This window comes from Daktulosphaira vitifoliae, unplaced genomic scaffold (assembly GCF_025091365.1).
Source record: "Daktulosphaira vitifoliae isolate Bord-2020 unplaced genomic scaffold, ASM2509136v1 Scaffold_5, whole genome shotgun sequence".
NCBI lineage: Eukaryota > Metazoa > Arthropoda > Insecta > Hemiptera > Phylloxeridae > Daktulosphaira > Daktulosphaira vitifoliae.
In genome coordinates this window covers 15,717,445-15,861,623 of record NW_026099576.1, presented here as the reverse complement: position 1 = coordinate 15,861,623, position 144,179 = coordinate 15,717,445, and the positions used below count along the sequence as shown (strand labels likewise).

At 30.6% G+C, this 144,179-nt stretch overlaps 6 protein-coding genes and 2 long non-coding RNA genes across 14 annotated transcripts in view; 5 read left to right on the top strand and 3 right to left on the bottom strand.

Moving 5' to 3' along the window:
- Positions 1-13,282, bottom strand: part of LOC126908074 (tRNA dimethylallyltransferase) — a 52,839-nt gene extending 39,557 nt beyond the window's left edge. The window contains exon 1 of one of the 2 annotated variants that reach the window (XM_050689919.1): positions 12,873-13,282. In XM_050689919.1, coding sequence (XP_050545876.1) covers positions 12,873-13,100 — 228 coding nt within the window. In that variant the 5' untranslated portion in view covers positions 13,101-13,282. Of the gene's footprint in view, positions 1-7,079; positions 7,373-12,872 lie in introns of those variants that run through there. The other variant, XM_050689920.1, reaches the window with a different exon arrangement.
- A 14,115-nt stretch (positions 13,283-27,397) lies between these two features.
- On the bottom strand, positions 27,398-44,172 carry LOC126908077 (uncharacterized). The gene is made up of 3 exons (XR_007704699.1): positions 43,613-44,172; positions 28,192-28,369; positions 27,398-28,131 (listed from the first exon to the last, which is right to left on the bottom strand). It is a non-coding gene; the product is annotated as an uncharacterized LOC126908077 (long non-coding RNA).
- On the top strand, positions 30,792-32,352 carry LOC126908076 (uncharacterized). Its single transcript, XR_007704698.1, has 2 exons — positions 30,792-31,099; positions 32,089-32,352. It is a non-coding gene; the product is annotated as an uncharacterized LOC126908076 (long non-coding RNA).
- Positions 44,173-54,384: 10,212 nt separating the features above from the next.
- LOC126908075 (uncharacterized) lies at positions 54,385-59,422 on the bottom strand. Its single transcript, XM_050689921.1, has 3 exons — positions 58,974-59,422; positions 57,801-58,646; positions 54,385-55,829 (listed from the first exon to the last, which is right to left on the bottom strand). Exons 2-3 carry the CDS (start codon positions 58,633-58,635, stop codon positions 54,805-54,807), a joined length of 1,860 nt encoding a protein of 619 aa, XP_050545878.1. The 5' UTR covers positions 58,636-58,646; positions 58,974-59,422; the 3' UTR covers positions 54,385-54,804.
- Positions 59,423-80,904: 21,482 nt separating this feature from the next.
- On the top strand, positions 80,905-114,703 carry LOC126907078 (THAP domain-containing protein 11-like). The gene is made up of 4 exons (XM_050688104.1): positions 80,905-81,032; positions 90,162-90,292; positions 112,561-112,905; positions 113,745-114,703. The coding sequence occupies exons 3-4, from the start codon at positions 112,668-112,670 to the stop codon at positions 114,347-114,349; spliced, it is 843 nt and encodes a 280-aa protein (XP_050544061.1). The 5' UTR covers positions 80,905-81,032; positions 90,162-90,292; positions 112,561-112,667; the 3' UTR covers positions 114,350-114,703.
- A 2,633-nt stretch (positions 114,704-117,336) lies between these two features.
- LOC126907079 (uncharacterized) lies at positions 117,337-119,051 on the top strand. Its single transcript, XM_050688105.1, has 2 exons — positions 117,337-117,466; positions 118,189-119,051. Exon 2 carries the CDS (start codon positions 118,266-118,268, stop codon positions 118,767-118,769), a length of 504 nt encoding a protein of 167 aa, XP_050544062.1. The 5' UTR covers positions 117,337-117,466; positions 118,189-118,265; the 3' UTR covers positions 118,770-119,051.
- Positions 119,052-120,749: 1,698 nt separating this feature from the next.
- On the top strand, positions 120,750-125,504 carry LOC126906933 (uncharacterized). Its single transcript, XM_050687881.1, has 3 exons — positions 120,750-121,178; positions 123,120-123,491; positions 124,509-125,504. Exons 1-3 carry the CDS (start codon positions 120,905-120,907, stop codon positions 125,357-125,359), a joined length of 1,497 nt encoding a protein of 498 aa, XP_050543838.1. The 5' UTR covers positions 120,750-120,904; the 3' UTR covers positions 125,360-125,504.
- A 327-nt stretch (positions 125,505-125,831) lies between these two features.
- LOC126906934 (52 kDa repressor of the inhibitor of the protein kinase-like) lies at positions 125,832-136,237 on the top strand. Of its 6 annotated transcripts, none has more exons than XM_050687885.1 (4): positions 125,840-126,167; positions 127,956-128,110; positions 128,219-128,623; positions 130,034-130,868. In XM_050687885.1, the coding sequence occupies exons 3-4, from the start codon at positions 128,227-128,229 to the stop codon at positions 130,648-130,650; spliced, it is 1,014 nt and encodes a 337-aa protein (XP_050543842.1). In that variant the 5' UTR covers positions 125,840-126,167; positions 127,956-128,110; positions 128,219-128,226; the 3' UTR covers positions 130,651-130,868. The 6 variants fall into 6 exon arrangements, with proteins under 6 accessions (XP_050543843.1, XP_050543842.1, XP_050543840.1 ...); XM_050687883.1 differs by having other exon boundaries at positions 125,842-126,167; positions 127,956-128,126; XM_050687884.1 differs by lacking the exon at positions 125,840-126,167 and adding an exon at positions 126,208-127,377 and having other exon boundaries at positions 127,956-128,126.
- The last annotated feature ends 7,942 nt before the right edge of the window (positions 136,238-144,179 follow it).

The window sequence follows — 144,179 nt, the reverse complement described above, 5'->3', positions numbered from 1 at the left end:
AACCGCAAATATATTCATATTTCATTGTATGTAAAATATAAGTTTTTTTTTAGTACTACATAATAAAGCATGATTCATATGTCGTTCATAAAATGTAAATGTGATTTGATATTTTGATTAAGTTAAGTATGGTATAAGTTACAACTCATTTCAAATATTTTAAAATAAAATTATAAATACATGCATAAGGTATGCTTTTAAAAAATTTTATTAAAAATCATTTTGAAATATTTGCATCTAAGACCTGTTGTGAAATATTTTTAACATCCAAAAATTGTAGAAAAATTATTGCATGCCATGTAACTGAAAATTATTTAGATTAAAATAAAATACACTCAATACATACCTTAAGATTATTTGATAGTTGTAAAAACGATTAAGCCACAATTTGTGTACTCGGTTAGTATATATAATTATGCAAATAAAAATGTAATGTTTAAAATACCAATAATCTATGTGTAGGACCGAAAAAAGTGAGAATTTTTTTAGTGTGGTTTCCATGTGTGTTTAGCACTTACAAATGAAATAACATCAATTTAGGGAACATTTTCCTAGTTTTCTAAACACGCAATTTTTCAATCAGTTAATCTTTAAACATACAAAACTGTTTTAAAACGATTCGTATAATCTTCTAGACTCTCGTTAGTCATACACAAAGATAGAAGAGACAATTATTATTATGAATTGACGTTTTTTGAAATGGAGTTGAATACACTTAACCGTCGCCTATCGCCTAATTCTTAAACGAGAGACAAATGAAAGGAACTCGTTCAATTTTGGAATGGAATGCGCAATGTCTTAACTGTAAATTTCTCAGTTTGCCTCAATGAACTTTCATGAACACTAATAAATTTATCTTATTCTAAAAAAAACAGTCATTGTTTATATTTTAGGCGAAAAGTTATGCAAAAATATTACCAACCTCTTGAGACCAAGTCAGAGATAAAGTATTGATTGCAATACGTTAAGTGCTATAAAAGAAAAACGTTTCATTTACATATATCAGGTCCGGGGGCCCCAAATACAGGTGATCATACTACAAACGTACGCAAGTAACCTTAGCGTACAAGGCTAATATCGGTCACTGACTGTATATACATATATACGCCGTTACGCGCGCACACACAATTTACTTATATTTTATTATAGCCACTTGTTTTTTTTTTTAACTATTATAAGACAATTAAAAGTTTTTAATTAAAAACTCTGAGCCACATTGTAACCCTTTGAGAAACTTCCGGTCGAAACAATATAATACATTTACAATTCATCAACTGATATTCGATTTATGCGAATCGTACGTCGCAGTTATAGGCCGCACAAAAAACGAACAAAGAATTATTACTATATAAACATCTATATTTGATCATAAATAATAATAATAACAAAACACGATGTTTAAAAATGGATCGGAGTTAATAAACAACAGGTTTTTGCGACATAGGACGCGGAAACCAGCCACCCCTTCATAATCGTACTGCAATATTATTTTTATATTTTACATGAAGATATTTTTGGAATGAATAATTCTAAAATTAATCATTTAAAATTAAAAAAATTTCAATTATTCAATACAATATTCAAAATAACCAATGATGGTTTGTAGTGGGCAGCTACGTCGTCAGTGTTTAACGCAAACAAGTAAATATTAGCCAACATGGATCTCAAAATAAATAAAACAATAAACAAAATATAGAGCTTAATATTTTGTTAATAACACAAAATACATTTTTCAATAAATCTAATAATATTTTATTGTTCTAGAAAACGAAATAATGTATATAAATGAATANAAACTTCCGGTCGAAACAATATAATACATTTACAATTCATCAACTGATATTCGATTTATGCGAATCGTACGTCGCAGTTATAGGCCGCACAAAAAACGAACAAAGAATTATTACTATATAAACATCTATATTTGATCATAAATAATAATAATAACAAAACACGATGTTTAAAAATGGATCGGAGTTAATAAACAACAGGTTTTTGCGACATAGGACGCGGAAACCAGCCACCCCTGTAATTTTACTTATAATAGGAAATTATTCATCCACACATAATTTTTTTTTAACTAAAATCGCATTGTACGTCGATTATATTTTTAATTATAACTTAAAATGACGATAAAAATAAAATACAAACATTTTCACCTACACATTACTAAAATTGTCATAATATTTGAATAATAACCGTACACCAAAAAAATCTAAATGTGTGCAAAAATTTACTATACGAACAAACTTTTGATTAGTTTTCATTGCACGTTTTTAAATTATAACAGCTCTAATAAAACTGATGATTATAATAAGACTATCTTACAAATATAAAATTTTGGCATTGTCATTTGAGAATAATGTCAGCGCTATAACACAATAGTACAATTTTTTTGATATTACTAAATATTTTTTTACTGCTAATTATCATCAATAAACATTTACACATACATAAATTGAAATATTTTAAAATCTAAATCGTTAAACTATTGCAAAATCAAATGATACTCAGTATCATAAATGCATAATTTTCTCTTAAACAGAGACTTATCTAAAAGTTTATCGCCCAGGTACTAATGTGTAGCGGCCCCCTACAACATTTTTTTTTATAACCTTTTTTTATTCCTTACATAAAAAAAAATTCAAACACTGATAATTATTTGGGAAGAAGGCGTTATAACCCTCATATCACTTTGGTTGAGCTACTGTTTACCAACTAACGAGTTTTCTGGTGAGCACCCTGTAGAATGACACATAGAGCTTGTCACAAAAAAGGGGTTTCACAAGGAGCAATTATTTCTTTGTATAGTATGCTTCGTTGTATGGTAACTAGTAAGAAAAAGGATCTACACACGGTTATAGACAATATAAAACTCAATTTTTCACAAATTTTATTTAGAATAGTGGTGGCCGATATTACAATCTCAGAACATTTATGAAAAAAAAAAAAAAAATGAACCAATTCATACTATTGTTCATTAATAGAAAATTATATCATTTTGGGGCGATCGCCCAACTGACTTTCACCAACAGCAAGAAATACGTCACATATCTTAAATACACTGTGATTTAATACCAACTATATATTACAAGAGATTATGTCTCGTTATAATTGACCAAAGAATTTTTATAAAAAATATATTTTACAAAATATATTACACGTTTATATATATCAATGAAATGACACCGATGGTATAGGTCAATTAATAAAAGATAACATGAAAAATTACATACATTATGTTATTTTTTTCTTCTTTAGACAATTTCATCAAAAATTACAGACGATATACACCAAATATAGGTACATCAATAATTGATGTAAGTAATAACTTTTACACCTGTTTAAAATATATCACTGAGTTAAAGGTAATCATTAAAACACGTACGACTTCAAGAAATGTGATGCGTTTATAAATCGAGTGTATGGAATTTAAAACATAAATTAATAATATAGACGTAATGTAGTAATATATTTAAAAAACAAACACATTAATAAAAATGTTTTATACAATACTCAATTTTCGAGCAATAGACTTAATACTTGTGAACATAGTGAGTCAATAAAATTTAATTAAATGCGACTTGCTCCGATGCACGAAAAACGGTTTTAGTAAAAATTGTTCAGAAAGTTAATTTTTGACACAGTTCTGACAACTATTCTGTACAATGATAACATCAAATGAATCTCGTATTTAATTTAAAAGTTGAAACAAACATATTACTAAAAAACAAGTTAAATAGAAATTAAATATCAATAATAGCAAAACTTGTTTATAATATTTAAAATAGAATTGATGCATCATACATATCAAAACGTAATTTAGCTAATTTTTAAAAAACACTACCTAATTATCATTGGTATACAGTTAAGTTAGCAAAACAAGCTAATTATTAAAAATGCAAACCTTTTATACAAAGTAATAAATATTTTTTCAGCGTTTATGTTTTAAATATCTAATTTAAAAAAATTAATTTCTAAAATTTAATACGTCATTTGTAATTAAATAAATATATATTGTAATGCATAGGTCAAGAATACGTTAACTATCATAAAAGGGCAAAATTCAATATCATTTGTGAACCAAAAAAAGTTATTTTCGTTTTATTTACTAACAGTTTATATAATAATTTTCTAAATGATCTACACAAACCTAAATGGATTATCAAACACTAATAAACTTTTTTTTTAATATTGCAACATTAATCAAATAAAATGAAAATAAATTATCAACTATTTCTTTTAATAATATTGCCATTTTTTATAATACAAAAAAAAAACTGAACCAATTAAATGTTACAATAAAATGTTAATAGTAATTAAATTCGAATATTGTTGCGTATGAATGGTTTTTATTAATTCATTTAATTTATTTCTGAATAAATTCTAAAAATCAATACAATAGAATGCATATTAATATGTAGAAATATTAAGAAATTACAATAGACTATACTATATCTCTCGTACATTTTATATTTATGTTATACTAAACGTTAATAAAAACTTTCAATTCTGTTTTTTTTTTCAGTTTTACTACGTTTTTATAACTTTTATATGGATAATCAGTAAACTATATGAACTAGATCACGTTTTTATGCATCATTTTTAAGAGCACCTTATAATATACGGTAGGTTAGGTTTAAATAAAAATAAAGTTAAACTCTTATTTAGAATTCGAATCAAAATTTGAAGCTGAAATATTCTATTTTTAAAAATTCGACTACATAATTTTCCCAATGCATTTCTCTCACAGAAAGTGTGTCGTTTTTCTTTTTTTTGCATATTTATAGGTTTTATAAAACCATAATTAATTTTTACTATCATTTCATAACTCTTAGGTATGGGCGAAAACTCACCATAAGACATTTAATGGAATATAGAAAATATGAAATAAAATCATTTTTAACGCCTTTATATACAAAATACATTGATTGTAAGAAAAACTACCCATTTTACTAATTTGACTAAGTGTTGTATAATATTAAAATAGTACGGATAAAATAATAAATGAATCAAATCAGACTTTTAAAACTCAAGTAAAATAGATAATATTTCATATACATTTATACATAAACTATTCAAAATGACAAGAAAATAGTGTACCTCAGGTTTTTTAATTGGGAAAAACAAGAAAAGAATAACCATGCTGTTCGGTAAATTTTAAAGATGTAACAAAAATAATTTGATCGAAAAAAAATAACTTTTCACATTGTAATCTTTATTTTTCAATCGATAAGAATACTATAAACATAATAATTTATTAACATCAGCAGTCGTACTTAAAAAACATATTGTTTAATACTTTCGATACAGTGTTCAATACTCTATTATTCTGTAAACTGCAACTTTAAACATAATCGGTAGGTTTTATGATTTTCTCGGAAATGTAATAAGCTATAAATTGACCGTCGCCAACAATAACACCTTGCATATACAAGTCAACTCACACATACACCTCATATTTCATTTTTTAGAATGCGGTTGTTGTATGCGCACAGTAAAAATACACCCGTGTTAGTAGTGCAGTACAGATACGTCATAGTAAATATGGTAAATAATTTAATTATACTAGTTATCGATGTAAAAAAGATCCTGTCAAAATTATCTCATGGTCAACAGTTCGACTCGAGAAAGAATTATTCGTGTAAGGCTGGCGTTTTTCGTAGCACGTGAATAATAACTTTTTTAGAACCAAGGGATTACCGTAATATAATAAAAAAAAAAATAGAGGGGAAATTTAGTGAGGGATAACATGGTGACGTCGTTGACAGCGATTTGACGGAATCGCATAAAATTTTGTAACGATATTTGAAATGGCGCCTTTAAAATATACACGTGCCTACAGAGCCGTCTGCAACTTTAAACCACCCGACGACCCACCCGAACACTTTTAGAATCGTGGGTTTTTCAAGGTTTTTTACTAAACACTTGCCGATTTATACAACAACCGTCCCGTTTCGATGTCGTCGTCGTCGGCGGCGGTTTCCTTTCCCCCTTTTTTGTTTTGTTTTTTTTTTTTATGGTCAGTCGTAAATACTAGTGGATCCGACCTTGGAATTTACGAGACACGCGCACGAATACGTACGTAAAGCATTTAACTGCACGCATTAAAAGGGCTCAACTAAAGGTTTGAAAAGGGTGCACAAGTCTACGTACGAGACGACAAAGGTTCTCGGTAAGGTCGATGACACAAAAGAGTATACTGCGAAGCATACAAAATTTCCGACAATTCATCATCGTGTAACCATGTAAATCTTAGAAGCCAACGCCAAGCGCTGATATGATATTTTCAGTATTTTAAAGGAGAAACTATTGTGCTAATGTCGTCAACATCGATAACACAGTTATCACTGGTGTACATCATGAAGAACATATGAGAATTTTTAACAATTAAAGTCAATCGTTAATCACTGAGACTTAGACAACTCAGATACGGACACTCGACGACGGCGATAATACGCGAAATCGTGAAAGAGGCACCATAAATTTTAGCGAAAACATTAAGTGGAGAATAGATTAAACTGATAGACGAAGTATTGGAAAATAATTCCAATTTGATTGTATCCCATCCAATTACTAAACTTTAAATAAGACTATAATCATTACATTTTAATGCTTTTTTACCCGTCGATTATACCTTATAATTTATATATTATCATCTTAGGACAAAATAACATAAAAAATATTTAAGACGTCTTGGAACCTATGATGTAATGAGATATAAATACCATATAGAAAAGAATATATTTTGGGACTTAACGGGTATAAACAGGTAGAATATTACTCCTTAGGGTTTTTACTATTTGGACATTATTTTTAATGTGTCTGAAACTGAACGACTACCTATAAACTAAAAGCTGATTTAGGAGCGTTTTTGGCAGGTTTAACTTTATAAGAGCCTCTTAAGTGTAATAAAATATTTTCATCGAACATAAATTGGCGATTAATAACAGTACTTAGTTGTAGTATAGGCTAAAAAAAAATATTTAATTATGTATAATTATTAAATTATCTTTTTTAATTATGTGAATGAAATGTGTATTTTAAATAATACATAATAATTAATAAGCTGACATTACTAGGGTATCGTAGTACTGCCAAATGAACCAACTTGGTAAGCTGATTATACTTGGGCCATTTAAATATTTTACAGATTTTGTCATTTAATTTTTGTCAACAAATGTTTTGTGATTCTTAACAAAATTAGTAAACATTTTACTAGTGCTTTAGATTAATACGGCTTGAATGATAACAGATATTTAACTACTCCCAAGTTTATTCGCCACCTCAAGTTTTGACGGTACCAATTGTTAGTATTGAAGTTGATCAATAGACCATCAACATGTTATACCACTTATTTTTGGAATAAATTAATTTTTATAATCAAAATTATTAGTTTAAAAGCATATTGGTTTAAAATATATTTTTTTAATACTTTTATAACGAATAAACTTAATTTGTGTTCACAAGTGATACAGTGTTCAAAACAATGGATTCATCATAAACCATTAATTATTATAAAAATGATTTTAAAACAAATTAATAAAAATATTTTAAATACATTTTAATAAAGGTTAAAATTAATTTTAACAGCATATTATTTGAAATTGAAAATATCTTAATGCTTAGTCATTATTTTATAAAAACTAAAATTATTATTAAATTAAGCTATCATTAAAACATAAATGAATTTTAGCAATAAAAAAAATTTACAAAAGAAGAAAACACTGATAATAAAAAGATGATAAACATTGTCTATATACTAAATTTCAAAAAACATAGCAACAATAATTATATGAAGTCAAGCTTTTAAGATAAGTAAATATAATATACTTTTCATTATTAGCTTTAATTTTCATTTTAAATTGATATTGAAATCTAAAATCAATTTTAAATATATAAAGTATTTTTACAAAAAAATTTTGTTATACAAAGACGATTTAAAAATATATTAATTAATTATCAAATGTATACATAATACATATATTATATGTGTGTAAAAGTAAATAAAACATATTTACGACTTAATAACAATCAAATAAAATTACACAGCAATAAAGAGAGGCACAGAGAAATTATACTACAATGTAACACTTAATTATTTCAGTAATTTATTGATATAATTTTTCCTTAATTCTTAATATAAGTGTATTTTAAGACGTTATCCATTTATAACATAGTTGTATCAGTATTAGCATCTCTTTCGCAGAATTAAGCAAAATGATAATGAAAACTCGTTGCCGTCAAAAATATTTAAAATATAACTTAATACTGACCTAGTTTACAAATTTTGTATGATCCTACAATTTAAATAATAAATAAAAAAAAAAGATAACATTTTTTTTTATTTTTACTATACAAGTGCGAATAAAATGTATTACTGGTTTAAACAATTCTCATTTTATCAATTTCCTTTTTATTAAATTCAGGATTATGTTATAACGCTTATTACAATACTACATAATAAAAATTATTAAAAATAAACAAACTCGTTTGTTATAATTGCAAGTACAAATACTGTTCTTCTGCAATCGTTATGACACAATATATTTTTGTAATTAAGATCTAGTGTATTCGATTATAGCTTTTTAACTCTTTGAGAAATGACATTGTATATTTCATTATTTTTATAAAATACTATTCAAAAAATAAATTTTAATTAGCATTTTACTATACACTTCAATGCAAAATACACATATTATAAATGTCTGTTTATATGTACGTTATATATAACGTTGTTTAATGACAAATGTTATAAAAAATTGACCAGAAAATAAGATCTAATAATCAGCATCCAATAGTTATGCATGCTTAGGACTTCTTTCAGAAAAATATTGTGCATTAAATATAAAAAGAACTTAGCCCACCCTACGACAACGGGCAAAAAACCGGTTTTCTATTATACAATATAGACTGCCAACTATAACAAACATACATCTATACGTAGTCAATAGAAACGCCGAAAAGCGGCAGGCGATATTTCTTAGGTATTTGAAGGTTTTTTTCTATACTGTACATACACGAATACTAAAGGCTATTATTTCCTCGACAAATAAATCACAAGGGATCATATGGAGCGTGGTAAATTTTTTGAGATAATACTGAATAAAACAGCAACGAGCCAATATTTTGGCGAAAGAAATAGCAGTGACTTGATCATTCAAAAATACTGAACAATCGAATCTTAAAACAATGTACTTAAAAAAATATTTATACTTGCGGACATAGGTACCGTCATCAAAATATTCATCATAATTTCTTATAACACATTCTACGTAAACATTATTTAATTAAGTTTTTCTCCAATTAGTATGAACGATTAGGGGTAAATAAATAAAATACATCATTAAGATTTGGGTACTTGATATTTTGATGTCATTCTGCTACCAGCCATCAAAATATTATTAATATATAATAAAATTATTTAGTAACACTTGACTAATTTTAAACTTATAATGATGATGTTGATACGTGAATATTTTAGCGATTTAACAATAAAGTATTAATAGATAACTATAAGAAACAAGCGATAATATAAAACATTAATTGAGATTTGTTAAGGTTTTGAATTGCTCTAATTTATTCATTTATGACGTCAGTACGACCAGATGAATGAAAAACGATTTTTGGGGGGTGATTGAGAGGTTTCGTTACAATATTAAATGTTCGGGCCTGTTGTTAATCCATAAATTGCATAATAAAATAAAACAGCGGTACAAAATACTTGTACCATTTGATTTACATACAAAATGCATGCAGGTAATATTTAAAAAAGCAATTAAAAAAATAAATATTGAAGAAATCATTACACAGTAACAATTTTTAATATATGAAATAATTTTAAAAACTATAGTATAAAAATTACTTTAAAAAGCATTCATCCAACAATAAGCTTCTCAGAGATCATCCAAAATATCAAAACATACATTTATGTGACTAGAAATGCATTGGCGAACACGTACAAAAAGTTTTACTATGAATTTGTAATACACCTCATTTATTGGCTTGCATTGGGTTAATTTTGATAAAACTAAATGAAAAATACTGCGTCATACAGTTATATGGCTTTGAAAGAAAGTCAATGACATAATTTAAAAGGCAACTAATGTAAAACGAGAAATTTGCCTATCATCAGAAGGCGTAAATAAATAAAACATAAATGCGAAGAGGCGCCATTCAAATTTGACTAACTCGGCCTACAACGGAAATGTAGAACTCAGTTTTCTTTTAAATTAAAAATAAAACTTTTAAATATAATAATATTAAATATGTTCAAAATATTGTTCTAATGAAATGTCGAGTCGTTTCGTTCTTACTCATTACAACTAAGAGGGCCGTCTGCCAGATTTTTTTATGGACTTGGGATTACTGTCGTATTTAAAACATCATACAAGTTTTACATAGTGCTCTAGCACACCTAATTATTAAGAATATATAATCTTACACAGTAATAAAGTTGCAGCCGCCAGCCGGCGATTTAACCATTAAACATATGATATGGCAGTACACTACTAGTCTGTGTGTATACTATTGTGTATGTACCACTCTGTCATGTGGTCACCACAATCATGAAAAACAAACATTGCACATATGGATATACTAGCTCGTATATGTTGACACACAAAACGCACACACAGACACAGACAACTCATTACTCACAAACATTTTTACTTAGTATTTACGTCATATAATTCACCTATCTGACATAAACAGAGTGAATCACTAGAAGTTATGTATATGTTTTTAATTTTCATAAAAAATTCTTTTAATGGTTATAGTAAAAATTATTTCCCGGATGGTGGTATATTCATAATTTTATTTTAAACAAAAAATAATCATATTATAAATTATTTCAATAAAGCATAGTTTTTATTATTAGTCTGTAATGAGAAAAATAATTTATTTTAAATTTTTTTTGCCATATTAAAAAAAATATACTACTTTTAAAGTAGTCTACTAATGCAGAAATTATTATAAAAAAACTTACAGTGGAATGATTATTTGATCAAGAGTTATTAAATTTGTCATAATATGACTAATATGACGTTTCTTATGGCAAATTGTCAAAACATCGGAACACCACCATATATGTATAATATTTATATAAATTGATATATTTGGTACTTGTAAAATCATAAAAAATAGTTTGAGTTTACTTTAGTGATATTTTCTCAAACAAAATACAACTGAACTAATTCAAAAACGTAGGTTACAGAAGTAATTAATGGACGGATAAAAGCTAATTAGATATAAAAATATGATGATAATCTGATTGATTTTAAAATGAAATGAGGTCTATAAACATTATATCGTACAGTTAAAAACTGAAGAAGCAACTTTGTACCTAAATTCTGCTGACTAAACATAATTTTATAATAATGAATATTACATTACAATGAACGTTAAGAATTAAATTTAAAATAATTGTTATTTCAGCTTTATATATTGTTATCAATTTTTGTTCTGATGATAATTTAGTATTTTTGCATCATTTAACCAATTAATTTTACGTGAATAACTCAGCATATATAATATCATCAAAACTTAATTTACACTAAGAAATAACACGATAAACTATGTTATTCAACTACTAAAAATTAATAACTAATAATTATTAAAAACGCAGTGTTTTATATACATAATGGAATGGTAAATACCTGTGAATTCCTAAAAATAAAACTGAACCCGGAAATTTTTTTTATACAATAAAAATAAAGTTTGTTGTTAAAGCATAAACCAAAAATAATATCAAATTTAAATTATAACTTGCGCTTTATTGATAAATATAACAGAAATATAAGTATTGATGTGAATAGATCGTAAAAATAAAAACTAAATTCAATTTGGATAAATAGGCCATAGCTTCTTTTCAATATTATACAGTTTAAAGTGACGAGGAAAATACAGGGAATCATCCCTTAACTCTCCCCATGTTTCATAAGCGTTCACCCTAACATTCCTCCAAAAATTATTTATTATATAACTACACAGAGAGTTAAAAGTAATGTGAAAATCACAACCCCCTACTTATTTGAATACTTAAAAAAGTTCCTAATAATAAACATTATATAGTATTAAATATTTGCATAATTTAAACCTTATAGTATACAAAATCTAAATAGTACAAAGACTATTTAATACTAACAAAAAATTATATTTTATTTTTAAATGTACATTTTTTTTAAATTGAAATAGTTTTAAATTGGCATAATCTTAAATAATTTTTAATTAATGTTAGATAATGTAATTTACTCTAGAAGAATTGTGTAAATGGAATTTGTTAAACGTAAAGCATAATTTATAACTTCATTTTTAAAATACAATTAATATAGAAAAATTAGCGTCAAAAGAAATAAATTACATTCTTCTTTACCTAGTCACAGATAGATGACTTTAGACAGATGTCTCAAACATAATATTCTTAAACACTAATACATAGATTAATTCATATTATATATTATATAATATTTAAAATAATACTGTAAATTTATCATATCATTAAATATTTTTTAATTTTGTTAAATTACAAAGTTCTTTTTTTTTAATTTTATCAATTAAAAGATAAATTTATTTGAAATTTATGGTCACTATTATAGGAGAAATTCAATTTTTGTATAAAATGTATAAAATTAATTCCAATAAAATATATAATATAAGATGTGTTAAATATCGATCGACATTTTCATAGGCGTCCAACAAAAAAGTTGAACAAACATTTTAAATGCGCCACAAAACTAATAAATGATAACAAACAGAAGTAGGTTATTCAAAACCATATAAAATGTTAAATTTACAGCAAAATAGGTTCTCTCAAACGTACGAGACATTTTTCATTAACTAGTACGAGAAAAGTAAATTCCAACTGCACTTACTTGTATAGAATCAGCTGACACCACTTCACCATCAAGCTCTTTGGCAAGTTTTACTCCTAATTTTGTTTTCCCAGTACCGGTACATCCAATCACGACGAACAACGTCTGATTTTTAAAAAACGTATCCATCTTTTGGTCGTAAATACCGAAATGGCGACAGTGTCCATTCACGGTTTTCACTACAACGTAATTGCGTTTCGAAAATTCGAAAAGTCTTTTCCAAAACATAACATAACCTCAAAAATATAGCTGTAAAAACAATAGTGTGCGAGTTTACGGTTATCATAACCTGACTGATACCACATCTACCAAAATACGACACGGTTGCTGGTACCACGATTCATGGCGGAGGGTTCAATCAATATTTGTTTCGTTGTGTTGGCAGCCTGCTTGGCCGCTGTACAATGGACTACGTTGTAATATATCGGTATCACTGATTCTGCAATACTATTGTACTCTCGTTGAATATCGTATACGTTCGGTAAATATCGTGTCCAACGATATTTTAAAATTCTACTCTTACTAGCAAACAGCAGAGGTGGTCTCCCACCGTTTTTCTGAAACTAAAATATGAGCCAGCTGTAATCAATTATGTTTTAGCAGTAGTAATATCACTCAAGGTTACACTAAGGGAGTGTATAATGAACACTGGAATTTAATATTATATTAATTAAATAAATTATATATATATATAAGTACAGTAATAAATACAGTGTCTATTTCTGACAATTAAAAAAAGAAAAATTATTTTTGTCTATATAATTTCCTGTGTCTGTTATTCTGATTGTAAGCAATATAATTAAATACACAAAATTTCACAAAAAATTATGATATAAACATTAAAATAAAAATCTATTATTCTCTTAATATTTCTTGATTGTATTACAAAAACTGAACAATAGAAGTTCTATACAAATTTAAAATTAATCTTAACTTAAAGTTTTTATCTTTTTTAATACCAAATCAACTAATTAATTAAGGACACAACAGACGGGGACGTGGCATAATTGTCACAATTATAGATGTAATTTGACAGCCAATAACATAATTATAAAGACGTTTCAATACGAATCTGTTAAATATTTTGTTGAAAAAAAGGGTTATTAAAGTCAAATAAATCATAGAAAATTATTGTGAGAACGTTGTTTTTTTTTTATAATCATTATGTAAAACTTTAATTTGATACAGATTTTGGTTTGTCAGACGTTCTGGAAAATTTTCCAAAATGGAGTATTAAATAATATTTTTGTAAAATTGCGAACTTTTTTACTTTGATGGCCAATGTATCATAGAAAAAGAATAGTTGGACAATTTTATTTCTTTAAATATTGTAGTAAATTTTGAAAGCTTCAATTTTATTTATGTAAAATTAATAGGTTAAAAGTTGTCTAAAATATTTTCAAATATTGAGTTGACACTATTTTTTTTCCATACAAAGATGGTTACTTTTAAACCCTTTCTTTAATTACATTTTTTATTAGATATGCACAAAAATACAAAAATAATGTTTATTACAACTAGTATATTCTATTAATATTTTATTGGGTTCAGTGGTCTAAAAAAAAATTTAGCAGTTTTAAAATTCAGTTATTTTAGAACACAATTTTTTGTCGAAGTTAAATTTTTAATTCGTCTACTGTAGGATTAAATAATTAATACTACATTGATTCTTATTTATCAATTATAGGTCATTCACTATGATATCAAAATTCAATTTTTCTAATATTTAATATTTCTTTTCTGTTCATCAAATTTTTTTTGTTATGTTTAGTCCTTTTGTAGTGATGCCTGAAAGAATCACTGATTTGATAAGTAATATTAGAAGAGAACCATTCATTATTTTCTTTCTTCGCATATTAATTGTATTTTAAATTTAGAACTAAAGCAATTTAACAAATATTTAACTTACTGTAGGTAAGTAACTATCTCTTTATTTTTTACTGAAGATGCTCATGTTTACAATAAATATCAATAATGATTGTAAAGAGGAAGGTCTAAATCTTTTTTCCCTTCCTTTCATTTACTTTAACTATAACCTATATACTATATACTACTAAATGATGTAATTAATTATTTATTACGTAATAATGTATATTATACAACAGCTATAATATGTAATTTTTTTTTTCATTCATAGTAATACATGGTCTCAAATCATAATGAAATTGCCTGTTTCCTTTTATTTGATACCTTTATCCTAATTAATATTTTTTACAAGCTTTAAATAAAATCAATAACCACTACTTAGTTGGTAAAAATATATATTTAAATTTATTATTAAAATAGAAATTATTATAAATTAAAAGAATAATTACTGCAACTTCAAAATTCAATTGTGAATCTTTGTAAAATATATTTATTTAATAATCAATTTTATCAATATTATGTGACCTATTGGCTGTTTTATCTTTAAAAAATGCATTTACTAAATTAGGTTTAAATGTAACAACTAATGGACTTAGATTAAAAAAAACTATTACAATGTAGGTCATTATATTTATTCAAATTAAAATATTGAATTTTAAGTATAGACAACATAATTCTCAAACCAAACTATAATGAAAATATATGTTGTTAATATTAACGCCATTTTACCCAAAATTAAGACTTATAATTAGTAGCATGCACAATACTTTCTATGAGGGGGACTAAAGATTTTATTTTTACTAACTATTGATGCTACTTTACGCCAAATCATATTTCATTATAGAAATATTTATAATAATTACAGTAGGTATTTATCAAATTCATCTGTTAGTAATAATTCATTTAACTTTAATAACAAGAGGTAAAACTTCAATAGAAATTTGTCAATTTGTTAAATTGCTTTGGTTTTATGAGAAAATTTTTTTGTCGAAATAGTTATACTTTTTTTAAAATTTATTCCCAATTATCTATATTTTCTAAAATAATCGTTAGATATACATATTTATCTTATACTTCAAATCAAGTGTAGGCGCGTAAACCGGATAAATTATATAATAATAAAATAAAGTTTGTCTAGACAATCAATTCATAATGCAAAATGATTAAATAAATAACCATTCATTTTTTAACATATTTTATTAGAGTTAAAACGATTTTTGTTACTTTACATACTTCAAAAAATATTTTCCTTTATCTAATGTAATATATTTATTTCCAATTGATACCATTATAGAAAAATTAACTCATTTCGTGCTTACAATATAATTTTGAGAGGGTAGTAAATAATTTACTTTTAATTTAAAACAAATGTAGATCATCTCTACGATAAAATATGGAGCATACCGCTAATATGAATGCGTTTTCAAAAATAATTAAATGTGGAACAATCAACATTTATATTTTTTTGCAAATTTTATGTATACACAACAAAAATTCAAGTTTTATGAGATGGCACGTGATTTTATGGGCAATTCAATGCTTTTGATAAATAATCATAATATTTTGATATTAAATGTAGGTGACTTATCGGCGATTACATAAAACAAATAATTTTATTAGTAAACGTTACACAAGTGCAGTGCATGCTTAGATGTGTAATTGAAGTGCATTTAAAGCGCTACAATATAATAGCTTATAAGCCTGTTAAGGTAATAGTATATATCAAAATTATTTAGTAGAATTAATACAAAAATTTAAACTATTTTGCCACATTACTTGTTTGATGCATTTCAATTGTCAAAAATATATTTTTTTGGCTAATTACAGATATAAATACATGTACCAAATAAAATTTAAAAAAAAAAAATGTTTATTTTTCGTCATATAACTTTAATATATTATACTTTTAATATAAATTCAAAATCTAAGAGTAAAATTTATGTATGTAAATTTATTTATTCTGTTTTGTTGTGTACATAAAATAGACAATGAATTAGATTTCATATTGGAAATTCATACTATTAGTTTAAAGTTTAGTATTGAAACTAAAACTTCGTCTAGTGATTCTTTACAATAAAAATATTTTTAACCAAACAAAAAAAAATTGTTGTGGTGTACTTATCCACTTTATCCCTACTAAATTACATCTCTTGTAAATTTCACTACCTGATAAAATTTAACATTTCATTGAGAATAAATAGTTATCATTTTCTTAATTTTTTTTAATGATAAAATCAAAAAAGACGTATTTCATATAAATATACAAAAAAATATGTTTTACTAAATAATAATAGAATCATTTTTTTTTATTATTATTTTCTTAAGTATAAATTTTTTTAGTTGAATTTGTAGTTTATAAAATTGGTAATTTTTAAAATCGTTAGGTATTTATCACTAAATGAAAAGCAGATTTTACAAAAGTCAGCTATATTTCTACGCTATAGTAAATTACTTTATATAACATTGGAGAAAACAACTTAACCTTAAAAAGTGTTTTTGTTTACAAGCTTTTATAAGTTTAAAATTGAATACTAAGTGATAAGAAAGTTTTATTACAGTTTCCAAGTTAATAATAATTAATGTTTCATTCTGCGGCGCCTGATTGAAATTAAGTCTGAAGTACTTTAATTAAAAATTTTTTTTTGTTTGCCATGTACATAAAGTACTTTTGTAAAATTATCTGTGAATCAAAAGTATCAAGGTACTAAAACGAATTACGACACAAAAAATAATACTAAATAGAATAATTCGATTTCATCATATCCTAATTATATTACATATTTTAGTCATCAATAAGGACTACAATATTAAGTTAAGAACAAACAATACTAAATAAAAGATAAGTAAAATACTTTAAATAGTTCAGAATTTTTTTTTTACATAAATCACTATATACAATTGTTACCAGAGTTATTATATGAGTTATTTAACAAATAGAAAATTAAGTGCAATTTTTAATGACTGTACTTTATTAATATAATTGTGTGATACAGAAAGTATGCTCTCCATTGAAGTATTAAAACTTAAGTAAATAATGATTATATATAACTAGTATCAGCGGCAAGTATTACGGGGCCTTTGAGCTAGAAGGAACGGAATATCAAGAGAGATAGATTCTCCTAGTAAATATGATTATAGTTAAAATACAATTTTTCTTATGTTATCTCTAAAACAAAACCCAAACTATGACATTGCTATATTCGGGGCCCGAGAAACGTGCTCCATTATCCAACTTTCTTTGGACAATAAAATTATGTCATTTTACAAGATAATACTGACAGCATTTTTTTATTAATTAACTGTTCGTGATTCAAATTTAACATTTATAGGTAGTGTAGGGAGCAATTTAAATAGCTCCTCTTAATAGTGTAAACTTAAATCTTTTAGTAGTCACTTGGTCAACTATTTATGAATTCCATAATCATGAAACTTTTTTTTATATAAAATTACATTTTGGCGATTAATTACTCACAATAAATTTGACATCCTATCAATATTCCTATCATTTCCTATCAAAATTTTTTAATAATGTGTGTATACTAAGAAAAAAACTGAACATAAAAATTTTTGATTATTATTTTGTCTTCCACTAAATTAATTTCTGATTTTGGTAGGTAAAAATGAAATAAAAAATGTATATTGAAGTCTTTATAAAATACATATTGAGTGTTCAGTAGGTAAGGAACGGGTTTCTATTGTTCCATTGTTTGTAACAAACTGACCTGTTTCTTTACTTACTGAACACTTTGTATAATATAGTATATAAATATATTAGAGGGTTTTTAAGACTCATATTCAAATTGTATATTTATATACCAATACTTGATTAATATTAAACATTTATGACGAATCCTATAGTATAATTTACACGAAAAAGTAAAATGAGTTGTAAATCAAGATATCGTTGTACTATCTAAAAAGATTTTTTATTAAGTATATCTTTGGTTTTAATTCTTATTTACCTGATTTCCCGAAGTGTCATATCAGAATCATTCTAGGCATTATTATAAATTATGTAAAATATTTTAGTTTTTATTTATATATTATAAAATACTATACAAATTATTAACAATATATAGATGAGATATCCAGTAACGTGATTGTTAATACAATTTTTAGTCGATGAAAACTATAGTGGCGGCAGTGATTGTTCTCCAAACATAAGCATTGGACGCATTAGTTCTTAGAAAAAGTAGCGCAAAATGTGAACGAAAAAAAAACAGAATAGTAAAGAACCAATTCTCATTCGGAATTGGTCATAAAAAATACAAATAAATAACGATAAAAATTAAATATTAATAGTTAAATGAGATTTCAAAAATCAATTTCCAAACTAATCGAATTATGTCATTTTTATGAACATGTGGTAAACAACTATAAACAATAAAAAAAATAATGAAAACTTTCGTCATGCTTGTTTTCTGCCTTGTCTTATAAATGCCATTCACATTTTTACTGTCTTTTCACATGTACTGAGATGATTGGATTCATTAAATATACAATCATATGTATGAGACCTATGAGATTCCTTCAATATGTTCAATCGTTTTCCGGTTCTTTTTAAACATTGTTCTATACGATACTCTTAGTCACCCTGAGAATTCTGGACAATACTACTAAATATGGTAGTAATGTTTTATGCACAGATCAAAAGTTGAAACACTATTGAAGCGGCTAGAAGAGCCGGTACTGGTTTTTTATTGCGCCACGACAAATATTCGTTAATAACTTTTCCAACGAAAATACATAAATGATTTATATGGTCAATATTCATTAAACACGTGTAATTAAATGTTCTCATATTAATGACAACAATTAATATCACCCATAAATAAAGTTTCTTTTATGAAAGTAATCGTGTTAAATGTCAATATTAAATAAGAAATTCAGTAACTTAAAAAGTTGCAAGTTTCTTACATCCAATCTTCAACAAATAAAAAAGAACTTGCGCCGATATTAAACGAACATCTAGTGTTAGCGATCTTAATTACCGATTGCAAACAATCGTACTTTATTCGACTAAATGATCATGAATATTTAAAATGACGTCATTGGTGATTGTACCCTCATACTAACGGATCAGACCACTTATACTACTGTAAGTATGCATACAGATTTGCAAACCAGTGAACAAATAATCATAATGTGCCGGACGTTATGAGAGTGGAGTTGTAGGAGTTGAGTATTTAAGTTTAGAACTATAAATATTTATTGTTAGTTACACTAAAATAAAATTAAAAAGAAAAGTCATGATCACCGTGAAAATTAATTATTATAAATGTTTATTTAAAAATCCAGATGTATGTGCAATTCATAGCGCTCCGGTGCTAGTAACGAATTTTGAAAAACTAAATAATAACTAGTAGTTAGCGGTAAAAATTATTAAGGGTAAATATTAATCCTGTGTTTATTCATAAAGGTAAAAACTGGAAGATTAGAAAATTAAATATAGATTAACTTTTTTTCAAGTAATAACTTTTTAAAAATAATTTTGTGTGATGGGGCTTCATTAGCATAATACAAAAGCAATGTTAACGTACTTACATGGACTCGATTTAAATTTTTCATCCCAATAAAATACATAATCAAACGAAAAGGAAATTCAATATAATGTAAAATAGAAACAACACGTCCTTTGTCGAGATTTTGTCCTTGTTGCGGTCAATGAAATAACGTAAGACACTTCATAGATATTGCGATGACCGTCCTACAAGGATTTTTGAATCTCGCCCAAAACGCCGTCGATTCTGATTTCGACACGCCTGGAATTTTTCATTCTTTTTATAGATCTGCTATCCTCTATATTTATACTTGGGCGCTTTTCTTCGCCAGATCGAAATGTGGTTTCGAGGACATTCGTTTCGATTACTGCCATGAAAAACCGAGACGACGCGACAGCGTGTCAACGACATTTTAAAATAATTTTTGTTACAAGTTCATTGAAAATATATTTAAAACTAATACTTCACAATTTTGGCTTGAAACATTTTTTATGTTACTAAAAATGTATATTTCAAGTATGATACGTTAATTTCTCAAAATATTACACCTACTTTTAAACATATTCCAAGTATGTTTCTTACTCTTTAAAAATTAATTTTAAGTATGTTTGATACCAAAACATAAAATAATTTTTATTATATGTTCATCACAACAAAAATAAATTTACTTATTTATTATTTATTAAAAACTATGACATATATATATACTTAGTCATTTACTATGTTGTAAACTTTAATTAATTTAATTAATTAATCTCTAATTATGCTTCTGTTGCCAAAATCTTATTCTTCTTTTTAATAATTTATTAGAACTATTTAAAAATAAATACTTCCTATCCATTTTTTTTTTTTGATATTGTATTTGTTAAGAAATTTTATCAAGATTTTAATTAAAGGACATATGAAACATATTTGTATACTTAAAAAATTAATTATTCACTAGAATATAAGTAAATAGTATATAGTTACATTTATAATTACAAAGTACTCATTTGACTAGGTAAAAAAAAAACCGATTATATAGTAAATCATGATTTTTATTATTATTAATTAAAGTATTTTACTTAATTTCAACTTATTTATATTTTTAAATTTTCAAAAATCTTTATCTCAGTTTTTAAAATGTACACAAGTGTTTTTTAATATTAACCAATCAGAAGATAGTTCAGAACTCAATTTGTCAACAACAAACTAGGTTTGCAATTGATTTTTGAGTTCTAGTAATCCCTCTGACACTAGTCTAAACTCATTTACTTGTAGTCTATAGAAATAATTAAAATCAAATCAAAACTGTAAAGTAAATAAATAAGCAATTATTTCTAATGAAAAAATGTTTACTATTTTACGTCGAATAATATGTTTTTCTGTATTAAGACTAATTATAAAATTTAATTTAATAACCTAATATAGGTAATATTATTATACCTACGTGTATAATAATGAATTTATTAAAAAATAATTGTCTAGTCAATATTTTCCTTTTGGTATCATTACCGACTGACAAGAAATCGATTTCATCACCTTTTAGCGCCTCCGCACAATTACATGTTTGCAGACACTTTGTTTGATAAACGCTCACTATCTTAATTCTCATAAGCGACTAATTTACAATTCCAAGAACGGATTTTGCTTGTCACTTCAATTTCACTTACGCTGTTCCCACAAATTATATTTCACACGGCCGATTACGAATATATATATTTTTTTCATAAACTACCAACATATGTGCAATTCTAACACCTATCATATGATAATACACATTTATACGTTGGCATAAAAAATGTGTACTCATTACTCTGTATTCTGCAATTCAACATGTACAGACTTTTCAAATATAAAATGCACATTGCACAGGTTGAATAGAATTTTTTTGTAAAATTTGTCGATTACGATGTACCAGAAAAACGATTGTCAAATTCTCCAATATTTTTATGCCGTTAAACGCCATAATGATTGTTGTCAACGAGGCTGCAGTACATCGTAATGTCAATAATGTCTTATTTAACGAATACATTCTATTCTTTCAATAGTATTACTCATTATGTATTGAGATGTCTTTGCGCATATTGTTAACTCATAACGGATGTTGTATATAAATCATTCGATCGCCGTGTTGAATCATTCTTAGATCCAAAAATGGGTTCAATCGATTTCTAGATAACGTCGTATGTGCTCAAAACAATAGACGCATTCAAATTACCCCCAGTGTTTTATTTCAATCATATTTTCCATTATTAAAAATACTGGAGTTGTTTGAGTAGTTTTTTTGTAGTTCTAAATGTAAACGGCTCGCTTGCCTTGGAAAAAACAATAATGATCGTAGAAAAATAATTAAACGCCAAACATGAAATATAAAAAGTTATCGCTGACAGCCGTTGACCGCGCATAAATCGTATAAAATCATAATATATATGATGTTTAATTAGGTATGCAAGTAGGAAGTACATAAGATAACTGAACACAACATTTACAAGTAATATTGTTTTAAGTTCAATTCATTATCAGGTCGGATGGACCAATGTAATAGTTTCACTTTTAATTGTACATGTTTAATTAAGAGTGTATAACTCGATTGAAAACATCGTTTTAACTAATTGAAATCGAAAAGTCATATATAAAAATAATTATGGTAAGTTGTATGTCCTTGGGAAGATAAGACTCGCAGAAAACATCGTTGGATTTTTAATCTTCAGTTTTTTTTTTAGATAGCAGATAAAATTTGTCTATACGCTCACACGTGCATTTTTTTTTTTATGCACATCAAAGCACCTTTGAACATGTTGTGGCGACTTGACTCCCATTCGTCGTCTTGAAGCTTATAGGGTTTAAAGTACACTCGAAATTAATGACGAAAAAGTCCCCATCGTTTTATCTCTCGAAATGATGATGTGTGTGTACGTTCAAATCGATGGATCATTAATTTTAGTGTACACTATCGATAGTCCTTCACGTACGTTTTCACTAAGTACGTTTATTCATTCATATTATTAGTTTTCAGTACTCGTAGATGTGCTGCGAAAGGCAGTAGATCGAACATGGTAAAAATTATGATACAAGCAATGTGTATCTACCTAAACTGCCAGCGGTGTAAAGACAACCGGTACACACATCTTTACTCAAATTTCTTTTTTCAGGTAGTCGGCCGTTTTTTAGCTCGCCCCCTTGCCCTTCTTTTTCTATTATACTCGTCACACAAAGAGGGTTGCCGGATACCCTCCCCGCCAATGTCCTACAAGCACCCCAGTTCAGATTCGCATCTCAACGCTACCTAACCGAGGATTATGATCGAAAATATATCGGTTTTTTTTTGTTCAATGGAAACATACATTGTCAAGGGTATGCCTACGAAATTCATCATATTCTTGTAGACCTGTCGGTTTCAACGCGGTAGATCTACAGGATTATTTTGTACTTTTTCGCGACATCCAAACGATAAGGATGTTTTGATATCTAATGTTAAATATTATCCGGCAAACCATAATTGGATTACCCTTTTGTCGACAGTTGTACATTAAATTCTAGAGGAATGACTGTAAATGAACCGAATCGTATGTGTGCACACACACACACACGCGACATTATTTAAACTCTTATGAGCATTCGCAGTATTACAATAAATTATTCTATAATAACATTGTACACGGATGCAACGATTATTTATTTATGTACATTATTTAAAAATAAATATTGACTATAATATTTTATATTATTATGACTGTTATTTGCACAGTGTTAATTTAAGCAGTAAAAAGTTTACATAAATATTTTTGGAATTGCTACAGATTCTGCTTTGTTTTTTGTGTGTGAAAACTTTTTACCCCATACCCCCGATATCTTATGTCCGAGTCCCCGATGACGACTTTGACCGGAAATTTCACACGGACCGTGTTCCCATCATCGCCGCGATGCTATGAAAACAAAAACGAGCCCCTAAGTAACCTGTAGGTGAAAAACTAAAAGAATACGACTACGTCCAACCCCAATATAAGTGAAAATACCCACGACAATATCCTGTACGTGCGCTTCGTTATGCCGATTGATTTACAGTTTATGGTTCTCATACACTTTTGTTCGCATTAACAGTGGCAGCGACACACGTTCAACGATTTAACCAAAATATATCATAAACAAAGTATAGAATAAGTAGACCGATTTTATTGCGAACATTTATTGGATTTGAATCAACTCTACCGTAAACAGACCCCTCTCAATCAGTTTACCTTCACTTTTTTATTGTATATTTTATGCGCTGCTAAATATTTGTTAACAAACGAACAGTTTGGCACTTGTGCTGCACCGCTTGTGTACAAGAAAAATAATACTAATAAGCTTCATTACTTTATTATATTTATACGTAAAAACTTTTTTCTGCCTTATGAACAAATAAACAACAGAATCTCTACAGTGCAGAAGACTACATCCTCCATTAAATCCGAATTATCTCTATTCGTATGCCAAAATTAAGACAGACATATGCACATAATATACATGTTAAGTCTAAGTTCATTAACCGCTGTATAAATCTAAACTGGTTTAATGTTTTCGAACAATCCAGGTATAATAATAATTAGCGAAAATCATTAATTATAACATACTTGCAAATTCAATTGCTACAGCTAATAAATACTTATACTAATTGCAATTATTCACGATCTCAATAGAACTCTACACGATTCACGGAACTTATAATTTATAAAGACAAATATTTGCAATTTTTCGTTATAGATCATAAGTATATAAACATATATTTTAGTTGTAAAATACGAGTCTTATATTCTATATATATAAATAATAACAGGTTTAAAGGCTATTAGTTTTTACAATTATTTTTACGGTCATATCTTAACTTGCAAAATATCTTATACTTACAATAACTGTCAGTATAGATTATGAATTTTATGAGTTCACTTAATAGCATAATATAATTAATAATATCATTCATTAAGTATATTAACTGAGTATTATGTTTGGAAATTTTTATTGTTAGTTATTTACAAAAAATAATAATTCATAAAAATTTTGTTCTTCGTAGTTTTACATTAATGAATACGTATGATTTTATTGTATGTATTAATCAAATTATAATATTTAATGAAGTAAAGTACTGATTTTATAATATTTAAACTTTTTAGAATGATTGTTGGTGCTTAATAAAAATCAACATCAAAAAATTGTTTTGATTTATTTATTAAATTAACTAAAAAACAGGCTATTTGAAAAAAAAATGTGTGGATTAAAAAAACGTTTTATACAAGTATACATTTTATTTTATTTTTAAACAAAATATTATTAGTTACATTTTTTTTTTTGACGTACACCTTGTCATACGTTAAATTAAAAACCATCCCCAAGTATTTCGGTTACATGCATAGCAGCATTAACACTTGTAATGGTCCCAGGACAGTTCCTTGAGATGAACTCCATCTCAAGAAAATATAGCTTTCATAAAAACGTAATGAATAAAAGGAAAATAATGTCATTTTTATTTTAAATTTACCTTGGTAGGTTGAGTTTGAATGAGCCCCGGGGCGCTCGTTTTTCACCTAGTCCCCTTTAAAATTAGCCCTGATTACATATTTTTTTATAGGAGCAACATTCATGTTCAGGATTTTTTAATACCATAACAAAAACTATCCTGTTTCTCATACTTGTTGAGCCTATATATAGCGAAACACATAAACTTTATTGACACTAATGATATTTAAAAATATGATTTGCCACTTAAATGACTTAACCTAACCTAACATGACTTGCATTTTGTTTTTCAAATTCTGAAAGTATAAAAATTAGCTCTAAAAGTGCATATAGATGCTGTATAAGATGCAATTATCGGTAATGTAATTCAACATATATAGTCTTGTATAATTATAAATGGTTTAACGAATATGACTGACGTGTACAACAAACATCTCAGTACTCTCATACTTTTTATGTATTGTTATTAATCATCATATTAATAAATAATGTAAAATTGATCGATACTTACTTGTCAAATACTAAAAAATAATAATTTTTATTGACGATTCAAATGCAATAGACTCTCAATAGTTATTTAATTCATTATGAATAATTGTGGGATTCATAAATACAATAATATCAGCAACAATACATCATTGTGCAAAGGTTTAAAGTATAAAACACATATCCGCGGTGCATTTAAAAAAAAAACGTTACGTTCCATTTAATAGGTATGCAACAGTTATTATTCATACGTAATTTGAATGCAAGTTCAACGTACTTTCGTGAGGAAACTATGTGTTATTCATTTTCAGGCTCAATATTGTACGAGTGTAATTATACAGGAACTATAAAATATCTGCTGAATAAAACATTTAAACGGGTGCAGAATGGGTTATAATTATTATGTACTAAATAGCAAATACTTAAATACACTTTCGTAATCACGAGCAATTAAAAACGTGGATCAAAGCTTCAGCAATAATTATAACTATCTAATTAATTGAGAAATGTATGCAACGTGCATTTACACACACAAGTCGTCTTTAAATAATCGTAATCTACAATTGCAATGAGTACACTAAACATAAAAGTTGAACAGGTTACAATTTGTTATTATTCAGCAAATAAGTTATTTCTAAATGAATACAACCAGAAGGAAGTAATTAAATAATAAAAATAAAATACTTTTACGCTTATAAAAGTTTTATTCACACATTTTATAAATCTTTAATCTCTGTTGAGTTTATATTTTTTAATTATTTAAAATATTATTAATACTCGAGTTTACTTTGTTTTTCTACAAAAATTGCGGTTGTAAATATTTTTAACGTGTCTTTATACTACTGCACTCTCTGAAAATATCTACACATTTTTAAATATACATTTAAAAGTTAAAATTTTCTTATTTTATTACCGTTTTTTTTTTTTAATAATAATCAAATTTTAATAAAGCCATATATTTTTATAATTTCATTTAATTACGAGCATTTATGATAACAATAATGTTTATGGTTCATTTATAAACACATTACGGTTAAAAGTAATTTCAAGAAGATTACATTTAAAAAACTTATATTAATGACAAATATTTAATGATTAATTAATTGATTTCAAGCAAACCTCGCATCGCATAATAAATTATCATAGATAGTTCATAACAATTGTACAGTAATAAACTAATAGACACTAAACCTCGATTAATAATACTACTAATAACAGAATGAAATAATGTCGAAGAGATTGTGTTGAGAGTAACACAATATATATAATATAAAATAATCTATAATAAAATGCCGAGGAAATATTATACGGATAATAATATTCACACGAGTAATGAAGAAGAGTTCAGACAGCACTAAAGACATAATGAGTTTAATAAGGTAGTAGGTAAAATCGAAATAAGAGTTATCCGTGTTAACTAATGTAATCAACCTCAAAATAAATAATTCGGTCCTCTCAGCTTGTTGGTTTTATTTTTAATGGTTTTATAGACGATATATTACTATCATAATGAGTCTGCTAGACCCGAGTTCTTATAACAATTCGCGATTAATTAATTAATTTTATTATTCTAGCGGCATCCCATGCTATTACGAGGCTCGTACGATCGTAATAATTATTTCTAGTTTTTTATGAATAAATTTACATTTTATATAATGTCTACGGTCGACTGTGTATTCAATAGCGTAGAAAGTACTGTTGACTAACGAGTGCATTATCACTGGAATTCTCGGCGATGGCGCCTTGCCGAAGATTATTATTATCTTTGTAGCGAGTCACAGCTTCCATAACGATTAACAGTAACGTCTTTGCCGTTTTTAGCTTTGAACACCATGAAAAGCTTCCGCTATTCTTTCAACTATAAACTAGATGAATTGTAATAAAACAATCATCTGGAAGTACTGCACACTAGTCATTTGCTTATTCTAAATCTATTTTAACTTATAATAAAAAATAATTCAATATTTTTAATAACAACCGAGAATACCTACAATGTACTGTATAATTTGCTCTGTTAATTGTTCCCCTCCAATAATACGTAATGATCCAAGAGACACGTCTTGGTAATATATTCCATATAATCAAGTTGTCCGTTAAAAATTGTAAAAAATAATGTTGGTAAGTTCCATGTTATACAATTTTTCACACTTCTAAGTGGATTACCAAAACCTGCAAGATAAACGTACCAAAATTATGCGAGCATGAATAAAATTAAACGTGTGTTGACATTTTAGATACCAGTTTTGGTGTCAAGCTACTTACAATAATCAAATTCATTTTCGAAGTTTACAATTGAGTTAGTATTGGTTGTTAAAAAAATATTTCAAAAACGATTGATATACATTTATAGTTTTATCAAATATATATATATTTGTTATTGCATTAATGAATGCGAAAAAAATTTTTTGTTGTGTAAGTCGAATAATTAAAGTTAAATTACATCATTATAAAATAAATTTATTAGATTAATAAAAAATACCCTGTACTTATAAACTCTCTGAGAAATGTCCTAAATTATTTTAACGTGCCTATTCAGTCTTAGAATATTAAATAATGAACAAAAGTGTAACTATATAAATTATGTTAATTCATTAATTAAAAAAAAAATAATTATATTTTTTATAGCTCCTTAGTATGACCTTCAATTTTCAGGCGTAATCCTTTCTCAAAACATTTTTGAGCTATTACTTTGATTACTATTTGATATTAATTATTGAAATTATATTTTTACATTTAACGAGAACATATAGTTATCTCATATTAAAATTAATATAATACACAAAAAATAAACATTTTATTAATACAGGGCAACCAATAATGAAATGTTTAGGGCTAATTCCAAATTAAGCTCTTTATATTTTTTACAATATGTTAATTAAATAATTAAATCATTTTAAAAAATTAAAAGATAATTTTTGATTTTTTAAAATTTTTTACTATTACTTGATGATGTTAATAAAAATGTGTGCAAAAATAATTCTTATCAGTAAAATTTAACTGATTTTATATAGAGTTTTAAATTTGAGAAAAAATATACGTTAAACTCAAAAATTCGGAAAAATTACAAATTTAATTTTAAGTCTTTTTTTTAGTAAGCTTGAAACTATAAATTTAACAGCCTTATGTATTTTTGTCGCTTAATACAATGGAGCAATTAGATGCCGTATGACAATGATTTCATGATTTAGTCGAGTTTTTGTTTTCAAAACTGAGTGATCAATTAAAATTTGCAAAATATTTTTACTTTTTATTTACAATTAGATGAATAAATAAGTAATTTAGTGTCACCAGCCAAATCTAATTGAGTCATTATGTTAGGGTCAAAAAATATAAAATTATTTTTTTAATTGATTTTTTTAAGCTCACAAAAAAAAACTGTACTAAAAAAAGACTTATACATTTAAAATTGTAATATTTTTGAGAATTTTTGAGCTTTACGTATATTTTTCTCATAATTAATCCAAAATTGGTACAGTGAATAGTTTAGTTTTTTCCCTAAAAAATGTCTATCAAACTCAAATTTAAAGGCCTATAAAACAGTTAAACATAACTGATAAGTCATAAATTTTACACAATTTTTTTTTAACATTATCAAAATAATACTAGGAAAGATTTTTTTTTTATGGCTACTAAACATATTATTATTACTCAAACAGAAATTAACAACTGGCACAGTACCGCAGCAGTATTGGATCAATAATGGCATATGACTGGGATAATAACGTTTTACGTACTGGAGGTTTTTTTTTAATCAGTAAGATGCCAGTACTCTGCTAAAATAGCAACCAAGTACTGTCGTCCAATACTGTACTTAGACAAGATGCCAGCTAGTATTACGCTAAAACAGGCTAGCCAATGGTCAGTTACCAGTACTGGTACAATGCTTCGCCCATTATTAATACTGGTATTTAAGAAAATTTCTGATCTATATTTCAAAGTTTTTTATTTTTTATGAAGATTTAGTTATACCTTAATTAATATCGAGTAATATATATATATATATATGAAAGAAAACATTTGAAACCAGAAATCATGGTAAAAATACCATACTGAACTTCATCTACATAATTATTGTGCCCAGCAAAATGGTTGATGTCCTATGTAATTGTATAACCAATGAAGTCTAAAAGGTAATTAACAGATGAATAATTTTTGAGTTTACACATTATTATGTTCATTACACATTTAACTTTAAAAACTATACTTAAACTCAATAGCCTTCTAACATTTGTATTATATTATCATAAGAATACAAAAATGAGCTTAATAAAATATGATAGTACATTTTCGATGATTGAGATAAAAATATGTTAAAGACTTGTTAAAAATGTCGAATAATATAATCTCCCGACAATTGACAAACAAAGTGCTTGCACACCATACATGCAAATTAGTTCAAAGTATAAACTTCTACATGAAAAGCTTTTTTGGCTTGCGTAGGAGATGTAATAACTAAATATTTTATTCAGAGACGACAGGTTTAAATTTAAAAATGCTTTTGAACTATTTAAAGTTTTCTGTTTCGTTATTTTTCTCGGCATCTGCACCTTGTTGGCAGATATTTGATTTTTAAAAAAGTGTAAGTAATTAGCATTAATGTGCGAAGTACAATGATAAAAATAACATGTCGGTATTGCATGACACCGGAAAACGATAAAGCCAACGCAGCTGGTTTAATATTTTCAGCGTTCCATTTTCAAATGTGAAACATATTAACGTAAGACATATAAACATCTAAGAAAATGCAAATTACAGCGATTTTGATGCAAAATTATTTTAGCAGCATTACAAATATTACACAGGACAACAGCCATTTTGCTATTTACAATATACAGGTGAAGAATTACATATGGAATTTTAGGACTAATTTCGAATTGGGCTCTTCAAATTTACATATTAGTAATTAAACTTTAATTACGCATTATATCATTATTAAAATCGAAAGAGAATTTTTATTTTTTTTAATTCTCCTAGAATAACTCGATGATGTTAATAACAAACTTGTACAAATATTAAGGCTTATCATTGAAGTTTAATTGATTTTATAAATCTTAAATAAATGGACACTTTTCAGAAAAAAAAAATTGAATTTTTTGCTGTACTTGTTTTTTGATTAAATCATAATTATAAAATACGAATATCTAGATAATTTTATGAGTTTAAAAATATAAATTTTTACAGGAAAAAATTCCTAAAAAATTCAATGTTATAATAATGAAATTGCAAATTATTAAGTCTTTTTTTTAGTACATTTTTTTTGATCTTGAAAAAATTAATTTAACAGCTTTAAAATTCAATTATATTTTTTACACAATTATTGACTCTCGTTTTTTTTTTTTGCCAATTTATTAGAGTTTCTCTGATCAAATTATTATCTTCAACATTGAACTTGTTGTCCAATGCTGAAGATTAATTCACGTTAATTGTCACTATCGGAGTTACTATTAACAGAATTTCTGATGAACATATCAGATTTGTTGACACAAATTTTACTAGAATTATATAGAAATAGTTGAAGAAATAAGCTAGAACTAGTTATTTTCTAGTAATTCTCCTAGTAATGTAGAAACAAAAATATTACACTCTATACTAAAAAGTAATAAATGTTAGATAATTTTCGCGGTTGTGTCGTCACGTTCACTCCCCTCTTTTGACTCCTGTTTATAAACTAGATTCAGAATATTCGCAGCAGTCTAATGCCACCCTCGTTTATAATTACTCGCATATGCATTCAGACTTCTTTTCAGCTGTCATATACACCCTCATCCAAACAATAGTTTTTCTATTGATACGTTATAGAAACGTTTAATGAAAATTATATTATAGCTTTATCATAAATATGTATTATATTATAAATGAATCAATTTTATTGTGTTGAATTTTTTTAGATCATAACAATACAACTTCCATCGATAAACGCATCGTATTATTTAGATTTTTTAGGTAAAATAACCAACTAGTACCATATTTTTTGAAGAAAAAAAAGATAAAATTTGTTAATATACAAGTTATATATTTTAGAATAAGAACATTCATATACACCAAGAAATTATAATATGAAATTTAATAATGTATTACTTATTTTTGTATAATTTATTAATGATCATCATGGTGTCATAATGAACAATTAAAATAGTTCAATTATTATTTTACTTAATAGTGTTTTATAATTAAACAATAATGTTCTTTAAATGTACTAATATAAGAATATATTTTGTATTTTTATGTAATCAAACATAAAATTTTATCTAGTAAACACTTATTAATTTCAATTCGAGGAAATTAATTTTTACATAAAATTATTCTGCATAATTTAAGCTTTACATGAAAGTTTAAAAATAAATTTCCATTTATTATCTGTTGATTTCACAATATTGAATATTTAACTGTGTATCAAGTTTCTCGATCATGATTGATTATTGTATTTATAATTTATTATTACTATATAAAATTAATTAATTAACTGAAAAATATAACAAAACATAATGTATATATTTATTGACAAAAAAAACTTAGTAAATTAAAAATTGACAGTATAAAAAGTAAAGCAAAACTTAACTACGAACAAAAATGATTCGTAACATTAAATTGAAATTTTTTTTTTAACTATATTCGATTTAAATAAACATGAAATCAAGTTTAAAATATTATAACTTGGTTTCTATAATCAAATTGCAAAAAAACCATCATTTTTCCTATTTTTATTTATGTGAAGGCGGTATCGTTATAACTAAATAACTATGACGACTTTATAATTTTTAGATGATCAACTTGTTTTTTATTAAAAAATAATCGTTCTTAGTTAAAAATGTATAGAGATCATACAATAAAGTATTTCGAAAAGGAAAAATGTATAATGTTGTATTACATATTTTATGTGCAGTTTATCTTAAAAACAACACTTTTTGCGGTAGTTTTCTGGAAGGAAAATTCAAGATACTTAAGTAGTTATAACATCGATTTTGAAGTGTTTTTATTATAAACTTGACTTAAATAACACATTTCAAATGTATTATATAAAAATATTAATTTATGTACTACTAATTCGATGAAAAAATATCGATTACAAAATATTTAAATGCGAATAAACTTGTGTACGTATTTACAGAATATTTATGGAGAAGTTTCTTTAGGTGGTAGATGGGAACTGTGAAAATATCAGTTTTTGGAGACGTTAGCTGGAAGAAAACAAATGAACCTCAAGACTGTAATTAAATTTAAATTTCACAAACTGGTTTTTAGTTTAACCGTAGTAATACGATTCGTACAACTGTTCAACACCTCTAATCTACCCAAAGCGATCTTGAGGCAAAATAACCTCGGAGGCTGCAAAATTCGATTCTTCGGTTTTACTATGAATTTTTTTGATATTATATCGTTGCCTTTTGAGCTATGCGTTTATAAGGGTTATATGTCATATCAGAATCCACCTATGTCTCCTTGATGATTACATTCACCGGTATATCTTGATCAGTTTTGAGTATTATATGAGGATCGCACTCTATATGTTCACTTAAGACCCGAGTTTGGCGAGGAACATCAACACCATAAACCTTTTTAAAAACACGTTTTGATTGTTCAATCGCAGAATTATAATTATGTTGGGTCATCTCGAAGTATCTTTTATGACTAACAAGAGGTATTTTTGGAAAAAATTCACATTACCGGAAAACATTAAATAATGTTTTGTTCTGTATCTATAAAATTTTAACTACAAAATAATTTGATGGAACACAAACGATTATTCAGTTTGAAATATTAAGAAATAGTCCTGATACATATTTTATTTTATTTTGCTCAAATTATTTCAATATAATTTTTAATCTACTAAGCATTTTGCCTTTTAGACATAGTTTGATGATAATTGATCACCTTTGAATTGCTAGGAACTGTGTAAATGAAGTGTATTAAGAAAATAACACAAAACTTCAAAAGGTTTTCAAACAATTAGAAATATTTATCTTAAATTTATTCACATAGCGCGAATTTTACAGCTAAAAAAGTTAGGAAACTAACTAGAATTGTTTAGTTTACGAAATGTTTGTTTATTTTCCTGAAAATTTTTAAAAAACATATTACTAGGTAACATAATTAGCTTAGAAATATAATTCATAAAAAATATCAATTTTACTAGAAAACATTCCTAATTTTAACGTTATTAAAAAGCCCATTAATGTCAAACAAATTATGTCATGTAATTAATTCAACTAAAAATCATAGTTTATCAACATAAATTTAAAGTTTAAAATTTAAATAATATTTTTCATTGCTTTATGATACCATCCACTAGGGATACCTAATAGTATTTATTGAATACTATTTTATTAAGTAAAAATATGGGCAAAATAATAGATATATACAAAGAATTTTGCAGAATTTTTATAACAATTTTTACATAATTTAAATAATTTCAGAAAATTGTAAACGACTCAAAATATTAACTTTTCTGGTTATCATCTATTTTAAGGATTTCAAATATTCAATTATATACCATTGTGATATGACTAGCATAAAAAATTTAAAATAAAATACCAAAAAATTTACATTTATTACATATACAATTTAATTTACATAATTCCTTATTTAATTAGGTTCATCGTAATGACTTTACATTATTAATTACACATTATAAGCTATTTTACACTTAAAATAATGACACAAATAAATTAACTTTTAAAAATATATATAACTATATTGTTTTATTTTGTTTAAACTATGCTGTGTAATCACAAAATAAAAACTTTTACCTTTTTTAAGTGATTACAAAGTGTAGATAATAGTGGGGTAAATTGACACTTTATATTTAATTAAAATTTAAAAAAAAAGGCTAATTCGAAACATAATTTTAATAGTTAAAAGAAAAAAGACTATGTTTTATAGTGAAATTCAAATGTTTAATATATTTTTATGCGTTATATGTTATAATATAACATATATTATGTTTATTTTGAATAAAATAATAACATAATAATTATAAAAATAATCCCCCGTGGAAAAATCATACATAATACGACGCCCATCGTCATTCTTATAAATATAGAAAGTTTTTTCTTTCACTATGAAAGTTTATTTTTTGAACGGGAATTCTTAAATAACTGATTTAATTTAAATTGCAAGGGAAGTTTAAATTGATTTTTATTAAATTTAAAAACTATCATTGTGGATCGAATTTTGAAAAATAATTAGTGTCCTAGGAATTGACTCTTTAATTTTTAATATATTTCGTACATAAGTAATAATAAAAACACATATCTTAACATAAAACATTTTCGACATAATAGGTTTGTTACGCTTATTGATAAACACAAAAATGTCATGAAATATTTAGATAACAATCATTTAATTTCAAATCAACATTTGAGAGCTTTCACCGAAAGTCAAGGGAAAAACATCTATTGATGTTATATATTGGAACTATCATTGATTGAACAGTTCTCAGTGGTACAAAAGACTATTCCACAATAATGGACACTAATACTTTACATTTGGTCACTCCATTACATTAATTGGAATTTTATTTTAGAGTACCCACATATTATGTTTATAATTTTTAAGTTAACATTTAGTACAGAGTGAATTTTTTAACGCTAACCTCTCGATTTCTCTTATAATAATAAATACGCTAAGAAAATTTATTTTCTTGGCAGCGCTGAACTGTTAAAGCTAATGAAGAAGAATAAGAAAATTTTTATTTTTGTTTCTCAGTTTCATGTATATATTAATTTATGAGTAAATATATTAATTAATTTTTGTATTAATTCCTTATATCATAGAAAGGTGTCAACATAATTTTTAAACATACGTATTTAACTAGCTTATGAAATAAAAACTTATCTAATTAAAAAAATGACTAGTTGGTAACAACTTTTGGACCAGTGCCTTAAAATTTAATAACATTTTTATACCTAGGTGGAAAAGCAATGCAGACGAGAAATTCGTGGGTATGAAAATATTCTTTTATTATCTTAGTTGTTTAAACAATTAAGTGGACACCCTTATAAAAGTATTATAAGGACGAATGAAAAAAATAATTAATAATTTATAAATCAATAAATAAATGAAATCAAAAAATAATTTTCTTAAAATAATTTTTATTTTAAAATAAATCGAGTGATTACCGTTACAAAAGTCGTACTGTACATACGTAAGTAATACAAAGTGTATAATTAAGGAAACTTTCATATGTGTACGCTGGACGTTTCATTATCTTAATTATTGGCATTTTGACTTTATTCCCCTCTACATTATGTTGTATCGAAAAAATGTTCTTAATCTTACCGTGTGGAGGATTGATTATGTGTTTTTTTTGTATTTTGTGTATTCAAGTGTGTTTATATTACTTTATATTGCCACTGGTAAGCGAACCAACGATATAATTATTCTCTAAGCTCCAAAAGACAGTCTACGATCACGTTCTAGCAGGTTGTTTTGATATAGAAGAGAATCGGAATATTTTGGAAATTTATTTTAAAAAAAAAATTATCCCTCGGTATAGATATGAAAATACATTAAAGAAAAACCGAGTACTTTAGCGCCCTGAATGACTTAATATTCACGTTGTTTGATATTGTAGATTAAGATTAATTACTTTAATTTAAAAAAATGTACACTTTTACTGTTTTAGTATTTTTTCACCTTTTATTGGACAACACTATCCAATAAAAATATTAATCATTCTACTAAAATAAAACTAGTAGAATAGTATGCATTACAACTCGGTAGGAAATTTCAATAATTATAATAACATTATAATTATTTATTACCATTAATGCATTTATTGTTGGTTACAATTAACCGAAATGACGAACACACAACTAACAGTCTTTATTATTTACATTCAGCCAGTGTGAGGCAGTGACATAACTCTGCTCAGTATAATATACACTATTTATGCCCGTCTATTACTATTGATTAACGTGTCAAATCCTTTGGCATTCTATTATGTAAAGTCATTGTAATTTTTAGCGCCTTGAAAATGTTTAAATACGGAAAAATTTTGAATTGATCATTCAAAAAATGTTAGTGGACAAAATCGTGTACACAATCAGTATTTGACGTACCAAGTGAGAAGGTCTAAAGCGAGACATGTTTTACAATGAAACATTACGCAACTATTCAAAATCATAAACCAATCAAAACAATCAGTATTAAAAAAATTGTATACACAAAATAAACATTATTTTCAACAATTCGAGTGTAAAGAAGAAAAAATTTTATTCTAATATTTTTTTTTTTCCCTAAAGGTTGTATACACATTTTTTTTATTTAATTTATATATTTGCGTTTTTATTAAAGACAGGAATAATTTTTGTAGAAAAGTTCATTTTTTAAAGATAAATGTATAACGTAATATGTACGATAATGTATGTAATTTAATGGCACTATACAAAAAAAAAATATTAAGTATTTTATAAAAGTTAAAAAAAATAGTTATCTAAGCTCTAAATACACTGACACTGTTTTGCGTCTTAAATTTTACTTTTGATTTTATTTATTTACATAAATAAAACACGATGCACAATACTGCGTATCTAATTAAATTTTTGTTATGATATGTTGCACTTGTGCAAAAATTGTTGTTCAGGGCACACTTTGTTGTTTTTATTAGAATCAAATATCAATAGTAATGCGTCATAGAATTAATCACTAAAATTATTCCAAAGTATAATAATTATTATTAATTGTAAGGATACTCGATTGCCCTTTTTACAAGGTGCACACATATTTTGTAACCTAAATTATAAAATGTACAGTAATAAATATATAATTTATGTAGCAGTTGAAAAATATAAGTATTATAAATATCGACCAATATATATATATATATTGTACACAAAATTAATACATAATAATAATTAACTATTTATGGTAATGATTCAAGACTTAAGTGTCAAATCATTTCGTTTTTTATATAACAAATAAATTCTATACGTGTTACATTACAGTCACCGCGTGTACATAGTTATTAATATTAAAAAAATATTAGTAAAACAAACTGTATACATATTATGTTTTATAATATTATCTGTTATTATACGGTGCAAAGTCATATGCAAGTTTTTATATAAAAACCAATAACTTATGTTAACTTTGAAACTTAAATAAGTTTATATTCATATTGTTTAACAGATGAATCATCGATATCTGGTTTGGCGCCAAACAACATACTTAAACAAACTAACAAAGCTATTTGAAAGTCCCAATTGTGATTCAACTAAAAAAATAAATGAAAAAAACAATGTCTATTAATAAATGTCTAATAGATAAGTCGAATTTCGATTAAAAGTGTAGAACACGATAATGTTCAAGGGGAACTTTTATTAAGTTAAATAATTGCAGATGACACACATAAAAGACACATCGACATTATTAAAATATAATAACCGTACCGCATAAGTAATGTGATAAATACTACACATTATCTAAAAGTAAAATTTTTCAACACATAAGTAGATAAAAAGTCAAGAGAAAGCGACTTTTTAAGAAATTAATGCTAAAATATGTCTATGTTTTATTGTTATAATACATCATTAGTATGAATAATTTACTCGAAGAAAGTGTTTAAGTAACACACTGAAATTAATTTTTTTAATGAAAATAGCTTTTAAAATCCAGAGCTCAAAACACCTTATGTTAAATTAATATTTTCATTAGGTAAACACTTTTTGAATTTCTTTGACGCCTTCCTTTAACTTTTAAAGGTCTCGAGAGATTTAAAATGAGAGTTAAATCAAGTGATTTAACTCCATAAATATTACTCTTTCTTAATTATGACGAATTTTTCTTTTAAACACAAAAAACAAAGTAACTACCAGTGGCGTATTTTTAAAAATGCTTTAAAGTAGTTTTTGGAATGATCCAATGAAAAGGGTAGTAAACATTTTTTGTTTATCTCTTTTCTTTACATGAGTTTCTGAATTAGTAATTTTTGTATTTTTAGAAGTTTTAAGAGCAAAAAAAAAATTTCATAAAAATAATTTGAAACTATATTTTGCCCCTAGCAAAGTTTCTGCTTGTATTACTGGTACGGTAATTTGTACATTTTTTAGTTTATCTAAAGTTCCATCCCAAATTCGCCACTATTAACAACAGATAATTAGCTGACCAACACATTGGATAATTCATTAATTTTAACAGTAAAAGCAAACCGAAAATATTATTTTTCATCGTGTAATTGGAGTGTTTCCGTTGCGAGTAAAGAAACTAATTACACGATAATTTTTATTTTGTGCAATCACACAAATAACTTGGTGTCAATTGAAGTTCGCAATCATCATAAAAAAATTCAGTGTAACAGCTTATTGCGCAGAGTACCACCTATCGGAGTTGGTGCGCTAAAATTATTTCAAGTCGCGTAATATGTTTACTAGTTTCACGTCGTTATATACATTGTACATATTTTTTGCATCGTAACTTTTTCCTCGCGTATTTTTTCATGTCTTTGCGGGTTACACACTTCCCCCGCCTTTCCCTTTTACCTATCCCACTTTATTCTCAAGTGCATAATTGCATCGGGTTCAACAACACAAGCATCAGTCCGCAATAATAATATTATGAACCTTGAAAACGAAATTTAATTTTAGCACACCGCCACTCCTATTTGCAATGCACTCCGAGTGTAGTGTGTTATGTTGTCCAGCGCATTAACGTCATGCTACGTTGCAGTAAACAAAATATTTGCGACGGTGCACTTAAAAATCACAGCGATTAAAAATCGTCTGCCACCGGCCTGTAACGGAAACATTGTTTTTTTTAGTGCGATTACATTTGGACTACACGTCGTAGTTCGACTTATTATTTTACTGAACGACTCGATAAAAGTATGCACATCATGTGATTGATCTGCGTACATTTTTTTTTTTTATTCTACTCAGCGCCGTCATGGGCATATTTTTCGGACCACCCGTATTTTATGTAAAAAACTCGAGCGCATTCCTTACTAACAGTATTGCGTACGGTATTTTTAAATCCAGAGGATCAACGCAGATCCGAACGGATGACTAAAAACACTGGTATAGAAAATATGCATTTGTAATGATAAAAAACAAGATGAGCGAAAAACGAATTTTTATTTCAAGAAAAAATGTTTAAAATTAAAATAATATACGAGTTGTCGTCGAGTTAGTATATCGACTAACATTAATCGATTTACCAAGGGACCGCTTTGTCGCAGATATGAATATTCAATTAGCTGTGAGGCGATGATATCCGAATATGCATAAATATTAGCCGTGTTAGAATATTATTATTTCGGGAAATCAATTATACAAAAATGTGTTGAAAAATGACTGGCGTATTCCCCAAAATAAAAAGTAAAGTAACACGTATCGAAACGATTAACACTCGACGGCTCTCCCAGTGCATTAAACCGTACGAGTGTGGATTTTTAAACTATTTTTGCGGCTAAAGGGTAAAACATTTCCGGCACTAGACTAGCATTTGAGTTTAGCCGAATAGAAAAGGCCAAAGAAATACTCGGAACATACTGAAACAGTAAAAGTTCTCGGAAAGTCGAAAAAGTCGCAGAGATTTCACTGCAACTCGTTTAATGGAACATTGTTTAAAGTACATTTGAAAAAGGAGTGTTAATCGGACGCACTGGATTTTCAACGGCTTTAGAACTAATGTAGTGTGCCGCTGATATGTACACCTCTTACACGAATGTTCACAATCAACGCTGCGACCAACAGAAACGATTCAAGCCGACTTCAGATATGGTCATTGAATTACTGCCTCGACATTTTATTTTTGACAAATTCGCGTCTACTTAATATCAATTATTTATTCACCGAGTTGTGTACACAACTGTTTGTACGTACGCAGTAAAATCAATAGCCGACCGGATGTCATGAAATATTTTACCACGACGCGGTGCATTCTACGCGTGATTTTCAATTGTAAACCGCTGAAGTAGGACAAACTAACGAAAACGAAATCGAGAATAATGTAAACAAATCGACGGGCATTTTTACCAATAATAATATCGTTTCACACCTGTCAACGAAAACATTGCTGAAACGTTCGACAGTGTCGGAGACGACTAATACTCGAATAAAACGCCTTGCGCCGCACGCCCAGTGTTCCTTTAATGGTACATAATAACAGTTATGTGTCGTAAGTAAGTTTTTTACATTATTTACTCGGCGGTCAACACGCGCGGCCTACGGCATCCACTGGATTTTGAAATTATACGCTACCGTCTGGTTATTCTTGTGATGGTCGATCCCGTGACCTCGTGATCCAGTAGCGGCAGTTACGAACACAGTATCGAAACACCACATCAACAACAATAACGTATCGGTAGCGACAACAACAACAGCAAAAAACTACAAGTGCATTACACGACTCCGTTTTGTCGATACATAAATCATAATAATTACTAATTAGCGCGGGCACCTCTAATAGCCGACGCCGTTGGTTCGAGCATTTTTTTTTTTTTTTCATGCCATTGACCATCCGCTGTGAGTGCAACACGCGGTAAATAATTTTTAATGGCTCGTTTACTATGTGTTGTTGAACGAGTGCGCCAATTATATTAACACGAGCACACTCGAGATCGGGTCGAGACGACGTAAAAATCGCGTCGTTTTCTCTACACTTCATTCATACTAATAATTTTACACAAAAAAAAAATTGGCAGTCACGCGACCACTTGCTGCGGTAACAAATTGTCTGAACAGCAACACGCCGGCGGTGTACTCGGCGACCCCCGAAAAGATTTTTTTTATCTGTCTCATCGGCCAGCGTGTAAAACACAGTGGTCCGTAAACACTGTCGTCCGGAACAATAGGCAAATTTATATTTTTACGTTTTGATGCCAATCGTCTGGTCGCACCGTGTCCTTGGCGCTGATAACCGGCGAAATTGCCGCCATTCCACACAAGTGTTTACCAACGGAACACTTCAAAGTTTTTATTTAATTCGCCGCACATGTAGCGATGTTTGCGATGAGTAAACGTTAAATATAAAAAAAAAAAATTACAGCATTTTATTTTACGATAAATCCCAAGCTCGGAATAGTACACGAACTTGCTGCTTAGACAATAAGCCGAATTCGAGCAAAGTTGCAATAGCAATAGCAGATTTATTTATAAAAACATAGGCAAACACGACCTAAAAAAACTATTTGTGCGTTACGTGTACTTTTTTCACTCGATAGTAACGTTTGAATAACGTAACCCTTTTATACGTTTTAAATTTACACGAATTTTTTCAACGGAAAATCAATTGACTTTTCGATGGACACGAATTACTCTACACACTCGAAATGTCCAGGGAAAATATAAAAAAAACTACCACATTGAGACCTACACCGCCATCCTATTAGTCCGGTAAAATGTCGGCACATTTCTCGCACAAAACATCGTAAAAGTATATTCGTGTTGAACGACTTAATGAGGCGCCGGTTTCTCCAGCGAGTCGTATTAGGAAACAGGAGGATGTTAGTTTGTAGGCATCGTCCGCAAGCTGTTTTTTATGTCGCGCGTGTGCCCAAAAACGGATAAAATTGTTCGATTGCGATAACGCGGCCGTTTCGTTAGATTTTGTGTCGGGTCCGCGCAATAATTGCACACTTGTGTTTTACAATCGAAGCGACTGGCGTGTGCCACTTTTCGGGGTAATTCTCAGCTAAACGCTTGTTCGTGACACTTGACTTTACAGACTACTAGTGCGACTTGTTGCACGCTGTTTAACAACCCTTTTTTTTTCGCCATGCCCACAAGTGTAAATACTTCATGGCACGACCCGCTCGATTGGCAGAGCGATGGGACGTGGTTTCTAAAAAAAAACCTCGTCGGTGTCGCGCTGCGGACTGGTAAGGGCTGCAATACGAGTGCCACCAGTTTTGCCGTGTTATTTTTACGTTACGGTTAAATTACAAATAGAACTAGGTCAAATAAAAAGTCACAACGGTGAAAACCATCGACGCGTTTATTTCCTGCAATACACGACGTTCGTTTAAACAAACACGAGTCGAGGGTGAGCAAATGTTAAATGACATTAATCGGTTAACCCATAGGCGTTAAAAATAGACGCCGTTTTATTAAAGTTATTGACGTCAAACGGTATGCTTACTCTAGTGCTAAACTTAGTTATGAGCATAGATGAGTTGGGCATGCAAAAAAGTAAGTAAATCAACTCAATTTTAATATGCCTCACGTGATATGTATTCGATTTAAAATACCGTTCAGTTGAGCTTAAAATAAAATATTCATTAAAATAAAACTCTTTTCGTGCGTAATGACCTTAATTTGGAAAATAAATCAGACATTAATAAAAAAAAATTTAGAAGAAAAAATAACTATTTGCGAATATCGATTCAAAGCAATAAAAATCATAATCCATCGTTTTCCATTAGATTAATTGAAATTCAAGAACCCAAAATACGTAATCTATAAAAATTGCACTTACGAATTCTAGAAAAACATTAAAAACCTGTATGGATTTCATAATGAATTAATAACATCCTCGTGTGGTTCTATGGTCGGACGACAAAGTTCTGTTGCTGTCGTACGCGATTGGTAGACTAATACGAATAAAGTAAAGTGCATACGCGGGGAACCGTCTGACGATACCCGAGTCTAAATATCCGAGGACGTGTAAAAAGTTTAAAAAATGCACACCGACACACAATGGCATTGTGTGCGTTTGTTGAGTGCATGATTTTGGGACTTTAAAGAAACATTATTGACCGCCTAGTCTTGACGATTCGTTTCTGTGCGTTGAATTTGTCTGGGACGTGTCGCTCTAAATTGGCGTGAACGGACACTCGGACTGACGAAAAGGAAGGCCTTTTACAGGCACACACGTGGCCTACGCACGACACCTTGGCGCGCACCGGCGACACGTGTGCCAGCAAACAAGTTGAACGGCCGCCGTCTAAACCGCACCAAGTCGCCGTTTTGGCAGTGTCAACGAGACCACAGTCGCGTCGTTAAATGGACTGATTTCGCCGGGCAAGGCTCTAACGGTGTGGGACGAACAAGGAAAATTATTACATTTTTGATTTCCCAGTGGAGGCGGACAACTTAAATTAATAATTTTGTTCGCGCGGCCATGATTAATTTCCGAGACGGCTTTTTTAGATGCCCGTCGTATTAAGTGACGCGCGAAAAATTGGCCACACATAGACACCGTGAAGGTTCACATTAATCTTGTCTAAGTACATTAACTCCAATACATTTCCACTGAAAACGAATGGTATTTATTAGCATTTATAAATAGAGAGGACCGCCTCGAAGGGACGACATTTTATTTGTACGTTTTAAGCCTAACGGAGTGACGACTAATTTGTATATTTTTTCACGTGATAACAATAAATAGAGCGACACGCTCGTTGGGTTTTTTAACAGACGCGGCAGTATGAAAAAAATTGTTAACGTCACCAACGACCGGTGGTGCCGCCGTAAATAAGACAATTCAACGGTCGCCTTAAATCTAACGAACTTTCTTTGACTCTGCACGATTTCCTTATTGAATTTTCACTGAATCGCAAAGGTTTTTTGCGTTGAGCTAAAATTTATATACTTACGCCACTACGGACGAGAGGAGCGGTGGTCCGAATCATTACCACGTAGAACAGTACTTGGATGTATATTTTTTTATCAAATCCAATACTCGGCATGACCGTCGATAAATCATCGCATTACTCAAGACGGATGGGAATATAAAAAAACAAAAACAAAAAAAAAAAAAAAAAAAAGATAACCAGCAAACTGACTGTGTAACCTTCATGTGTCGACCTGGACGTGCCGTTATGTTCAATATGATTCATGGTGTGCATGTTGGTTCCAGATGGGCCTGCAGTTCTACCCTCTCCTCGAGCAGCAAAAGTATGAGACCTGATTTTTTTTCTCCATACCAAATGATCCGTGACAATTTAAAAACGTTAAGAGATACACAAAGAGACGCGGTAAGCAAGTGGAGAAACATATCGTCGAGTAGCACGTTTTTTTCGGGTTACACGAGTTGTAACCATCATAAAACGACACATTAGAAAACGTAATAAAGGTTACCATGATGATTCCAGTAGGGGACTGTATGGGGCCATAACGGAGCGGCGGTAAGACTTCAGTGACAACTCGGGCCGATTTAAATGTCGGTCATTGACATTGGCCGTTTCCATTGTGTACGAGCACAAAGGATGACATAAAAGTTCAACTGTGAAATAAACGGTCAAGTCTTACAATGTCTCTGTACCAGAACCTCGGGAAATTATTATGGGCAATTGGGTTTTTGAAAACACTGCAATCGAATCATCAAATTTGCAACGAAAACGTTGCACACTCTCGACGACCGTCGAATTAAATAGTTTTTGTTATTGACAATGTAATCATTGTAAGGCATGTAATCGCTTACTAATGCGTTTCAAAGTACTTTGTTATTTTCAAATCAATTAAAGTTGGATAGTAACGCGTTGAAATATTTATTCGGCCTTGACACTGAAGTGTAATATCAATACAGTCAGAGGTCAAAGAAAAATAACTTGTTTATCGTAACCTATACTACAGTGTACAATTGAATATTTTATCGGATGTGGTGGCGGTGGGGCGCCAAAGGAATGCTAATGGTTCCCCTTTGGTTTTCGTTCGATTTGCTAATTTAGTGCGCGACTTTAAGCTCAGAGACTTGAGCTTTTTAAAAAAAAATAATAATAATAAACGCGGTTTCCGTGATTGAATAAACATTTGAATACCAGTGCCGGTTTTCGAATTTTTCTTCGCGCTCACTTAGAGTAATAGACCAAAACGGCTGGGGCCATAGGATTTATTACTTATTGTCTCAAGTTCAAGTTCGAATCCCTTTTAGACGGCGAGTATAACCTTTGGAAAACTCGTAATTTAATTTAAATTGGTCGTCGCAACTTTTGTCAAACTTTACATAACACTATTCGATTTTATTACTACAAGCACTTTTTATTCACTCGATACATACTTTCAATGGCAATGTAAACAATGAAAACCTAAGAGGTTTAATCATCGTATATTCTCCGGATACTCCTCGTGAATACCTATGAAAATTACCGTAAGCGCATAAAATATATATATTTTTTCAAAACATTATCAAAATAAACCGATTTAAGACTGGTCCGTATTTATAATATCGATAATAAGAATTGAATAAATAAAACCGAGGAATTTGATGATTAATCATTTTTTTAACGTTTATCTGTATCAGAATAATTATATAAAAGTATTTTATCGACAAATAAGTATATTGATCTCTCTAATGACAATAAAAGTTATTAATTTTACGATCTATTGATTTGTGATTGTTACATCATCATATTGTCATCGTGGCGCGACTGTGTTTCGATGTCGTCAAGTTGGGCAAGAAATGTGAGTCAGAATTTATAATTTAGCACTACATTTTAATTGAGTTTTTCTATTTTACAGTGCATTTTTTTCATATTCACAAATGTTTCTCACGATTTAAACAACACCTAATGTATAGACATTTTAATTTTATACGCACAAAAATCCAGCCGACCATTTTTGCACGTACCCACCCAATTGAGAACAAACCAATTCCAAATAATAATTGAACGTTTGAGCTTTTATAAATTGAATGAATTGGAAAAACACCCGAACAAATATAATGAGACAACTTGAATATTCATCAACATCGGTCAGTCACGACTAACGGATTTACAGTTTTCATCACAATAGTTTTTTTGTTTTATATCTCTTTAAATGCCGAGTTACTATTACAAAAGTACCGGTAACTCAATCAACTAATAATAATACCGCAGTATTATTATTAAGTTTTTAATGAAACCTTCAAAGTGGGCATATTTATAGCGCCCCTGTTGCCTTTTCATCAAAATCAAATTAGCAATCTCGTTTATAATTAGAATTGCCCATTAAAAACTTTTACGCCACAGGTAGTTATTGTTGTCTTTGTAATTCGATAACTTTTTAACTGCCAGAACAATTTTAGGTTACATAAATACACGATTATTTTATTTTTAACGCCGCGTTCACATCGAACATACTTGACTGTGATTATTCAGTGTATTTATACTAAAAAGGGTACGCTGAAAGTTCACGAGCCGTTTGATTACTCATAATAAATTTACCAATTTACCGTTGAACATCAAAGCGTTGCGATAAATAATAACATTTCTAAAAATATCCATTCCAGTTCGACAAGTACCTCGATGTCTATTCACTCGGTTTTCAAACAACAGTCGGTCCGAGTTGGCGGTGCAAAGTGAGAACAACCTGGTGTAAAAAACAACCATTCTAATAGAGTTGAATCATATCCGACACGTGTGCGGGTGACTTGGGTAAAGTAGAAAACTCATTGAATTTTCGGCGCGCAGTCGCTCGTATAACCCCTCCCCTCCTCGGCCAAAGGGTGCGGCAGCTTTTTCCAGCCATTTCAAAAGGTTCTCGTGATGATCGCGACCTCCAGACAACAATTGATTAACGCGAAATAAAAAAAAAAAGACTAGTGACAGGTCCGTCTGCGAATGTTTAATAACCGCCGTTATGTTATTAAATTCAATTAATATAATTGTCATAATAATGAAAAGGTTACAATGTTGGCGTCGAAACGTCAAAAGAGAATAACAACGTTGAGAAAGGGCAAAAAAAAAATGGTATACGTTCGATAAATCTTTTATGTTTATATACACGGAAAATGTTCAATATTATTCAAATAAAAAATAAGTATTTCCAATTTTCCTTATGGAAGTCGATTATTTCAATGAATGACAACGTTTAAACTTGCAAATTTCTACGATACAAAATATATTTTAAGAATATGGCACTCTTAAAAAAACAAAAAATGCTTTCACATACATATACTGGAATCTTTTAATGCATACAATGTTAGGGAAAATGTTGATAAAGACGTTATATTTGATTTTTCGATAGTTAATGGTAAAATTTTGCGTGTAAATTAAAAATACCACACTGACGTATGAAAATCGTTGAATAATTTCTTACAGTAGCCATAATAAATAGAAAAGTTAAAAAACATGAATTTTTTTCTCGTTCCTAACGAGGTGTCTGCGTTCTTATGATGGTTTCTGCTTTTCCACGTCGTTTGACTGCTGCCCATGTGTCGATCCCAAAAAAAAAAAAAAAAAAAAAGGACAGAAAAAATAATAATATAACAACATTGCTTCATTTGGTACTGTTGGTACACTAATAAAATGACACCTTTAGGAGAGTAAAAAAGCTTACGTTTAACAAGTCATGACGTAAATCAAAGCGTCAGACAGTTTTGTCTTGTAATGTTTTGGCGGACAAATAAAGTATTCTAATAATCGAATGCTCTCAAAGGCGTACTGGTCAAAACAAAAGTGTACACGACAAACGAATTTCGCGGCGACAAATCAGCGCAGTTATACGAATAAAATACACGCAGTCGTTTTTTGCTAAAAACTCGACCGGCGTCGATCCGATCGAGATGTTTTTTTTTACCGTCAGCACACACCGACGAAGTACTAACACGGCAACGTGACGTACGTTGCCCGCCGTTAAAAATACAACCGTATGATATTTCCGTCCAATTATAAATTAGTTATTTTTTTTTACATTTTCCCATACGGTACTCATCGATGCAGCAACACGTCGACGATTTGTTATTGTCGCTGATGCGTTTGTTATGAATTATTTTACGATTAACGGATTTCCCGGTATCTAATGTAAATAATAATAACGTTTACAAAGTATGTGATAATTAGCGGCGTCGATAGTGCGCCACTCGACTGTATTATCGTTTACTCGCACACAATAATGATAATTATTATTTTTGCGACGCACTGCGCAACGGCCGCCGCGTTGGCCAACTCAAAGTAATGTGCGCGTTCCCCGCCGACGTACACGCGACAATTGTAACGGTTGTCGTTGACGGACACTAGTGGCCAAAGTGGCAAACTCGAGACGCGTTGGTCCCGAAGGGTGCGAGTCGGACAATTTTAAACTCGCCGTCGTCTACCGCGTGGCCGCCAGACGTCCGCCTCTTGTCGAGCTTTCCGTAAAACGTTCGTGGAAAAGACTCGGACGCTGAAAACCGTTTGGCCGCGTCAAAAGACAAAGCTGCGGACACGCTAAAAAACGGTTGTCGTCCGCTGGAGAAGGGCGTGTCATTTAATTAACGTGCCGGCCGAACGATGTTTATGCATGGAAGAAGTTAACAGCGCGGCTTAAAAAAACAATAATAACAAATCCGGTGGGCTCGCAGTGATTAGCTGTTGGTGTAGTGGTCGGGCAGTATAATTAGCAGTTACACTTTGGACCGGATCGCGTTGGCCTGTTAAGTAGCGGTGGTGGTACCAGCCGTTTCTCGTCCTACACTGCTGTATAATGTAATTATTGTCGTCGACCTATATTACATACAATGGCTATTACGATTAACTACCGCGGCCACGTGACACCGTCCGGATCGATCGTTTCCCATCTTATAATCCTACGCAACGGCTGTGATCTAACGAGGTATTCACTTTCCGCGGCAATGAAAAAAATCTATAATACTCTATTCGTAGCAGCAGTCGGTGAAAAAACAATGAGAAATTAACTGCAGGCCACTCACAAATGGGTAACGCCCTTACGCATGTCTCGTAATCCAAGACGGTTCGACCGCTCGTCTCCAGTACACTTGCCGGCATATTAAACGCGAGGAGAAAAACCTCCTGGCGACTCCTCTACAACCGAACTGACCCGTTCGTAGTGATCACACAATGTTTTTAGTCGAGTCGATTTTGTTTTTCACCAGAGTAAACAAACATCAAGTCCTGCGCACAACCGAAACATCTGTGAAATATTTTTATACCGTTGCCGCCGACGATAAATTATCGTTTCCCAATCTAAACACTATCTCGCACACCTTAACAACACATACCGTTTTTGTTTCGTTTTCTCCGGCTGAACAAATCGAGTATTTCCCGCGTTCCACAAGTTTACACGTTTCGGCCATAACCCATCGGACGATCAGAAGCCGACTAACGTGTCCGAGTATTTCATACACTTCCAATTGAGATTAGACGAAACGCGGGTTTCGGTGGAACGAACCGATAGATTATAACTTATCATCGGGTCGTTCGTTTTGAACGTTTGTTACGGACATGCAATGTTTCTCCTGCCGGGTCGCTTTGAATATTTTCAAAAAAAAACTGGTTCTAATCAAAGCATCGGGAGAGATATCATACTAGACTTTCGTTAAAATGACTTGTACCGCTGTTGTTTAAACAAACTCGCTCGTAACGTTCCTGAAGCAGTTACGAGTCTGTTTGAACAGAAAGAAAACGTTCAAGTACAAACGAAAAAATTACCATTTCGTGTGTATCTTTTTACCTTTAAAGTTCAACACACACAGCCGATACGAGTTTTGTTTAAATTATCGAACACGGGTTAGTTTTTCAACGTTACAGTTGTTTTTACTATGAAACACTTGTATTCGTGTCATAAATAGTGTTCACCTATCACACTATTCTGTCGGTACGCTTTTGTTGAATGAACACTTTAAATTTGAATCGGCCACGTAGAACTTTGAACACTTGGCATTCAGTTTTGGCCGAACCTACAACAAGTTCCGCCGATTATACCGATCAGGTGCGCTGGCCACCTGATCTTGGTTTAGTAGGTCCTAGTCGGCGGCAGCAACGGACAGACCGAATTATAAGGTTTCGCCGGAATACACACGACGGGCTCGTGAACGTGCCCCGTTAGTGACGGCAACACGAACCGCCGTTTCCTTTCTCTGGCCCCAGCGGCGGTAAGTCGTCGCGCGCCGGCAGAGACTTCACCAACAGTGTCGTATAATCAACTTTACGCATTTGGCGCTAACCCAGCACACGGCGGCGGCCTGATAGGAATTCCGTGCACCGCACGGACAATCGTCGGCCAACCTTGAACCTGGCCACAGCCGCCTCTCAAAATCCGGTCTAACTCCTACTTCTCCTAAACATCTGGCCGACACCGCGCCACAGTGTATACGACACACGCACACGTTTCCCCTACTTCGTCGAGTATTAACAATTATTTATTACACTGTTTAACGCGTTAGTCTATAAGTATATATACATTTTTTTTTTTTGATCTTCTTTACTAAAAAAAAAAAAAAAAAAGTTCAACACACGAGACGACATTAATGGCCGTACTAAAAAAAATTGGTTAAAACCAATTGACTAAGAGGAAAGAGTGTGTAAATAAAAAATGCCAATAATTTTTTTTGCGATACGCCATTTTTTTTCCAATCTAGCTTTAATTTTTCCAATATAACAAAACAAATTGCCAAAATATTTTCTCACGGTGTTTTTTATAATTTTTTTTTTCAGTTTTTGTTTATTTTTTTTATCTAATATAAGTATGAATAAAATACAAAACATAGACTCTAAAATATCAAATATCGTTTCTTTAAAATATTACATAAATAATTTAAAAAAAGGTAATAATTATATTATTATTATGATGCGCTAAATATATATTTTGAAGTTTTGTTAAACGACAAAGAGGTACATAATGGTTTCCTTATTCAACTTGTGTTTGTTATATAAATTAATAATAATAATAATAATAATAATAATAATAATAATAATAATCATAATAAAAAGAAAAATCGTAGCTCGTTACGAGTAAATAAAAAACAAAACTTAAAAATAACAGATAAAAGCAAGTCTAACAACTTCTAGGCTAATGCCACAGACTATACAAAAAAAAAAAAAAATTATATATAAATATGTATATGCATATAATAATGTAACTTAAGTTTCAAAATTATTATTATTAAATACAAATAGGTTAAACTTATGGCTTATGAGTTACTATGAAAAATGTACTTTAATTTTAAATTCAATTTTGAATAAATTGTACGCACTTGGTTAACAATCACGTTCAGCCTTAATTACAAAATGTTTCAAATAAAAAAAAAAAAAACATTATTATCAAGAGTCTCACTATAATTTAAAAAAAGTTACATTTTTTTCCCTACTACACAAAAATAAAAAATTAAATTAAAATTATACAATTAGAAGCACAAAATAGTTACATAATTATTCCGGCCAAACGAAACACAAGAGCTTTTTTTATACTGGAAAAATAGTAATATGTTTATGTTAATTTAATGGCACTGGTTGAGACTAGAGTATAAAAATAAAATCATCTATATGCTTTCCGTAGGTAGGTTTTTTTTTTTTTTTTTATTAATCGGCGTTAACGTGCTGTCAGAGAAGAAAACTTTCTCCTATTTGAGGCCTAATAACTACTAAAAACCAAGTCTTAACGAATCGATAAAAAAAAAACAGTACTTATCACAATTTTATCGTAGGAGAGGATTTATTTTCAAGAAAAAAGAAAAGAAAAATGCCTACCTTAATTTTTTCCTAAAATAATAATTAGCCTTATAGTAATGAACACTCCTGTTACTTCTTCTGGTATAATTGTTAAAGTATTCGCGGTCCGACGATTATTCCAAAAAATATTACCGGCTTTAGCTCTACTAGATAAATGGAAAATCTTTTTACCATCTCAGCGTGTATTAATTTATATGTACAACAATTGGGGGGCAAAAATATGATAATGTACATTTAATGTTATTTTTCTCCTCGTAGAATATTTAATTTTGAACATTACAAATAAATCGTTTTTTTAAACACGAGTGCGTTCAAATAAAGTGCCTTTTGGTGAACTAAAAAATAATAATATTAAAAAAATAATAAATAAGGAAAATGCGCAAACACAACTTGGAAATGCAACGAAATCAGGTAAAACGTAACAAAAAAAAAAAAATAAATAATAATAATAATAAAAATAATAATAAAAGAAACTAACAAATCGTATACACAAAAAAAGTTTTTTTTAATTTTTGGAAAATCGACCACACTAAGTTCTAAATAAAACCGTTTTAAAATTTTTCATTTTTTCAAGACCTCTTAAACTATTTTGTACTGTGCATAAAACGTGGGGAGGGTGGGGAGGGAAAGCGTTATAGTTAATAAAATGATTATGTTTTACAACTATTCAATAAAACGAGAGAACTCTTAGGGCGTACTTGTAAGTTTTAATTTATTTTCAAACGTCTAACTTTAGAGGTAACATTAAAATTATTATAAAACGAAAGAAAAGTTAAAATATAAATATATATATATATATATATATCGTTGCTTAAAAATAAAACTGTACATTAGGAACATATAATCATCGTTTGAAACATACGAATTTACTTTCTTATACAAATCAACGCTTAAAATATCAGTAAGCCTATTACAATCTAAAAATTTTACACGATCATTATACATAATAATAATAACAATATACAAGTGTGTGCATATAAATATATAAGGGGTATATATTATTAAAATCTATATATAAATATATATTTATATAAAACGACTGGCGCGTTAGCGTAGTTTGTACACGAAAAGGACGCGAGGGGAGACGGTAAATAAGAAAAGCTCTCCCTTGGAATTTCCAGCTCAACAAAAATCCGTGGAAATCGCTAAAAAAATAAAATCATTTCTTCTTTTGTCGAACACAAATGTAAAGAGTAATANAAAATGCGCAAACACAACTTGGAAATGCAACGAAATCAGGTAAAACGTAACAAAAAAAAAAAAATAAATAATAATAATAATAAAAATAATAATAAAAGAAACTAACAAATCGTATACACAAAAAAAGTTTTTTTTAATTTTTGGAAAATCGACCACACTAAGTTCTAAATAAAACCGTTTTAAAATTTTTCATTTTTTCAAGACCTCTTAAACTATTTTGTACTGTGCATAAAACGTGGGGAGGGTGGGGAGGGAAAGCGTTATAGTTAATAAAATGATTATGTTTTACAACTATTCAATAAAACGAGAGAACTCTTAGGGCGTACTTGTAAGTTTTAATTTATTTTCAAACGTCTAACTTTAGAGGTAACATTAAAATTATTATAAAACGAAAGAAAAGTTAAAATATAAATATATATATATATATATATCGTTGCTTAAAAATAAAACTGTACATTAGGAACATATAATCATCGTTTGAAACATACGAATTTACTTTCTTATACAAATCAACGCTTAAAATATCAGTAAGCCTATTACAATCTAAAAATTTTACACGATCATTATACATAATAATAATAACAATATACAAGTGTGTGCATATAAATATATAAGGGGTATATATTATTAAAATCTATATATAAATATATATTTATATAAAACGACTGGCGCGTTAGCGTAGTTTGTACACGAAAAGGACGCGAGGGGAGACGGTAAATAAGAAAAGCTCTCCCTTGGAATTTCCAGCTCAACAAAAATCCGTGGAAATCGCTAAAAAAATAAAATCATTTCTTCTTTTGTCGAACACAAATGTAAAGAGTAATAAAATAAAACTGACGACGTTCGTTTTTTTTAAAGATAGAAAAATAATTTATGTACTTTCTATAATAGAAAAAAAAAAAAAAAATAGGTACTTAAATTGTCAAAAGAAAATCGTTGAAAGTTAACTGGTTACACATGTAATATACATATGATAACACGATTATTTACGAATATATATATATATATATATATATATATTAAAATGTATATACTTATATATAAGTAATGTATAAAAATCAATAATGAGCAATAGTTCTTTACACGTGATTTTTTCGGTTTTTTACTGTTGGCTCTTACCGTACCGCCGGTGATACTGTTCTCTCCGCAGTTCGAACAGCCTCTCCCTGAGCATTCTTTGTTTTTGTTGCATCACGTGTTTCTCGGACAGTAGCCGCCTCTCGTCCAACATCATCAGGTCGCATTCGCGTTTGGCGCCTCGCAATATGCTCAGCTTAGACGGTATCTTGCGGTTGTCGTCCAGAAACGAAACCTGCATGCTGAGGTTCATGAACAACATGCTGGTCTCCACCCGCCTCGACTTTTCCAGGTCGTTGTGCAGTGCCCGCTTGACCGGGTCCATCAGCTTGGTCTTGTAGCTGTAACCGGCGCCGCCGCCGTTCACACTACTTCCTCCGCTGCTGCTGCTGTGGCCGCCGCCACCCTCGTACTTGACCTTCTTGCCGGCCGTCGACGACTGGTGGTGTTTGTTGCCGCCGCCGCCTTTCGTGCCGCCTTTCTTCTTCTTCTTTTTCTTTCTTCCGGCGTTGCTCGACGACGACGAGCTGCACGACGAACCGTTACCGTTGGACGGTTTCGCTTTTCCGCCGCTTCCTCCGGTGTTCCTCATTATCTTCTCCCAGTCCACGTCGTTTTCGTCGTCGTCGTCGAATTCGTCGTCGAAAATGTCTTCGGGTTCGTTTTTCATAAGGTTCTCGAACTCGGCGTCTATGTCGTAGTCCTCGTCCTCGTCGGTCAACGGTTCGTTTTTCATCAGGTCGTCTAGGCGTCCGGGAGACGACGCCGGAGTGTTGTCCTTCCAATTGGTGTCTTTCTTGTACCTGTCCAGTAATGACAAGCCACCGCAAACTTTTTTGGGCGGCGGTGGAGGCATGGGGTACGACGACGACGCCGCCGCCGCGGCAGCCGTCGTCTTGTGCTTCCTCTTCACCGTGTTCTTCCACTTGGTCACCGGGGGATCGCGCTTCTTGACGATGCCGCGCTTCATGATGTCCGCCATGGTGGCACCTTTCCTGGGCGTGTCTGGCGTGTCCCAACTGTCGTTGACAACGTCAATTTCTTCTTCCTCTGTAAAATAATAACAACAACGTAAATTAATATTCCCGACGACAAATTGTTGTGCCGAATTTGCACGCGGTAAAATCGCTCCCATTAAAATGGTGTCGTCGTTCAAGGGCGGGTCGACGAACCCGCGTGTACTATACGAACTTCCCTGTACACACCGCGGCGCGTTGTACGAAAATCGATAAGTTTTGATGACCGTGACGTCGTCAGGGTCGTTCGGTTCCCGCCAACATGTGCCGCCGTGCCATTGAGACGGCCGGCGTTTTTCGCGCGCAACGCACGGAAAATCTCCGCCAGAAAAACGCACGCACACTACGAGGGGCCCGTTTTGGGTTCAAGGACATGCCGCCGCCGCCGCCGCCGCCGTATAGGCTTTCGTATATCGATCGGTGACGCTTCCTCTCCTGAACCCCACCAACGAATCCGCTCGCACCTACTACTCAACATAGTACAACACCACACTACTTCCCCTCCTTCTCTGCCCGTCTCTTTTATCGCCATTAACAAACTCCACAGCCGCCAAGTGTGATATTTCGCCGTGTCAATGCGGTTTCGAATAGTGTGAAATTGTGAACAGGCTGCAAAATATTTTCAGTCTTATCTACACAGACAGGCGATTTTTAACTTCCGCACTGTGATAAGCCCCGAACGACTATGAGATAATATTTGCACGCCGCATACGTCCTTGAATATTACTTTTCACACAACAATAGTTTAAAAATTGTATAACAAAAAAAAAAAAATGCCAAATTAAATAATAATTGTTTTATTCTCTGGGAAATAAATTGGGTCAGTGAATAATTTCTTTACAAACCCACTGACCGTTCAACGGTAACTCGGGCCGAGGTCATCCAATTTACATATGATTAGTGGTTCCATTCATGAGAAGCTCGATCACTCAAATAATCACAAATTTTTATTTCGCATTGTTAAAATATTAAATATTTTCATTGTTAATGTTAAATTATGAAAAAATAAACAATATCATCCCAGTAAAATAAATATTGATAAATAAAACATGCAGCGAGTATAACATTAATTATAGAACGGCAGTAGTACGAAAAAAAAAGATTTTTAAATTGCATCTAACAGATTTATTTTACATTGTATTTATTTTTATCCATTAGCGATTTTGGTACACGAGCGATAAGTATTCTTATTGTTATTGGTCTGTGACGTAAACAAAAATGAGTTCGGAGAATTCACTCAAAATAAAAATAATATAATATTTATACACAAACAAAAGCCATGAGAAGACACTACGATAGAAGAGACGTTATAAAAACAGCCGCCAAAAATAGAACAATATTAATATGTTTCTTATTGGTTTTTTTTTTTAATTCCATAGACCACCCAGTGGCGACTTAAAAAACATCGCTATGGACACAACCAAACGGATATTTAGTTTTCCGACAAAACCAACACCTCAATGAAGACGTGTACGCGTTACATTTATCCGATACATCACAGAGGACTGAGAATTACTGATGAAACCTCACAAATTACGCTACCGGCGCGTAATTGGATTAACTGTTATAGCAATGAAAGTGAAAGGAGGGGAAATTATACTCTAGTCGGTGTACTCGAGAAATTCGTGGCGAGTACTGAAAGAGCGCGGCCGGTAACGGACGGTAAAAAAAAAAGTACGCCGGCCGTCTGCCGCTTTGGACCTTGAACAAGGCCAATGTTTCCCGCGTTTCTGATGCCCGCCGAGGTTCCTTCCCCGCGACCCATGCGCGCGCATCCACACTCGCGTGTACCGGCATGTTGCGCAACATTGTCCGGACACCGCTCACCGGCCGGCTTTTTACATGATATCATCAAAATAACTAATAGAGTAATATGATTAAAAAAAAATTCCGAGCAAAAATTTTAAAGCGCGATAGCGTTTAATGGGACTCGATACCAAAAATTGCAATGCAAGTCAATTACGTGTAAAAATAAAATTAAGTTTCGATTTAAAAAAACACTTACCGGACGATTGCGACCGAGACGGAGGTGGTGTCACTAAGCCCAACATGTCCAAGTTGTGGTGGTGATGGTGCTTGACGGGCGACGAGGCTGCCGACGACTGTGGCATCAGGGTAGCGCCGGTCTGGAGGTAACTGTGGTCTAGTTCGGTGATTTGCAAAATGTCTGCATCGGGTTCAGCTTTTAAAATGATGGGCTGCAAGTGGTTGTCGCTGCTCCACAAGTAATCGTCGTCCGGTTCAGATTTTATGGACGAAGCCGTAGCGGTGGACGACGGCGAGCCCCGGGACGACGCGGGAGTCAGCGGTGGTGCTACGTAGCCGGTGACTTCGCCGGGCGGCACCATCTGAAATGCCTTTTGCACTTTCTCGCGATTCTCGTCAGTGAGTGCGTAGCGGTCTGCGTAAAATATCCAATCGCAAATGTCCAGATAACTGTTGTCGGCCGTGTCAAACTCGCAGCCGTCGAACTGGCACCAACTGATGTCCATAGTGGTTTCGGCCGTACCGCTAGACGCGGTGCTACTGCCGGACGCGCTGCCGGCCGACTTGTTGTCGATCTGACGGGCCACGCAAGCCGTACAAGAGTCGCAACCGGCCGCGCCGATGTAACTGTTTTTCTTACACAAGTCCGCTGGTGGACGGCCGCAACAGCTCAGGCCGGAGCCCAGGAGGCCGTTGACGCTGTTGACAGCCGCGGCAACTTCGCGTTCCATGTCCAACAAGTCGCTTTTGCATACGTCGCTCATGGGCGACGCCGGCAACACGTAGTCCAAGGCGATGTCCATGGCCAAATTGGTCATTTGATTGAGAATAGACTCCGTGCTCGGGTTCACCATTTTGGCGGCACCTGCAACCAACCGACCGAAATTAGCGAGAGTCGACTAACTAGTAACGTCGTGCGAGCGGGAAAATCTACGTGGACATGTGTCGAAAAAACTCATGGCAAGAGGCCACCAATTCGACAGAGACGAGGAGGGGAAAAAAGGTTCGATAACCGGAGGCGCGCGCCAAAGCGTAGGGCGACCGTCATCGCGCCGGCGCGACTCTGACGCCGGCCGGCATACGCCCAACGCGCGCGCCACGTTTTCAAAAATTTAGAAAGCATGGACAAAACGTGACTAGTAAAGTGTGTGGACATTTTTTATTTAGAAAAAATTTTTACTGCTGTACTTACCCGGCAATTCCAGTTCGGTGCGCGTAATCCCAACGAATTTCGTCGAACACTCGATCGTAAACACTTTTTCACCGTACGATAAATCGCCGCGATCTGTAAGGCGGCGTTTTCGAACGGTCGGTTGAAAAACTCTACGACAGAAATATTTTTACCTGCCGAACGATAATCTACGTCGAGAACGAATAACACCAGAAAAAAAAAAAAAAAAAAAAAATTCAGTTTTTTTACGGAAACCGCAACGGAACAACGGATAAATAATAATATTATTGTTATTATTATTATTAAACTGTAAGTTCCGCGTGTTTGACTAAATATCGAGTACGTTCACTGCAGGCGCCGGTACGGTAAAGACTGTAATGCGTACGCGTACGGACGCTGACAAGAGACGTGCGTACCAGACGGTTTCCTTAAAAGGACTGACGCGGGGTGGACGAGGTGTTACTTCGGGAGAACAGCACGGCAGTACGGTCGCTCACACACGCACATTGGCGCGGCGCACGCACTTGTCTATACCCCCGACCGCCGCCACCGGTGAAAAAGCCGGCCGGCGTACTTCCATACTTCGTCCCGTCCGTCTGCAAATGGTGTACCTCGCCCGCCGTCCGTCCCCTCTACGCGCGCCGGTACAGTATACACGCCGACGGTCCACACGTATGCCGGTATGTAAGTGTGTGTAAGCCAGCAGTATTTCTCCCACCGCCGCCGCCGCCGCCGCCGCCGCCACCACCACCACTACCACCATCACCGTAGTACGCAGCCCGACTATCCGTCTGCCGCCGCCGCTACCTCACCGCCGACCGATCGTGTCGGAGGAGATTATTACTAACAGACAGCAGACGAGCGGCAGTAGCGCGACGGAATGGCGCGCGCGGGAAACACTCGCCACTAATATTAGGCGGGAACGACGAAAAGTCATCGCCGCTTTAATATTTTACCAATTACTACAAAATGAAAATACTGTGCGGTCGATGATAAAAAAAAAATACACGAGGCCAATCTCGCACAGATCAAATGGTCAATAGAATTATGTCAGTAGCAAACATAATTTTTTATTAAATAAGCAATATTGAGACCTGTTCATTGCTTTACTGTCGTATAAGATACTCAACTTACAACTGTGCGCTCATGACTGCGTTGTTGTAGTGCACTGCTTTTCGTTTGGCGTTCAGCAGTAAATGCTTTTTAGAAAACAACTCGTTTTAATTAATACTTCCTTAGCTAAGATTTATCAGAAACCCAAAACTAGACTACAATCTCGCACATTGCATCCGTCAACTTAACCACACCCGCAAATATCGGCCTATTTATTCATCGCTAATTTAATACATTCAAATTGTTCGAAAATTAAATGCATAAAACACTATCAAACATTTCATACTGATTAATTAATATTTCGGTAACTATCGAGAAACAAATTTAGATTAATAGGAATTGCAATAATACATTTATTTGACGACTTCTAATAAGTTCGTATGCGTCTAAAATGTCTAAGAAAAACCGTCAGTTTTATAAGCAACCCGTTGATTTTCAAAAAAAAAAACCATAATACAAACATGTAAATGGATTGCCGCACTTACTCCTACGCCGTATAAATGATATTGCTCGAAGCTAAAATTTGTCTAATGACGAATTATAATTGATTAAATATTGTAGTTGGCGAATTAATAATGGAAATGGTTTTAAATTGACTGGATATGAAAAACTGACGTTATACACTTGAATTGTGCGCCGCCGAGAATAGATTCGTCGAGTGTGTCGCGTGTGCACCGGCGATTTTATCGAAGTAATAATTGTGTTGTACAACCGGAAGTATCCGAAATAGACGTTTAAAAGCTTCGTTATCGCTGGCACACAAAAGCGGCCGACGGCAGTGCGGTCCGCAGGTGATCGCTTGGGAAATTTGTACTTTATTTACCTCCTATAGAGCAGTGTGCGTATTTTCACATCAACGGACTCCTACGGAAATAGCCGGCGGAAGGAGTGAAACAATTTTCGGTCGGAGTCTTATCGTTGATTGTTTTATGTAGCAGACACACATGCGCTGACAGGCCAACCGGCCCTCGAAAATAACATTTCACACCGTTATCTGCAACCTTCGATACTGACGTCCATCGTTATCTCGCAATTGCCAGAATTAGTAACAGTAATAACGCCGCCGCCGCCAATAGGAAATATCGGCCGACCAGCGGAATATAATAATATTGTAACGGCCGGCGACAGATCAAAATAACAATAATAATAATGTCGTACATCGCGGAAACGGCCATGAAAACGCTCCAAGGTCGTCTATGCCCAAACAACCGCCACGCAACCCCTTCGTCGGTCTCCCCGGGCAACCGTGTGATACCATTAACCGCGTTCGTTTGCGAAATTTCACCGACAACAACAATGTCGATTCCCGGCAAATTCCTTTGATTATTCATTTTCATTGGATAGTCATCAAACTATCGTACGGTCACAGATACACTTATCTATTTGTAAAAGTGCCCGTTGCCGCCGCCGTCAACTCAAACCGTAAATATTTATACCGCTCGCTAATTGTAACTGTCGGCCGGTCGCGAAAAGTGACCGATTCGTTTCCGGTTTATAGTTTATCATCTTTCATTGTGTTGTTTACGCGTCGCTAAAAAAATACGGTTTATCGTGAAGATAATTCCGCACGTGGGCCGTATTGATTTTCGTAAAAATTATTTACTTTTGGTTATTTTTTCTATCGACTAATTACAATCTATCTTTATCTGTATAACGGTCGCGTTGGTTTGTTGTTAAAAGTTATTATTTATTGCATCTTAGTAGTTTTTGCCGCATAATGGCGACGCTTATCTTTTGAATTTATAGGTTATTTATAAATAAATAAAAATTCAAAAAAACCAGCACCGTATTTGTTTTGCTATATAAACAACTAACGCAGCGTACCTAAAAAACTTATGTGTCTACCTACGAAAATAATATTTTTTCAACACTCGTAATAACCGCTCGTTACGACGCTAAAAGTTTGCTCGGGTCGGATTGATTATCGTCAAAAACCATTTTTCATGTCTGACTAGACTTAATATAAACGTCACACCGCCGGCATTTTTTACCATTTAACAAAACGGTTCGGGGTAAATTTGATTTCGTTGAAACGGTCAACACCCAAGTCCTTTACCTTGAACACGGTAAATAATATGCGCAGTCATAAAAAAAAAATTGTATAAAAATTTCTTATACAAACAATAAATGAACGGTTAGATCATCTTTGGGTAAAAAAAAAAAAAAAAAAATTGGGCGGAAGTTTACACAATAAATGTGTGTGTACATGACGTCATAAAAAAAAAAATGAAAGATGTTGATAATACCGTGTAATATGTATATTACCAGTGTACCAAAATAAACCGTAATTTGATTGTGATAAATTTCGGTGTAATAAAAAAAACTAAACTCTGCTGCCAGGCAATATTTTTAGAAATGGACCCGTAAATTACACGTTGGGAGATGCGCCGCCGTCGCGTTACCTGATAACGTCTGGCCGCCCGATTCACACGTCGGGTTTGCGAAAAGGGACGAGTATTATTGTCTGGTCGGAATGGAAATGGTCGTTTACGAGGAATTGGGGTCCGAGAGCACTTGAACGGGACGGCCAACACCGGCACAGTGGCCCCGCGCTATCGTCCCATCGATCATCGTCCATTATCTGACCGGAGTGCTGACGGTGCCGACAAATCTCTTGCCGTTACCCTCGAGCCTCTTCAAGTTCTCGTTATCAGAATTGGTTTTTTCGCTCATAAATCCTACGGACGCGGTTTTATTCTGCGAACGGATGTGCACAGACCTTTGCACACGTCAACTGCATTTCCTATCCAGTGAAATGCCTTAAAAAACAAAATGTCATTATCGCGATGGTCACGGTCTGTACGCCTTCCTCGCCGGCCGAGGTTGCACGACGTGTAGATAACTGTGGTAGTGCGAGTGTGTGAGGCAACGCTGAAAAGTTAAAAAAAACTCGGCGGCGCGTTGGATGGTAACAAAAAAATACTTAAATTACTTATCGTGAATTAACAGTGCACCCGCTCAATTACACGAATATCGTTTTTAACACCTTAAAAGTACCCTCATGAACATTTCGTGTATGTCACTTGACTGACTGGTGTCACTGAGACTATTGTTTTTTTTTAACCAGTCATCGTCACCGCTTAGTAATTATGAAATTCCAAATTAATTTTAATCGAGAACCGTTCTTATTAATTGGATTCACGGGGTCGAAAATAAATAATAGTTGATTATTATTTGGAAATAACGCGGGACGGACGCCGACGTAAGCGGCGTCCGGTATGACACTAAAAAATGCACTTCCCAATTAAATTTTCATTATAAAAAATTCGGCTGATATTCGTCGGAGTCGCCATAAATTTTGCTTTTCGATTACTAAGTCGTGGTCGAGTAATTGAAATCGGATTCGGCGGTCGTCAGCCCAGTTCCTAGAAAAGTTCGCGTTCCCACAACAACATCGGACACTGCAGTTGTGGTGTATGTGCATTTACGAGGTACAAGTAACCTTGACATTACACGCACACACCGTGATTTCGTCACGGTGTTTTGCAACGAGTTTATTTATATTTGTTGTAATTAATGCCGCTGCGTGTGCGCGTATAGGATAACTGCCCAAGTGCAAAAATCGTTCGGCTAAAAAAAAACCGACTGTGGGCCGCTGAACGAGAGCGGTCGGTATCGGAAGACCGGAACGTTAAAAAAAATTCGTAATTTGAACAACCAGTGAAAAGCTGGAGTAGACATGAGATTCGGAAAAGTGATTTTTTTTGTATGAGCCATTTGCACTCGGGGCACCCACATGGGTTGAGGAAAACGACCGGACGCGATGGACTGGTATGATTCACCGGAATATAAATTTGCTTTCAAGGTCGGCTGATAAATAGACAATATTAATCTTGAGCCATTTAAAGCCACTGCCGAACAGTACTCGGTACAGAATTAGTGTTGACACAGTTTGAGTATATTTCGGCACACACGAATTTTACTGTGGTGTTCGTTTTTTAACGATATCAACACTGTGTTACGCTCCGCACAGGAAACGACGTCCGGAAAGACGGGTCGTTACCGTTTATCCTGCTTATGTGTGTTCATACACAGTGTTTCCATCCGTTTCCAATTGGATCTTGACATTTGCGCCAAAGATCGTTACTTAAATACAGCCAATTCGGTGCTCATTTTATTTGAATTAAATTGTTTACAATGGCATTCTACCGGGCCGTTTATATTTATAACTCGAATTATTACCGTTCCTTTGGACTGCTCGGTGATTGAGTAATTAAATTATGGGCCCCGCCATCGCGAATTATTAGTGTAATATAATTTATTGGTCGGGATAAATGAGAGATTTAGTTTTACCGTTCGACGGATGGTGGTGTTTGATTTTCTGCCAGGAGGAGGCCATTGCGTTGAGTAAATTCGCTATAATTTGTAGTGCGACAAATTAACACAAACGGCATAATAGGCGAAATCATATTACAGTTAACCGACTGAGAGACGAGGTCCTTTCCGTCCATAGTATTATTGTACTTGGTGTTCGTTCTACACGTGTCGTGAACCTTTTTTCACCGATATGCGGTCCGGATTGGGTGGTCCCTCATAGTAACGTTCCATTTATCACAAAAAAATTCATATTATAACGGTCAGAGAAGGTTACTCGCGATATAACCTTCTTTTATCCGCCGAGCGATGATAACCGTCACTGTATGATTTCTCTTTGCCACACACACACGTCCCCGTCCACACACTTTGTTATCAAAACTAACATTTTGTATCGCCCAAGACTTCCCCAACTAGTGTGTTTTGTATTTATATCCGGGCCCGGTACACGAGTATATATTGTTCGTGAAACGTCTATTATTTAACTTTATGTCAGCGTCGAGTTGGGGTGTAAAAGTGACGGTTAAGACAGAGAGTAATTGAAAAAAAGCTAATTCATTAGCAGCACCAAGTACGTATAATAAAAAAACACAAATAGAGAAAAACAATGACGCGGGGTGATATACTTCCATTAGTTTTTACTTTCCACGGTGCTACTGCAAGTCATCGGGTAGAAAAAAACACGGTTGGGCGTTCGGCATAAAAATCAACTCGATAAAAATGAAATAATTATTATCATAATTACACATTTATTAGAGTATTTGTCCTGCAATTAGAATAACAAAGAGGTGTCACTACTATTGTAGGTAAAAAAAAAAAAATGGCTACTGCTGGTGGTATCATTCAGACGAGATTGACATTGGAGACTACTTTGAAAATCGACCTTTCAAATTTACAGTGTATTCCGAGCCATACTCAAATATTCAGGTAAATAAACTGACACGGTGCTAATTTGAGCTTTTGGAATTTTCAACCTGTTAACTGTCGGTTCGTGTGTAAAAATATGATTGTAAGCGTTACATGGACACATCTATGGGCCTTATCAAATAATGATATCGTTCACAAAAACTGACACGGCCGCTATTATTACCGTAATCGTGTCCGTATGATCGATTGTGTACTCCTATCGCTTTCTCTGTCATTACCGCGGGCGTAGTTTCGTGTGTACTATTACTATTGACTACAACTACAGTAATAATAATTATTATTGTTGTACGTGCACAACCGCTCTTTTGAATGCTATCGATTCTCGATCGGAGTCATTCAAAAAAACAACGGTCGGTTTTCCCGTACGGCCGCTTTATTTCTTGGGCGAATCGTCACAATAACTGCCATGTCGATAAAAATAAAAAAAAACGCTTTCGTTCGGTTTAATCCGACGTGTAAATGCTGATAAATTCTCCCATTACGAGTTTCGGGTCGCAATCGTTTATCCAAGAGGCTTAAAATACAATATCTATAGTGTTATTGTCACTAATTGGGCACCTCTGCGGACCGACGCTGATAATGTGCCTCGTTTAAGATTTGTGTAGAAAATGAAATTACCGCTCTTGTGTCAATATAATAATATCCCATACCTAAGCTGTTACTCAAAGGAGTGTTAACCCATGTTTATTAAGTACTTTTGTCAAAATTCGCCCACTCGAAATTCTTAACAACAGTGTTTTGCGATAAGCAAAGAAAATTATCACGTTTGGTCTCTACGGTCCAATGTTAATTTAAGTAGTATTAAATTTCGCTCTGTGTTATTTGACACCCGAAATATATATAATGACAGATAATTTAAAGACACCGTGTTCATCCACTGAATTATTGCACATTCACGCAGAAGGCAAATAATGTTTTTTTTTTTAACCGTTTATTATTTAAAACACTAGTCGGTTAGAATGCTCAAAAAAAAATAATAATAATCAAAGTTTCTCTTTGCATTCACAGTAAGTATTTTAAAACGAAACGCCTAAAATATCTGATAACTGCACATATCTATTTTTATAACATTTCGTGAATTTATGTACATTTTGTAACTAGACTTTTTTGTTTGTTTGCTATTCATAGAAAAAAATTTGGGTATTATTAAAAAATACTGCAAAGGGCATAATAGACCGCAGGTACATATAATTGTAGAATAGAATACATAAAGGACACAGTAGTGTATAAAACACCCACATCATGAAATTCTATAGAATCCTCAACGTTATAGGATCGCTCAGGTCGAAAATGTCCGCAATTTCAGCAGGTTATTTAAGACTAAAATTATAAGCTGACTACAGCCTATGGTAACGTTGAAAATTTCGTCGAGTACACCCAAAGTCTTTGTGTACTATTTTTAAACGTGGGTTCATTGGACTGTCAAACCAACAGCAGGTACAATGAGCTATTTTTTTTTACAAAACTGAATAATATACCTATGATCAAAATGGCACTCATCAGTAGTCTTTTTGCTTTTATGTAAAAAAAAAAATGTATTTCATTGTGTGTTTTATGAGCTGAATATAATTGTCGGTGTTATTTATAGGTGGTTTATCAAACTTTTTTTATTTAAAAAAACAGGTGGGCAAAACACATAAATTACTATTATCACGATTAAATGTATTCGTTTTCACATTTTTTAATAGGTCTGAAAATAATTATTTTATCAGTTGTGTAATTAGCAGCGACAATACAAATTGTTGCTTTTTGTGGGTCAATTATTGCGGTTGCACGAAAAAATATTGTCTTTATGGATATCCGATTTAACGGCTTGTCATCGATTGACACCACCTGTTGAACCGACACGTTGCACTTGTGAGTTTTACGACTGCACTACAGCAGAGTGTCTGTACCGTTTTAATAAATAAACCATTTATTCAATTGAATTTCATGAGCATTCGTGAAAAGTAATATCACTTGAAGTGTTTTAGGAATCGTTAAAATTTTTATTTTACTCCAACGAGAAGAACAATTAAATATGAATGAGTCTTTATGTATTTATTAGTTGAAGTCATTTAACCGAAATTATAAATTAATATTTTTAATTATATAGTGAAATATTAAATTATAAAAACGCAGATAAATTATATATGCCAATTATAGTTATTTTATTAATCGACAGTGCAACAAGACACAGCAATACATTTGTGATGTCATTGGCTCTTTAGTATTCATCTTTTATTTGACTATGTGTTAACCATCATAACTTATTTAAAATGAAATATTGTGTCTTCAACAATGTATAACGGCTTACCATGACAAATGTTGAGCATTTTCATTCTTCGCGATTGAAAGATAAATTATTCATTTTTTTGGTTTGAACTAACTATTGTTACAAGACCCTGTGATGAATTGTTGATTGGGAAGTAGTGTTTTTTTCTATTGTACGTGCCTTCCTCAAATATTTGAAAACCGATCGTGTGACATAGTTATCAATCGTCGCCATCGAGCACGCTGACCTGTAAAGTTGTCATTTCTAGGAAATAGGCCATTATATTTGATTAATAATGAAAAAACTGTTTACTGTAAAATTGAACTACGCAATTATTGCAATTGAACGCAATTTACAATTATTGTAACCGCCGTGATAGTCGTGATTTTTTATAATTTGGTCGGAGTAAGAGAATAACCGAAGGGCCTATTGACATTCAATACTATCAGTGTCTCACATTCATTTCACAACGGATTGGTTTTTTGTAACTTGTAAAAAATACGAACGTGTTTAACTTTTGCCCGTTTCCCTATGTAATTTGAATCTCATATTCTGAGAGGAAACGTAACCGACAATTTCCTGTTATCGCATGGCGTTACTTATAAAACAGAAGTAATGGTATATACACCCTGAAAACTAAGGGTGCAGAAAGCATACAACTATTGTTTTGTACGTTATTGTTTTTTAGTTATTAAGATTTTGTCGGTACTGATTAACGACGTGAAATATCAAAGCGAAGAGGTTGCTGTACAATAATTTAATCAACTGGTATTACGTTATTGCATTAACAAGTTCAACATTATTTTTATAAAACTAAAGCACGTAAATGGTGTAAAAGTGTCTGCTGATTATTTTTGTTAGTTATTAACACCTATACAAACCGACAGTGTTTCATAACATTAGTGTAAGAGAGTAATGGTGCCTTTTTTAATGGAACATAAAAAAAGTGTAACCCATTACTGGTTTTAATGCAAATTGGAATTATTTTTTAATAGAGTTAACGAAATATATTTAACATTATTATTAACAAATAATTAGATAAATAGTCAAACTTAAAATTGATTAATTTATTTAACTAATTCAAATTTTACATTATAAATAATAAAAATTAATACAGCCAAATAATATGTCGTTTGATTACCTCTTAACAAAATCACTAAATAGTTTATGACACACTAATAAAATAATACAAAGTTATTTTTTAAAATGTAATGTTTTGTCTATTTATGAATGATAAACTAAATGGATGAAATGGATTTTTGGATTTCCGTAAAAAGATAATTAAAATAAAATATCTTAATTATTTTTAAAATTTTTTTAAAAAAAACTTAGATATAAATCACAAATTATTTTAAGTAAAAGTATAATTCAAAATGAATACTCAAATTTAAAATATTTTATGGCGAAATAAGGAAATCAGTGACAATAGACGAGGACGTGATTTGAGAGGTGGAAAGTTTCAAGTATTTAGGATCAGTTGTGCAAAAAAGAGGTGATATTGACGAGGATGTAAGACACATTATTAAGTGCGCGTGGAGAAGCGTTTGGTGTCTTATGCGATAAAAGAATTCCAATGAGGCTGAAAGGTAAATTCTACAAGACTGTAGTGAGACCAGCTATGATGTATGGTTCAGAGTGTTTGCCGATTGATAAGAAAGTAGAGCAGAGATGAGAATGCTTAAATGGATGAGTGGAATGACTAGAGAAGATAGGATAAGAAATGAACATATAAGAGGGAGTATAGGTGTAAAGTCAATCGTGGATAAGATGAGAGAAAATAGACTTTGGTCATATTATGAGAAGAGAAGAATCAAAAGCCATAAGATTAATTGTAGAAATGAATGTTGAAGAAAGAAGAGGTAGAGGAAGACCAAAAAAGAGATGGAGAGATATTATTGAATGCGATATGAGGGCAGCTGATGTGAGCGTAGATGATGTGGGAGATCGTGTCAAGGGGAAGTTTAGGATAAGGGTGTCGACCCCGAGTAGTTGGGATTAAGGCGAGGAAAAAGAAGAAAACAATATTTTATGGTGTATTTATGAATATAAAAATTTTAACTTCAAAAAATCATTAAATGTTCTAATACGACAAACAAAATATAAAGTACTTGTAATAAGTCATAAAATCATGTTTCAGTTTAATTTGGGGTTAAAAATCTATTCTTGTTAATAGATCTTGTTCAGTCATTAAACATAATAAATATTAAAAAATGAACTATTATTAAAAAAAATGATGAAACCACTAGATAAAAATATATTCACAAATTTTCATTTGTTCGTTATAATTTTAAATGGATTTGATAATTAAGAACTTTGTTTTGCTGTAAACCTATTTTACCAGAAATCTCAATGTCAGAAATTTTCCCAAAATTTTAAGGAAAATAGTCGAAAAAATTTTGATACACTTATGACATAGAAGTAACGAAATATACAACTACTTTATATTTTTTTATAATTTCCCCGAGAAAATTTCAATACTACTTGGTAAAATACTCAATAACTTTATTGAGTGTCAATTTTAGACTAAATTGAATTTTTGACATTTTTTTTAACATGTATTGATTTGTGTACTGTAATTATAGAAATCATAAAACTAGTAATGAGAATATAATTAAGGGAATAGAAGTTCATATTGCTTTTTTTGAAAATTCAACAATTTCTTCTAAAAATTATATACTATCTACAGATTTGCATCGAAGAGTTTTTTTTGTTTATAGCGATTTTACCGTCAGTTATAGTTGTCCTATAGTACAGATATACTAGATCAACTTAATTAAAATTAAGTATTTTTACTGTCTCATTATTTTTAAAAGTTTTTCGGGAGAACTTTTTTATCGAGTAGGCCAGACAACAGAACTCTAAAGTTAAACGAATGTTTACAAAACAAAGTATTATTTCGTTACAACTTTAGTGGGTAATAATTTAAATATAAGTGGATGTTACCATACAATAATTACTAAAAAAGAAGGTTGCATTACATCAAGAAAAAAAAAATCATTCAATTTGCAAAAAATACATTTTTCTAGCCCCCTCATATTTTTAGCTTTTACCTGATGATTAGGTTATGTAATTTTTCTACATTATTATAATTAAACAAAACGTAATGGTTTGTCAAATATTTATGCAAAAGTGATTTATGTGTTTACGTCATTGAAAATGTAAACATTGCGTCTTATTTGGTCTTTTAAAGACCAATACATTTTTTTGTTTTTGATATTCTACATGAATATTTCCTATACGTGAAAATCCGGGTCTTAATTATTGTAGTACAGCACGAAAAGAGGATGCCAAAACAACGTACCGAATAATTACATTCATTATGAAGCAGACGGTCAACGATCCAAAAGATATTACGAGCTGCGTTTGCACGGAAGGTTGTCGTTTGTGGCTGTTTTACGTTCACACGTTAAAACATAATAAATGCATACGTCCGAGTACATAATATTATTTCAATAAAAATAAAAGTGAATCGATTACTGAAACCGTTCCAACGTCTTCGTGTTACATCATAACGAGTTCCTGTTTATTGTCGCCGTATAAATATTGTCTAAGGATCGGTTACGCCAAACGAACACGGCGCGGTGGGCTGCATGTGTTTTTACGATTGGGCTTGTAATTACATGCACCTGAATAAAATATTGTAATGAGTCGAGCCAATGCAAAAATTGTTATCCCACGTAATTAAACGGACAACCGCACGTGGAACGGCTGCGGCGTTTTCAAATCGCCATGGCGGACCAGAGGTATTGACAGATGGCGAGGAAGACTCCTCTGCTGTTTGATATACGAACGTGGGTATGCAAAACAACAATCGGAAATTATATTTGCGTATAATTGAACACATCACACAATGTCAAAGACGTGTCGGACCATCGACAAGTGCTCTCATACGTTAACGCATTTGACCGATCCAGTTGTCTAGTCAAATTACATTTACCGAATTATAACCCGATACGTGTAGTCATTTTAAGTCAATAGAGCGCTTTGTCTACGGCTGTACAAAACAATATTGCTAGAATGTTTTTTATGTTAGCAACATAATCAAAATTTCGCCAATTAATACAAAAATACAAATGAGACGTGTTTAATGTTTTCTTGGACGTTTGCTCCATCAAAACCTATTGCACGATTCCGAGAACTTTGTACTTGGCTTTATCTGACCGAGTGTCACTTGTGAAACGCGTTATTTTTTAATAAACTTGCATCGAGTAATACATCTGTTTTAAAGTGGAAGTGTATTCGAAAATTTTTAATTCGTATTTTCACTATTGTTATTAGTTTCCTTTTATCTTTCGTTATATTTTTAGATAGTGGCTAATCAATCATATTTACTAAATAACTGTTTGTCATAGATAAATGTTTTCAAAAATCAATTAAATTTATTTATTGTGTTAACTAAATCATCAAACATAATTTGTCAAAAATGTAACTCGTACAAATGTTAAAGAATTTTAAATTGAAATGTCTTTTAATTACAATATCATATTCGGAAGATAGTTCCATTTAATTTTATTTTTGCCTAGTTGTGCAACACCCACTTAATATTGGCAAAAATTAAACACAACAGTCAAGGATTAAATTATTTTTAAACCAGGTCACTCGCATATAATTTTAGTTGGAGTTAATTTAGCGTTAAGAAGTTGAAAATTTATTGTTTTCATTCATACATACTCTCTGTTATGATTGCTAACAGTGTTTCTATTAGGAATCGTATACCAATGCGGCTAAGAAAAGTACTTGCTTCTCCTACATTAAATAAATGAACACGTACAACTATTTTTTTTTAGATTTATTAATAATTTATTTATATTTGACTTAAATCAATAAGTAAAGAAATATTTATTTCTAATGAAAAATTTTAACTAGAAAAAAATCATATTTTTATTCAAACTACTATTATTACGCCATAATGTCAAGTTGAAATTATAATTTTAAAACTCAACACTAAATCTTTCGATTTCGATCAATCTGCAACTAATATTTTTTATTCTTACGTGTCATACATATTTTTAATTTAAGTTTATTTCTAAAAACAGCAAAGGTTTTAATATGAATGCCGTTTTTTTACAGTTTTAAATGAGATAAAATTCAAGCGAATGTATAATATCATAAAAATATATTACTCTATTATGCTGCAAAGTCTTAAGGGTATTCGAGTTAAACTTGAGTCATTAAACTCAATTTCATTGATTGAAATTCTTCAATGTAATAATTATTAGAGATATCATATATTTTCTGAAGAAGAAATGTAATATAATGTGATATCGATACGTTTCATTAAATTTGATTTAAATAGTCTTATTAAATTAGATTTTTATGAATAATTTCGATTTTAACAAAATATGTAAATAAGCAAGATTACAAAACTTGATTTGTGTTGAGTATCCATAAAAAATTATTATAAATGATGATTTTCCGAGGACTGAATGTCTAATTGTGTTTATAAATACTGCTTAATAATTAAAATTAATGAATTTCTCACTCATCCTATCTGTTTATTTATTTTTTTTTGTAACTCGCCAGAGAATATTAGATTGTAAATATTCATGAACACCTTTACGTCATAAAATATTCGTTTAAGTGTATAGGTTGTATTCGCATACGGATATTCTATAATATGGTAAACATTATTAAGGTATTTCCCATGGAATGCAGTCTTCACGGTTTTCCGACGAACAATCGGTTTCCCATTTACTGGTGGCGTTATGGCGAAAGAGAAAAGACGGTGACTGAAACGTCAACGAAGACACACGAGACGGACAGAGACTTTCACAAAACCGAAGAATTAGGCGCCACGGTGTGTATATTGTTTGCTCTCCATACATGATATACACCATATATGAATAAATCTGAACCGCTGCCGCAATGTCGTATGGAAGATTCATAGATGTTCACGGTCAAAAAAATAATAATAAAAAACCATTGTTGAAATCCGAGGTAATTGACATTTATACCTACACAAAAATATGGTGACGTATGTGAATACCCGTCACCGGTGCTAAGTATTTTTACATCCACAGATCCTTTTTGGACCTCGACAGAGGCCAGATAGTTTTCATCGGAAAATTTTAATCAGCTGTATTCTGTATACACAGAAAATCATTTCATTTCATAGCACACACAACACACTGAATAAAACCTTATTACATTTTTATTTTGTACTCAAAATTGTATCTCAATAATAATGATACCAGTGTAAATGTTATGGTTTTTTCAAGGATAGATCGTTATGGGGGTCCCCCGCTCGTAGAAGCCTCGGCTGGTGGCTAATGAAAGTATCAGTGGTAACCCGCTGGTTTTCGCGCTTTGTCATATCCTCAGGACGACCACCGCACTGTAATTAAACTCTTGTACGCGCACAGATTCTAACGTTTTTATTTATTTTCAACAAATAAACTATTGTAGCACAGATCTTGTTCTTATACGTCATAACTACAACAATAATGAACCCTTCTTCAATAATGTACACATGTGTAAATACTCTGACTTTACAGTGTACACATTTGATCCATACGTTTCAGTAAAAAAAGAGCAAAGACAATAAGCAGTTGTACGCTAAATATTCGATTGAATTAAAAAAAAAAAAAAAACTAATTTTGTTTACGTATAAATTCGCTCAAACTTGAACTTAATCAACATTTATTAACAATGTTTTTGTATATTTCCTTTTAGTGAAGTAATTATGATGTTCTTAAAATAATTGGCTTTTTTGAACATTATAAAATTATTATTATTAATGGCATAGATGTAAGTATTTCTGCGTAACGTAACGACTTTGTAGTAAAATGTTTAAAACTTTAATCAACTTGTCTAAATTTTACCACAAGTTTCGCTGTGAAATTCTTCAGTAATTCTTAGTTTCAATTTAACATTATTTCGTGTAAAAACTTTTAACAACAATTAGCCTTCTTAGCTAATTGTATTTAATTCCATTAGAAATATTAATACAGTTACTAATGTAAATCTATTCTGTAATTGATAAAATGATTAACTAGACAAAATTAATACAATTTTTTACGTATGACATTAATAGCCAACAATTTATTTAAATAATAAAAATTAATTATAATTTTCCCCACTGAGTTATTGAGGATTAGATTATAATTAGTTTGCGTATGAAAATTTGCGGTATTATATACAAAATGAAACTCATCTAACTGACGACTTTTATAATTTTTGATTCAATAATCATTTCGCTGTAGTTTTTTTTTTTTTTTAACAATTTTTGCATTTTTAGACAATGTTGAAAGCATATTTTTTATTATTTGTCTCTCGTAAAAAAACAATTTTTTCTTAATTTTATGATTATTTTGGCATTCTTAAAACAGCCATTTTTTAGACCTTTTATACAAAAACTTTGACAATAATTTTAGGATAAGTACTTATCGAGATACAAGCAATTTAACGTATACAGAGGGCATGTACCACTGTAAGAGCTGTACTTAACCGCTCAAAAATTTCTTAGGTTTATTTAAAATATTCATCCAACTTTTTAATTTCTTTAGACAAATAAATCTCATTTGATGTAGTGTAAGTTTATAGGGTTGTGCGTAAATTATAATTTATAGACATCAGTTCTCATATCATATTCGTCTCGTATAATTTGTATTCAGTATAAGATTTCTTTCTCTCGGGCAAGAAAACCCGATACATACTAAACGAGTCACGTACAATACACTTTCGAGATCTGAGCTTTCCCCTTATCTGTTCTCAGCGGCTTTGGATTTTCGTCTTATGCGACGGTCCATCTCATTTTCTAATTTTAACATCTTTAACTGCATTGTTTCTCTCCTCTGCAACTACCTAAGAATACATAGCCAAAAATCGATTCGATGACGCCGACAGTTACCCAAGGGGACTCTGTCATTAAACAAATTGAGTTCAATGACCTGACACACGTATCCTCAAATATATTACACCCGAATGGATTTAAAAAAATCGTAAAAGTCAAATATTACGTGATCACTTGATCGCCATAAATACTATTGCGCCAATTTTATTCGTTCGAATATTTACAATCATTACCAGACTGTCTACAGAGACACTTCACTAAGGTCACAATAAAAATTGGTGTTGAACCACACGTAATAGTAATTAAATGATAAATTTTGAGAGCGTTCAAATGAATTTCCAAGACCTCCAGATACGAAGCAATATTTCATCAACCTATTGATAGTTTGTCTTTCGTCTAAAGTCTAATAACAGTGTAGAATTTTCACTAATTGATAAATTAGGTTCTGACAGATAGTTTGCTATTGCGATATTTTTACCATGATTGTATTGGGAATTTTCAAACTTCGCCAATTTCTAGACTACATCCCTTCGTCGCTTCTCGCAAATTGTTTTCCGTCAATAACTGTACGTCTCTTTCAGCTGTATACATTATTTATCCAATTTTAACCCTCTTTTGTTGACTTTATATACTCATACGTCCAATCCACCTTCAATCATTGTATGTGCAAGTGATCTTTAAAATGGGTTTGTTATTTGGGTTCTTTTTTTCATATATACAACTACATTGTAGGCTGAAGTCATTTAGTTCAGGATAAAAGTTTGTATACATTGAGATATGGAAAAAATCATACAAATTCTAACGGACAAACGGATGATTTAATAGTGTTGCTGGATTATATTTCATAGTTAATTTTTGCTAGACCTATTATGCATATTGTAATTTATATTTCTGTACACTTATTTATTCATATGATAATTAAATTCATTTTTACGCTTCCGGACCAAGATTACAGTTCTGTGCAATACAAAGAGAATGGACACCTGCTTGAACGCAGTCTACTCTTAAGTGTTTGCAACCTAAAAGACACCTGGAAATGGGGTACTCGAAAACCCTATCGAAGAGAAAATTTCATAGAGCACATATACCTTCTTTGTAGGGTGAGAAATGTAACGACGATGACTGAGCACTTGGCACGAACCATCGACAACAACCACCTATTCTTTTTTAAGGAAATTAAATATGAGCATAACGATACTTAAATAGAACATAATTTGTATAGATGCGCGGAACCTCTAAATATCTTTATAATCTTTCTGAACAAACGAACACATTTTTAAACGTAATCATAAAACCGTAGTCGGAACCAATTTTTTGGGATAGGGGGAATTAAATCAAATAGTTGTAGGGCGGTCAGTTTTTTTTTTTTTGGAGGGAGGCCAAATTAATTTCTTTTCCCTTCAAAATATAATTTTTATAAAATAATTTTGCTTAAATGTAAACTAGATGGGCTCAGCCCCCTAGTCCCTCTCACCCGACGTCGACTATGACACATGTCTTATATTTTCATACAACGGGTAGACGTTTGCTGCATGTTGCACACAAAACTGATCAGAATATTTTGTTTAAAACAAGAAAACTAGGTAGGTACGAGTTCATTGTTTTGATTGATAACAATAATAGACTTTAATTTTAGATCAAACAGAGGCGGCACGATTTACACAGATAATATACTAAACGACTCGTGCACTCCTGCACGATAAAATTATTATATATTTATACATCATTAACTCAATATTGGTGTTGTTCGATAAGTTATCTTCTCGTACCTAGTTGACAATAAAATTGCTTGTGGCTTAGATATACTGCCGTCCTAGTAAAGATGGACGATACGCTGAAAATTGAAAAATTATTTTATTGTATTAAAACAATGTGAATTTAATGGCACATGTTAAAAGCTAAGCAAATTCGCTGTATTCTGCTCGAAGTTCAGATATTAGGGATTTGGTTTTTGTACGTATTTTGTGTAATAATAGATATAATACTTAAGAAAAAAGTCGTATAACACCAAGCAAAACAGTAGTAACTCCCAACAAATACGATCATTTTGCTTAGTACGACTCCAATATTCGTTTCATTTGTTTGGTCGAATTGTTTAAACGATTACGATGTACTATTTCTTTGAAATATTGACGAGTACTAGCTCAAAGCAGCGATCTTCAATTTTTATATGGAAATGCAATAATTAAAAACGATAATTTAACGACTCAGTTTCAAATTTATACAGCGGAACCTCAATTACGTTTTGATTTAAATCCATATGAGTGGTGGAAATCAAGGAAAATCAAATACCCAAATCTTGCAGCATTAGCCAAGGAATATCTCGCTATTCCTGCCACATCAGTGAGCTCTGAGAGATGCTTTTCTACTGCTGGAAATATAGTAACCTCAAAAAGGACTTGTTTGTTGGCAAAAAATGTAAATATGCTGACATTTTTGTACCAAAATAGAAAAATTATTAGTTTAATAATATTTTATGTTATTAAAGTTATTTAGGTGTTGAATTATTTTGTTTATTAATTTTTGTTTATTTATTATAATTTGTTAAAATATTATTGTTTATTTATACAAAATTATCTTATGTCACTCTATAGGTTAGGTTTTTCTGAATAAAACATTAATTATTATTGTTGATTATTGAGCATAATTAGTTTTTTAATTAACTTAAGTAAAATTATATAAATAAAATTATTTTCTTCCTAGGAAAAAAATAGAAAACCAAGTTAAGGCTTAACACAAATTCACGGATACACGTGAATACAACAATTTAAGGATACACGTGATTAATATCATAAATTCACGGAAAATTTTAAGCAACGGATCTTATAAATCGAACCTTAATTTCACGTGAATACTTGAAAGCGTGTACACGTGAAATAAGGAGCTCTAGTTTTAACCCCTCTTAAATACGGCCTTGCGCAGACTTAGATTACATTCTACTTTATCAATGCAATTTATGTTCTGTTTGAATTCATAAAAGTATATGTAAAATTAGAAACATGTATTTGTACACACAAACAGTGTAGTGCATGTATAGTGTATCTCATTATGAAACTTAAACTGCTCGTCCAAGTTAAGTATCATCTACAAGCGCAGTTATCTTACTTGCAGGGTACTTTAATTTCATTACGAAATGTCTTTCTCTGTAGCCCTTTAGAGTTTGCAACCTCAATTTACTGCATAGTGTCCATTAAAGTCGTGGTAGCAGACTTGAAAAATATTCAAGCTATAAATTAATAGAATAATTTGACCGTATCCAGTTTTGTGGGCGGTCGATGTGTTCGAAAGAAATGAAATGTAACTCGTGAGGGGATCGACCCTAAGGACGACGTGTAAAATTTACGGTGTACCCAAATGGATGTAATAATGTTTTGGCAATTTGGCAACGAGCCATTCGTGTCCATCCGAAATCGGCAGACTAGTTTCCACTTTCTCCGACTTGGAGTACACTCGTGTGTGTACATAAAACATATGCGATGTTTAAAAAGCCGCAATCGCTGCAGTATGTTCGTTTTTGTTTCGAAATCATTTGTTCATAACTTAAGATTCTACCTTAACGAAAATTATAGAAAGTGGAGTACGAAAATAAATTAAATAAACACAAATTCGGCATCCTCTTTTTTTTCGGGTAGCCTGCAAACCGGATCGGAAGAGACCGCAGCATAATCGAAATACATACAACTGTACATTTGTGTGCAGACTTGAACAGAACAATGGATATACCGCCGTGGGTTTCACCTTTGACTTTTCAACTGGTATTAACCTTGTCGGTGGCGGCGGATTAGCATAAGGACTGGTAGTATAGTTTATATAGAGTACAGTATACATATACTTCTATTGTCACCGTATTAGTTTCATTTTTTTTTTTTCTATAACACACACGCACGCAAATTTACTCCCATCGTCGCACAACACACACGCGGCATGTTATGCAAATTCTTCTTGTCCCTCCGATTACCATTCACCTTGTAGCAACACCACAATTGGAACAAGAGACTAACGCCGAGGCGAGTTTGTCCGTTTGTACTACGCCGATGTTCAGTGCGAGTGGCAAAAAAAAAAAAAGTAACGCAAAAATCAGCGGCTAATTAAAAACCAAACATCAAACTTTAATTTATTATAACTTCTGCTTTAAACGGGAACGCTTTGGAAAGACGGAACGTTTTTTGTTTATGCAGTCTTATCTTGATCGGCAACATTTTTGTACAATCGAACGTTCTCTTTGGTTATTTAATTTGCAATCGATGCACAAGACGACGAAATATTAGCAAAAAAAATCTAGCCAGTAAAAATGTTTTGGTTTTCATTGCGTCTACCTGACTGTGATTTTATTGAAATCTACGAATTTTCCACTGTAAATGTGTTCGTTTTCGTTCACTTCAACGTTTTACTTAAGACGAAAGTTTTTCGCGGTCGAGCCACGTGACAATTATAACGTTTCTCGATCTTTAACTCTAGAGCTATAGAAATATACAAATAATGTTTTTATAGTTTCTGACTGTCTAGTGAAGTTGAACCGTGGAAAAATATGATGAACGATGCGTCTTCTTCCTAAAGGATTTTATGATAAAATATAAAAGACTAAAACTGGTGATTTAAACGATTTATATGTGCTTTATTATTATTACTATCTTAAACACTTGGAATTTATGAGCACCACACGGTGGGTCTTAAATAATGTAATAATATTCTGTAGTCCAACAATTTAAGTTCCGAACCAAACGCATTCGTTACGGTTGTTCTTTTGAAGAAAATACTAACGAGGGTTGTCGGATGATCGCCATCATTCTGTTCACCATTTCCTTCGAATCGCGCTATTTCCCCCCCTACTATTTACCCTTGGTCTCCCGCCAGGACAAAACATGTTTTTTTTCCAACACAAAGAACCCGATAAATTTCCATCCGGCATCACGGGATCACAAAAAAGGTCAACATTTAGTATGTGTTATTATTATATTATGTGTATCGCGACCGCATAGGACGACGATTTTACGTTTGTCACTACACACAGGACACTTTATACGTGTATTTGCTCGTATCGTATGTTATAGTTGTGTGTAATGCCTTTAAAGTTAAAATGATCGAGCGACCAGGAAACGACCACTCCGCCCACTGCCCGCGAAGATTATGATTTTTTGCGAGTAGGAAAAAATAAGTACATTGTAGTGGTTCACAGCGTAGTAGAATACCATTAAAACGCATCAGACCAATAAGATTAATAGGTTAAACACAAGTGGGACAGAAGTCGAACGTTTTAAAATAAGTGCATCTATTGGAATACAAGAACTTAAAAGTATGGTCTATAACTTATAAACCGTGTTCGGTTACGATTTCGTTAATTCCGGTGCATTATGAAAAAAATAGTGAAATGTATAATGTTTTTTAAATTCGTTTTTTTTTCTATTTACACGGTGTGTTATTATTGCAAGAGACAACATCTGTGTAATTAATTTACAAGAGTAGAAATGTTCAAGCATCCTGTACATTTATTAAATAGTTTTTGTTAAGTATTCGATTGCTGCTTTGTGGGGTTCCGCTTGAATGTTTCTTATTGACACGAGACAGTTTGTTCAGCTCTTCATTATTAAGTAATAGGACGTGTATTATCGCCATCGGTCGAACTTGTTATTTATGATGTTCGACTGCGTTCAGTTGATGTTATCACATTTGTGCTGCGGTGGTACGTATTAATAGTCTTGGCTAAAATAAACTGTTCACTATTACTAATAGAAAAAAAATCATAAGTCATTTTATACTTGTATTTGTTTTCTGAGTCGGATCGATATTTCCATTTTTATAGTTTTTGTCCTTCACTAATTTCTTGCAAAATATTGTTGACAACAACAAGTAAAGCTCAGCAGTTCCGTTTAGTGCGTTTCAAATATCAACTTTATCTGTATCGAATAATCGCTACGTGCGACTGAATTAGATTAAACTGGTAATTATTTTCCAACGCATGTAGACTGTGTGCGTGTGGATAGCGAATACTCAGACGGGACCAATTAAAACAAAATAAAACGTACACGTATAGATAGATTGTTATTTATAAATATTTAATAAATGTAGACAGACCGGTAACATGATACGAATCTACTGTAATATATCATAAATACAAAATATTCTGTATATAGATCGTTCATATGATACTGGCCTTTTCTGGTAAAAGAAATATCAATATCAGCCAATACAAATATAATCATTTGCAAAGATATAGCCGTGTGAGCCTAACCGACCGATTTTAATTTTCATTTAGCCCTTCGTGTCTCTAAATGTGAACTGAACGCTATTGCTCATGTTAGATATTCATGTTCGAGCTTCAATGTAAAGATACACAAATATTATTGAAACGGCAGTGTACCTGAAATCCGGGGTGTGTTTTATTTTCCGGGACATCTACAATTAATATATAATAGGCCTCATTAAAAATATAGATAGTTGAAAAAGATTACTCGACTTTTCGTTTGCCATCTACATTAAGTTCTTGAATCTAGTAATTATTTTGACAAGCGCCCTAATCGTCATAACTAGTTTTACGTTTAATAACATTTCTTTTAATAAATGAATGAGAACCAATAATCTATTTATGCTAGTTAAACATCTCTTTTTAACCATTAAAAGTAAAGTTTTACACAGTGGTTTAAAATTCACTAATCCAATAGTTGAAATAAACGAGTATTGTTAAACAATATGATACGATATAACGAAAACCGCATATTACTAAGGTAATAGTACCAGCTCAGTGTGTATGATTAATTTCGGTATATCACAAAGTAGTCCGCAGGAATTCTTCAAGACAAGGCAAACATTTTATTTTTTAATATTTGGCTTCACTATCCGACTAACTACGGCCAACTTTGTCGGAAACGAGATGACAGGGGCTCTTGCTTTAGGCATCACACGTTTTTAGAGACCAGGTGTAAAGAAATATTTATAAGGGGAAGATCATTTGATAGTATGTTAGATCATGTAATAATTGTTAGCCCTACGATTAATAATTAAATATGGTAGAGATGACACGTTTTCTTTCTCAATGTCAAGTTAGCTTACAATACTTGGCAGCATTAATTTCAATTAATTGCTATGCAATTTTAAGTTCTACATGTCGAGATAAGATGAATTCTAATTCTGACAATTATAATCGAATTTAATTAAAGTAAAAAAGTTCTATTTTGAGAAATTTAATAATAAAAAACGATTATGAAAAGTAATTGTACAAAAAGTTAAGAAAGGAGTAACTGTTTCTCTTTGCCCCTCTCCCTCCGATGACGACAATGGTAAAACAATCATCGAAAAACGATAATAAATATAATAGATTTTTCACTTATTAACTTTAATTATTTGTCTCGAGTTGTATTTCTAAGGTCAATAACGTATTTTAACGGTTATTACTGTGTGCAGGTGTCATAGAACAGATAAAAAGTCCTTAGGTTTTGTACGCTATTGATATTGTAGATTTCGAAATGGTTTTTTGGAAAGTGTATTGACAAATACCAATGTAAATGTATGTTAATTTATTCAGACCCCTAAAAATGTTAGTTTTAATCATGGTCACACATTTAACAGTTATGGCAACTGTCTGAATTTGGCCACTCACATTTGGCACGGGTCATAAATTGAAATTTTATTACTAAACAAAAATAAATTAAGATTTAATGATTGTAATATTGTTGAATGACTACTAATATACAAAAGATCTCGGCAAAAATAATAAATTAAAATAATTAATTCTAGAGAGGATTATTCGTGTTCATTGTATCTGAAACGGAGGAAAAAAAGTTAAAAATATTTTATTGAAAAAATGTGTTGCTCAAGGGATGCGCGAAAATTAATTCTCACGGTAATTCCTAGACTGCTACTTGATTTATTTATTATATGTACATCGTCGGCGACCCGATGGTACCTACTTGTACGATACCCACATTTACTTAAGTGTGAGAACAATACCGTGGGGAGGGTCAAAGACCACGCGCTACTCTGTTTCGGGTACCCCAAATGTTTCCTGTACGTCCGGTTTTTTGGTGAAGTTGGCCCGTTAATTGAAAACACCATCGCAACGGTACGATCGTGTTAAAGGCAAACGTTGTACACGCCGAATTACCTGTAATAATTTTCATTTCACCGCAATAATTTCACGCTATAATTTACCACCGAACTGTTGTGTGGATAAAATATTTGTTTTTATTAAATAGGAAACGACAATGCTGATCGCTGAAACGTGAGTAATCCTATTCGTGTGGGGAGCCGTACGTTGTTAAACAAATGACCGACCGGCGTAGACAAATGAAATAACTACCGACTGATAAGTCATTGTTTGACAATGGGCTAATAGAGGAAAACATTTAATAGCTCCAATTCTAGTCGCGTATTAGCTAAATCGGCTGTGTCATGACACTTTCCTTGTACATTCGTATATTCTCAATTTACTAGATTTTTATTCTCATTTTATACCTTTTCGATAAACCACTCGCACAAAGAAACACCAACCCGCCAGACTGGTATCTTGTGGAAGCTAACGGGTACGGAATCTCTTGCGTTTGCTAATATTCAGAAATTTTACGATCCCGTTAGTTTTCTTTGTCTTCCGATCAATGGTCGACCAACAGACCGGTGGTCTGTGGAAAAGATGCCGAGCGTACATGTCCACCTGCAAATATGTATGCGGTTATTTTTTATGATGAAAATTTTAATGTAGTCCTTTAACCGTTCGGTTAACGTGCGTCAACACTTATTATTTCAAAGCTACCTCCAAGATTCGGATATGGGAGCAGAATGCAAAATTCGTACGCGTTTCACCGTCTATTGTTCTTATTTGGACAAAGCCTCGGGTTCTTGCTTGCCAGACGCTTAAATTGTGTAAGAGTAATTTAAAAAATACTTTTGTGGCTGTCTATACACGCATTTGAACGACTGAGTTTTTAATACGTACTCTTAGGTTCTACAAACCGCTGACGATGGCGTTTCCCCTCGCGTCTTTACTTTGCTGTTATAGTATGCAGCTCATTGGTTTAATCGATTTTAGTCCCCTCAAAAATCACTTTTTTGTTCATCGTGCCATACTACCAAAAGTAATAATAATGTAAAAACCAATTCAGTCAATTTGAGAAGAAAAATCGTATTATGAGTTATACCTGTCAAAATTGACATGCCTAGGGGCCGATAAACAGAGATATTCACCAAAGGTACGCGCGGCGCACTACTTAGGCTATTTAATCAATAAAGGAACCTCTGACATAATAACGGCTATGGTTTATTATCTCTTCTTTTTTTTTGTTCATTATTTTATTACCGTTGGCAATCAGACATGTACATTGTACGTTGATTTGTCTTTGAGTTTTAGCACGCGATTATCTGTTTTTAGAAGCCCAATGGGAAGGTGACTGTGACGGGGGTGGATCGTCCACTAACAAAATGCCTCGTACAAAGGAGCCGCAAACCGGATGCGCCTTGTAATTTCTACCGAACCTCATTATTAATTTGATCCTTTTGTTGATTCGACTCTAATTGAATAATGCGCACGTATCCCACACCACACTCGTTTTCTAAACGTTGTGGTTGGACCGACTGATCAAGTATGGTAACATATATGTTTTATATGTACACAAGTAGTCGTACACCTTCAAACGAAAACATTTTTATAAGATTATTAATAATTGAGCAAACGTGTATTCGACCTACTTAAAACTGCCTAAAAAAAAAAATTATAATAATAATAATAAATTCATTTTAATCGCACAAAGGGCGTCAGAAAGAAAAAAACGAGTTGCTACATTTTTAGTTTGAAATACATGTTAAAAAGAAAGCCACATGTTAAACAAATTATACTGAAAAGTTAAAAAAAAAAAATCATTCGCACAAATAGTTCTCTATTTGACACAGCTACTATCATATTAAAGACTGTTTTGAAAAAGAACACGACTAGAAATATTGCAGGAAATTTGAAGTTTGTTTTTTAACTGATACTGTGTCTTTATGTGAATTTTATCAAGTAAATTAATGCGTCAACACACATCCTAGAAAAAAGTTGCCCGGTTCACTCGTGGTCGACATAGACCCGTTTAAGAGCCAGATGATTTTTATTTACTGTAAACACATGTCGTTTTTATTTTTGATTCAGTATTGGTGCGAATTTATTCAAATTTTTTGTTTGACAGAAACCAGAATCTATTTCTCGGCGCAAATTTCGGTTAATGCCGATTGTATTTTTGTTCAGCCTCAAGGCGAGATACAATTTAAACTTGTCTAGAAATTATAATACGTTTATTTGTTACATGTGTTTACACAAACAACATACGCAAAAAAAAAATTAAGTTTCTGGTTACGATCAATAAAATTCAGTAGATCATCGATCGTTACATTGCATTTTTATAAGACTAGCTATGGGACTAGTTAGGGAGTTAGGGTCTATTTAAACCTATTGTAACAATACAAAATAAGTATTATTCTTTATAATTGAGTTGCGAAAATTATGTTTTTTTTTTTTAAATTTAAGGGTACAGTTCAAGTTATTACTTTTGGAATAATGTTACTTATTGTTTTTTCCATGAATACAATAATAGACGTAGAACATTGATACTAAGATAAGTAGCGCAAAAAACCATCACAATCGTTATAATACATAGTAAATTTTGATAATATCTTATAAGCAAATTGATAAAACCAAATAAACGTTTTTATTTATCATGTTGACAAAAATAAAAATAAAAAAGTTCTTAAAAACATTTTTTTGTCTTAATTTTTCTTAAAATCTTTTGGCTCGGAAAAGGTTAATAAAAATCAGAATTAAAATTCATCTATGTGTCAATTTGCATATTTAAAAAAAATAAATCAGGGCTATAGCCTTCTAGACTCAGTTTTCGTGCAACTCTAACGTTAATTCAACATTTTTTACTTTGAAAATTCTAGTTCTAGATGATTACACATATATATTTGGATGGCAAATGAATATGTAAGAGGTATTGTAAACTCTATAATTACTTTAAAAAAATTGAATAAAAGACTAATATGAACCTTGAGTTTTACTTATTTCATAGTCAATTGAGATTATTTATGGTCTCTAGCTTAGTTCAAGCCCGTTGGACATGTCAAGATTAGAATAAGTAAAAATAAAGTATGATTCGATTCTTATAAAGTCACATTATTTAATTCTATTATAGAATTTGTAGTTGTTTGTTTAAATTACCATAGGTAGCTGAATTTAAAAATAAACATTGACGATGCACGTTTGTTGCAATACGCACAAAAAAAACAATGTTTTCATTTGAATACTTTCAGTTTTGTTTGAGGAGACGAGACGAATAAATATTTATTAGCATTTTACACCTCAAATTTATGAGTTGCGTGCAATATTTAATAAGTCGGTAAATAATAGGAGTCATGAATGACCGCAGTGCATGTCAAAACGAGCTGTGCATTCGACTGAACCTGTCGACTGCATAAGATTACACTGAGCTGCATTAGATACTTGCCGCGGTGTGTTTCACTAATTGCACGTGAATTATCATTTTATTCACGTTTATGTGTTACAAGTATATTATATCGAATGTTAATAGAATATTGCAAACTCGAAAGAAAATAATTAAACCATTGTAATATAAATAGTGTATTGGTGATGGAACATTGGGCGAGCCGCGGGAACTAAAAAAATATCTAATCAATTATCTATATCGTTTACTTTATTAAAGATATTTTACCGGTGTAATTCACCTAAGTAAATATTTTTATAAAAGTTTAGTTAACAAAACCTATTGTAAACACTCTGTACTAAGTTTTACTTGAACTATTTATGGAACAAAATATTGTTATGCTCTCTTAAGTTAAAATCGTTCAAAACAATAATTTAATTTTTCAACTGTGGAACGATCTAAAACCATCTTAATTGTAATTTAATTACGATAGTATCACTTAAACCGATTAAAACAAATTAGATGTTTTTATAATCGGCTAATATTCGATAGCTAATCTCTCGACGTTTGGCACATTAATTACATGTAATTAAATGTGAACAGCCGTATCGCTTCTTTTGTTTAGTGTGATCGTTGGGCATCTAGTCGTATTCCATTGGTTTCGAGTAGTTATTTCGTTCAATGGGTCGTCATATTGTTACGAAGCCCAATAAGTAAATTTATATTCATTTTTCGCATGTTGTGCAGTCGACGGGAAAACGTATCTTTAAATAGCGTTGTCTGTAAACAATAATATTATATATCGGTCACGTTAAATTCCATGTATGTACAACCGCAATGGGTTCTTAATCCGGATTACTAATGGGCTACAATGACAGCTGTTTGCGGTATAAATGCTAAACAGACTGTACATAAGACACCTATTGTGTTACAAAATCTTTTATTTTTTTTTATTTTTACTTCGAATTCGAGTAATCGAGATTAATTATGTACACAAGTAGTCAATGACGGATAACAAATACACACGTGTGTTTGCTCTAGGGTGTAGAAGGAAGGGAAGAGATAACTATTGGGAAAAAAAAAAAAAACAAATCGAAGACAATTCATAAGTATTTCCGATTACGTTTATTATGCTCAGTCAACACTAATATAGTGTTATAGATGGAAGAATGCGCTATAAAATAGTCTGAAAATTCCGTCGAATTACATTTTATCCACAAGTACCGGCAATTAAAAAATAAAAATTTCATACAATTCTTTATTTACAATATTTTGTTTGATTTGACAGAAATCAAGCTACGAAACCAACTTAAGTTACTTTAAAATATATTTCATAAGCTATTTTCAATATCATTAAATATTTAAAACTTATGTATTTACCAAGTGATGAATTTCTAAGAATAGTTGTTCGAAATTTCGTTTTGACGACAACAATTTTAAAAAAATATGGCTTTTAATCGATTTTAATGTAAAATAATATTCCACAGAACACGTAATATATTCTTCTACAACAGTGTAACATTTCCTGGACAATCTATACAGTTATAGGTAATAAGTACAAGCAGTAATAAATTATACGCATAAAGTGGTATTAAATGAAAAATAACTAGCATTTTTCGCAATAATCATTTGTCAATATAAATTAATTGAATTTTTCAATATTCTCATATCTCTGATATCGCTATAGTGGTAATTACAACGACCTAAATAATTGATAATGAATGGTTTGGATTTTAAATTGAACTTGGATAGACAATATCCGTCTACGCTGTACCTTTATAGTGTAAAAAAAACTAAATAGTAAAATATAATTTAAAACACGAGTTTCTTCGAAATGAAATATTAATAACGTATAATTGTAGTCAGCATTAGACACGGAGAAACATACGGTTCGAACGTATGGAGAAAACCAATTAGATATTGCTAAAAACGTACATCAGTTAAATAGAAGAAGTTCAAACGAATAAAATATAATCAATTAGGTAGCCCCGTCCTCGAAACTTCACTTGACAAATTATTGAATAAAATAGTAATGACAGGATTCATAATAGTTTTATAATATTTTTAAATAAAAAAATTAATCAATTAAAAACCGGATTGTCGTCACCTGTACACCACTGGAACACTGTTCCTTTCAACATACATTAACGTTATTATTTTTTACGGGAACTCAATACACATCGATTCAGGTTTTAGTGATTTGTGAACGATTCTACGCGTGTGTCGCATTCCCTCCTTTCAATTCCCCGACTTCTTTACTGGACTTCCGTCGGGTATGACAATTTATTGTTTTTGGTCATTGTTACTTTCAGTTAACATGCACAATAACATTGATGTCTTGATAAGTTTCATTTAAGATCGACACATTTTTATTGAATATATAAATGATAAGTTATTTCCATATGAGTTTAGAAAATGAACACTTAGCAGTCGATTTTAATCAACTGATGAAAATATAGACCTAATATTTAAAAATAGAACTAACAACTAAATGGATAGAATACTTAATCGAACAAATTATCATTTGTTGTATTCACATATTTTTCGGGTTTATAGTAAAATAAAAAGTGACTAACATATGTAAGCAATCGAAAGATAAAACCAAAATAACCTAATTTTTAATATTTTTATTTGTTTTTAAATCTAGTTACTAAAAATTAGATACAAAATTACTGCAATAATTATTAAATAACTCTTTTGATTAAATATAATTATGCTTTTACATACGATGAAAACGAGTTCCAGTGAATTAACAACAGTGGTATAAAAATTAGCATATAGAAATAAAATTAGAAAAAAAAATAATAACGAAAATTGTATCACCTGTTTGAATTCGGTTGATTTATACTAATATTTCATTTTTATATATTAAGTATTTATACTTAAATACTTATTTTATTATTTAACAGTACTGTCTCCGACTAAATTTGAACGCGGAACACACATGGGCGCAATTAAAACAAAAATTCTGGGGGTGTTGAAATTCAGTTATGCTTACCAACTGAATACATTCCTTACATTTTATCATTTTCTATTGTTCAAATAATTTGTTATTAAGTCGTTACAGGTATGTAAAAAATGTATAAAATATCTGTTTTTTTCCAATTATTATTGTCAAACGTATAGACTTGAAAAGTTTTTGTATATGTTTATTGACCGGAAAGAACATAAAACAAACACTTATAGTACATTTTATCATATTTTGACTAGTCAATGAATTAAAAAATAAAATCATAAATTTATAAGTTGAAAAATAGTGTCAGATAAAATCTAAACTGGACAAGACTTTAGTGAATCAACGCGTTCATATTCTATTTAATTATGTTAAAATATTTCAATTGTCCAAAATATAAGTGGTACTTAATGTACATTGTACTGTTTAATTGGATGATTGCGTTATTTTTTAGTAATCTAAAGCTCACATTTGAAGATGAAAACGCGCCAGCACAGCAGATTGTTCTAGTCGTATGAAACCCGGCTATGTGCTAAAAAAAAATTTGTCCAATTATAATATTCAAATATGATTCATGAACGTGTGGTAAGATTTTGATTAGCTATTATTAAGAAATATGTTATATTAATGTGAATTTTTAAACATTGTTTTCTATTTTTGCGTTCGATATTTTTATTTAATTTTTGAAAATTTTGAAACAAATATTTAAAAGTGAATTTCATTTTTCCTCTATTTTAACATATATTTTACAAAAAAAAGTAATCGATTTTCCCAAATATCTTTTATCAAAATAACTTAGATGGACATATTTTATCCGTGATTACCTTTAAAAATTCTAATTACTAAATTTTGAAAATCAAAAGGTTATTTTATCATTAACTATCGAGAATTCAATAACGAACCAACCGATAACCCCCACTGTTTATCAGCGGTCGTGGCCCATATTGTAATATGTAATACAGTATTGCAGTTTACTATAAAATTCTTATTTCACATGAAAGTTCTTGACTTTTTCGATAACAACCTCATTAATTCTGAAATTCAATATAAATCGATATTGTTCCTTATATATTACAATCCTTTTCGAAACTTTTTAATTTCAAATTTTCATAATGTTCAGTTATCACGATTAATTCAAATAATACGATTTTTCTTTAACCCTACAAATTAAAAAAATAGCTCCAAAGTTTGTTTTGCATACCGACGTCAGTCTTTTAATATTAATATCACGTCTTAAAAAAAAAAACTCATAAATTTTCGATAAATTATATTTCTGTTTTATAAGTTATGAAAGTACAAAAAGTACTTGTATTTTATTTTTGACAATCTTGTATATTATTCAGATACTTTTCTTAATTGTAAATAAAGAGTAATTTTTTTGTAAACTTAAAAATTTTATGAACAATTATGTAAAGTCAAATTAAGAGACAATTGGAAAAAGAGGCCTTGTAATTAAAAGTAACTAAATATCTACAGTGTCACCGATTTCTTTTTTAATTGATCAAACTATGAAGGTTAGAGTATGTCTATGTGATAAATTTGTATGCAGAATCCTTGTAAATTATGGCAAATGTCTGGTTTTCGTATAATTTACATCAAACTAGTATACAGTTCATTATGTCTCAGTAATATTACTTATTGTTACAAAGGTTTGGATTATTTACCGATCAATGTTAAAGAATATTTGTTTTATGAATCGCTTTGTTTGTCTTTTAAGAGAATTAACTATTCGTATATTATAGCAATGGATATATTGAATAAAACTACTGAAAACTGTATGTGCCAGTTGTTTTATCATTACGTCAAACGATCGTACTATACAAATAATAATAATAATAATATTATAAAACAATGCGGATTGAAAAAAAAAACGGCAAAGCAATCTGATGAATAACAAATGGCGTAGGCAACAGGCCATTTCTCAACCTTCTGACCGAACGGAATGTTGAATGACCGAAATAAGGAGATTATGTGTGTTCAAAGGACTTTGAGGCTATCATATTTCATGATATTCACAGTCTACTTGTTTATTCAACGGCTATCACGGTGTAAATGCGAAATACAGACATAACAATGAATGAATGAACGGTGGAACCGATGATTGTAATTTATTCCAAAAAAATTTTCCCTTTTGTTTAACGTGCCTAAAAAGCGGTGTCTAGTGCCAAAAACAATATCATTAATTTTTTTTTTTTTTTTTGTACGCACACAAATACGACTGCCGATTATATTAGATAAATAAAAAATTACTTAAACATTCAAAACTTGTAGTAATAATGAAGACTAGAATACCCGAAGAGGTATTCTAGAAAAGCCCGAGAGTTTTGCTAATAATGTGTAGGAAATTATTATTGTCTTCGCTAATCGCTGGTGACGTATAGTTATTAGGTTATAAAAACGAAACGCATAACGTCTAGCTCAGTAAAATATCATTTCTTTTATGAAAAATTTAATAATTAACGACGAAAGAGTGTCACTTTACAAATCAAAATGTTTAAATCCACCAGTGTTTTACCAATAGATAGCTTATTTCATTAGGTTAGCTTTTAAAAACTCATATGACGTTCTAGTCAGATATAAAACATTATTAAAGTAATGAGTAAAAATTCTAGCAGTAATTACAAGACAATAGCCTTTTTGAATGTGTTGTAAGAAAAACAACAAGTTATCTACAATGTTTTAAATGTTGTGAACAATCCCCCCATTTAAAAATTTTTAAATGTTTCCTTTTACATAAAAAAAAAGTCTTAGTATTTTATATTGGAAAAAATCTAATACTATAAATAATAGTGTTTTTATTAACGTTATCGCGAAAAAATCTGACGGAAAATATCTAATTTTATTAGTTTTCTTAATTTTTTGCTCTAAGCTATTGAGTTTTAATTTGAGACTTCCTTTCCAAAAGTGGTCGTACAACTCAGGTACTTATTAATATCTAAACCTTGGAGACAAAATCAGTTTCTTATCACAGTAACTCAACTGTTTTTAGTTACAATCAATAGAAATTAGGCAATGTTTTAAAGTATTAGGAGATTACAAAATGATTAATGTGTATATCGAAACTTTTTTAAAAATAAAAATAAAATACTTATACATACGGAAGCCCAATTAGATACTTGTAAAACGATTTGAGAACGGTAAACTAGCTAACTGATTCAATGAATTTATGATGTTAGAGATGATCATCCTCGTTGTGTAACATTACGACCGATAAATGAAACCAACGAAAGTATAATTTGGTCTCTAGGTGCCAAATTTTAGATTGATTACAACGTTTGTGACTGGTTTATTATAAAGCAACAGGCTGTACTGAATTTTTACACAAAACGAAAGCCTGTTTCAGAGTACGTTTTTTACGTTTAGGCACACTCATGTCGCTCCAAGGGTTTTTTGGGGCACAGGTCTGTAATGATTTTCATTCACAAAATTACTTGTGCACATGTATATTATTATAATTATTGTTTGCCGGATCGGACTTACTGATCGATCGGCTCGGTGGTTGAGCAGTAGACATCATGAACTTCAAAATATCCTAATGGCTGTTAAATGAATTCATGCATAATTTAAGCACAAATTAAAATTTTTGGTACATTTCCAAACGCATGGCCTAGAGACTCGTTTTCGGTGGCATACGTTGTCTGTTGCGGCGACCTCGGCCCGTTCCATATTTTCTAGTTTTTAAGACGTTCAATTACCTCTTAAAGTTGCCCCCCCGTAAAATAACACGACTCTTGATTTCCAACCGTTTGCTTCATCGACGTCACTCGAATCTGACGTCGATATTATACAACCGGTCTCATCTCGCGAATTTCCGACCGGTTTCGGGCACAACATTTTCGGGGGTCCCATTTACTTGATTTTTTAACGCAAATAACCGATTTATTAAACGCGGCAATTCATAAATAATTAAAGTATGCTCAGGGTCGGTTTTTTCTGTCAATTTTTTTACACGTACCTTGTATTATAAACGTTGATTAACAAATATAATGTCATAAAAACTTGTATCAGCTGCCTCTAGAAGTCAATTCTTACACTCGCCTGTTTTACGGAATGCGAAATGATATTTGCATTCGCCCAAATCGATAATTTGTTAAGTGATCGTGACATAAACGTTGCTGAAATCATTTCAACACGTCGCTCTCCGTCTTTTCCTGTCAATTATCGTTAATGCATTTGAGGTGTACGCTTGCGAGTATTTGACCGCCGAAATAAAAAACATTGCTCGTAAAACAGGAGCGCATAGTCCACCGCCTTCGAATTTATGGCCCGTGTGCGGAACAATTATTAATAGTAGATAGATAATTTATTCGTGTACACATTATACGCGGCGGTCATTTCACACGAACACGCAATTTAATTTTGGGTTAACGGCCCAGACGGCCGAGTTTTTTCATTGTCGTTTGGGTTTTTATTAAAACCCCTTTGATAAGTCCAAAACCGGAATTCACGATAGCGGAATGTGCACGACCATTGTTTTCCACTGTACGCGTACGCATATGGTCGCGCCCTTGAGACATCTCCGGAGTGGATGCTGCTGCTGCTTCTATACGGTGACTCTCTCGAAATTCCAAAGACAAACAGTTCCCGGAAACGCACGTGACGAACCTAAAAGACCTACCGGCGACTACGTCTGGTTGGAGTCGCTAGTTGTCAAAACCGTCGCCGTCGATTGTTTTATTATCGAAAAAAGAATAGCGACAACTTTCATAATAATGTGTTCGGCTAAACACCTCGAGACAAACAGGTCGTTTGCTTTTGAGGTCCCGCAAACATTACCTCGTTAATGCGATTATTGAACACAGTCCACTCGGACATTACAATATTTTTGCGATGGACGTGCTTTAGGTTTACCTGTACCGCACACGGTCTTGTTTGAAGTAGAATTCTGCGCACTTGGCGCATTTAAAAAATAAAACAAATGGAAACAGAGGATACCAGTTTGGGACACCCGAGATGAGCGTTAATATAATACAACCGAACCGCGAAACAAAGAGTTGATCGTTTTTATAAATGGAAATTCGTGACGTCAAGGAATGCGGCGCCGGAAGCTGGTTTGCATTGATCTCGAATCCTTTATTCTTATACACACAAAATCGTGTAAGACGCAGTAATGATGATAACCGACCGTTCTACAGGCAATCTGTAGAATGATAACACAATTAATTCGTATCCAATAACAATACGCGTTGTCTATTTTCATAAGCTTTGGCAAAAATGGTTGATCGTTCGCTAGCCTATTCGTTTTGTTGACGGAGAATATAATAATAATTATTCGATATTTTTTTGACATTGACCTTGGATATAAACATGTAACCTTAATATATATATATTCATTGAAACGCATATAATTTAAGTCAAAGTTCTTTTACAAGGTCGTCGGCGTATAAATCGCATTTGAAACTAATAAATTTTACAACGCGCCACACGGTTCAACTTTTATCCGTGCGCATTAAAAAAATTAAAAGAATTTTCATTTGAGATGTCGTTTAAACGTTTGGACATTAACGGACGTGTCAAATGCAGCCGAAAGTAAAATGAAAAACTTGTCCGACGAATCTTTTTTTAGTGTTTTAATTACTCCAAAGCCAAAGTTCAAGGCGGTACAACGACGCCGCGGTCGTTACTATTCCAATTATGTAAGTGGCGCGCGACGCATTTCGACCGAGTCATTTAATGGGAACGTTCAAAAGTCGTGTCGGAACGCATTCCGTGTAAAAAACCGTGCTCTTTAAAAATCGTGTTATCCGCTTCACAGGGATGCGTAACGCCACACATTGTACTCCGGTCGGGTGTAATGGCGGCGTACCATTAAAAAAAAAAAATGTGTACCGCAATACATCACATCGTGTTGTACGCTCCGGATGAATTATTAACGTGCGACGGTGACGAGAAAAGAGCTTGTCGGGTCCTACGTATGAAAAATCAGTTGTAGGTGGTTTTTGGACGAGCCAGGAGCCGGTGGCTCAGAAATAGAAGAGATGTAAGCAACGCGTGGGATTTTAAATGCGCCGCACGCGTTAAGTTCAAGGCGCCGAGGAAAATATATGTTTTTCGGTTAATTATAGAAGTGTTTTTTTAGACGCGCGCGCTGTGGACGTTCAGCTGTACGAGCAAAACGTACAGCAACACGGTCGTATGGCTGCAATGTTGGCGGAATATTAGTCGGCAAAACGGTTGACATTGGTCAACAATATCAACGAGTCGAAAAACGGATAGGGAGCGCTAGGTCATGTCTAAAACTACAAAGTACGATCAGGTTTTTTTGTTCGTCCTGTACATTACCATAACTTGATCATAAATTATAGTTTATGCGTATCGCACAGCAAAAATAACATCGAGTTCATTGTTTTACCGTAGAATTTCGTTCGATCGCCGGTCGGCGATAAATTTGGTCTGTAATGATTTGGAAGTAGTCTCATCATTTGCTGGTTTTTTTTAAACCAAAACGTATTTTTTTATCGAATCGCATTTACCGGTGGTTCCGTTACGTTTAAACAGTCGATGATTATTATTTGGCGAGTTTTCGATTTATTGACTTACTAATGACAACATGATCTAATAATTCTGATAGATAACTACTCGCTATATGACGACAAGTCTTAAGTTTGTAATGCATCCGATACAAGTCATGAAATTGATACCCTCGGCGTTATTTTACATATTTTCGGCACACTTATTTAAACCCGACACGTGTAAATATCATCAATTACGGTTACTATAAAGTCATTGAAATTCTGTTAACGATACCTTACTATGTGCATTGACCAAAAAAATAATTATTACAATAAAATCGTGTCAATGAAATAGTAAACGATTATTTTGTAATACATTCACGTTAACGTGTTCGACATTTACACGTATCTTACAGCCCACGCGTGTCTTCAATTCAAATTCAACGTTATAGTGCTTCATTTATGTACACAATGTAAATGATATACGTACATGTGAATATGAAAGCAGATTACTCAGTTCGTACACACCACTTCATTTACATGTGTTATTTATTAAATATTTAATAAATATAAATTAAGTCATGTATGAATTACAATGTCGAATGAAATTCAAACTTATGTCAAAGTTTACACCTTCAAAGAACTCTGTGCCGAAATTTTGTTCTATGGAAAAAGTATGACAAATCATAAAACGAAACTTTGGTACTTATTACTTTGTAGGTATGAATTATGAGGCTGTCCATACTTTTCCATTGGCTCAAGTGAAAAAACATTGCACTTTTGGATGTTTTTTTTGAGGGATGAAACTAGGGAAGCTTAGTCCTCTAGTAGAGCAGGAATATAAACGAAGTGAAATTAAGTTAACTCATTTCCTCCAAATCGAATTGTAGAATAGAACTTTTACCTTACATTTGTATTATAATCAAATAAAGTTCACTATAATTATAACAATTAATGTGAAATTTTAACTGTGGAATCCCACCTGGTCAAGTTAGGCGCTTTCGTTAGACATTTATCAATTAGAAATTAATAGCTTTGAATTATACGATTTAAAATCAATCTAGTGCCGTACAAACTGCATGAGGGTGAATTCCCAGAAAACGTCCGCTGCCTCATCGAGATGACAACACTTAAACAACCGGCAAATAATATTTCATAATCTTATTATTGCCGTTGTGAATACGCAATTATCATTGCGGTCGTCTTCTCTCGATTATAACTCATACAATGTGAAAATAAACAAGGTGTGTTGGGCGGTAAACGAAGAGGAAAGTTACCGAACGATTAACGAGACCGGCTTGGGTCGGTAGGCAAAATGATGTACAGTGTATTTATTTCTATTTTATTGGTAGCCGTTAAAGTTTTGGCAAAAAAAAAAAACAGCCGAGCGCTACATTGTGTACACTGAGAGTGTGGAATGCACGTGGAACATAAATTATACAAGCACCAGACGCGAGCGTATGAAGACTTTATTATTGTACATGTATACACATTTGCCAATGCCGAAAGAATGTGAAAATCATCGTGGGAAAGAGTTTACGCTAATTGGAATGAAATTTTAAAATTGAAAAATAAACCACATATAATAAAGACAAATGATTGCGGCCTCTAAAATTCTTTCGGTCGACATTAATAGTTTTCGGTTTATAAATGAAATCGTATACTAAACACTCGGCGCGTTTAGTTGCGTGTACCGGGAAGTGATTTTATTATCCTTTTATTTTTTTATCTAGAAAATAACAATTTATAACATGGTAATATATTGGAAATTTACAACGTGCGAGGCCTTAATATTTCTGACACCGTATGTGTGCTAGCAAAAAAAAAAAAAAACTGTTATTAATTTTATTACGAAATTTCTATTTTTTTTTTTTTTTTTAACTGGTCTCATGAATGAATTTACACGGTGGTACGCTTTTATTACAATTCCTACTAAAATGTATTTGCGGACGCATGTCACGTAGTTTACACATTGAACTTTGAAAATATTCTTACACGCTACTAAACAGCAAAATATAGTCAAAAAGGCATGTGGAGAATAATTCATTTCAAGACTAGGAACAAAAAAGAACAACCGCCTATTTAGCTAGGGATTTCATTAGAAATAATGACAGATTATTGTTCGTAAAAAATTCCCCAGATCGACTCCTAAGCTATCAAGTGTCAACACGGCTGTGATTAATTCATTTTGATTAGAACGGAGCAAAAACATCTTAGCATTGTTGAATGATTATCGAGCGGATGTGAATATTTTTTCAGCTTGAGCAAATATTTCATGGGAAATTATTTCGCTGTTAAATTGTTGAAAATTCTGTATTAATATTTATTTAATTTGTGTGGAGTATCATATTCCCAACTAAGTAAATAAATTTGCAAAAAAAAAAACATTATTGTTTAATTATATTATCGAAAAACCGGTTGATAACTTGTGTAAACGCATAAATTAAGTACTGTGGGTAAAAAAAAAAAGTAGCATCTCAGAATTTTCGGGTTTTTATCAACATCGACGATCGTTAATTTAAAAATGCTTCACGACGACGTCACCTCCCTTTTCGGAGTACGTCTAGTCGGCTGCGATAATGTACAGACTGCGGGTGTTCACATGCGCCGGCACTCGTATGTCAAAGATAATCGATTTTGGTAGATTACTTAGTAAGTCAGGAAAAAAAATACATATTTTGGTAATTATATTTCAAAGTACAAATAGTTGATTAGATAAGTCTGTCGTGTCACGAGTACACATCGGATCAATGGGAACGTCATTGATAGTCATTCACATGCCGACACCGCCGCCGTTTTTCGGTTACTGATAAAAACAGACGCCGCCCGTTTCCTCCATTCAATTATTAATTCTCTGCGATTACGAAATGCCTACAGAAAATAATTATGAAAAAACTTACATGCAGCTTTAATGTGCCAATGTGACATATAATCAAATAGTAATGTTTTTTCAAGTACTTCGGCATATTACTACTAATTAATGGTGGATTAAAACGTTCGATAAATTTTTTTTTGAATTTATAAGGTCAACGGTTCATTGAAAAACTTTTTGTTATTTTCGAGAAAAAAATATAATTACATAACTTACACGTTAGATTATATTCATAACCATACTCTTTCCCATTTAAGACCAATGTAATGTAAAATAAACAAAGCATTTCTACTTATGGCGTAGGAAAAAAGTAAACGAAGAGGGCAAAGTTAGAAAAATACGATCAATTTCCCCGAATAATAACTTTTCAGAAAAACCTAATAGAATAATATTTGTGTAGTAGGCGGATTAGTTGACACACTATTTACATTTTTTGCTCTAGTATTAATATATTTCAGATACGGTGATGAAACTCCACAGGTACCTCCAATAACACATAGACTTTAATATTACACATTTATTTTGTCTGTAAATAAAAATGTTAAAAATACAATAGGTGTCAACTTACTCTTTTGACGGGGCAAGTTGATACAATACAAATCATATCTATATTTATGGTTAAAAAGATTACATTTATGTAAAACTTAAATAAACATAATCTCTTAGCATTCTGTGGAAGTATTATTTTGGCGATTTATTCGTAAGAACCACACGGCGAGGCTTGGGAAGTGCCCTTAAATTAAAAAAGAAAATTGTACAAAGTTTACTAAATATGTAACATGAGCGGAGTATACATTATAAATATACACTAGTTCGATCTGTACCCACCTGTGCTACATACCTATTCTATGTTATTAAAATGATTGTAACTCAATAAATATATATTCTAAAATAATTATTGATTCATTAAAATTTCTTTTAAGATAAGAGCTAAAAAATGACTGTTTTGAAATTTCCGAAAAATTAAATTATATTTTTTCTGATTAGAGACAAATAATTATTTGTTTTATTTCATTATTAAAAAAAAAGTAACGCAAAATATTTACTGGATCAATAGTCATTGAATATGTTAAAACCTGGTGGGGCACTCTGTATGGTAATTATATAGATTTTTACAGTGACTGATATATTTCATATTCCAAATATTTTTATGTGATTTTATTTCAACTGAGGTATAATATTCTTAAAACAATATACCTCCAAAATCGTGATGGCTCCCTTAATGTTGGCCTTAGGCAATTGTTCCAAGTAGCCTCCTATGTAGACGAGTCACTGGGGGTATATTGATTAACTTGCTAATTTTTAAAAAATTTTCTCACTCTCAGTAAAGAACTAATTAATTTGATAATTTATTAGATAAAGTAATATTGAGGTTCATAAATTTAGATTTTAAACGACATATATTTATGTCAACTTACATTAAAGATCAGGTTTAGGTTTTATGGCCAAAATAAGCCCAATATTAAGGTTATAATTCATTAATCTCTAAACGCTGTCCTGTTCTTTACCTATTTTTTAAGCGACCAATAAATGTGTGTCAATTTGTGTCAATATGCGCTAGTTGTTATTCAACTTTTTAAAAATAATCGGTTTTTATGATAAATTATTGCTAAAGTAATAAAAAAATACAAATCGTAATCTTTGATTTGTGGTATGAAAATTTAGTTAATGTTAAAATTTATATTACTTTGTAAAATATACGTTTATCAAAAAACGTTTGACATTTACTGTTTTACCTCAACATTTTATTTTTTGTGATAAATGAATGAAAATTTGATAATATGTCAATGACTCCTTAATAACATGATAAATCAAATAGTACATTTAGATTTTGTCTAACTTAAATTTGTTGAAAAATATTTCATCTGTGTCAACTAGCTTCGGTCTCCCCTAGTCTTTATTTAAATGATTATTCATTATGTTAAATATTATTCAAACTGAAAACTAAATCGTTAAACAATTCAATAACTATGTTACATTGTATGTATTGATAGACGTAATTAATCAATTTTTAAAATCATATAATATATATAAATGATTCTGCTTTTAAAAACAAATTATAAGTGCACCATAACTAAACGTTGTCTATACTTATCTAGCTCTTCAGTTTTATTAGTACAGGTGAATATTTATTCATTACATTGTATTCTTATTTTTTGAATAATTTGTTTGAAAATAATGACAAAAAAGCTTTAAAATTCCGAATTATTTCCCATATCGAGTCAACAGCTTTTAATTATTTTATTAAGTACCCATTTTAATAATTTCTTATCATTTCAAACTGGGAGATCTTTTCTAATTGAATCATTACTACAATACCATCTTTGAATTTTATAAAAATAATTTATTTAAATTGTATAACTTCTATTAATGAGTTACTTTGTTTGAGTACTCCTTGTTTATTACCTATAAATATAAAACATTTTTTACAAAAAAAAAAAAACTCGTATTTACTAAGTATTGAAACACTTTTGGTAAATTAATTTAAGAGGCTATACGTTAACATATTTTTTCAATACTCAATCACCTTAGACGACTGGGTCCATTGTTCCATTTTTCTATACGGCAAAAGTTTGGAGATTACTCTGAAATTACTGAATGTACTGTCACGGTACAAATGATAAGATTTTTATTTATAATTCGTTCACGTTCAATGGATCTATCAATTTTTAGTATATGAACATACATAATACAATTTATATTTATATAATTGAATTCCTACACGAATGTTATTCTTTTGAAATTTGAAGTTTGCACTATGTATATAATAAATAAATGCGTTCATTAAGAAAACGATAAAATCAGTTAATTGTGTTTTTAATTAGTGTGGTCATAAATACGAATTGACTTCTCCGATATGGTGTAATGTCGACGTAGAATATATGACTATATATTTTCTGTGGTGCTCATGTTCAACCCTTAAACTGTACTTGAACATTTTTCTATGCTGTTTTGATAGATTATATTCAAATAAATCCATTTAAAACGTGTATTTATAACGAATTGTTGAGAAAATTGTGCAAACGTTACTTGCTGACCCTCGTTAATTAATTATTTTTCGAAATGTGATTTTTTCACAGACGTTATTTTTGTTCTACTTCTCCGATTTAAGTGTTACTAAGTCAATATATGACGGAATGTCCATTCGCGCTTGTCTATAGTTTATTAGAAGACATTTGTCAAGCTTTTATGACATTGAAATAGATCGGTTGAGTTTTTAATGAATATTTGCCATTGATTTCAATATTGTACTATATCGCAGTAAATTGGTTTATAAAAGGATAAATAACAGTACCTATAAATCGTACTCTAAGTTGACAGAAAAGGTGGGATAATACCGAAAACCGAAAGATCTTTTATTCTCCTTCCAGTCGGGTTGTCCAGCGATATCTCGTACTCATCTAGAAGTTTTTCTTATTAAACCATCGTACGGTCAGTAACACTGCGTGATACCGCAGTCCCTGTACCTAATTGAAATCGGTTAAGATCGTTTTTTGTTTCGTTTTTACCTGCTCTCGGTCGTACTTCTCAGATGTTGCCCCCATATCAAAAAATCACATACCACAAAACTGTACAATGTATGGGAGACGCCTACGGTACATTGATAATTACACTCTATTATCACACTCTACATACTGTTGAATAATGGATTGTGTACTTATCGGCTGACACGCCGAACGGTACCCGACCGTCAGCGTGAAAAAAGGTACTCGGAAAAGTGTTTCACAAAGTAAGGGGTGGGCAATCAGGCAATGACAACGCCCGCATAATATTATCGTAACTGTTTTACTGTTGCCGCTATGGGCCGGGTGAACAACGTCACCTCGTCTTTTGTTAACGCTTATTATATAACAGCCAACAAAGCTCCCGGTCGTGGTTGCAGTTTTCCCACGAACCCTTCGGCCAGGTGTAGTGCTGCGTATATGTCACAAGCGTATGCGGTGTATTGTTAATATCAATTTAATATCAACCGTACCGCACCGTCGAGTTAAACAGTTCTATTTGTCGATTTAATCTTTCCGAAATGTTATTGGATATCGGTTGCCATTGAAAGTTTCCAATGGACGCCGCCGTCACTCTCATAAAAAAAACAAACTTGTGAGTGTTGTATGCAATCGAACGAGTCCATAAAAGAGCGTTTACAGTAAATTTTGTTATTGTTAATCGTGCGATTTGTATTAACGCGGCACACTGTACAAATGTATTACTTCGAAAAGCTTAGGCCTGACGGTTTACTCAGTTGAAATTTCAAGTAAAAAACCGCAAGCTATAAATCGCAGTGTTTTCCGCGACGTTTCTTTTTATAATGGAAATGTTTGTTGGCGAAGAACATTTTGTGATTTACGACTCGATGTCGTATTAATTTTGAATAAAAATATATTACCGAAAACGATAAAGGTCAGGAAAATCAGTCTGCCGGCGTACATAATTCGACAAATAGAAAGTTGTTACGATGGCGTTTTGATTTACAGTAAAAACAATTAACTGCATGCGGGCCCATATATTAATCGTTGACTTTTAAACAGTAAATGATTTATTGGCGAGACAAATTTTTTAAATTTACCATTTATTTTCACGGCGAGCCGGCTGAACGTATTCTTAGCGTCTCGCGATCGCCGCTGAATAAGTGATCGGTACCTGCGCGTTAAAAGTACCGCGGACAGGACGACATGGGTATTTGTAATTATCAGAGACCGATCAGGTAACGGGTCCAAAGAACAGATTCCGAGTACTTAACGATCGGATTTAGCCAACGCGTAATTTATTAACGCAACAACCCCGTCCGAGACCCTGTAGAGTGTGACGACGGCTAATTGAAAACGGTCATGGCCCATGGGGGCTGGCCAACTTTTTCGGCGCGTGCCGACCACCCTCATGAACGCGTTGTTGTTATTATTTCTTATTTTTATTAATAACTGTTGAATGACCCGCATACAATACACGGCCATGCGACGACGGTTTTAAAATCTCTATGACAAAGGACACCGTCGTTCGAGTGGTGGTATCAACCGACGATAAAATATGTACACGGCGCACAGTTATCACCAGTGCCGGCGGCGGTGGGAATTTCATTTCACACTTGCACACACAGAGACGCCCATTAAAAGATACACACGCATTCATAAATGTTCCACTGTTACTATGTGGCGTCCCATCGCGTCCACAAGACAATATAAACACGTTAACGGGTTTATATGTTATTCGGAAAACGAATAAGGCGATTTCAACAGTCTGTTGTTATCGCGGAACTCATTAAAGTTGATTAGACGGCACTTGCAGATAAAAGCCAATAAATTTACACGATCGTCTGCGTTGCCAAGAAGCGACTTGAGTACATTTATGTACTGTTGAAGATTTCGAGTGTCCCGCGGATTCGTAATGTTAAATATTGCGGTTAGGTTGTTAATTATTATTATTTTTTATTATTAAGTATTTCTAGAATTTTTATATTCATATTTGTATGGGTTTGATTTTTGATTGGGCTCCTACTACGTGTAAGTGTAAAAAAAAGGAGACGAGAACATCACGTGCAATCCTCTTATACTGATAATTGCTCATCTAAAAGAGTGCAATTACCGATAATCGACGAATGGCTATTTAATTTAGGCGTATTTAATGACATAAATGAATAAATTAAGTATGTTGGACGAATTAATAATACCGAGGGAAATACGTGTTTTTTGTGTGTTATAAAATTTTTCTTTTTCATCCTTCGGTTACAATTTATTTTTAAAAGACCTCGTTAATGATATAAACTAGCCATCATCAATAATTATTATGTTTATGTATAACTTCTTCTCGTGTTTACTTTTTAATTATTTTGTAAGTTGTGTCAGATAATGTGATTAAGTGCCTTTAACATCGTAATGAGCCAACGATTATTACACAACCTGCGTGAATATTTTAGTAGTTATTTTTTTTGTTATGGAAACATAGTTTTATTAACATTTAATGCCTGTTTAAATATATTTTAATACGTTAAATTAGTAGCATTGAATTTTACCACCGATCGCTGCATAACTGAATATTCAGCAGTTCTGGGTATATCTACCTAAATGAGTATCTCTAGAGCAATTGATTAATGAACTCGAACGTTTTATGAGAACGAGTTTCGACCATTGACATTTCAATATAAACCAATATGTAATACTAGCGATTGTACTCACAATCGCTTTTATCGCCGATGCGGTTAGTCAATTAGTTTTTATGTACCTGACTTACGTGTGTACTACGATAAGTGCGTGGAAAACGTTCTATAAATAGTAGGGAGTGTAGTTACCAAGCGTCTCTAGGTGTCATTTTCGTATCGTACCTGTCGGAGTCTAAATATACTAAGTACGAGCATCTGGTTTTCCAGAAAATATCAAACCACCACTGAAAAAAGTGTATAAATACAATCTCGGCGCGTCTACAGCATTGGAGACATTTTTAAAATTTTTCATTTTTGTCGGCCGTACGTCTCAGGTGAACATTGAACGCGGTCATCGTTGTACTGTTACAACGGAGTCTTCTTCCAGAGAACTCATTTCCTGTCCGGGTCCGCCGGTATCTATTGGACTGCCCTCGAATGCCTATAAATATCATTTAATTTATCGCCTGACAACACAGTGTTTTGCAAAAAATATCACATGCCTCGAACGGATAGGTGTTTCGCAATAGGCAAAAAATACATATCGTTGCAATAATAATAATCGATACGGTTATGATATAATGCGTGTACTCTGCAAACCCCTAAATTATTGCCCATAACCGTCATCTCACCCCAAGTATCAATATAATGTGATCCGCGCCATATTGTACGAGGCGAATTTCGTCGGGTGGCGGCCCTCGCGGCTACACACGGCCGCAGCTCCTTTCCTTTTCACGAGCCTCTTGTCCGACCTAACACATCAAGTCGCTCCAAATCGTACACATGTCTACTCGTGTGTGTCCCTCGTTCGTTCCATTGGAACGCGTTACACTTTTGATGATCCTATTGCGTTTTTACCGTCTTCGGGACGTCCGTGTGTATCATTTCGGCCGCGGTGACATTTTAACGGTTTGTTTATGTGGCCACAACAAGCGCGATTCCTCGAGGCACGCGTCCCGTGCACCGGGAGTGCATTATACTACGTGTTGGACGACATTGAGCGGACCGGTGGAGGTGTGCGCGTACAATGGCAGACCGCTCGTTGCCCGGTCACGTATTCCGCATTATAATATACTGCAACGTACAGCGTATTTGCCCTTTTTTTATTATTATTATTATTTTCACGACACACGTCCCGTATTTGTCACGAGCCGCCCGTCCTGCTGTGGTCATTTGTCCACCCCATTCGAGTAATGATGACTAATGACGTCGTGCATCGTGAGTAATAGCGGCTCTCCCACCGCCGCGTTTTTTAACGCCCGTTTTGCCGACCTGACCCAACTTCATGGGCTTTTGAGAGCGAATTTTCAGACAATCGTTTCTATAATAAAATGCATTTAACGACCGTTGCAATATCTGTTGACAAAACATGCACGGGGTATATGTATATTTCAACATGTAATACTACAGTAATACATATGTTATGTGAATTTTGTAATGAGTGCTGACTTTTATGGTAGTGTTCTAAAGGCCGTCCCAATATTATTATTTCCTGTCGCTGGAAAATTATTTCATTTAATACTTATTGTAAACGACAATAATATGACTATATAGAATTTTCTTATTTAAGTATTCATGCAAAATATATATTTATATGTATATCGTTTAAAAAAGTTATGGTTTAACTGATTTACGACACGTTTCCGTAGTTAACTTGGCGCCTTCGTATATAATATGTAAAAATAAGGATTTTATAGTCCCGATAACCATTGTTAAAAGAATGGCTCGTTTAGCTTTTATTGTTTTTTTTTTTTGAAACAGTACCTTAAGCCTCCACTATTCAAATTCATTCGGACAAATTATGTTCTAGTAAACAGAAACAACTGCGCCGTCTAGTTTTTAAACGAAATAAAAACATGGAGTAATATTTGTTTGTAGCAGTGTAGTAGTAATGGGGCTTATGATTAGTTATAAAAAATATATTGTTTAAACATAACGCACTGAATATTTGTTTGAGTACTTACTACTGAATAACCGTTGTAGGACGAAGAGGTTGGAGTGAATAAATACGAAAATTCCTATTCACGTATCAAAATTAGATTATCAAGTTGGAATTTTGTAATCGCCGAGTGTAAATTCAGATTAAAATTTCAAGTGGGAATTGTTTTTAGATTATTATTAGGCGAATTGTAAACACATCGTCATGATGTGAATAACGAATCTAATTGAAATATTATAACTGTCCATGTTAAATGAAATGGTTTATAGTTTTTTATTTTATTTTTATATTAGTCCGTTTTACCAAATTTTACTTGATCAATTTAATATTTTGCATGGCGATTTATTTTCGTGTTTATTTCACGTTACATTTTATTTGTATATTATACGCTTAGGTAAAGTTTTCTTTTTATATCACTTTCATAGATTAATTATTTGCAAAATGTAATAGCAATGGAAGTGGTAAAATTTGTAATTTCCAATAAAACAGAATTCAAATAATGACTTAATCGCAATTGATAAGCATCAGAAATTCGATTTTCTTTGCCGTTTACACAAAATAATAAATACAATTGTAGTAAACAATTAACCGGAGCAACTGCAGTTCAATATAAATAATTAATATATTTAACAATCTAGATTATGTTTTATCGAAAAACAACTGACTATTTATAAAAATACGAACACAAATATTTAATTAGATAACAATATCGCATTCGAAAAAACACTTTTTAACAAGCTTATTTTATAGCCATTTTTTAATTCGTAGAAGTTGTTTTTTGATAAACACGAAATCCACTGACCTGCGTACATTTTTTCATGTTAAGGAATCCGAACAACACACAGTCGCCAGTGTTTTTTATTGTTCCCGATAATTATTTGAGATTCTTCTCGGGTATAAACTTTGTTATTCGTGTACACACATAAATGGGACACTATTAAGTGTGTGATATTTACCAGTAAAACGAGTGAGCGGTCACTTTACAACGAGGACCCCCCGCAGCTACCCGTAAGGCGGACAACGGACTTATAAAAAAATATACAACCGATCGTATATATTGGTGACTTGGGCCGTGAGAGACTCGAAGGCGGCCGAGGCGCTGCGGTGTTTTACAGCTAAGAAATGGAATTATATGCGTTACATTTTGTGTGTTGATCGCCGCGACCATTGTGTGTGTGCCGAAGACGGGACGTTGAGCGCGTCTGGCGATCGAGTTGTGAGCAGCAGGACAGGCCATAACACTGTACTCGTAATAACGACATTATACACATTTTGGCCGACACAAAATTATTCGACGACTACTTTCTCTCCTGTGTCATTTTATCCTTTTTCCTATGGTTATCGACGTTGCTGTTAAACCAGTACGCCTATCCCACGTCGTTGGCCCCACGAGGGCCGTGTGAATGGACTGGTGTACTCGTCGGTACACAGTTCTCACCCCTTTTAGCGATTTTAGGGAAAAACATATAATAAGGTTATTTATTTTTTTTCAACACAGTTTTTTGTGATACCATAATGTCGACCGCCTACGAATATTCTGTGCGACGGTTGCCGGGTTCACCCTTTTTCCCCATTATACAAAAAAATAAAAACCACCGAACAATACGAAATAAATGTCAGTGTCGCTTTCAAAATTGGCTGTGTAGATTTTATCGAGTTATTTGTGAAACGTTTCGACTCGGCGCGATAAGTTCACAAATTGACGTCTTGAAAATTTGTCGGTTAATTCGTCACTTGGAATCAATTGGAGTTTTTTGTGCCGCCGCCGAATAACGACGAGGCATCGCACACACGAAATGGGCACAATTTTCCCAATAGCTGCGCGCCCAATTATAAGAAAACGTGCGACACAAACGGGCAAGTTTAAAATGCCATCGCCGAGGCATTTAGAATATAAAATTCGATGGCAATAAAATATTCTACCCTCGGCCGAGACGCGTTGGCTACGATGTGGCGGCGGGTTACTCGCCGAAAGACCATTACGATTACATTACACGATTTAACGACCCGAGTCGGAATGGCTGCAAAACTGTGCCACCTGCGCGGGCAACAACACTCGACCTCGGGCCACTCGTTTTGTATCTCTTTGGATTGGTCTTGCGACGACTTGTTCGCAGTATTACGCAACAGTAACAATTGTAGCGCATTCCGATATTGTGCGCACGCGTTTATCGAACAATGGGGCCGTTCTTTTGAGAAGCGCACAATTGACGTACAAGCCGAGACGTCGTACGGAGCGTACATCCTTTTTCTTAATGTCCCGTCCGCGTGGCTGCCATTGTAATTTTGATGATGCGGAGGGCACCGCCAACGCCTCTGCTGGTGACGATTTCGCGCGGCCACCTCGTAGACGGGACAAACAGAAGGAGGGACGCGAATCGGTGAATAATATATAAATAACAATAAGTGATGTGTGGAGCGCACATTATACGATGCCAACCGGATAGTGGAGAGAAGTAGAATATGTGTGTACCTACAAGAAGAGCGGACAAGTTTCTGGCTGCGAGGTCGAAACACATAAACGTACACGAATACAATACACGACTTCCGAACAATGAGCACATAATACCCACCTGCCTTCGACCCGCGTAATGTTTTTTGGGTTCTCCGGTTTTTCCTCCACAGACCGTTCCAACAGCACTACTCCGCGTGCAGACGCTGACCTACTCCATGACAGTTTCGGTGCACACACTCGGAGATCGTGTTGCATTACGGAAAAATACACAAAAAAAACAACATTGTAATTATCCTTTTTACGAACTTGGTGCGTGACAAAAAGATTACGGAATTCCAATCAAGTTTCGGTTTAAGATCAACTAGTCCAAACATATATATATAAGAATACATTTCAGTAGTTTTTGTTAAGCTCATCACAGACGTTTACTAGTCAGTTTTCGTACGCGACTCCTATTTAATTAAATATCACTCGAGTTTTAATTATATATAAATAAAATTACCGGTGGTGGTATACTGTCAACCGTGTAAAATAAAATGTTGCGTCGTAAAGTACGCGTCATCACTCGAGCAACAAATGTTATTATCTTACGAATTTAATACGAGTGATAAAAAAAAAATGACTATAAATTAATTTCCTTCTCGACGAATAATTTGCTTTTATTAGTAACGCTAATTTAATATTTATTTACACCGTTTACATTATTCATTCGACAACTATTGTTCACTAAGAAATACTCAAAGGTGTAAATCAGCTATAAAAATCAGTAAAACAATGTGGTTTTTTTAATTAAATTACTACACGATAACGGTTTTATTCGTTTGAATTAAAGTTAAAACAGAAAATAAATATGACGTCCTGTCAAGTATAGGTTATTTTAATTGGGCGAGGGATTCCAACAGTTTTTAGTAAAAGTGCATATCTAAAAAATCCAGCCCTTACTATGACTTATATTAATTAAGTCGTGAATATGTTTCTACTCACTATCACTAGTTTCATATATTTTTGGAAACGGTTCAACGCCGCCCGGTAAAAGTCATCGTACTTGTTGATTGTACTCTTATCTGACAGCTGCGCATCACGTATAATCCCATTTAATTGCCATTTTTCGTCTATCTCTTTTTCACTTTATTAAAACATTTATAAAACCATTGTTGAGGACTTTCTACCCAGAAAGGTACGCGTATTTGATCGTTAAAAAAATCTTGTAAATGCGTTACGAATAGAATTATGTTCAAGGATACTATTTGTTTTTAATTGAACAGACTGTGATGATCGGTCAACAAATTGCATATTAGTATTTGGCGTTTTAGTTTTTTTTACAATTTTTAGATGTCTTTGAGTAGATAATCATAGTAATCGCGTACACTACGTTTTTAGCATACCACAAAAAAATAATGCTTAGAAAACTTACCTATCTCACTGAATATTACTATACACTGTAATTGTGTTACTGTCCCACGATTTTACCGTGGAACACTTGAGGTTTAATGGATTTTTCGGTCTCATTACTAAACTGACATAAAACTTTTGATGTGCGTTACATTAACATTAAAGATTGTCGCTGGGGTGCATTGTTTCAAAGACAAAACGTGTTACGATCGTTTATTTGTTATGATATTGTTTTTTATTTTATACGTTACTCGTCATTAACACCAGCTATGGTCGTAAAAAACTGTGGTAAGACTTAATGTTTATTACTCAGGAAATAAGTTATCGCGAAGCCAGTCGCAGCCGTACGATGAACTCAAAGGTTAAGTACTATATTAATGTGTACCAGCCGCCGTCAGTTTTACGGTCTGGTCAACTCATAGTTCTTTTTTTCGTAGACTTAGGCAAAGTATAATCTTTAACGATATGTACAAACGTGTTGCCGCAGACATTTCCGAGAATCGTCAGAAGTCCGTGTTCACCGGAATCACTTTTTAAACAACTATTATTCCAGGGGCGATAAATGGATTAAAATATTGTTTTACACGCGCCAGTTCAGCTTTAACGTGCATGTCTAGCACAATAATTAAACCATTTAATCGAGTTAATTGTGTAGACGCTGCAAGGTTTGGAACGATGAAAACTTTTATTTTTAATAAGAGTAATGTGGTTTTATTGAAAAAAACGTTGCAACCAGTTGGTTTAGGGTACATGTGTCGATAAAGAACTTCAATGACGTTTTTACAGTAGGGTCATTAAGAGTGGCTCGTACAGTTTTTATTTGTAAAAAAAAAAAAGAGTAATTACCCGTGAGTACTTAATACTCTTGTATACCGATTACATTGTAAAACCCGCATATAAGTAGTCCACTTTAAACGACGGTAACACCCTGTGCGCATTTACATGAGCGAGAGGGATATAATATTAAGTGGTACCCTTTTTATACAAACCTTCGTAAGTCATTGTTTATTAAGTCATCTAAAGTGTGAATAACAAAGTGTTTACTAAGTAATAAGTACTGTTTCTACCTACTATCAACGACCACACGCAGCGATGTCGACTTCCTAGGAGGTGTCATATCATGATAATTTTAGCGAAATGAAGTAGTTGTACGCATGAGTAAAAAAGCGATTACAGCTGTTCAAAAGAAACGCATTTAAATAGATACATTGTGAATTTTCTCAACTGTTTAATTTTGAAACTGTTTAAATAATGAAAAGTAAATATACTATGGAAACGAGTTTCATATATAAATTAAATTTATACTTAAAGTATACACGAGTATGATTAAATTACCAAGATTCGTACAATTTGATTTATTCAAAACGAATTGTTCAATTATCTTATTACTAATTATTCAGCAGTATATGCTCAACACCAACATTTTTATCTTTTTCGTGTCCAGATGTCTCTTTAGAGCATAAACACATTTCTCTTAAATCTATTGAACAACATTTTAGACCTTATGTGTGTGTATATATATATATACGAAAAGGCGTCTAACACATTGTCCATCCCCACTTTTATTTATTATTACGAATATTTAGTATTGAGTATTTTCACGACATTTTTAGGTAGTTTGTTAAATTGACAAGGCACGTTCTGTGCGATAACTGTTATCGTTGGACATCAAACGTTTTTATTTTGATTACAAATTGAAGCGAGACAAATTTAAATCATAATGGACACGGCAATAGTTTGTTCTGTACCATTTTGTTACAATAAGAGTACCAACTCGAAAATCACTTTTTATAATTATCCACAAGATGAAAACCTTCGTTGTATTTGGCTAAAAAACTGTGGTATAGAAGAAATTTGTTTCAGTAATACTCATAAAATATGTGAAAATCATTTCGAAACAAAAATGTTATTGGGACCTTCAGAACTTGTGCCTAGTGCAATTCCGACTTTATTCAGTGGTAAGTAGTCAAATACAATATTATTACTGTTATGCAATGTAAAATTTTTATTTTTTTGATCGATCCATTATAAATTCGGCATCCAGGACTAAAAGTTACAGAATATTAATGTTAATAACATTTATTATTTGATATCAATAACGCTTTTTCCTATTTTATTTTGGAATTTTACAATCTGTAATAAATTTAATTACAATAAGAACAAATGATGTTAATTTTAAGTAAATATATAAAGACAGTAAGTTTTGATAGAAGAGACCAACCAGTGTTGGTACTTCATGACGTGTGAAATCGTGGATTAGTCAACCAAAGGTCGCGTCATCACCACGTTCGATTTAGGTGCCTTTTGGGGTCACCAATGATAGAGTGGACGGATAGGTCAAAGATCAAGGGGTTTTGATGGTTTAATGTTTTAGATTGTAAACGCTCGTAGAATGTTTTGGTAGTTTTTTGGACTGTTGGGATGGAGAGACCATTATGGAGGGTATCATTGGAGGCGTAAAATGGGGCTTTTGTTATTTTGCAGAAGAATTTGTTTTGGAAGGTTGGGTTGATGTTGGATGATTTGATGGATCCCTAAAGCTGGAAGTTCAAAAATGGATGTCCAAAATGGTTTGAGAAGTTTGCTTGATTAATGTTACATGAGAAAGTGGTAGTTTTTATGATAATACTAAAAATTGATTGTATTGATCTAAAAAGTAATTTTAACAATAAATTATTTATTAGATAATAATTTTGATTGAATCGTTGAACTATTAACTATTATAAATGTTTCTTTTACATTATTTATTCTTTAAATAATTTGTGATAGAATACTAAACTTTATTAAATTGTTATAGATGAAATAATAAAAAACAGAAAACTGGAAGATAGTCAAGTTGTTGTTAAATTAGAAACGGAGTCTGTAAATATTGATTTTCAGTATCAACAAAATAGCTTAGAATTTGAAAATTCTACACTTAGCAATGTAAAAAATGAGCATTCCAATAATTCTAATGGCGTAACATCAACTAAAACTAATGATCATTTTAATAAAACACAAATTGATAATTTCAGTCCTTTATTATTGAAAACTGAATTAGATGATACAAAAAGTCCTGCAAACTTTGAAAATCAATTTAAGAACGACACTATCGCAAACTCAGTAATACACTTAAAAATGGACACAACATCATATCTACCGAATAGTTCATTTTCATCAAATAATTATTACAATGAGGAACAATCAACCTCCGTACCTAATAATTCAAGAGGTGAATTTCCTCCAGACACAGAAGAAGTAAAAAATCTTAGAAATATAAAAAAAAAATTACAAATGCAATTAAAAAGCAAATCTGTATCAACATTTTACTTAAAATTAGCTAAAAAATATTTGCCTCCAGATTTATTTGAAAAAGTTAAGAGCCGTATTGAAAAACAAATAAGCGTTTTTGGTGATTTTTAAAAGCATTTATTATTAATTTTTTTAATAAAATTGAGGTACAAAAAGTACAACAAACGTAAGCAACCATGGACTTAATATATATATATATATAACACTTTTAAAGATCAATTATAACTATGAATAATTTTAATATAAATATTTTATATTTAAAACATAGGGATACCTTTTGTAATTTATGATCCTCTGATTATTATCTTTTGTCTTGAACTATATTAATATATTTATTAATAAAATTATTTTATATTTATTTTTATTATTATAGTTAAATTTTATTTAATTAATTTCATAAATAATTAGTGTAATAACATCATTGCTTTGTAAAATTACATTAATACATTTTTTTGATTATTATTATTACTTTATTTTTTAATTTCAAATCATATCTTACAATTTTTCATTTAGAAATATTCGCCGACTTTGTTCCTGTTCGCTATCGAATCGGTTAACACGCGTTAATTTTAATAAAGACAAAAAACACTACGACTCTGTATAAAATTGGAAATTGAATTGATTAGTAATGTTTGAATTATTTAGTCACGATAACCTTTTTTTTTTTTGCTTATTTAAGTTTTCTTAAATATCGATGGAAAGTAAAAAATATTCGGTGAAAAAAAAAAAAAAAAAACCTTCCTTCGAAATTACTTTTTGGTTGAATAACTGCAGATGGCAGTCTATCCAAGTTTTTGGTTAAGAAAAAAAAGTTCTTTGTACAATTATATAATTATTTAATTTAAATTATTTTGACTAATAAATTGACTAATAGAAAATTCATTCAAATATAAAGAACTAAATGATAATCAAGTTGGTTTAGAATTGAAAACAGAATCCATCAATTGTGAGTTAAAAACAAAGATGTTAATTTTGAAAATTATTTTTCAAGCCATATAATATTTGAAAAACTTTAACTTTTCTGATATTTTTAACGAAAGTCTATTCTCTGCTATTTTGTAATAGTTAAAAATCATGTAAATTGAAATTGTTTTTTAATTTCTAAGGGATGATAATCTATTAGTTATTTTTATAAGTAACTGTGGATTAGAGTATTTAAAAAACATTTTGGAAGTAAAATGTTTGTAAATGGTAATAGATTTGTGAACTACGATGAAAACTATTCAATAGTAAGTAGCTATTAACTGATTTAGAAAACAATTGTAAATGTTTTTTATAATTTAGAAGAGAGGTTGTTATTTAATTATTTTTAATTATTTCAAGTAAAGAATTCTTTACTCTAAAGTCATAATAGCAAAATGAATCATGTACACGTAGTATTTTGTGGGGCAATCCCATTAAAATTTATTCATGATTAAGTCAGAGAGGAAAAGTTGTCCATTTAAACGTTTTTCAACGATCGTGGTCTTTTAGATTATTTGGTTTTAAATAGATGAAATGTCATTTAGTATATTAGTATTTTGTATACTGCACTGTGAAGCAATTTAGATAAACTTTCATATTAAGCGTAAGTAAATAGAAAATCTTTGCTAAATAGGGAGAAATGATCAATCTGCAATTCGACACGAGGATTGTGAAAGAAGAAATTGGACAATTTCTTCTCATTGCGACATTTTGTTGACTAAAAATTGCATATATTAATTATATCCATTTATGCTACGTGTGTCTTTTACCATAGTAAAATGCTGGTCCGCTACTACGGGCAGTGTGTATTAATTTCTGCTATGTGTAAACGTTAGTGTATAGTATCTTTCAAATTCTAATGACTAGCGATTTGTCTAAAAGGTCTGCAAAAAGGACAAAAATGCATTTGAAGGAATAGTCCGCGATATTAATATCTTAATAAAAACCTCATTATAATAATTGTTATTCATGTATCCACATCGCATCCCCTTTTTATGAAGGAGTAAACCGTTGATCAACTATTATACTACATACGCTTTATAGGCTTAGACATAAGTTATGAGGCATAGACTAATATATAAAATTATGTTATGGCCTACTTAGTTCAGTCGGGAACATGTTGTGCCTCAGTGCATAGGTACCAGGGTTCAATTCCGTTGCTTTGGGCTACACGGGTTTTTTTATGCTCTTTTATACACAAGCACAGTATTCCAGACGGCTTTGAGATAAATTAATAATAATAATAATTATGTAGTTATTTAGAAATGTCGAGCGTAAAATATAATAATGAAGATATTTTATAGTGCAAGAATATTTAAACATTATTTGTAGTCATAATATTTAGTAAAATTCTTTTTTTTGGATATTCAATTTTGCTATTATGTTCATTAATGCAAGGCATTTATGCTAATGATATAAAATATACCTTTGGAAACAGTGTGAAATGTGAAATATGAAATGTGAAATTTGCAATCGAGCGGCGGCATATTAACCCAACGAACCCAACTATGGCCATGTGACATGTATGTCTATCACCATAGAGAGTTCCCCTCCCTGACTAACGTATGTATTATAACAGTAGATCAACGGTTTACCTCTTCATAGAAGGGGAGACGATGTGTAACCATACTTATGATAAAGTGATCATTATTATGATATTAAAATCAAAATATTTATAATAAATATGTACAATATTTTACTATTTCATAAGAAATCAGTTATTTTGTAATTAAAGAGAAAATATTTATACGTTAGAAATATCCATAATATTTAATCAAATTCTTTTTGATTACTTAGTTACATTACTGTTTGTTAATAGAAATTTTCTTGCTAATGAGTAAACGTCAATGTTTCACATTCCTTCGTAAATTGTCTTACTTAGATCTTTAGCGATGTGCCTAAAAGGTCGGGGGAAAGGGACAGAATGTATAGGTAGGAATAGTACGATATGACATTTAACATTTTGTGTGAGCGACACTTGTGTATCTCGCCCTGTTTAATTAACTCATGTTAGTAATTGAACTTGAAACATTATATACAGTTTAAATAATCTACAGTTAACTCAAACTTATATTCGCTGTTTTGTGTGTTTTACAAAATCGGTAAAAATGCATTGTTGTGATACTTGTTGTAAAACATTTTCAAATGTTAGTAACCTTAATCTACATAAAAAAATTCATAGTAATTTGCGGTTTAGTTGTGATATATGCGCAAAAACTTTTGTAAGAAAGAGTAGCTTAATTAGACACCAGAAACTATTACATGGTAAGTAGGATTTTTTTTTTCATGTTATTTATTAGTTAATCCATACTTGAAACAGTGATATAATTTAAAAATCTAAACAAACGTTCTTCCATGTCCATTTATATATCAAGAGCCACCCACCATTATGATCATGCATCCCTCTCCGGAATGTCCAACATTTTTTGCTTATAATCAAAATACAGAAATCTACGAAGGAATCAGAAAGATGCTTTGCATACATTGACTTTTATTCATTAAATTAAATGCCTAATAATGAAAATAATAGTAAAATTAACCCCCCCCCCCAAAATAAATAAACTTCTTAACTATTAATAATGTTTAAATATTCTTTCATTATAAAATATTTTCGGAATTATATTTCGAGATTTCTAAAAGGCTACATAATATTTCATATAAGTTTATGCCTCCTTTTTAAACAATTTATTTTAAGGTTATTTGATGGGGACAGCTTTAACTTATTATAATTCTTTACCACTGAGTTATGATGTACAGACACTTTATATAAATATATTATCATGATATTATCATTTAAATGTTATTAAAATTATTTAACTGATAGAGCTATAATCATAATTATAGATAAAATATTGAAACATAGAGAATTAAATAATAATGAAGTTGTTTTGGAATTCAAAACTGTAAATAATGAGTTTTTAGTATCCATTTATAAACTCATTGACTGAAGTAGACATTTCATGATAATAAATTTTTTTCGGTTTTAGATAAAAAATTGAATCAAGTTGTTACTGAATTGAAAATAGAACCAGAAGAAAGTGTATTTCAATATCAAATAATTAATATGGATCATGTGACTTCTGTAAATCTAATATCTGAACAATCTAACGAATTACAAGATGTTTTATCAATCTTACCTAATGACCATTTTAGTCAAACAAAATCTACGACTTGTAATTATTTAGTGTTTAGGACAGATATAGATGAAAAAACAAATTTAGATGTTAATATTATAAAACAGAAATACGAAAAGGAAAATCATTCTGTAATACAGTTAAACAAAGGTTTCCTTTTAGATAAGACAAATAGTTCTATATTTTCAAATATAACTTTCTTAAATGAAACTATGGCATATTCTGCAGTTGATAGTTCAATAGATCAGAAGTTAATAATTGAAGATCAACATAAAAACGAAAGAGTAAAAAGGAAACAATTAAAAAACAAACGAGGAACACGAAAATTGTCAACGCATTACCTAAAATTTAGTGAAAAATATTTAACACCTACCTTATTTAAAAAAGTTAAAAGTCACATAGAAAAACAAAGAAGTATTTTTGGTGATTTTTGAGGGGATTGTTTTGGTAGTTTTTATTTTATAATTTAGACTAAAACACTCTCTAATGATATTATCACTTATTAATGTTATCACCTAGGGCCTAGATGATTGTCACATTTTGCCAGTTTCCACAATTTCAATAATTTATTTTGCAGTGGGCCAAGATACCAATTAGTTTAATTATTCTTATTGTTAAATATTTTTATTATCTCCTTTATATCATGTTCTTTGTAATTATTTATGTTATTAAGTAGTTGAATAGTTTAAATGAAATGATTATGTGCCAATAAATGTTCAGCCACAAAAGATTTATTAATGTTTTGATTTTTAATGTTTTTTAAGTGTTCTCTGACTTAGTTGTTTAACTTGAGTACTATATTTCTTTTTGTTTGTCCTACATAACAATTATTATATCTTTCATATTGTATTATTTTTTAGATTTTCATCCTTCATCTACTTTATCTTTAGGGTTACCTAATAAATCTCTTCATTACTACTCTTAGATGTCACTAAAAAACAACAAAATTTTTAATTAGTATTATAACTAATAAGTTTGATAACTAATTATTACCAATTATCAAAATCGTGTTTTATTTCAGTTAAAACATCTGTGATTCAGTAATACCATTATTTACTATCACTATTAATAAACAATAATTAAATTTTAATATTTTATATAAAATCATAAATATAAAACCCATATTTTTAAAATTTAAAATATTTAAATTATCCTTGAAAATTTTCAAACTTACACAAATACTCTTATCTCAACTTTAAGGTAAGTATAAACTTTTATTTTTATTTCAATTAAAACTTAATTTATATTTTGATAGTTTGTCTAGTTAAAAAATTAAAATTACTATATATTACAAGTTATATGCGTTAAAAAAAAAAATGCGTTCTTTTACCCCAAATTACTCAATAATATAATGTTATTAAATAAATAATCTTGACTTAAACGTTTTTTTTTCTTTATCAATTTTCCAAACAATAAAAATATAATTTTTTTTTTATGATATTTACGTTAGTACTGATAATTTTGCATATTTATTTTGGATAAAATACAATTAACTCTAATAAAAATATGTAGTTAATTCAAGACTGAATTTTTATATTTGTGTTACATAATTTGTTTTTTTATTTATAAACTCGTCAATTTTAGACGAAATTTACAGCATGTACTGACTAATGTGTAATCTTGAAATTTGTTCAATGCACATTAGATTTTGTATAGCACTCGAGTGTAGTAAACATAATAATCCCGTAATTGTCTTTTTAGTCAGTGATACAACTAGGGAAATTGTAATCCCCCTCTCGAAACGAATAGTGGTGTTTTATCTTTTTAGACGCATATAACAATTTTGGCGATACATTCAAAAAAATTTTATTCATTTTTTTTTACTAATTTAAAAAAAATACTGATAAAGAGAACAATTTTTTTGTGGAGCAAAAAAAAATAATAGACCTATACCCAGGGATAGTGGGAGTAGGGACAGTTGATCTGGTTCCCATCGTCCTGAAATCGTTATATTACTGAAGGCACCGCATATGTTATAATTTTTTTATCCAAGGTTTTGTAAAGGCTTGCGTCATAAGTGCTTCTCCTTGAAAAATTCTGGTTGCGCTAAGAAATCATATATGGTTACTTTGACTATATTTTTATGTATCGTTTTTTAGTTTTAATGTTATTTTTGATAAAAATGGTTTTTTATAGGAGGTATTAAAAGTATCTTACCAGTACATATTTTAACGGATTTTATGAAATTCTATAAAATCTATTTTTCGATATTCTACCTATAGATGCTATTACCGAAGATTTAGAAATATTTAGATAACTGATTGACTGTAATTTTTTCAAATTTACTATTCAGTGTGGCCAGTTGTACAATCAATTTTTTCGGGTTGTGTTCGATATTATATCAAAGCGTTCGGTAAATGGAACGCCTGCAGTTTAACGGATATTTGATACATTCCATTCAAATTGTCGTTTTTGTTATCTGGTATATTGTTTACATCTTGAAGTGCGCATAATGCAATCATCTTAATTTCGATTTTAAGAATTATCACCTAATTAGTGCAGATATTATTTTTAACGTATTTAATGTAACGTTTAAAATAACATATTTATCAATTAATTATATACTAAAATGGTCTACAAAAGAAACTATAAAAGATGTTCTGTACCTTTTTGCAATAGTAACAATATAGATTTTAAAAGAATTAGCTTTTTTAAATTTCCAAAAGATGAGAAACTCCGTAATATTTGGATGAAGAATTGTGGCGTGGATTTTCAACCTGAAGCATTCCTGTCGTATTTTAAATGTCCTAAAATATGCGAAGAACATTTTGAAAAAACAATGTATCGGCGTTTAAATAATTTTTGTTCTCTGCATCACGATGCAGTTCCAACATTGTTTAATGGTGAGTAGTTATTTATTATTATTCTTAACTAATAATTTTTTAAGAAAACATCTAATTGGAACCCTTGTGGATATTTGAGTTCGTCATAATAAATTGGTTCGTCTGGTGGTTAAATAATATTGTCATTAGAGGGGATGAAAAACTTTTATGATAAAAATTTGTGTAGAATCTGTAACCACTAAGACTTTTTTATTTGTATCAACAATTTCAGGATACAATTGTGGGCTACTCGTTATACAAAAATGTCTTTCATATTACTTAGTTTCCAATATATAAAATATGAAGATTGTTCTAAATGCCAAAAAGGGTCGTTGATTAAAGGGGATCTATTACTTTAAACCTCCCCCAACTGACCGTTGCCATTTGTCTGTGACTATAGTTAGTGGTAATGTGTAATATTTTGAACATGTTGAATACGGTTCGTATCATGAGCCCTCTTCCTTTTTATTGCTATGGTGCTATGATATTTATGTTAAGTTCATGAGCTAAATTTGAGCAAGTTCCTTAAAGTGATATTAAATTTAATTTTCCCTTACTTAACTTTTTTATACACGAGGTAATATTTTTAAAATATTTGTCATAATATAAATTTTCCTTTTCAGAAATTCGTTTTGTAATTAAATATCATTCTATAATTAAAATAAAAAAATTAGTCTTAACGCCATTTCCTCTTTTAAAATATTGTAAACTTTAGTTTATTAAGTAAAAAATAATTGTTTTATAATGAACAAATAATAAAATGACCGAGTGATAATGTCATCCTTACAAATTATTTCGCATTACTTCTGAAAATATATTGTGTGATTTTGCATAATTTTTATACATAAATTATAAAATTACTACATAGGAACATAAATATGTATATACATGCGGTTTATAATATTGAGATGATTTCTCCAGAATTTTACTGCTGATTCCAATACTTCTTTTAGATTTCGTTTTTAAGATAATTACTAATTAGGAATAAAGCAATAATTACACTCTAAAAAACTCATAAAAAATATTAAAGAAAATTTTTCTTGAAATTTTTTAATTTATTTTAGTTATGTTATAAAAGACTTGTGCTAAATGTGACACTGTTGCGATAAGTTTAACCCGTTTTTTTAGTGGCTTTTTATCTTAATTTAAAAACTAATTTATCAAACATTTAAGTCGAACTATTCACCGTGATTTTTTTTGGTTTAACTTTTATTATGAATTTTTAACCATTAAACAGTAAAGTTTATGAGGATTTTAAAAACGTTATATTTGTATAAATGCGTAATCAAAAACTGATAGTATTAGAAATTATAGAAAATAATACTAATAGAAAAAATCTGCATGTATTTGAAAATTAATTTTTTTTTTTGTTATAAACACTTTTCTATCGCAGGTATACTTTAATTGAGTAAATATATATCTCACGGATTTACGTATATAGTTACGCTGAACATGATGATGTAATTAGATTTTATTTATCTTTATTATGCGTTCAATTATTTAAATTGATGGAAAAACTTTGAAATTAACTCGGAATATTGTCGAAATTTTTTCACAAATTCGTAATTATAAATATTTAACTAATGAAAAAGTGTTAATAACAATAAAACAGCATTTTTTTCTCGAATTTTTGACATATATGCATGTTTTTAATATCAACAAAAATTATGTCGATTTTTAAGTATGCATAAAGACAAAAAATAACGTTTTGTATGGTTTAGTTTTATAATAGCATCAAACAAAGTTTCTTGTTAAGAAAATTTTACAGTTTTTGTTTTATTATAACCAATGGCATTCCTAGAATTTCTTCTTGGTGATAAGAAATTCTTTTTTACTTCCTTCAAAATACATATTTACCATATATTTATTTTCATCGTGGAGGGTTTTTTCTCTTATATTACCCGATGAGAATGCTCACGATTGAAACTATTTTGACCAATAAAATGGTTTTGCTGATTTTAGATGAAACATTAAAACATAAAGAACTGAAAGATAATCAAGTAAATACTGAGTTTCCAAATCAAAATATCAATTCAAATCCTTTAAATTCTTTTTTCCACGATAAAGTCAGAAAGTCGATATTATCAAATTTATGTTCTGTGCCATTTTGCATTAATATTAGTAGAAGAATAGAGAATGGGAAACCCCTTAAGTTTTATACATTTCCAAAGGATGATAATCTCCGCGGTGTTTGGATAAAAAATTGTGGACTGGAATATTTTTATGAAGAACTTAATGCTCGTAAACGGCTCAAAGTATGTGAAAAACATTTTGAAACTAAAATGTTTAAAAAGCAATCAATTTTGCCAACTGCGGTTCCAACATTATTTAGTGGTGAGTAGTTACCTATATTGTCATAAAATTATTAAATTAGTCATTGATAAATCTTGATTTGGTTAATAATTTAGAAGTAAGGTTATATTTTTAAAGTATATTATAAGTCATTATAATCTGCGTAAAAATGGTAAAATGTAGTGATGTTTCTTTGTAATTCATTCATGATCAAGTTAGAAAAAGAACGGAATTCGTTTGCTCCCTCGAGATGTATATTTGTTATCATTAATTATCATAAATGTAATTCAATGATCGTTGTCTATTTTGTTTAAAATAGGTGAAAAGTGATTTAATATATACCTCGTTGTAAATAAATGTATATAGAACTTAGAACAATAATTTCTGAGGAACAGAAGGTTCTATGTACAATTGCTTTAAATTTCACTTATAGGTGTATTATAGTGTGAAATTTTGATGTTTAGATATTTACCACGATTTTTCTAAATTATAATAGTAGTTTTAGGAGTCTTGTGAAGTGAAAAATAGTCTTTTACTTCTCTCGATTAGTAACAATAATGAACTTAAATCTTTTTGCATTTATAATACAAAATAATATTCATAAGAGAAGTTTATTCGACTGCTTTATGATAAAACAAGTATTGTATTGTTTTTTATTCTATTATATAGGTATCTTGGGCGAGTATGAATTTTAATTATGTCTTATATACAGGAAAAAAAATTCTGGTATTTAAAACTAAAACTATAATTTTATGTTAAAAATTAAAATTTTCAATGATAAATTATTAACTAATCATATGACAAAATACAATGTTAATTTTTTTTTTGTTCAAATAAGATTATAATTAAACTAATTATCTAATTACTATAATATATTTCATATAATTCGTTTCCGACTGTAATTAATATTATACACAATTTTAATTCAAATAATATTAGTTATTATTAAGAAACATACGTTAATTATTAAAAAAAAATTTGAGCGTAGTTAAACATATACTTAATTTTTATAAATAAATATCGATTTATTCATTAATCAAATTAGTATTTTGATTTTAGACCTATCAATAAATTATATAAATCATAAAGAAAGTGAAGTTTTCCTAAAATCTACTATTAAACCACAGTCTCATTGTCTAAATATTAGCTCAGCTCATGAAACTTGTTTGAATTATGGTGAACAGAATAAAGATCAAAGTAATTCATTTTGTTTGCCATCACCTTATATCGATGAACACTTCAGTGAATCAAAACCCGATTTGTTTAACTCTTCTGTTACAAAAACTGAAACAAATAGAACAATGGATTTAATCAATAGTGAATCAGTATCATTTACAAATTTTGATTGTGGTGGTCAAACGCCAGAGTGTTCGTCTCATACTAGTTTGAATCAACAGAACTTAAATCTAAAACAACAATATGTAAAAACGAATTTTGAAAAACTCAACGAAACAACAGTACACCTTGTCGATGACTACAACTGTCGTTTGCAACCAAATTTTTGTAATACGTTAGAATTTGAAATAGAAAAGAATGACTCGATTAAATTTACAGATAGTTTTAAGTATAAATGTATAGACGATAGTGCAAAGAATTCATTCGTCTCTTCTAACATGTATTCGATAACAAATATGCCTAATAATTCGTTATCTTCAAGTCCACAATTAATGCTTAATGATATGAAAAAATATTTATCGATTGACAAAGAGGATAAATTAAATAGCAATGGCAGTTCTATTAATCAAGTAAGAAAGATTAAAAAAAGTATAGCTCGTTTACAACAATTTGTGAATAAAAAAGAATCTTCAAGAAATTTCCTTTTAATGAGTAAAAAATATTTACCACCAGATTTGTTTGATGATGTCTTAGATCATGTTCTAAAACAAAGAAAAATTTTTGGTAAATTTTGAAAACAAAAAGTAAAACAATTGAAAATTTCTAAAAACTCATTATGATCAGAATAACATTACCATTTTTGTGTACATTATTATTTAGGTAATGTTCACTGTTAAATTTAATTTTTTATGATAAGTAATTACGAAATTGTATTTTAAACAAATATAATTTAATGATATAATTAAATTTTAAAAAATGTCTAAGACAATACTTTTAGAATTAAAATAGAATTACTTTTAAGTATTATTGTTTTATGTGTTTGATAATGTATTTTTAAAAAATATACATAAAAAAAAATGTGCAACTTAGTTTTATAAAAATTATATGAATTATATATCCTTTAAATATGTGTATAATTATAATTATTATTAATAAAATAATATAATTATGAATTGTTTTTTATTAATCGCCTAATAAAAAAAAATTGTTTCACAGAAAAATTGTATGTTCTTATAAATACTTCTATTATCATATAATTTTTTATTTTTGATTTGTGTAATTTTTTAGTAAAAAAATGTTTTTCTTCCATTTTTTGATTACTTGAATTGAAATATGAACTGATCATATTCAGTTACGTTTATCCAGCGCGGCCATTGTCATGAAAAAAATATAATTTCAAAACATAAGCATATTTTATGTAATCGCAAATTCAGCTCCTCTCTAACAGTGTAATAATGTCTTGGAACATGTTTTCTATCCTTAATTCATTACAAGTAATGTCCATATCCATTATAACTGTTGATTTCAAAGTTAAGTGTTTTTTAATTCTAAAAGAAAAATTTCAAAAACTATTGGATACTGCAATCCTAATGATATTCAATAGTAAGTTGTATCATATTAAAATATATCACTAAAAGTAATACAAATTAAATATCTATTTTTCTCTGGAAATTAATATTTTCAAATGATAACAATACCACATGAGTAATAAAAATTTAAAACAAAATGTTAACTACATTATTTCGAATTTCCCTCCCCAAACATCTAATAAAAATATATCTGTAAATTTCAATGAAATTGATCGGTAGGCCTTATCGATACCTCATTTTTCTGGAGATTATAGATACAAAACAACAAGGCCCTTATAAAATATTAACTCAAAACATTGAATAATAGGTTGCGTACACGTTCATTTAAATTTAATTGATTATCCAATAAGAAGCGTCTTCTAATTAAATCTATTTATCCCCCTTAGAAATAGGCTTATAAAAGAGCGATTTCTGGCTCATTCGAACCTTATTTTTAAAAAAAAAATTTGGTAATGAAAGCGTACCTGCAACAGACTGTTACGCGGTTATGTTATATTTGAGTAAGAATCTTTTTCATACTTGTTGTTTTTATCTAACTCTCTCAGTAATAACGTATTTAAAAATTAATAATATTTTCTTTTTATTTATTATTATTTTATTTAAGTTTTAAATATTTAATAATCATTAGAACAATTAATTTTTGTATAAATTTTATTATTGTGAGTTAATCCTATTTCAAAAATCTACCTTAACACATCGTCCGGTTGAAACTATTGGCAAAACAATAGTCTGTGCGTGTCACTAAGTAGATCGTAGAGTGTATTTTACATTTAGATAAATACGTGTTCGATTGATTGCATAAGACAATGATGGTGTATTAAGATCATTACCCTTGCACATCCAGCGGTTGAAACTAATGGTAAAACAATAGTTTGTGACGTGTCACGAGGGATTGATTCTTGTTTGCTATCACGTTCTTTTCGGCAGCAGTTTTAGACTCTGTAAGGGCCGCGTATCAACGAGTATTATCTCCGATGGTATTAGCCACTCTGTCTTTAACTATGTCGACTCTCATATCGAATACACAATTTATATATTTTATTTAAATACATTACAAATATAATAAAAAACAAAAATATTTATATGCCAAGTGTAGAAAGGATTTAATGTGAAATAATATTTCAAGTTTAATTTTTCTTTCAAAAGTAACTCATTAAATCAAAGTCAGTTCTTTTATTTTTGAAAATATATTTATAAAAACGATGAAGCTAGTTGGACACAAGGTAAGAAATTATATTTCTCAGCATATCATAAAATATTAAGGATAGATTTCAACTAAGCTATAAAGTACATTATTTTGAGAATAATGAAATTATATTGCGACTTAACTAATTCAAAATATTATAGTTAAAAGTTTATTTGATTGGCAACCTCACTTTAGTTAAATGTGTGCAACATGAATACATCATTTGTGTTTAACATCGCTATAAAGATCATTAATTCAGTTAATAAAGCTTGGCGCCCGCATTGTTTTTTTTATATGCTATAGTCGGTAAAAAAATCAATAGACGTAAAATCTTATTGAATTGCATAGGTCCTAAAGCTGCAATTGCTATACGCGTGAAGTGAAAAAAAAAAGAAACCATCTAGATTTCTTCTTTTAAGAGATCTTCTAAAAATTTGTAATTTTAAAATATTAATTTTTTAATATACGATAAAAAATATCTAAAAAAACTATCATTATAACCTATGAGATTTCGAATAAAACCACAGAATTATTATGTAAATAAATAATCAGGGTTCACTCAAGGAATGGTCATCGCGGGGTTCTGATTATTTGTATTTGGCTATTTTTTTGCAGCCAACAATGTATTTACAACTGATTTCAATACAAAATGATAAAAAAGAAGTATTAAAGTGAACTCGTATTCTTCCCGTAGTCAATGCTGGATGTTTAGGTGGCATGGAAATGAAATACATCCATCTCGACAACTTTTTAAATATACAAGGTGTATAGTAAGTAAGGAAACAGGTCAGTTATTACAAATATTGAGAACAATAGAAACCCGTTTTCTTATTTATTAAACATTCTATAATGTAATGGAATTATTTTCCTGGTTTTAGATGGAACAATGAAACAGAAAGATAATCAAGTTGTTTTAAAAATAAAAACTGAACAAACGGATAATAATTTTCAATCTCAACATGTTAATTTAGGTCCTAAAACTTTTATTTCTAATAACGCAACATTAAAAAAACCTAAAGGTTTACATTATGCAATAAAAAAAATGTGTACTGTGCCATTTTGTAATAGTAGAAGACGTGAAAATGAAAAAACCAATTTTTTTTTTAAATTTCCCAAGGATGATAATCTTTGTGCTGTTTGGATAAAAAACTGTGGAGTGGAGTATCTTATTGAAAAAGTTATTTCTCCTAAATGTCCTAGAGTATGTGAAAAACATTTTGAAAGAAAAATGTTTATATGTGATAATAGACTTTTGAGAACTGCAGTGCCAACAATATTTGACGGTGAGTAGTTAAAAATATTCAGTACTTAAATATAAATAAATAATACAAGGATAGTCCAGAAAGTAAGATCACAAACTTCATTGAAAATCGAAATATGCATATATTTAAATGAAATTAACAGATTATTTAAAGAATATATTAAACTATTTTACGACGTTGTCGCCATCAAGCATTTTTTTAGTTTAGGTATCAGATTTTGTAAGGCAGTATCATAGAAATCTGTCACCGCCTTCTCATTGTTGTTAAAACAGCGACTACCAAAATATTTCTTTAATTTGGTGCAAATATGATAAACAGATGTTTCTAAAATAGGAGTGGCTCATCCCATGAAGGTCTGTGAGAGACACACGAGAGTAGTTTCGCACTTTTTCTTAAATATTTCGAAAAGGTCGTCAGAAATCACTGTTTTCTACTCCTTATATTGTTATATTGTTATACTCCTTATAATCTGATACATTAGGTAATATGCTGACAACTCATTACATCACTACGAGACACGTCAACAAGGTGTCGATGAATATTGCGGTGGTATTGCTTTGAAGAGTCAAAAAACAAATGACTGCTCATACTTCACAAGAACGGGAGATGGCGGGACTGCGCGATAAATTTTTTATCGAAAAACTTCGTTACAACTAAATGAAACGTGTTAAAAATACAAAGGATCGCTCAAAATGACCGTTATATATTAACTAGTGATGGGAAATATCGAATAATAACTATCGAACTATTCGTTAGTAATTCAATAACTATTCGAACAATAAAAATATTCGACAGTTACACAATAAAAACTATTCGATAATCTATACTAAAAATAACCTATTTGGTTATATGAACACAATTCGAATAGTTAATCGATAGTTTAAAATATTTGAAAATGCCCATCACTAATTTTTAATTGTATAATAATTTATTTTAAGTATTCGTTAATTATTTTCTTATAAAAATTAAGTGTACTGAATAAAAATTTTAGGTAGAACTAATAGAATAGTTTTTTTAAAACTATTCGATAGTTAATGCTAAAAATAAACTATTCGGTTGTATAAAAACATTCGATAGTTTAAAATATTCCAAAATGCCCATCACTTATATTAACTACATAGCAAATTATTGACTTTAAAAAAATATTTCTCTGACGTTTCAGAGCATTTGTTTACTTACAATAAAAAAATATATTATTAATTTATTTTAAATATTATTTTATTTTTATATAAATTTACGTATCGTAATACATTTTTTTTAAGGTTGCATTAGTTTTTGATAATTTAATTGAAAATTAAATGTAATTGAATATTATCGAAAGAATAGAAATATTGTTACACATTTTGCAAAGATATTTTAATAGTTATTATAAAAAACAATTTTTTATATTATTTAAATTATTTGAACTGATTATATATGTTCTGGTTTTAGATGAATTTTTAAAATATAAAGAACTGAATGATAGTCAAGTTGCTTTAGAATTGCAAAGGAGAAGTGTAAATAGTGAATTTCAATATGATAATATTAATTCATTTTCTGAGACTAAAATATCTAACGATGTAAAATTTATACAACCATGTAGCACACAAGATGTTTTATTAACTATTACTGAGGACCATTTAAATGAAACAAAAGGCGATATTTTGAATTATTTAGTGTTCAAGGCAGAAATAGACAAAACAAAAGAATTCGGTGTTTTCAATTTAACTCACCAAAATATGAGTGAAAACATAAATAATTCAGGATTACAGTCCAAAATTAGTGACTTTTTATATGAACCATGTACGAGTAGCTCTTTATCTTCAAATATTAATTTTTTCAATCAAACGGTTTGTTCAACAAATGATAGTTCAATGTATCAAAAATGTATAATTGAAAGACAACCCAAAGAAGATGTAAAAATATTTAAAAAATCACATAAAAAAAAGCGTAGACGATATATTTCACCACGTTACCTGAAATTAAGTGAAAAATATTTACCAAATGATCTATTTCAAAAAGTTAAATCCCACATAGAAAAACAAAGGAGTATATTTGGTAATTTTTGAAATGTTTGTAATTATGAATTTTAATTTATTATTGGAATTTATTTTATTGTTAAGTATAAAAAAAAAGTAAATTTTTTGTATTCTTATGCATATATTTTTATATAAATTTTATAAATTATATATTATTATATCAAAATTTTATTATATGTTTTAGCTTTGTTATAATTTTTATAAAATATTAACCTTACAATGATGTGAATTTGTTTATTTATTTGTGGCGACCATTATTCAGCTTAATTTTTAATCAAATTATTTGTAAAAAGTAATAAAATCACTATTACTCATTATACTGCCAAAAGTTTTATTATTATTAGTTCCTTATTTTTTTAAAAATGTAATGAAATTACTTTAATTAAAAAATACATAACTAGTTACTTTTTAAATGCGAGTTTTGGAAAAAATTAATAATACATTTTTTCAGTACCTAAATGATTACAAAAGAGATTAACCAAAAATATTAGCATTATACATTGGACAGGATCATAGAACTCGTTACGTCAATTGTTCTATTAATACTATCAGTTAGTATTAAGCCGAGTATATAGAATAAAGTAAGGTAAATTTGTAAAATTGACATAATTATTTAATAAACATATTGTATATTAATATAAATTTTAGATTTTCTGACTCTTGACTCGTAATTCAAAAGTCGTCAAAAAAATGTTAGGTAATTTTATAATGAGGGATTTAATTTCGTAATTAACTCCAGTTTATTTTGCTGCTTTATAAATGGTCATTATGTTAATTAACCATAATAGCTGGAGCTACCATTTCAGCATTGAAATATACTGAAAATACTTTTTTTACACTACCTTTATTTATGATAAATGTAACTTCGTGATATACCAAATTTTAAAACGTTTTTTCCGATGGTAATATATTTAGCTACAACGATGATTATGTACAATTTTTTTATAATTGTTATACTTAAAAAGTTAAACGTAAAAAATAATATTTTTACCCATTTGATGCTCGTGAAGGTATCTTCGGCACAAAAATTAAAAAAATATCAAGAATTTACCTATATCACGAACATACTTTTACCATATGAGCTGAGTATAGATTCTATATTTGGCTATTTTAGGACATTTTGTGTCATAATAATAGTCTCTGCAGAAAAATGTTGAAAATTGTGAGATGGGTACTATTTCTAATTTAGATGATTGTAGTATTTTTATATAAAATTAAATTATGATTTGTATATTAACATTTCGTACTTGTTATCCCCTTTTCTTTCTTCATTATGACCGTCTTATCACAAAATATAAATTTTTATCATAATTCAAATTATTCAATAGACTTTTTAATTAAATAATTTTGATTTATTACTTATGTATTGATGAAATATATTGTAATTGATATATGATAGAATTTTAAGCAATTAAAGTTAAAAATTGAAATTAGTTTTTTATTATTATGTGCGATTTTATCTCATATTCGAAATCGCATTATTTTAAAATGTGTTTTCTGTATTGATGTTGTCATAGAGTTGTCCAAACCTTAGGTATGTTTATTTGAATATTACAATTTAAAAATTATATTTTAACCACAATTAGTAATTAATAAGACTAATTATTAAGTACCCTAACTTAAAAACGTATTCCAAAATAAGTAAGTTCTAAGTTTTGATCTCCAATAAGAGTTAAATTAAATTTAAGTTAAATTTCATACANACCTTAGGTATGTTTATTTAAATATTACAATTTAAAAATTATATTTTAACCACAATTAGTAATTAATAAGACTAATTATTAAGTACCCTAACTTGAAAACGTATTCCAAAATAAGTAAGTTCTAAGTTTTGATCTCCAATAAGAGTTAAATTAAATTTAAGTTAAATTTCATACAAGTAGCTTGTCTATAAAAATAGAAATTAAAAATTATATGTAATATACCAAAACATAAAACATACAATGGATTTCTTTATATGGGTCTCTAACTACTATATAATCTAACTACTAGTATAACTGCTACCTATAAACTATTTTATTTTATTTTTTTATATACATTTTTTGTTTTTATTAAGTTATCTACTTGGTATGAGTGTCTTAATTACTAATCTTATTACCAATAGTATTAATAATTTAAGACATTAGTTTAATTTTAAATAATAAATGTTATGTAAACATGGAAAGTTATTACAAAAAAATTTTAAATTAAAAAAAAAGATAATTGAGTAGAAAATGAATTATGAAAATATCAATTAGTGTTTTATTAGATAGTGAGTATACAAATTAAATTAATAATTACAATTTAAGAAACATATATCTAAAACCTTAGAATACTATCACTACATATTGTATAGATTATAAGATGGTTTGTAATCAATGATGTCTGGTGAATACCATTTAATAATAGAATGTCATGAAAATGTCAAAATAATTAGTGAAAACATTTTTATATTTTACTTTTAATTGAACTCAGCAATAAGTTGGGTCTTTAATAAGTATCTTATTAAGTTTTGATTTTGTTATATGCTCTTTTATTTAATTTTTCTATGTATGTTATATTTAAAGATTTTAAAGGAATCCAGTCTTAATATATTTTAACTTCTAATGTATTAATATCTGTGTAATACTGTCTTGTAAAAAAATAATTTTCTTTGTGTGTTTTCTTTTATATTTTTTAGTGTCACAATTTGTAAACTAACACAAAACAATATGTAAAAATTTGTTAAAAATTGAACATTATTTCTGAATAAATTATCAGTTGAGTAGGTTTCTTGTCATCTGAAGTATTTATTATACATATTATTTAATGTATGCATAGTCTTTTATAGTGTCTGCAATATTTTTTACTCTACTGTTGGTAATATAATATTAATATTATAAATAATAAATAATATTTTTCTTAAGATACTAGTTTAATGGATTGGACATTTCTTTGCATCATTTTTTGAAAGCAAAAAATGTTTTAGGCATACAATTTTTATTATTCTATAAAGAACTAATTGAAAGAATAAATAGTCAATTGTATAATTGTTTGCTTGGATGATTGTTAGATAGTCTATAAGAATACAGATAACTTACTCAGTCTAATAATAAAACAGTGTATTTATCTACAACTTACAAATAGTCTAACCTTAATTTAAATTTTTTGTTTTGTTTTGTTTTTAGGTAATTTATTACTCAAACTTTAAAAACTTGAGTAAAAAAGTTTTTTAATTTCTTATCATTTTCTTGATCACATGTATGATTGAGTTTTAAATATTAAAAAATATGCATACATTAAAATATGTGACTAACATTTTAAAATAATTAAAATTTTGTCAATAGTTAAAACGTATAAATTATTATTATTATTTTATTTTTTTGAAAAGATAATTTAATTAAAAAAAATTTCAGATTTTTTGTATCATGAGGAGAACTAAAACAGGAATGCGTTGTTCTGTGCAATTTTGTGAAAATAAAGCATGTTTCAGGAATAAAAGTTTTTTTTCGTACCCAAGAGAACTTGAACGTTTGAAAAAATGGATGAAATATTGTAATACTACACACCTATTTGATCGTTTAATTAAAACTAATAGTTTCAAAGTATGCGCGGACCATTTCGAAAATAAAATGTTTTTGAATGTGACGACAAGAAATAGACTGGTTTATGATGCGGTACCAACAGTGTTTAGTGGTATGTAGTTTAATAGTTATAAATTTGTCAAGCAAACTTGTATAGGTTTCGGAAATGAGATGTGCTTTGGTGTGTAGGTACAGTGGATTTTTGCTTATGAGTACTTAGGTCTTTTTATCTTGACTTATCCCACTAGTGCCAAAATTATTTACTGATAATAGTAATAACTGATCAATGGGGGAACTAGAGCTCCTTTAGCTCCCCTCTTGTATATGCCACTACGTTAGTATCGAAGTTTGATTTCGTATAACTGATATAAACGAGGGGGTTGAGGTGTTTCGATCCTAGAAATTTTATCGCAGTATCCCAATAATGATAAAATTTGGTCTATTTATAGAACATTTTTTTTCAAAAGAGGAAAGAAATTGAATGAAATATCCCAAATAATTTGACCGAATTGCGTGTATGATTCTCTTCCGTTAAATTATACAAGTAGTGGGAAATTTATATGAAAAGTTCAAATATATTTCAAAAGAAATGCTTTATACAATCTAAGTATAATTTTATCAATTTTATTATAGGTTTTTACCTCTTTCTTTAATTGCAACTGATAAGAAGAAAATTAATGTTTTACTTTATAATATGCTACAATTTTTAGATAAATAGCCATAATTTTTTTTAACGTTATATTAGCAAAATCTAAGTTATTGTTTAATCTTTTAAATGTAAATTTTGTTTACAAATAATAGTTAAACGTGTAATCGAAATAATTTTTGTTCAAATGCAGAATTCTTAATATATAAAATTATTCATAAAAATAATTAGTAAAGTAATATACAGAGTGTTCAGTAAGTTAGGAAACAGTTAAATTGTTACAAACAATGAGTACAATAGAAATTCGTTTCCTTATTTACTGAACACCCTGTATATGTACGGTTAAGTTTATTAAAAATATTACCACTCATTTTTTCGTTAAATAATGATTTTTTCATAAAAATGTACAAATTAAAATTGATTTATTTTTATGATCTGTAGTTAGTATCAAGTGTATCGTAAGATAAACGTATTAAGGATAGATTTTAGGGATAAAATTTGAATTTTAAATGGAAACCTATTAATTTTTTCTATTAAATGAAGAAAATAGTCTAAATAAAATTTTGACGAGTCGGTAACTAGTTTTGTTGTATTACTTTTTAAAATTTTAGCATCTAAAGATTCAAAAAAGGCGAGGAGGAGGCTATACACTAACCTGCTCTTCGCCTCTTCTTTATACAATATTTTTTACAATGTTTTTAAAAGTGTAATGTTTATAATTTTAGATGAAATTTTAAATAAAAGAAAACTTAAGCAAAACTCAAAATTATTATTGAAAACTGAAAATGACGAAAATGATTTTTATTGGAAAACTAATACACAACCAGATCATGCGATTTCTTCCGATGTACAATATGAACAACCCGACAAGTCACTTAACATTCCATCAACAAATTATCATGTTGACCAGGCTTATACTTTTACTTACAAACCATTGTTATTGAAAGCTGATATAAATAAAAAAATTAATTATATAAATAATGCAAAGAAGTTGATGTCTTATGAGATATACGCCTTAATTGATGAACCATCCAGTTCATTAATTACAAATAGATATACAAACAATCAAATAACTGAGTTTGTTTCTGATAATAGTGTAGAGAAACAATAGTTAGTAGATCAATATGACAAACAAAACATTGATAGTCTTAAAAAGACTGTAAGGACTCTAGAAAAACAGGATTCCGTTGAACATTTTTTTGAATATTGGCAAAAAAACTGTCTTATGAAATATTTGATGACGTAAAGATTTATTTAGAAAAACAAAAATTTCAAGTTTATTGTGATCGTTAATTCACGAAGTTTATACAAGTTTCTTTATTATGTTTTTACATTTTTTTATTGTATTTTTTTTTTACCAGTTGTAATTATTACTTCCCATAAGAACTTTGGAAATAAAAAGAATTCTGAGAATTTGTTGGCTATTTATAAACACTATTTATAAAATAAAAAGTCTAAGTTTGTTGTGATCATTAGCTTATTACTCTCATTAAGTTTTAATGTAAATTTTATACATTTTTACTTTCCATTTGAGTGAGTTGAATGTATTTTTAATTTTTTGTCGTACATGAATATTGATTATTATTTTGAAATTTAAGTTTAAATAACATTATTTTTAACTAAAAATTTTTCGCTTTCAAATTAAATCTGAGAATAATAATTATTTTTTAATAATTTTAATTTTTTAAATTTTATTTTTGATGGTCTTTGCTTAGAGTCAGTTAATACGTCAGTCAGATACGTCTGAAATAAAATATAATAGAAATTAAGAAACTAAGTGGAAAAATGATTTAATTAGCATATGATTTCATACTCTCATACAATATGAATTGTATTATCTTGTGGTGAGGCTGAACGGTGTCATTATTGATTAGAGGGTACAACTGTCGATCAACGTTTATCGTGATAAAATGAATTTGTTTTGGATGGAATCCAGATTGTATACCCGTTCATTTTATTCTGTTTTTTCGTTAATATAATGTGAAATGCAAAGACTCCGATATTCTTCGGAATACGGGGCATACGATTATCGCTATTTTGGGGATGGACAAAACAATGAACAATAGTTTATTCCAATGCGTCTATTGTTTATGAAAGGAATTTATTTTTGGTAATGTCTGAAATAATAAAACAACATTTTATCAATACACCGTTATAGTGCGACAGACACAGCTCATTAAGCATTGGCATCAATCCAAATTTTCTATGGTTATAACTAACGTTTAATTGTTGTGCGCTGATCATAATTGGAGTGAAAACTTTCAGGATTAATGGAATTAACTTCTTTAGGACAGATTTAATTAAAATTTGGTGATATTATCCAATCAAATAAACGTATGTACTAGACTACATGATGTGCACGTACTTTTAATAATTCACATGGGAAAGTAACTTAATCTTTTAGCTGTTTTTCACTGACTGCCAGAAATTACTACAGCAGAGCTGTGTTTATTTTTTAAGATGGATCAATTAGGCCCAGCCGCGTTACACGATACGATAAAAGCGTCGACCTCTTATTCATAAAAATATTTTTTACTTCTTCATTCGTTCACCCGTGAGTAGTTGAAATAGTTTTTCATCTTAGACCGTAACACGCAAGGGGAGACCTTGTCTCTCGATGGATATTTTTAGCGTTCAAGTAATTTTCTCTTCCCGCGGTGACTTCAATATGTTTCGTTGTAGCTGCAATTACTCATTAGTTTTAATGATCTTTTGGTTGTTAAAAATACAAACTCTTAAAAAATACTAATAAAACAATCATAAACAATGTTTTATTCGTATGAACCGTCACGTAATAAAACAACATTAATCCGTAAAACTGTACATTTTCAATAAACAAGTTGGTTTTCATTGAATGTAAAAAAGAAAATTTTTTTAAATACTTATTTTTTAGTTTTAATAAATGTAGTACTTATAGATAGTTATCGCCATTAAATTCTATATCGTTTACGGATGTACAACGTGCTTAAATTTTATAGCCTGTAACAAATGCGTTTTTGAATTATAACATAATGATCGAAATGAGTGTTTGTGTACGTATTCGTCGGTTCGTTGCTTTATTCAAAATTGATGGTTTGTTTGTCGTAATTTTCACCTTAACATTGTAATGTCTTCGTTTGCCACATTCATTTAATGCAACGCGTAACGTGGCGTTTAACGAACTCATTGACCATTTAGGTTTTCAGAACGTATGTAAATAGTCTGTAACGCCGAGCGATATCAACTCTGTGAACTCAAGTACAAAAATAATCAATTTTTCACATGTCTCCGAAAAAATTAACGGGTTTTTTTTTTTTTTAAATTCGGTGCGCTCATGAAATGGTGAAATGTACATATTGACTTAACATGTGCGCGAACAAATTTTTAGGCTGGTCGGACGTCTGATGAATTTGTCACGTACTCGTTCTTCGTACACCTTTCTAGTAATTTATCATTCCATTGATTGTTCAACGACTGCGTCTATGGTAATTGACACGTTTCAAGCAGATCACATTTAAAAATTTGACAATGTCAACACCATAACTCATAGTTGACTGCTTGTCTTACTACCAACCAGTTGGTGCGAAAATTCTACCCGAAATTGTAGTCGCCCCCTCGATGAACCACACCGTCTAAACTTTCCTAATTCTCGGTGTTGTGGCTTGCGTGTGTATCGAACAAACACCACTCGTCTATCATATTGTCTGCCGTGTGTATTTGTAACGAGTAAATCGCCTAATTATCGGGTTATTGTGTAAAGAAAAACAAAGTATTTTCCATAGCTGCCGGCGCGATCAACATATGTATGATGTGACATTACCGAGACGGCACGCCCGATTACTATTTGTCCTTTTGTGCATCTCTTCTATGCTATCACTGACAATTGCATTTTCAATACGCGCACTTATAATGTTTTGTTGTTCGTATAATATATTGTAATTAAAATTTATAGGCCACATGACTTCGAGCGTGGAAGCATTTAAGTAGACACAATGTGGAACATATTCGGTAGATTGCGTAGCACCAGATTCTACAACACTGTCTGAGCACAAAATGAACCCAACCGAAGAATAATATTACACGTATTGCACAATGAATGGATGTGATCGTAAAAATAAATCGTCGCACTTCGGCGTGACGGTAGACGACTGAATAACCGTGGACCCAATGACGGTGTAGTTGATGTAGGCTGGAATTTTGTTGTGTCTCCTATCACAAAAAACAATGATGCAAGCACCGATAGCTCCGGTGCCCGAAGGAGGAGTATCACTTAACTGGACGGCGATGCATTGACGACACTCAAACTGCGATGACAATATTTGATTTTTAGTGATTCTTTTATTTTGTTCATCGTATGTCTTCAAAAAAATCAGAAAATTATACATTCAAAATATTCAACATCGGCTTGATCGGTTATAACTTCATAACGTAAACTTTTGATTTGAAATAATCTGATGAAAATATTCGTATTTCAATCAATTACTTAATATTTCACTTTAATCATATTTAGAAAACTAGCGTCGTTATTTTGGAGCTCAAGTTTACATGATTTTTTCTTAGGAATGAAAATAATTGCCAGAGATTCTAGTCAATTTTTTTGAAATAATTATCATAAATCAATTACCTTAGTCACGTTTTAAAGTGCGATATCGAGGAAACTAAAAGTATATGGTGTTAAACATGTTTAAAGATGATTGTGTTCATTTTAATTAAAAATCTAGACGTGTTAATATTCACAGACTGAAAACACGTGTTACCAATGATACGCTATGGTCATCCACGTGTCTGTCTAATTTAGTCGACACGCTTAATACCCAAGGACACTTTTGCTATGTACATAATTAGGATGATTCTTAGCTACGAAGATAAACTTTTTTTTGGGAAATGCATTCAACACGTTCTCTAGAACTATTCCATTATATAATAATAGGTTTGGTGTAAAAATTGTCACAGTTTTTATATTCAAATACCTGGAAGGAGTGAAAAACAACGCCAAAACTAAAAACAACATAATTGTATATTTTGCTGGAATTAGTTGAGATGTTAATACAGCGGTTTTCAGAAGCTATTGTGCCAAGTGTATAGTATGACATTATTGCACACACGTCTGAGCAAAAAGTTCACCTTATATTAGCGTCGACTAGTAATCATTGAGTATATGCAGAATTTATTATACTTGTGATAATCCGTATATTTTGATGAAATTGAGTGTCTATTTTCAATATTGAACTACAATTAGTAAAATATAATGTAAATAGCAAATGAATTTTTAAATAACCATTCCATGGTACTTTTTTCTTTAAATTAAACAGTTTGTCTGCAAAATTTAAATAATCAAATAAAATCAATTCAACGATTTACATAGAAATTTGTTCTTATTTATGTTTATTCTTAAACATTACAGATACGACGTTTTTTGTAGAAAATTTTACGTTTATTTCTACGAATTAAATTTTGAATTTTTTCGTAAATAGCTTTGTTTGTAATATAATTGACGAAAACCGAAAAACTATTCTTATAATCGAATTTTCAATCTTCTTGCGTCACTTAATTTCATCCAAATTTTGTACAACTTATTTTATATATAATGGAACAATTCTAGGCGGTGTATTGAATGAGTTTCAAAACTTAATTTTTAAGAACTGCCCTAATTTACATATTCTAAACAAGTTAAGTTGTCTATGCAACCTAATTACGAGTATTTCTTTTTTACTTTTATAAAATGTGTCGTACAACGAACAGTTCGTTTCAGTGAAGTCACTCAACTGTGTAGGGGCTACGCATACGAAGGAAATTCAATTACTATAATTGCATCTTGTAATTTAATTACTAAACCTTTGTAATGAAGCCTGAATCGTTAGATCTGATAGAAGCTTCATAATAATTTTTTTTTTTGTATATCTAAATTCTTTTAAACTTTTTTTAAAAACGTTGTTGAAAAAAATTGTATTTCTGAACTGCCTTTTACCACGGTTATTGTTATTATTTTTAATTTATGTAATTATTTTCTATTAGTTTTAGTTATTCAATCATTAAAACGATCTCAATTTATTAATATATTAAAGTATATCAGTTTGAAACAAAATAATCATAACTCTTATGATATTTGCGTGTATATTTATGGCAAAAGACTTAAATAATATATTTTTACCTGAAGAGGATCAACGACATGAGCTTTGGCAATCTTCCACTTGTTTTGAATCTAGTCTGAGTTGAAGGAAAGTACGTTTTTTATAAGAGTATTGGTAAAACAAATTGTTTACATACCTCATTAAGAGACGGAGTGTCCAAAAGTTGGAAGCTAAAACTAAATTGTTTTATTTTGAAAAAGATTCTGCGAACTTTGGAGATCATTTGTGTCTACGAATAAAAATAGTCTCAGATGTTAATAACCCTAACTGATCGTTAATTTAATTTCTTGGCGTTTTATTATTTTAAAACATATACCTTCTGAAACTTCTACGAAAGGAATAAAAAATAATATTATTTGTTTATGAATTAATTCTTTATGAAAACTTAAGTATTACAACAGTAATTTTCTTCATAGATAAAAATATTTTTCTTGAAAAATGTTCAAACTACGAAAAACAATTATTTCTTAGTCGGTAGTATTCTAATATTACTAATATATTATCTTTTTAAATAAATATTTTTGAACATTTCTTTACACATAAGTGCTCTTTGATTTTCGTCTTAATAAGAAAAAATATACACTTTAAATTACACACTTAGTGTGAAAACTATAATACAAATACGGTGCAAAACTTTTCTAAGATATCTTTTGTGTTGTTTAATAATTGTCATTTAATTTTTGAAAATTTGAAAGAGTAATCCTTACAATTGATTATTAAATTTTGAATATTTTGTTTTATTTTAACCAAAACTATTACTTTTATAATTTCCTGAGTAGTTTGATAAAAAAAATCCAACCGTTTTGTTCACATGTTTATAATGAATTGACATTTTTTATAAATTATTTACATTTACAAATTAATGATTGTTATCGAACCATAATGCTGTTTTGTAAATCGTTTTTATTAACTTTTATTAATTTTAATGGTCTCGTGTAATTTTGATATTAAAGAGGTATTGAAAGGCGAAACTATTTCATAAATGTAATTATTTACTATAATTAATTAGTTTAACTAAACAAAGACTGGTTGTACTTTAGTACTCTTTGTACCTTAATAGAAACAATCAACGACTTGATCATACTATAATTTTTCCGTGCAATATAGCGGTTCAGTACTCAAGTTTTAATTTTGACCTATCTCAAGTTTAAGCAAGTAATACTTGGTTGTCGGACATCATTACATTGTTATTAAATTTGGCCATAAAATTAATTTAAACTACTAGTACTCAAATGATAATTTTCGCATTTTAGTTTCCTATTAATGTGACAAAATACATACACATACATTCTACCTTGTACAACCTAGCACAGGAGACAGACTTGTCCTTGTGTACATGACATTGTAACATTTGTAATCGAGACACATCTCTGGTTAAGTATATTATGTTTGTAAAAAATTTAACAATTTCAATAATAATATTGAAATTATTTACTAGGCAAGAAATATTTAAATTTATCAAAATTCACAAGTATTAATTGTCCTATAGTATTTTTATCGATACTATACACTAATAATAAAAATTTAGCTTATGAGTTTTAGACAAGGTATTTGATTGTCTTGCCTTATTAGAAATAGGACCTTGATGAGTATCAATTTAATATAGACGATTTTTTTGGTTGCGTTAATTGAAAGGTAATAACTTTGAAGTTCGTTAATGAGATTGGAAAATCTCCAGTAGGCGATAACCGGTATGTGTATTGGATGACCTGTTAAGAGAGAATAGAATTTTGGCTTACCGGCTGATTCATCATTTCCATTCAACATTTCATTACATTGAAAAGTACCCGCACAACTAAGTTTCTTGTAAAATATTAATGAACTTCATGAAAAAAGTAACAATCGTAGTGTTATTATAGATTCGTTAATTGACGCATATTTTCAAGGACATCGTCTTGTGTAGTTGGCTAAAATATTTTCATCGTCTAGACGTATTTCTCTTATTTATTTGACCCTCTAATTTGTTTAAGTATAATTTAAATTAATAACTTTTATGTTTATAAATCACGTTTTGTGACCCGCAAACCATATACTTTGTGCATCTTATAACGAAAAATAAAAATTAAACGATTTTATTGGGATTCGTCGTTACGCCAACCATTTTAATTGGAAACTCTTCCTGTTATGTTAATTCGATTGTCTAACATTATCGATTGCGCCCATATTTTTCAGTCAATATGGACTCACAACGTTGTTATAATAATAGCGACATTTTCAAAAATTCAAGTATTATTATGTATAATGAACAATTTGTCATAAATCTCTGGAGATTACACGCATTTCTGGTGCATTTTGTTGCGGCTTATATTTGACTCATTAATTAACAAAAACCATAATAGTTGTCTACAAATAGTGTAGACATTTTTTTTGACTATTTTTCCTATCGGTATTGAAATATGTTAATCTGAAACACCGAAGTTACCGACACGATTATAGTTGCGGCGGCTTTATATAATTAATAACCTGTTCTGTTAAACAAATAATAAAAAAAATATGCCAATAAGTACTATAATTATCGTATGTATAATGGCGTAGGTTCTTATAATGGTCTCATAAAAACGAAAAGACTTCATCTCTTCTAGTTGCTACTGTATATGTTTTTGTCGTGACATATCTTTCAAAGCATATGCGGCGTATTAAAATTCCGTTTTTTGATAAAAGTCTTGAACGGTTAATATGGTTAGGATAGTAAATGCTGGCCAGCATAGTATATTAGAATAAAGATCGTCTTTCATTGTCGTCGGTGTGAGAGTTTTCCTTTTCTTATAAACGCTATTTAAACTTTGATATCTATTAATACCAATTAATTTTCTGTAACTTAATGAAACAAAAAACGTTTATTGGAAATTTCGCCAGTAAACGTTGACATGTCAGTTACTATTAATCATAGTAATGTATTGTGATGTCGTTAAACACCTATAATGACAAAGAGTCGCTGATGTGTGTAAACGAAGGGCGTTCTTGTAGACACACGTATGATGTTGTGTTGAGTGACATAAGTCTACAGCCTTAAGCCCGTGCGATTATTTACTACACGGAAATATGAATGCGAGTGTACCCTCAAATACTTATATTTTTTATACGGATAAGTACGCTTTCTTTTTAGTTCTTCGTTACATTAAATATGACTAGTTGTTAGGGGTTGTCTATGGTGTACCTTGAAGTATAAGCGTGAAGGGTGGTTAAACAGTTATATTAACGACACCCAAATTTTTTATACCTTATTGTGATGTGTGAAGGTATTATTTTTTACTTAATCTA

What these genes read in the sequence shown, in the direction of transcription:
- LOC126906934 (XM_050687883.1), top strand. Translation starts at nt 128,045, where the DNA reads ATGTTTAGGTGGCATGGAAATGAAATACATCCATCTCGACAACTTTTT. An exon ending in TATAGTAAGTAAGGAAACAG is followed by an intron (nt 128,127 to 128,218) that starts GTCAGTTATTAC and finishes TCCTGGTTTTAG; the next exon opens with ATGGAACAATGAAACAGAAA. An exon ending in AGTGCCAACAATATTTGACG is followed by an intron (nt 128,624 to 130,033) that starts GTGAGTAGTTAA and finishes TTCTGGTTTTAG; the next exon opens with ATGAATTTTTAAAATATAAA.
- LOC126907079 (XM_050688105.1), top strand. Translation starts at nt 118,266, where the DNA reads ATGGATCATGTGACTTCTGTAAATCTAATATCTGAACAATCTAACGAA.
- LOC126906933 (XM_050687881.1), top strand. Translation starts at nt 120,905, where the DNA reads ATGGTCTACAAAAGAAACTATAAAAGATGTTCTGTACCTTTTTGCAAT. An exon ending in AGTTCCAACATTGTTTAATG is followed by an intron (nt 121,179 to 123,119) that starts GTGAGTAGTTAT and finishes TGCTGATTTTAG; the next exon opens with ATGAAACATTAAAACATAAA. An exon ending in GGTTCCAACATTATTTAGTG is followed by an intron (nt 123,492 to 124,508) that starts GTGAGTAGTTAC and finishes TTTTGATTTTAG; the next exon opens with ACCTATCAATAAATTATATA.
- LOC126908075 (XM_050689921.1), bottom strand. Translation starts at nt 58,635, where the DNA reads ATGGTGAACCCGAGCACGGAGTCTATTCTCAATCAAATGACCAATTTG. An exon ending in GTCTCGGTCGCAATCGTCCG is followed by an intron (nt 55,830 to 57,800) that starts GTAAGTGTTTTT and finishes ATTATTTTACAG; the next exon opens with AGGAAGAAGAAATTGACGTT.
- LOC126907078 (XM_050688104.1), top strand. Translation starts at nt 112,668, where the DNA reads ATGGACACGGCAATAGTTTGTTCTGTACCATTTTGTTACAATAAGAGT. An exon ending in AATTCCGACTTTATTCAGTG is followed by an intron (nt 112,906 to 113,744) that starts GTAAGTAGTCAA and finishes AAATTGTTATAG; the next exon opens with ATGAAATAATAAAAAACAGA.